This window comes from Copidosoma floridanum, unplaced genomic scaffold, assembly GCF_036245765.1.
Source record: "Copidosoma floridanum isolate Cflo_tuat_1 unplaced genomic scaffold, Cflo_Japanese_pri ptg000013l, whole genome shotgun sequence".
In the NCBI taxonomy this organism is placed as follows: domain Eukaryota; kingdom Metazoa; phylum Arthropoda; class Insecta; order Hymenoptera; family Encyrtidae; genus Copidosoma; species Copidosoma floridanum.
Window position 1 is genome coordinate 30621974 of NW_028321890.1, and position 121436 is coordinate 30743409.

At 41.3% G+C, this 121436-nt stretch overlaps 4 protein-coding genes across 14 annotated transcripts; 1 reads left to right on the forward strand and 3 right to left on the reverse strand.

Moving 5' to 3' along the window:
• Positions 1–7735: 7735 nt before the first annotated feature.
• Positions 7736–9930, reverse strand: Pdxk (pyridoxal kinase). 2 transcript variants are annotated; one of them, XM_023389491.2, is made up of 7 exons: positions 9501–9930; positions 9240–9339; positions 9012–9176; positions 8801–8921; positions 8594–8736; positions 8337–8516; positions 7736–8265 (listed from the first exon to the last, which is right to left on the reverse strand). In XM_023389491.2, exons 1-7 carry the CDS (start codon positions 9582–9584, stop codon positions 8153–8155), a joined length of 906 nt encoding a protein of 301 aa, XP_023245259.2. In that variant the 5' UTR covers positions 9585–9930; the 3' UTR covers positions 7736–8152. The 2 variants fall into 2 exon arrangements, with proteins under 2 accessions (XP_023245259.2, XP_023245260.2); XM_023389492.2 differs by having other exon boundaries at positions 9012–9155; positions 9501–9929.
• A 2827-nt stretch (positions 9931–12757) lies between these two features.
• On the forward strand, positions 12758–15135 carry Fip1 (Factor interacting with poly(A) polymerase 1). 3 transcript variants are annotated; one of them, XM_089591783.1, is made up of 4 exons: positions 12758–13060; positions 13251–14207; positions 14280–14614; positions 14703–15135. In XM_089591783.1, exons 1-4 carry the CDS (start codon positions 12872–12874, stop codon positions 14824–14826), a joined length of 1605 nt encoding a protein of 534 aa, XP_089447909.1. In that variant the 5' UTR covers positions 12758–12871; the 3' UTR covers positions 14827–15135. The 3 variants fall into 3 exon arrangements, with proteins under 3 accessions (XP_089447909.1, XP_023245247.2, XP_014210406.2); XM_023389479.2 differs by having other exon boundaries at positions 12759–13060; positions 13242–14207; positions 14706–15135; XM_014354920.2 differs by having other exon boundaries at positions 12760–13060; positions 13242–14207.
• Positions 15136–16398: 1263 nt separating this feature from the next.
• pum (pumilio) lies at positions 16399–99923 on the reverse strand. Of its 8 annotated transcripts, none has more exons than XM_014354957.2 (19): positions 99492–99923; positions 98623–98955; positions 97516–97734; positions 97306–97434; positions 97107–97226; positions 78891–79020; positions 74851–74959; positions 74514–74613; positions 74308–74435; positions 72197–72533; positions 30504–30872; positions 29526–29766; positions 28207–28371; positions 26863–26982; positions 25200–25497; positions 24868–25108; positions 24163–24553; positions 23903–24071; positions 16399–23822 (listed from the first exon to the last, which is right to left on the reverse strand). In XM_014354957.2, exons 2-19 carry the CDS (start codon positions 98713–98715, stop codon positions 23513–23515), a joined length of 3669 nt encoding a protein of 1222 aa, XP_014210443.2. In that variant the 5' UTR covers positions 98716–98955; positions 99492–99923; the 3' UTR covers positions 16399–23512. The 8 variants fall into 8 exon arrangements, with proteins under 8 accessions (XP_014210443.2, XP_014210442.2, XP_014210444.2 ...); XM_014354956.2 differs by having other exon boundaries at positions 25200–25512; XM_014354958.2 differs by lacking the exons at positions 98623–98955; positions 99492–99923 and adding exons at positions 97832–97922; positions 98048–98229 and having other exon boundaries at positions 25200–25512.
• A 958-nt stretch (positions 99924–100881) lies between these two features.
• LOC106640780 (E2F transcription factor 1) lies at positions 100882–119159 on the reverse strand. Its single transcript, XM_014354917.3, has 8 exons — positions 119037–119159; positions 105910–106079; positions 105405–105568; positions 105108–105234; positions 104777–104990; positions 104366–104639; positions 103792–104284; positions 100882–103357 (listed from the first exon to the last, which is right to left on the reverse strand). The coding sequence occupies exons 2-8, from the start codon at positions 105986–105988 to the stop codon at positions 103242–103244; spliced, it is 1467 nt and encodes a 488-aa protein (XP_014210403.2). The 5' UTR covers positions 105989–106079; positions 119037–119159; the 3' UTR covers positions 100882–103241.
• Between the last annotated feature and the right edge of the window lie 2277 nt (positions 119160–121436).

The following is a 121436-nucleotide window of genomic DNA, read 5'->3' on the forward strand; positions in this document are numbered from 1 at the left end:
TTGCCTGTGGTAAGAGTATAAGCGCGGGTATATACATATAATTATACAGCCTCCATGGGTATATATATATATAACCAGTACCTATACCTATGTATACGTACAGGTAGACCTATAGACCCAAAAAACTGCGCTTAGAGTTTCACGGACGCGCCGACTGTCTTCCGTCGTTTTACTGGGTTAACGCGCCACCACCGTCCTCCTCCTTTTTTTTTGTTGTTTCATGCCCATTTCTTCTTTTTCTTTCTCCGTGACGCATCTGCAGCGACGTCCCACAGCACGCGCGTGCGAATCCATTAGACAGGGGTCAGGTGTACAATATATATATATATATATATATATATATATACCTGTACTTACACGTCAAGTTTATATATTACGCGCGCGCGGGGCTTACGTCTTCTTGTCCCGAGTTCAAGTACCTCAAAGTGGACCAAATACCTTATAAGCATGCAATACGTATACATGTCGGTGTATTGTATACACACGATCTCGGTACGGGGTCGGTCGAAAGTTCAATGCAACAGGTACTTTTCTCCCCTCCCTCTCCTGTCTGCGTTCACACCCCCGCTCTCTAGATATTTTTTCTTTTTTCTTTTTAACTACGAGTATTGGATTTCATATTTTTTTTTTTTAGTGAAAGATAAATTTAATGCAAAATAATGGCTTTTCTTTCATGATGGCAAAAATCAAAAGTAACGCAAGAGAAAGTTATTTTTTCGTAACTTGCTAATTTTATACCTAGTTGAGACTCTGATACGGTGCTTCTCACTGTTATACGAGCAAATACCACAAGTGACTTATTCAATTTTGGGTCACATATAGAGTTGATATATTTGCTTTTAAATTTTTTTAAATTTCAAGCTCAATAGTCTTCGTATCGCTTGACTTTTCATCCAAAAATATGATGCGCACTCGTGTGTAGCAATCATCCCCAAACGAAATGAAAATAAATTGAAGTTACATAAGTAAGTGTATACAAAGAGAGAGGTACACTTATGTGGACTTGAAATCATTCGTCATCGCGTTACAAAAGAAATTTGATAATCATATATGATTCGAAGAGATGAAAGGTCGGTGTATATGTTTACGTATACGCGTGGCAAGTGTACGTAACTCTCGATTGGACTCGAATGGCTTTCTACATTTCATCAGTGGTGTGTGTGTGTTTTTTTTTCTCTCCTTCCGATGATTTGCCATTAAAAGTTTATGTAACCCTCATCGACAAGAGTGAGTTTAGTCTCGCTTTTTTTGTACTCTACATATTTATCGTTCAACGCGCGTCTTTTCATTTTTGCTGTTTTCCATTTCTCTCATTTCACCGGGATTCTCCCATGACCTTCGGTGATTTTACAGATTCGGATAAGACCGCGAAATTACACAACGTATACACCTGTAACTCTAGCACAGTGTTGTCTAACATAGGTATATAAAATAAGATTGTTGTGTAATTTTTCGAGATATTTATCCTTGGCTGCAGTCGTGTATGTCTCTGAGTTTTCAGGGTCAGTATTACAAACTATATTCATTACGTATACGTCTCAGTCCGAGGACACAACTTTCGGAGAATTTCCATCAAACTGTAAGTGAAGTTTTCTAATTTTAGTTTTTCAGTCCGTAACGTATGCAGATTCGATCATCAAAACATCCATAAAAAATAAAATCATCACTTGGGCCGGTTGAATTCCAAAAAAATACCGTACATTTAAAGTTAAATTCAAGTAATAAATTGACGGTCATTGCAAGTTATAGGTGTAATAAAAATAAATAAGTTTTTGTGCAAAAAAACGTTGATCAAATCAACAAATGTACGGGAACAGTGATCTAATAATAAAAGTAGGTAAACTCTTACGCGAAAATTTCAAGCCACGTTAGTTATTTATTGTACCTAATTGGATGTGTCAATCGGGACTTGGTTTCCGTTATTGCTATACGCAAAAAAAAAAAAAAAAAAAAAAGAAAGAGAAAAACTTGTATCAAAGCTCAATCGAATTATCCATAAGGAAAATAGAAAACTCTTTGTAAATTAGGCAATACATGGCTGTAAATTAATTTTGAGGGGCTCCAGGAAAAACGATGGTATGTAGTACCACTGGATGGTGTAAAAAAAAGAACCAACAGTTCATACACCCGCACTGCACATCGCATTACGATGATATACATAGGTAGGATTGTGCACGGTGCTCTAAAATGCGGAAAAAGGATCGCCCCCTTCTCTCTCATCCCTCCCGGAGGTTCATCCACCTTTAGCCATCATCATCGCCACCAGCTCGTCGTCGTCTACTGCAAGGCACGCACGCTCTCTCTCTCCTTACCTTGGCTTCCGACCTTGAAGTCCACCGCGAGAGTGAGATTCCCTCCCTATGCGCTCTCTGCGTGTACACTTAAGTATATATGTATACGTTTGTGCGCGCGCGCGCGAGCCTCGGTACAACCTCTATACCTATGGCGGCTGGGCATCGACCTCCCCAGCCACCAGCACCGCACTGGCAGAGTATTCCGAGGCCTCTACCTCGGCAACTTAAAGATAACGTACGTCATCGTATTCGGAAACAAAGCCACCCCTTCCTCCTAATAGATTACTCCTATACAGTCCTCCCGCGTCTCCTTCCGTTTTTTATTTTGCTACCGATTTTTCGTGCATTGTATTTTCAACGCTCGAAAGAGACGCGGACACTGCTCTCTCCAGCATACCCATCAGTATACCTACATGTAGGTACTCCTTCCCTTTCCTTTTTCACCGGCTACGCGTGGGCTATACAAACACTTTGATATTCCATGTACCAAGGACGATCAAACCAATGGCAAATGGCACGCCTCCCACGGTTACGTACAATTATTTCACAACTACAGGTCCTTCGGATAATGTAACTCGGTTTCTTTCTCGTATCGTAGGTACACTATATTATACATATTTATATACTCGTATGGTTGCCTTGTCTATTTTCGGAATAACTTGACGCCCACAACCAACCGGTCAAAAAGCACGCACACCTCTGCTACCGATCTTTCCTCTCGTTTGAGATACATCATTGTGCGAAACGTCACGTGCGTATGTGCAATAACTTTTACTACGGGGGGCCTCTGAAAATTTACACCTTTTCACGTCCGGAAAGTAAAACGACACGGCAATAGCCGTAGGTACATAGGTATATACTTGAATTGTAATAAGAAAAATAGAAAAAGGAAATATAATGCATTACGGAACATGAATAAATGGCATCACTGACGTAAGAGAGCTCCCTGGTAAAACAAAGAGAGGGCGTATATATATATATATATATATATATTTACGCGAGTGCCAGCGTAACGATGAGTAATATGTGTATATATACACACACTTTGTACTGCAATGCAATGCGGGGCCTCGTCCGCGATGCAATGGTTCATCGTTGGCCATCGTTCCACATCCTCTCCTCTCTTTCGCTCCTTCGCGGTCATCGCAACGGAAAGTCAACGAGCAAGATCTCTGCTTTGGCGTTATCTCTCTCTCTCTCTCTCTCTCTCTCTCTCTCTCTTGAGAGTAAGTATAAATATTATATACTTGCCGTATGCATGCATATATATTATGCGCTCGCTTTAGCTGCGGGCGCTCTATATCTCTCGGTATAAATTTTACACGTTTACGTTAACAAGTGGACATTATTTTCAACACCTATCTACACTTGTGAGAAATTTTTCTGCTCCCCGAGCCGTACGGTGAGTCAACTATTTTTAAGATAAAAATTGTAAACGCGAGGTATTTTATTTTATGACGTATTGGTCATACGAGCTTACATGGTTTTTTTTTTTTTTTTTTTTTTATTTCTTTTTGGTTTTTTCATGTACAAAAAATCTGAAGCTGATCGGTAACCCATTGGGTGCATCTGGTCAGTCTCCCAACAGTGACTTCCTCTTCTAGTTAAGATCTTCATGGGCCTATCGTAATAAGATGTAGCTAGATCGTCATCGATAAAGTCAACGTTTCTACTTACATGTCTTTGCTGATTCAAGTGGAGATGTGTCAACTGGTGCGGAGAGTTGTATTTCATCACAATTCAAGATAATACGTACCTATATTGTATGTAATGTAAAAAAAAAAAAAAAAAATACAATACAATACAATAAAAGTAACGCCATTTCTTTAACATCGCTATGCATCTCTTTAGTTGATATACGTGGACTTTCGGTTAATTGAGACAACAGTTTACAGTACAGCAGAATAAATTATCAATCGGTGAGTCTTGGTAAAACACCTTGCATATACACAGTCCATACATACCATACCGGTTTATCTCGATTACAGTTTTTCACCTTACACAACTTGAATCAATTCATCGGAATAATTTTTTCCTTCGGGGGAACTTTGTATTAACGCAAAATCATCAACACTAAGATGTGGAAAAATTAACAAGTGTACTTTTTCAGATGTAAAAGTATGTGGAAAAACGGTGGGTATAATTATCAGTACTATACGAGGCGTAGGTATTTTATGTATTCATCGCATTTTCTTATACTTATTTTTACCCATGCAGAAGTACCTACTCAAAATTAGTAATACATTTGTCCATGTGAGTTTTCACGACTCTTTTTTTTTTTTTTTTTTTCAAGATAAATGACTATCTATGTAATCGAGATAAAACTGTACGGTAGACAAAAAAAGGTGAAATCCAAAGTTTAGTGCACTCTTAAAATTTACATGATTAAATTAACCGAATCAGTAGATAAGTACATTCGATCGATTAATTTGTAATTTTTACGACATTATTTTTCGACTCGATACGTATCATTTGAAATTTCCTTTTACGTGTACCTATACGAATTTAGTATTTTTCTAAATTACAAATCCGTTTTACTTCCAATACATTATATGGATAGCGATCACCTTATTATTGATATTTATCACTTTTTGTTTTTCTTTTTTTTCTTTTTTTTTTTTACTTTGGAGCATAAAAATAATTTTTTTTTTTTTTTTTTTTTCCGAGTGTTTTATCTATATTTTTTAAAGATTCACAAATTTCAGCAACTACAGGTGTAGTCTAAGTTAAAAGTTTTCACGTGAACATAACAGGATATTAGCTTCTTTTGGCTAACCTTAAGCTTTACAAGGTGCTTTTTCTTAAACCTACAATTTTTCGTACATTAAGATTTTAACATTTTGAGAGGTAAGTATTGGCACATAATCGGACGACCCTCGTATTAGTTTCAAAATTGATTTTACACAAAAAACAATGTTTTACGTTTTGGTAGTTGATATACAATTGCGCTGAAAAAAACTACTATTCAATTAAAAATAAAAAAAGACCAAGGCATCGTCCAGAGTGGTTCCCTAAACTTTGACCATCAGAGATCTGCCAAACCAAAAAAATAAAATAAAATAAAGCAAAAAGAAAAAAAATCCGGGATCATCGACACCAGAGAACTCGTGGGGTCAAGGAGTCTCCCGTGGGTCATTGTAAATATAGGTATATAACACGTATAGATATATAATACATCTCACATCTGCACTGAGTTCTGACTCTTAATTTTTTTCGTTCTCTCACATATATACATATATATGTGCACGAAATAGATATCACGATAGTTGGTTACATGATACATGCGCACCATTCAGGGCCACCAGACGTCGTTGGGAATTTCGACACGAGGCCCCCCCTTTTTTTTCTTTTCTTTTTTTTTCTTTTTTTTTTTTTTTCTATAGGTAAGCACATCGAAGCGCTATTGGGGCCTCTCTGCGTTGCGATATACCATACATAGCTACGTAGCCGCTCCAGAGCAAATCAGACAAGGGGGACCCTACAGGTAGCCGTGCATTGTTGTCGAAGGTCGTCCCCCGGGTTGAACGAACGTTTCAACGTTACACACACCCAAGAGAGAGCTATGCGCGATGAGAGTGTATCCTATACAAACTTTAGCTAGGATAGACGGAGGAGCCGTGCACGTAACGCCTGACTCCCCCCCCCTTCTCTCTCTCTCTCTTGCTCTCGACCTTCCTACACCGCACGCTCCTTGGCTTGTTGGGTTTAATAACCCGGCTGATTTTTATCGCTCCTCCCGTGCTCGATCTATTCCGTATATAATATTATATATACTCTCTGGGCAGCATACGGCTTTGGACTCCCCCTGTTCCCCCGTTTTTAAGGCCCCGATGTGTGTTTCGTCCCCCCCCCCCGCCCTGTTTTAGAGGAACGACCAGCGGGCGAAGGTATCCTGGGGGAGCGCGCTGATAAAAGAAAAAGGTGCGCGCAGGTGCTGAGGATCGTATATATACCTACTTTATAACTAACAATGTGGGAAATTGCGATCAAGGGGTGTATCATTTGTGTATATAATATATACGGGCAGGGAAACCGAGGGAGGAATAATAATGCGCAGAGCGCGCCGTGTCCAATTAAACGTGGTACGGCGGACAATTAATTTTGATTGCCAGCAGTGGTTTTTTTTTTATTATTTTGGGAAAGCTAATAGTTTTTTTCATGGCACGCGTCAATCCCTGGGGTGGTAAAATTTACCGGTGGCTGATCCTCGCCTTTTGTGAGTGTAAATACTTTGGCTGAATCGCATATATATATGTTACATAATTAGCTAGCTGAAACAACAAAAGACTGTTGATGTGTACTTGAACAAAGGAAAAACTTTTTTTTTTTTTATTACAATTGTGTTTTAATAAAAGTAAAAGTGTTTTTTTTTTCTTTTTTAATAACAATTACGTCGAGAGTCTTGATACCAAAAGTGTTTTAAATGTACAATATTACAAAATAAATAGTTTGTCTAACGCCGCGAGAGGAAAAAAGTACGGAAACAGGCACTTCGTAAATGTTAAACTAGAATTGCCATAATGGTGCCATATAATTGATGAAGTTACAATACACAGAGCAGTGTAATCTCATTTACAAATGGTTATTTGATAAATAAGTTTTTTACTAGTGACAAATAAGTTAAAAATTTTGTCACAACAATGCTTGGGTAATGTAAATGTTCAGTTTTCGAAGATCTCCTTATTACCATTTTCAATTTTTTTGTCAAAGATTTGTTTTAAAAAACACATTTTATTTTCTTGTTTCCTCCGTAATTTCTTGTAAAGAAAATTGAGTTGTGATAATTAAATTGAAATATCAAAAGAGAGTCATTAATGGTCGACACTTCGATTACAATTTACATCAGGCTTAATTATTTTGTGAAATAAAAAATGTCCAACATTTTAAATAATTAATGACACAAAATTTTTATACGTATACAAATTATTTTTCAAAGACAGAAGGTACACACGCGTTGTTTTTTGTTGCCCTATAAATATTCTGTTAATATGATATTTAAGGAGTAAAAGTGAAATGAGGTAATAAAAACGTGTATTATACATATAAAGTAGATAAAAAAAGGTAAAAAACAAAATCTAAAATCGCGTATTATCAGTGGAGTGCTCGCGATAATAGCGTATAGGCGTATATTACCGCATCATTTGTGCGTGTACAGAGCCCTTCCTAATATACATTTAGCTCATACATACATGTGCCAGCCTCTCCACAGTAAAATTCTCTTTTTTTTCAACGCTGTCGCAAGATAGTTAAAAAAATATTTCTCAATCTCCATTATATCTGTTCTTCAGAGCAAGGCTATACTCCTTTATTTTTTGTTTCTTGGTCAACGAAACCGCGTTATATATTTCTGATTAGATGTATAGGTTTGATTTTGACAGGTTGATTGATAGGTGTGACATAAGTTGACCAACGCCGCAAATCTTTTTTTTTTTACACTTTTTATTCAACATCGACATAATATAATATGTATTTTTTTATTTTTATTTTATAACATTGCCAGCAATATAACAGAAAAATTACATGTAAACGTGTATATAATATACAGGTATATTTGTATATGGTTTGGAACTAAGTAGCCCTTGGAAGACGTTGCTTTGGTCGGCATAGCGGTTTTTGTCAATATAAAGGATATATCAAGAAAATACAACAACTAACATTGCATTCTTACTTATATTCATTTCAACTTGTTAAAACTTTTTAAATCATCTTTTCTTCTAATAACTTCATTGAGCTTCATCAACTAAAACCGGTTGTATGTACACCATAAAATGTAGGGCACGAAATTCATTTTTAAAACAACAATAAAAAACATCGATAAAAAATTATACATTCATTTATCTTCAATTCGTCCAGTATGTCTAATTCAATTCGGTAGCTTGATATCTTTGGGAAGGGTTTTCTATACATTTTTTACTTTGTATCAAACAAAGTTCAACTTTTTTGGCCCTCTGGGCGTTATCATCCTTTATTGCTAAAATGTAAAAAAATAAAGATAGCATTCATAATTATTATTGTTAAAGTAATATTTTGCTGATTTTTTACTTTGAAAACGCTCATAAGTTTTTGAAAGAACATCCTGCAGGGAGTTTATGGTATTTTCAAGTGCTATTTTGATATTATCTTGCAAGTAAGTATGAGCAAGAAATAAGGCAGCAAAGAGGTCTCCAGAGCCAGTAAAAGAAATAGGCAATTTCGAAATTTCAAGTTTTATCATTTTGTGATCTGTTTGAAAAAATCATTAATGTTCAAGTTTCCTCCTTCAGATAAGTTTAATTGCAGGCTTCAAAGAGTTGTCTTACCTGTAGTCGTGCTTACGAATGATGTCAGTTTTCCATTTATTTCTGCTGATGATATTGCCACGATTTGAGGACCTATTTCATGCAAATCGTTGATGGCTTTTCTTAATTCGGAAATCGTATTAACTTTGTTCCCAACTAAAATTCTGTATAAAATTTTTTTTTATTATTGTAATATTTGATTGATAAATTACGTACCGAAGAACTTACTCTAATTCAAAACTATTTGGAGTTATAATATTTGCAAGAGGAACTATTTCTTTTTGATAAATTTCTTTCAGTTCCTCAGGGACATACATTCTTCCATCATCACCCATAACTGGATCACAAACTAAAAATAAAAAAATTATAGGCTACTAAAATTATTTTTCTTTAATTACAGCTTATATTCATTAAATGTACGAAAAAAGATGCGGCTTACCATAAATTAACTGTGGATTTTTTTCTTTCAATTTTTTAACAACCTCAACTACTTGTTTGAGAAACGAAGCAGAGCCAATATATCCAGTTAACAAATGGGTGTAATAATCTAAATCATTTTGCACTAGCCCATCTACCAACTGTTCTATAACAACATAATTAAAATCTTTTTAAACTCTAAGAAAGAAGTACTGATGTTTGTTCAAAAGTTTCTATATTTGTGACTCACTTAAATCATTATCATTTAAAACCTGGCCTTTAAAAACTTTGTATCCAGTGTGGTTTGAGAGCTGCACTGAATTAATAACGTCAACTTCAAACCCTAACAACTGTAAAGGAATTATGATGTCATTATCAGACCTTGGAAACATGTTTTGATGACTCTCTTACTTAAAAGTAAATTGTACAGAAATGAAACATTTAAACAGTAAAAGAAAATGGCGTTCCATTAAAAAATTCCAACACTTACAATATGTAAGATGTCAATTACCTGTAGTGGGAAGGTTGCACTTTTATTACCAACATATCCAGAGACAACGTGACTTTGGATGGAAAGTACCCGAGGTGAACTCATGTTTTTAATTCCAAAATCAAATAATAATAATCACCAACGAGTAGGAACTTATTCCGAAAAATAAATTGAATATTGACACTAAACCGATTAGAGGAGGCAATAGTTGTTAACGTCAGCAACTAGAGCAACAATTAGGTGCTATCTATTGACGGCGTGAAACATTGAAAGTAACTGATCGTCGCACAACGTTCCCATCGACTGTGACATCTTATCTTTGGTTTGAGAAAACACTTATAAATACAAAAAACGTGAGCAACCAAGTATATAGATACAGCACAAGGTGGCTCGTAAGTTAATTTGTATTGATTGGTTCAAAATGGCGATATGTACTCTTACAAAGCCAATAAACCTATACTTAATACTAAAAAATACTAATTGGTTCAAAATACCAACATAGATATACAATGTCTGTATATTGTTGGTCAAAGCCTGCTGGTCAACTATAGCAGCTGATCAGATCAGCCAGCCAATGTAACATCACTGGCGTCATCTAGCGTTGCGATTTTTGAACGAGGAGGAATCCTTATAAGGATTAAGGAATCTTTCTGACTTTATTTCTCGACTTTTGCGTCGTCTGCTATATTTTTACTGGCCAGATTGTACGGAATAGAAGATGTGTTTCTATTGAAAGAAATTCATTAGAAAAACTTACTAAGCTAAGTGCCCGTAGTGGAGGGTCTATTGGAGCCGATTTATTAGACCCTACGCTTACTTCCCATAAATTCACTAAAAAAAATTGCGATGCTGTAGTGTCCGCAGCGGAGGGTCTATTGGAGCCGATCTGCTAGACCCTCCACTCACTTTCCAAAAATTCACTAAAAAAACTTGCGATGCTGTAGTGTCCGCAGCGGAGGGTCTATTGGAGCCGATTTATTAGACCCTACGCTTACTTCCCATAAATTCACTAAAAAAAATTGCGAGGCTATAGTGTCAGATAGTGTCCACAGCGGAGGGTCTATTGGAGCCGATTTATTAGACCCTCTACTCACTTTCCAAAAATTCACTAAAAAAACTTGCGAGGCTATAGTGTCAGATAGTGTCCACAGCGGAGGGTCTATTGGAGCCGATCTATTAGACCCTACGCTCACTTCCCAAAAATTCACTAAAAAAACTTGCGATGCGAGGCTATACTAGTGCCAAATAGTGTCCGCAGCGGAGGGTCTATTGGAGCCGATCTGCTAGACCCTTCACTCACTTTCCAAAAATTCACTAAATTTCACCCTTCAATGCAGATCGACGGCCGATAACTTTTTTATTACCGGTCCCTGCCGTACCGACGATTGTATGAGATACCGACACAGAGGGTTGATAAAACGTTTGCGGTAGACAACTGTCGTGCCGACGGTCGGTATTATCGACTGTCGGTACACTTGGTACATTCCACGACCTGCTTTATCGACTGTCCATTGTCGATAACGCAGGGATTTTGCTTTTCCGCCAATACGGCAGTGCCCTGCCGTAAATTTCTTATCGGCCGTCGATCTTTCAGTCATTTATATACATAACGCATGCATTGAGGGGCGAAATTTAGTGAATTTTTGGAAAGCTAGCGTAGGGTCTAATAGATCGGCTCCAATAGACCCTTCGCTGCGGACACTAAGTATAGCTTAGTAAATTTTTGGGAAGTTAGTGTAGGGTCTAATAGATCGGCTCCAATAGACCCTCCGCTGTGGACACTATAGCCTCGCAAGTTTTTTTAGTGAATTTTTGGAAAGTGAGTGGAGGGTCTAGCAGATCGGCTCCAATAGACCCTCCGCTGTGGACACTATCTGACACTATAGCCTCGCAATTTTTTTTAGTGAATTTATGGGAAGTGAGCGTAGGGTCTAATAGATCGGCTCCAATAGACCATACGCTGTGGACACTATAGCCTCGCAAGTTTTTTTAGTGAATTTTTGGAAAGTGAGTGGAGGGTCTAGCAGATCGGGTCCAATAGACCCTCCGCTGTGGACACTATCTGACACTATAGCCTCGCAAGTTTTTTTAGTGAATTTTTGAAAAGTGAGTGGAGGGTCTAGCAGATCGACTCCAATAGATCCTCTTCTGTGGACACTATCTGACACTATAGCCTCGCAATTTTTTTTAGTGAATTTATGGGAAGTAAGCGTAGGGTCTAATAAATCGGCTCCAATAGACCCTCCGCTGCGGACACTACAGCATCGCAATTTTTTTTAGTGAATTTTTCGGAAGTGAGCGTAGGGTCTTTGTAAATAAATACACATCTAGTATAAAACTTTATAATAAACTTCTATAACAAAAGTCGAATAAATTCGCGAATGCGCAGAACTTGAATGTCAAAGTTTGTAGCCTCACTTTTCATTCATTCATTCAACTTCTTTCATTGACATACTTAAGCTTTGATTGCACAGCCAAGCCTCACTTTTCGCAAAAAGACGATGAAATGAATACCGCTAGATGGCGCTAGCTGGAAACTAAATGTGCATCAATGCAATCGTGCAATGCATTGTGCAAATAATATGTGTATATATACATATGTATTTGCGCGCTTACTATACGAAACCGACGTGCATATACCTAAGTACCTACCCAGATACGATTCTGACAAATGTAAAAAATACAAGGCCAATAAACTAACTAGAGCCCTGCAGATACGATTGATTGGCTGTACGTATTTTTTACGAATGCCAATATATGGATTTTGCCAATAAAAAACGTGTACTAAAAAAAAAAAAAAGTAAATATAAATAGAAAAAGGACAGTAAGGAGTAAGTTTATCAGATTCGGAAAAACGTTGTTCATATACCTACTTGCTCTATTAAAATTGACAATGTTAACAATCATCGTTCTTTCTACTGCTAGTTTGAATGGTGAAACATATGAATGAAAAATATATGAATATTCTAAAGTCATAATTTTTTTGTTAGCAATACTTACTTTACAACATCAAATTAAGCATTAAAAAAAAGTAAGTATCAGGCATGCCAATGGTGTGTATAATTAAAAGTATATATAATCTATACTAGAAGTAAAAAAGAAAATAAAACTTGGTTAATTAAATTAATGCAATTATAAACGGATACTTTTATTACTACTTTTTGCCTATACATGTAATCTCTATGTCTATGTGACCTACTTTAGCGTCGTCAAAAAGTTTACTTTCTAAGTGATTTCCCATTTGGGCCTTATAACAGAATGGGGATGCCGGCGCGGAGCAGAACTATAGCAGAAGCGGAGAGTGTACATTGCACGCTGCATTCACAGGCTGCAGCAGCATCAGCAGCACACAGTTCGTTGTGATCCGCAGAGAGCCGCGTTATCGCGGAAAAATGGCGGATGAGAGCGAGGATCAGTGGTTGTACGGGGACTCCCAGGACGCCAAGGACGGCTTCCCCGAGAACTCGGACAGCCAGCCACTGGCCGAGAATGACGTCTCATACAGCAGTCAGGACAAATCGTACCAACGCAATGAAAGCACCCGCGAGGACATGGACAACCAGACACCTGGAGTACGGGAGGTAACCTAACCTCTCCAACTCTTTCTCTTACTCTCTCCCAAGTGTACACAACAATGTTTTAACTGCAACAATTTTTTGTGCATATAGTAAAGAATACTTTAACGTTTGAAAACTCTGATTAGAATTAGGTATTATTTATTTGAATTAGGGTGAATTAATTTTTCCCTTCATGTTTTTCTAGTCTCTCGAGGACGGCGGCGACACAAATACCGAAGATAACTTCGATAGGAACAATGAAAGCGAACGAGTGCAGCAGAACAATCAGGACGAAGACTCGATGACCAATGACGCTAAACAAAACGGTACTAATGAACAGACACAAGACGAGGGAGACAGAGAAACCGATTCAGAGTCTGACGATGATGTTGAAGTGCACATTGGTGACATAAAGTCTACTCCGGCTCAACAGCAGTATAGTAGTTTAAACATTAAAAGAGGTGGCCTACTGAATACCGCGGCACCAGGATCCGACAAGCACAAGCAACAGCCTGGAAAATTCAGTCTAGATGAGTTTGAAACCATTGGCAGTATCAATGGAATTCCTGCCCACGAATTCAATTTGGATCAGCTTGAAGACAAGCCTTGGCGACAGCCGGGTGCCGATATTACCGACTTCTTTAATTACGGCTTCAACGAGGATACGTGGAGAGCATATTGTGAAAGGCAAAAGCGCATGAGAAGTGAGTCTGGTGTAGGATTAATACTAAATACGGGCACGGGTCCACCAGGAGTTGTGCCTGGAAATCCGGGGGCAAGAGTGCCTCAAGTCACTATAACAAATTACAATAGTAAATATTCGGGTATCAGTGGACCTAAGCGGGCTGGACCTCCACCTGGTCGTAAGATGGCAGGTACAATTGATGTTATAGGCAGCAGTGGCTTGGGTTCCAGAAGGAATTTAGATAAGTCACCACCTAAGGAGAACGTTATCCAAGTGATGACTGCCGACAGGCGGGAATATTCTCGTAAACCACCTGGCGGCTTTCCAGATATGAGTGTACCACCGCCTCCAGCTCCTAGAATACCAGCCACATTTGACATGCCTCCGCCAGGCTATCAAGAACCACCACCGTATTTCCTACCAGAACTCGATCCCTACTACCAAAGTTACGAACCAACACAAGATAGGCAATGGAACACTGATACAGTAAGTCTTTTTTTTAGTGTCTTCAATGAATGACACTTTGTTGACCTTTGATTAATGTTTATTGTTTTTTAGGGCTGGCAACCCACCAACGTAAATATACCCCTGACAGGGGATGATCGTAAGAATCCTGGATCCAAAACACATATGTCAATGGTGCCGCCATCAGTGCCTCCAATGATGCCTAGAGACATGAGGGATCGTCACAGTGATAGGGATAGGGAAAGAAGAGACCGCGACAGGGACTATGAGGAAGCAATGATGCGCGAACGTGAGAGAGACAGGGATCGGGAGCGTCATTCCGACAGAGAGAAGGAATCTAGGAGAGAAGACAGAGACGTTGATTCTTCTGTGAGAGAAGAAGATCGCGATCGAGATAGGTCGCGGTCGCAGTACAGACACAAAGAAAGGTGAGATAACTGGTGCTTAATTAGAAATGATCAAGACTTTATACACATTTTGAACAACGATTCAAATAAAGTTTTTTAAATATTTTAGCAGACACCGGCATCGGTCGAGATCGCGTTCTCGGCGCCACAAATCGCGATCTCGAAGTCCCAGTAAACGCAAAAAGAAATCACGACGCTCGGAACGAGAAAAATCTAAAGAGGATAGCGAATAAGAAATTAATATATTTTTTCATCTACGATCGTCTTGTCTGATAGTTGAGCAGAAATGTTTCTTACCATTTCGTAATGCTAATCGTCAGTTGTACCAATGACTACTTTGGGCCTGATGGGATAATTGTATTTTATTAAATAAATGTTAAACTTGATGATACCTTAATGATTATTGGTAAAATCACGATTGCATCCGTAGTTTCATTTGTTCATATGAATTTTTAAATTTTAATTTCAGTAATCAATTTTGATTTACGTATTAATTGTATAAATAATTTTAATACTTTGTACATACATCAATAAAATCATGTGGACCATTAGTTTTCTTTTATTTTCACTGGTACTATAATGAGAGAAAAATTATACACCTAAGCTAAAAATTGGCAAGTAATTTCAAGGTCAAATAAAACAATATTCGTGCCATTCATTGTATGGTTTTATATCATAATATTATTACAGAAATTTTTATTTCATAATAATTAAAAGTAGTTTATTGATAAATCGCTCATAGATACGCTCAGTTGATGGCGCACCCTGCCAATAGTGCTATAGAATCAAGATGTGATCGTCTATAACACATTTTCATATAGTTTTGCATCTCAATTTTTTTTTTTTTTTTCTTTTTTTTCATTAATTTTATTAATAATCGTCATCCATACACAATGGAAAAAAATGTTACATTTGTACAACCATCATATACATGTTACATTTAGATTATCATTAATTTATTACCAATAATGTGTAAATGTTTTGTGTTTCTGTGGGAACGTGTATGTCAAATTAATGTTTAAATGGAAATATGCTGCTAAACTCGGAAAAAAATTACATACTAAACGGCTATCTGCGTGAATTATTTCTTTTCCAGAGGCGTTTTTTCATATAAGTATGTTACAAGTGAAGACGTCAAATTTAAATGTAGTGCAGGGTATTTTTGTCAATCTGCTCTTAATTATTACAGTAGCGAAGCAATTACTGGAATCAACAATTCGGAGAAAAAAACTGAATGTGATTTGCTATTCACAAGTTTTGGACAATTATTCGCCTAGAAATATTTTCGACGTAGATCGCCCTATGGAAAAATGATAATGGATGAAAATAAATAAATTTTCTAAAGTTACTAAGCCACGTTGCATTGAAGAGAATCTTTGAAAAAATAATGAAAAAATATATAACATAAGCAAAAAGCTAACTATACATACATATACATATATATTTAATTATATCGCAAGCGATTAATCTCTAATAAAATGATTTACATTATGTTAAGATGCTTTTTTGTATCGAAAACGAATTTTACCTATTTTTTATTACTAATCAAATAAGCGTTAATCCGATTATTTTGATTATTTATAACGTTTGCTTCTCTGTTAGTTAATCGAAAAAACGGCTTTCCAGACGGTTCGGGTTAACCTGAGCCTATTTTACATACTGTCAACGATACTAAGAGATTAAAAATGCTCATTATTTTCATTTCTAATTATTTGTTTATCCGAATAGTTAACGGTAAAAACTGCTTTCTTAGTTTATTATCCGTTCTCGTCAAGGTGCACCTACTTATGTCTGTATATGCCTGATTATTTGTTTTTTTTTCATAAAACAATACACGGAGAAAAATTAAAGAAATAAATAAAAAAAATCTATGATTTGCAAGAATTTATGACTGAAGTCTTATCGAAGAGTTGATTTAAGAAAAATAACAAGTAATTTAATTTTTTTTTCCAAGAGATTTATAAATTCAAATTCGTAAGAATTTTAATGGCAAGTGCTGTAAAATCGATGAGAAATTGCGCGATAGTGGGTTTCTTAAAGATCTACTTACAGGAATCTAAATGTATAGAAAGATCGAGTAAAGGTTTAATGGATCACAAGTAGTTACTTCCTTTTTAATATTAAAAAGTTATTTTTCTTCGCAACAAGCTATTTGACACAATTTTTAACAATTTAATGTTCACATGAAAAAATGAAATCATTACAAAAGCAAGCTTTACATAATATACAATTTTTTTTTTTTTTTTTTTTTTTTTACGGCATCAAAACGATTATTATTCCTTATATGAATTATAAAAGAAATCAAAATAAATTTAAGTGACTTATTTATTATCTTTTAAATATCTTTATACAGAAAGTCAGTCGCTTTTAAGCTTAAAGAAATGTATAATATAATATAGCGCGTGCCTGAGCTGGAAAAAATAGGTACTGTTCAATAATGTTTTTAATACGTATTGTATGAAAACTGGATTCAGAAACGCAAACGCCTCGCTGTATTTCTTTTATTTAAATTTTTTTTTTTTTTTTTTATGTATATATACCAGTAGTATTACAGTTACGGTGTTGCGACAATATTACTAATGGCTCAGTACCGCCTGTTGTAAAAAACATTGTCGAAAACGATCCTTTTCATGACTATTTCACCATTTCTACATTCTATACACTAATATACAAATTACGTAATTTATATTTTCATCGCTTGTCCATCCCACTTATATAGATTTTTACCTGTACTTATTGTTATTTTTTTCCGTAAAGAAGTCCAATTTTTCTGCTAACTTCTTTCGAGTTAATATCACCGACTCGCAGAACGCTGGCAACTATTTTTGTTAAAAAAAAAAATATGCTCCCCATAATTTATTTATTTATATTAGATAACAGATCGATCATTGGTGCATTTTTACAGTTAGTTCAATGTGAATTAAAAGAAAGAAAAAAGTTGGTCTGAGGACGTATTACATAATTTAAACGCTCCACGTGATGACGTAAACGTTTAGTAGCTTTATTTTTCCTTACACGAAAGTTTTTGAGAGATACAGTGAAAAACTCAGCTTGCACTCGCTTAAAATAGCGCAGCATTTTCTTCCTGTAACTTTATGTATACATATACACTGTGAAAAACGATCTTACGAGGAGCATTCATTTCTATTTATATTAGAAAAAAAATTTCGAAAATTTTTTTTCCCTCCAATTTTTTGTTAATTTAATCAGCGTGCGATCGGCAACTTTTATTTTGAATAATGGGCATACAGCGAAATTCCACCGTGAGCTCAATTGCTGCGTTAAATAATAACCCGCTTTTGAGCGATTGAAAATAACTTAACGCTGCAATCGTCGATTTACATTTTCGTTACAAGCTCGTTTCTAGACGAAATCTGCAGTTTCTCGTAAGTATCCATCACCACGTTCACAAAGTGAGTTTACCGGTTAAAAATTGTAATGGGGAAACTGCACAGATTCTGTCGGAGTCGACATTTCACTGTTGCGCTTGATGATGTTAAATGTAATCATTCGCAATTTTTTACGCACATTCGCGCATCAGCTCTGGAAAATCGTTATTAAACTCGTGAGTGATTTCCTCGTTGCGTGTGTAAGCGTGTACGTGTGTGTTTTTTCGGTTAATTTTCACATTGATGTGTATTGTATCAGAGAAGAATTCGAACATACATAGAATAGCGCGCAACTGTACATCAGTCTTTAATATCAGGGCGCACCATTTCCCAGTGAATGCTACGTCATTTTAACGATATTATTTATACATACATGTTTATATATTCGATCGTGTGTGAAATTTCGTATTTCCATAAACATTTATAATCCTTCCACGTCTGTTTCCTTCATATCGTATAGCCAGTTATGGAAAGCAACAACGATCGCTTTTTTATTAACATTTTTGTCCAGCTCTAACCATTGCACCAGCGCCATGGCAGTTAAAATCCAATAAGTTTAAATGATCACACCATACCTTTTTTTATTTTATTTATTTCACAAATGAATATGGAAATGTATTTCATGACAAAATGTTATTTTGCAAGTATGCAAGTGTAATTGTCTGTGTAAGTGTATTTTCAATAGTTACTTAGTAAATTCTAAAAGTGGGAGGTCGCAGATCTTTCAAATATATAATACAATCAGCGTGTAGTAATAAAATTACAATTGTTACAATATTTAAATATTACTTATTACATACATATCGTCATACCGATAAGGTGTAAGATTTAGGTATACATATACAGTTATATATATTTATATATTTATATGCATTTATATATAATCAATATTTATAGGGTTACTTATTCATTTTTTTTCCTCATGTTGTAAGAGCCTTTTTTTACTTCAATCTTTACTTAAGACTCGCAAGATCGATGGGCCTTGATTTAAAAATAAACATGAATTATATTTATTGTTATATTTTGCTAGGGTATGAAAACATAATTTCACAAATAAATTGCATTCTTTTCATATTTTTAAAACTATTTCCAAAAAAACGCAATTTTTGTGCAAGCGCAAAGTTTTTTTTTTGCCACAAATTGGGCAAACTAAACAAAATCGTATGAACGCATTAACTTCATAAAAACTTTAGTTGATTAACTGAATTTTTTAAAATGCACACAGTGCATCGTCACAATGTACTTTTTTTGAACGAATGATGAATTAGAATCAACAGCAACGAAAGAAAAATTAGATAATAAAATAGAACAAAAGAGAAAATTACAAATGAACATATTGGGAAACGCTAAACGAGAGTAAGAAATGTTTGTAAACGTTAATGAAACTGTAAAAAGTACTGGAGTGACGAATCCTGTGATAGAGCGGCACATTGAAACTTGGAGCTCTACGAGAATTGTTTATTTTTTAAACGCGTAACCAGGCCAGTAAAACAATGGAAAATGAAATGAAAATTGTATGTTTTCAAAATTTATCGAAAGATTGGATGTCAAAGTATATGAAATCTTGAAAATTTTCTTTATTATTTTTATAAACACATCTAACTTCTATATCATTCGCACATCGCATGACTCTTTTAATATTATAATTTCACGTGCTATATAAAAAATGTACACTATTTATAATTAAAAATGGACAAGAATTTGATTTCTTTATAAACTTTTGTTCAATTAGATGTAATGCATGGTAGCATAGTTGTACTAAAAATTGAATACTTCAATTCTTTGAGAAAAAAATCTGTGATTGTTACACTTGCTAGTCTGTTATCATCGTAATCATTATCACTGTCATCTTATTTATAAATTTTTTCCTCTTTTATGTACTGGCTTGCTTACGTGTGTATGTATTTATATATGTATATATCTTTACATATATATGTATAATTATTATATGTATATATATATGCTTATTAGCAATTAGTATTAGCAATTAAAAAATAATAAAGAGGGAGGCATGAAACAAACAATATATATGCGTAATTATAATATATAGCAATAAGATTAATGATTATTATAATTACAATAGTAATGCAATAGACAATATTATTAAATTTACCAATTCTAGTAAATAAGACATGAGAGATAGAGAGAAAGAGAGATTTTACATTTAATCCAATTTCTTACAGTTTTTGTCTTCTCTGAATTATTATCATTTTGAACGCTTGTTTCGCCTTTCTTCTTGATTTAACTCGTACTATGGTTTCGCAAATCTGACAAGTACGAGAGATGATGTCTGTTACAAATAATGCGTGGTTGTTTTTGCCTTTAATTTACAAATGACGCGCGATTTACACAGATGAAGGAACTATTATCGTCATTCCTTAAATATTATTATTACTTTGTATAATGTAATTCACAAAGCTGTTAATTATTTGTTTATTTAATTATTTCAACACAAAAAGTTGCCTTCCTCTATTAAACTATTACTTTTTTTTATAATAATAATAATAACAATTATTATTATTATTATTATTATTATTATTTTTATTATTATTATTATTATTATTATTATTATTATACCCTGACTTGAAATTGAAAATGATCATTCAACTCATATGCTTGCAGCTTTTTTATATGCAATTCTTCTTTGAAAGTTGGAATGTCTGTCTGTTAGGCAGTTGGCGTAATAACGTTACGTTAATCGATCCGTCCCCTTAGTTTTTCTTTTATTTAATATTTTTTCATTATTGATAGCTGTTTGTAAGCCTATCAGTGTCGTCGGTTGCATCAAAAGGAACAGAAAGGTCACTGTCTCCATTGAAATTTTTCCATTGCAAAAAATTAACTTATCGTTTTTAAAAGACAAGAAGAAAAAAGAAAACATACATAATGACAATATAGCTACCGTCGGAAAATTAATACGCGTAAGTACGTACTCGTCGTCGCATCATAACTTACGGCCTTTCTGCGTCCGTTCACTCGATACGCGTTATTTATTTTGTCACCTTACAAATAAGTAATTCTCGTGCGTAGAAAGAGTAAGAGAGAGAGAAAAGGTACCTAGAAATTTGTCAATTTGTTTAATAAATCGTTATTTACAATATTTTACAAAGAAAGCTGCTGTTTTCCTCTTCATCGTTCTTTTCTTTCCTCTTTTCACTTCGTTTATATTTTTATTTTGTACAAAATCACAAACGGACATTTTGCTCGAGTTACTATCGACAGCGTATCAATTTTCGTTTATATAACACCTACATTAACAAAATATTATACATTGTACAAGGGTGTGCAGCTCAATATCGTTACTTTCAGTCTCTTCCGACGGCTTTTTTCTTCCCCTTTTCCTTAGAAATTGCACATAAATTAGAAATAATATATATTTAAATAACTCGTATTGTAATTTATTAGGAGACTAAAAAAAGCTTACAACAGTAAATTATAGAGTAGAAATTAAAACAAGTATAAACAGGTGAGAAAATTACGAACAAAAAGAAAAATTTCAAGGAGAACAACCATTTTCCGATTAACGGGTCAATCGTCATCATATCTGTCAGCAGTCGTCGAAATTATATATAATACAACAAAATTGCAATTCGCGAGTGAATGTGTGATGGAACGAGAGGGGCATTTTATATACGGTGAGGGAGGGGGGGGGGCTAATTTACACGCGCATTGTGCGGGTTTGATTTGCTGATTTAAAATTAAAAAAAAAATCTTTTTATCATTTATACAATGTACAATTGAGTTTATTTAACATTGAGGTTTGGGCAGCTTTATCGAAACGCAACTCATACTTTATAAATTTAAGTAATTAGTAATTATTATAATACACAATATTCACAGAGTCCGTTAAAAAAAAGAAGCTAGGGGTTTTCTTATAATTTTTTTCGCGGAAAATAAAATTACCGTTGAATTTGTGGCTCTTCGTGTTTGTTGCCGAAGGGGTCACATCGTTTCTATACACATTTTATTATTTATATCACAATTTACAAAATTTTTATGGTTTTTAATAGGATAAAATTAATCGAAATATATTTATACGGCAGGGACATTGCGCATGTAAAAAATACTTTCCTGCGGTTTTCACTCAAGCGCGTATAAAATCAAAGAGGATTTATTTTCTAAATTTTTAAAAATCTTATCATTTGTCCCGCCTACCAGTTACAGTTTTTTTTTTTTTTTTTTTTTTATACTACTTCTGCCAAGTTTTATAATTGTTTTCAATCGACCTGTCTGTTAAGCACGATCTTAAAGCGTGTGCCACGGCTATGTAGTACGCTGTGACACTTTGTATGCAGCTTTTGGGAAACACATGCAAATGTTGTCAAAAATCAAAAATTCTTGCACTTCAGAACTTTATCTCTGAGTGTATGCGTGCATATTATTCGTGTAGCGCAATCGTATCATTGAAAATTAATAAAAATCATTTCGCTAGTTACCACCTATTTCAACAAACGCATTTCCTTGAGATAAATTTTTAGTCAGATTGGGGCTGCACTCAATTTTGCTCCCATGTCAAAGTGAATTATTATACAAAGTTACCAAATACGATTAACTTTTTTTTTTTTTCATTTCTTTTTTTTCATCAACCCTGATGGAAAAGAACTAAAGAATTTTTTGTACCAATTTAAAAAATGTTAAACATAAATTAAAATTCAATAAGACAATAAAAAGTAATATTTCTAAGCATTGATGTCAACCAAGAGATTAAAGGTAAAAATAAATGGTATGACGATTGTTAATGGTATTTGGTACCTTTGGCCAGACCAAATTTCATCTACTCGCGGAAACTGTGCGCGAAATGTCTGCTACCGCTAACTTTGGCAGATTATTTCACGCACAAAACGTACATCATTAGTCGATCATCATAACGATAAATGCATGCAGCACTATGATATAATCTAGTTGTTAAATATCTTTTGCATTTTGTCAATCCTTACTTTCAATTGATACTTTGGGACTTGGCTTCTCCCTATACTGATTTGAAAAAAAAATTTTTTCAATCATATTTGATGTTGTCTTGATTACTCAATATTCACGAAAAATTTAATATGCAAGTCGCTTTGCGACCTCAATTCACACATATTTTAACCATCAGATAATCTGCAAACTTTTTTTCAAACATCTTAATCAAGATCTAGCCCAATCAACAATCTTACGTATCTGAAAGCATTGCAAACTATTTCTCTAATAACATACTTTGGCGCTCATTAGAGAACTGGGCTCTTTCCACGACATTCTCAAACCATGACTACATACTGTTTAACTATAGCCTCAAATTTTGCGCCGATACCCTCAACATACGACACTAATGTCTTTTACAAAATCAAATTCAAAGAAAGAAAGCAAAAGAGAGAGAAAAAAAACATCTTCATGGAATATCATCTGCATTTCTAATACGCTTGAGTTCTTGCAAAAATTTTCCTAATTCGAGGCATCAGCGGCAAAGTAATCGTATTGGATAATCGCGTTAATGATAGATCTTGTTTCGCAGTTGAAACGATCGACTTGGTGGTCGCTGTGTGTTTTTCTTTTATAAAACCTGAGCCGATTGTTGAGACGAAGTCGTGGAGCCAGCCGTGGACGCTGGTGGTCCGATGGGACCGAGGTCACCGGCGTTGTTAGATCCACTCGAGGACGAGGATCCGATGGCGTTAGCAGTCTTCATAAAGAATTTTTCCAACTTGACGATTATGTGCTTGCCGTAAGTGTACTTGCGAAGCCCGGCCAGATGCGGTCGAATCTTGTGCATCAGTATCTTACGTTGAGCCGGCTCCGCGACGTCTATCATCTTTTGCACGACGTAATTCGCGTATTGGTCTTTCATCATGACATTCAATGCACTACGGAAAAACCGAATAGTATGACGTTAGCCAACAATGAGTACTAGTTTCACACGAGATATACACTCGAAAATATTTACCTGTCGTTAAAAGTACAAACTTCCTCGATGAGGACGGTTCGTTCTTGTCTGGTGGCGTGAGTTACGCATTTTTCGACGACGTTACTGGCAAACTTGTGCTGCGAGAGGGCCAAGACCTTACCGCGAACGCTGTTGATTAGCTGGGCCTTGTCCTCTGGTTTGCCGTGCTCTAAAAACACCGAACCCATGACACAAATCATGACGATTCATCGAAAATGACGACGACGATGATGATAAAAGTAATAAATAGTATAACGTACCAAGTACGTGTTGGATAACGTAGTTGCCGTATTGGTCTTGTATGAGTTGATCGGTGGCCGCGTGTAGTTCCTGGAGAATGCCCTGCGTCTGTTCCGGGGTGCAGTGCTCAAGAATGCGCTGAATGACCCGACAGCCATACGGGTGCGTACTGAGCGAGTGTACCTGGCCGGCGAAGGCACCAATGACGAATTGCAAAGCTCGCGGCTCGACGCACTCTATGCACTTTTGCACCACGTGATTGCCATTCTGGTCCTTCACGCACTTGAGCACGTGACCGTCGAGCTCGCGCACGATCTCCTGCTGTTGTTCCGGCCCGATGGACTCCAGGGCCTTTTGAATGACTCGGCAGCCGTACATTTGCAAGGCGAGCGGTAAAACGTGTCCACGCACCTTGAATTATTTACCAATTTATACGATTTATTTATCATCACAACAATCCGAATGGGCTTTTTTTTGTTTGTTTAGCACTGCTATTGTTTACTGTATACACGGGTCTATTGTTACTATGGCTCTTCAGAATGCAGTCAAATAAATCATCTCTTTTGTCAGCTGACACGCATTTTTCATCATAAAACGTCAAAGGGGAGAGTAACGAAAATTTAATTGGTATTTTACGAAGGAAAAAAAAACCGTACATAGGGTCACCGAGCAATTCTGCAAACTAACGTTGGATGAAAGGAAAAGAAAGAAATAAAATACAATACCTTCTGGGCCAGAGTGGATTTCTGCTCGGGCGTGCCGAACTCGAAGAACTTTTGTATGACGTAGTTGCCGAAAACGTCGGTCATGAGTGAATACGCGGAGGCGAGAATCTCCTGGAACACTAGTTGTTTTTCACTGGCCGTCGCCCTCTCGAGTTTCTGCTGAATGAACCGCGAGCCGTGCTGGTCTTGGCTGAACTCCACTATGTGATTGGCCAAGTCGCGAAGCTGAAGGCTTGGGAATCTGCAACAAAATCCAAAGAGTCGACATTTGTCCAGGAAGGTAAAGAAAAAAAAAAAAAGAAAAGAAAAAAAGCGAATGGTTTCAGCCGCACCTGTTGTTTCTAAAATCCTCGAGCAATCGGGACCTGCCCCCAGTGTTCTTGTCGCTGCCAACACCAGCAGCGCCGGCTCGTCCCGGCTTACCAACGAGATTTGGAAACAGCGAGCTACTCGAGCCAAAGACGCCGTTGGTCGTGAGGGCTGGCACTCCGCTGGCGCGGAACTTGGCTTCGGCACCCGGGGCTGCGGAGACGCGGTTGGCCCCACCCACCAAACCACCGAGGGAGCCACCGATCGAGGGTGGCGGTGTCAGTGACAAGCCGAGGGGACTAGGCGAGGCCGTCACCGTGCCTGCGTTCGAATATTCTAATTCATAACGTTTCGTTAAAAATTGTCTTTCTTTTTTTTCCTTGGAGTGCTTATCGACTACGCGTGGGTGAGTATGATATATATATATATATTTACAGGGGAGGGGATACGATTATTTATTGGTTGACCGTGAAAATCTGTTTTTCCTTGAGTGAGAGACGAGATATTTTTTTTGTTTTTTTTCAAGTAATTCCATCGGAGGAAAAAAAGATTTCTCGACGATGGAGGTAATGGCAGAACGAACGCGCATTGATTTTTTTACATGCATTTTTTATTTTATTGGTTGAATCGATGTGCCTCGGTGGCGAGAGACCTTTGTGAGCAATTTAAACAAAAAAAAATTTATACTTATCGATCATTGAAGAACGAGAAGTAAGAATCAATTTTGTTGTTGAGCTATTACCTCTGATTATGGATACAGTGTTGAATTATTTACACTTCAGAGAATATGTCAAATAAATGGATTTGTGGTTTTCAAAATTATTATCAATATTGAAAAAAAAAAAAAAAAAAAAAAAAAAACGGTTTCTACCCTCTACGTGACATATTAATATACACTTGTACGAGTACGAGTATAAATGTATTTCATATGTGCTATAATTTAAATTATGTATACATTATATAATTATTATATTGTGTGCTTAAGTAAAATAAGTTGTGTTAGTTACAACACTAGGGTACTCGAATGTAATTTTATGAGAAATAAAATAAAAATAAAAAAAAGTTCGAGATACAAGTAGGTTGTTAAAGAAAAGCAAATATCGAAAAATGTTTAAAAATGAAAAAAGTTTGAAAATGACGTTGTACCCCAGTATGCCGTGTGTGAGAGATGAGTGTTTTTATGATACAATAGAAAAATACAAGTAAGTATGCATGAACAGAAAAATATAAAACGTATAATTACACAGAAAAGAATCGCTCAATGTCGGACAATGGTCTAATATGTATACATATATGAAGGTTACCAAGGCAAGGCGCAAGATTGAAATTTTTTTCGCACTGGATCGATAATTTTCAAGCCCCATGTATCGTCCCAATTTTTTTTCCAGTAACATTTTCATGGAATGGATAAATATTAAGTCCGAAATCAGGCAGATTGCAATTCTCAATATTAAAAACAAGATGTACACGCAGATGGTGGTTAAAAAAAAAAGTAAGAATGAAAAAGCCTTATTAGACAAATTTACATGTAAGTACAATGTACAGTTAAATAGGTATTGAAAAAAAAAGAAAAAAAAAAAATAGAAATCAATGTAATGAACAATCCATTTGTTTAACACTTCTGTTGTGGTGCTGTCACACATGTCTCTGCGTAAAGAATATAGATAAAAGGTTTCATGCCCTCACCAAGAGCGCCGTAGTTCTGCGGCCACTTCCCTCGGTTGTATTCTAAGCTGGGACTAAATGCCGAGGTATTTCTATCGAAGGAATCCCTTCTACCAGTAGACGATGCTCCGAGACCCAAACCTATTGCACGATAGTTTTTTTTTTTATGAAACTTTGTTTTTTTTTTGTTTTCCATTTTATTTATTTTCTTGGCATTTGAGAGCTTTTTGTAATTCGAGATTGCAACGATACGTAACGAAATAAAATAAAAACAAGAATACGGAGTGGTGTGCAAAACATTAGTGACTGAATAAATAAACAAATACACACTACAAGTACACAATATTGGTAAAAAATAAAAAAAAAAGCTACGAGGTATTGAAAACATAAAAATAAATTTTCGGCACGATGTGTATTTTTCTTTTTTTTTTTCAGAGTACACGGACGTGTTAATATTATATGTCGGGTTATCTTTACAATACTGGTACAATATACATATTTATATATGTGACACATCGTGGGTAAGACCGTCAAAAGACTATGTTCCATACTAGATTGTTACAGTTTAACATATTTACAAAAAGCCTGGATGACTGATGTCTCATATAATTATTTGCTGCTTTGAAAGAAAAAAAAAAAAAAAAAAAAAAAAAAAAAAAAAATCATCAATTGTTGGTATTAGGCACAAATAAACACACACAAAAAAAAAAACAGGCGCTCGAAAGATTTTAACATCAAGGACAGCGCTTGTTCGGTATATTCCGAGTCACCCTCTCGACTCCCCGATTCCCGATGTATACAACCCAAGATTAAAAGATTAATAGCCTCACCCTCTTGTTACACACACACATGCTACATGTTAAAATGAACTTTTCTCCGGTCCCCCATTTGTACATATTTATACACGTGCATGCAAACTATGGATTTTCAAGAGGCATGAGTATATGTGTTAACACGTAAGTAGTCGCGTTGGCGGAAAATCGGTCAAGTAAAATCCGCGTAAACGCGAAGACCTCAAGCAGCCTCGTATACACATCACGAGGAACGGGACGATGAGTAAAAAAAAAAAAAAAATTCCGGAGCACACAGAGCAGAGCATAAGTACAAGTTTGCAGAGAGTTGTACAGAGAGCTTTTTTGTTGGCAGAGACGGATCGGTGGTAAGAGTTTGTGAGCGAGCGCGTATGTAATATATATGCTTAGTGTATGTATGTCAAATGAGAATCGAGGATGAGAATAAAAGGACAGCCAAACAGTAGTAAGTAGTGTGTATAGTTGTAAAAGAGCAATATATATATATGTATATATGGAGAGAGAGAGTTGAGTTGCGTTGATCGGCTGGTGGATGTAGTAGTGGATAATGTACCTGTGCTCTGTAGTTGGGCCGGCGAACCGAGGGCTCCTAGGGGCGAGCCACCGTAGCCCAGGGCCGCTAGACCAGCGGCGAGTCCCGAGCCCTGCTGTTGGGCCTGCTGAACGGCGACCGCCTGCGCCTGGGCGACCACGGCAGCCGCACTGCACGCCGCAAGACCTGCACCACAAGAAACCGAGCGCGCGCGGCCGCACCAAGCGAACACCCAATCACCCCCTTTTTTATTATCTCTATTTTTTTTTGTTTTTTTTTTTTTTGTTTCAGATGATGGTTAGATGAGTGTTTATGTGTGTCCGCGATGGGTCGTTTGCGCGTCTGACCATTATATATTATACGACTGCCGCGCCACGAGCATCAATTCTCTCTGCTCCAGCTGACACACATTTCGTACACGTAAGACGTACGTAAGTGCACATAGCCGCATTCTTCGACGTCGCACGGAGGACAGTTTAAATTCTGATTGATGGACACAAGTATTGGTTAGGTACTATATAGTATACGCTTGTTGAGCTCTGTCGATTGTATGTGCGAGGCCCACGGGCACGCGGTAGGGTGCAGGGTGCACCAAACTCGGGTTTAAGATGTTATTTATTTATGGTAGGTATGTACAAAATTTTATACAGTGGACATACATGCAAGTACACTTGTAACAATTCGATTGTGGGATCTAAGCTATGTATAGTTTATCTGTGGTTAAATAGTGTCAACTGATGTGTGAAATAATGATCGTAGTTCATTGGCTGATTGAATGTATATTTTCTTTGGTGATGGAGGATGATCAGTTTGAGCGATTATCCAGGCCGCGTAAATTAATGACACGTGTTTTTTTTGGTTTTTTTTGTTCCGCGCTTCTGCGTCGATTTCGGTTGTTCCAATCGTAAGTGCAGGTGAAAGCCGACAATTAAAACAATGGGTGCATGCACGCACCTATTGTTATTGCACTATAAACGAATACAGATTCTAGATACGTGAGCATCCAATATTCCCGTAGTTGTGTGGTTACAAACAAATTGTCTGCCCTTCGCACCGGTGACTGGAACATCCGTTCTCGCTGCGTGCCAGTGATGCAGGGTTAACATATTATTTAAATATATATGAGAAGCAGCGATGATGATTAATTTGTGTTATGCGATATTATCATAAAAAATATCGTTGCCGGGACACAGAGAGAAGATGATGGAGAACGACGATGAGGATGAGAATATATTGTATGGCCGATGACGATGACGTATATACAACTCATAACGTGTGCGTATGGGAATGCGTGTAATTATACATGGGTGTTGACTAGACAATGGGTGAAAGGTACTCACCCAAACACTCGCCGGGCGTGGCGTTGCTGTGGGACGTCGGGGTGGCCTGGCTGTAGAGACTTGGCGGTGGCGGTGCCTGCGGTCCCGGGGGTGGCTGCGAGGGCGCGCGGTTCACGATCACCTGGGCCGGACTGACCAGTCGCATCGGCGTCGCCGCCGAGCCCAAGCCTCGCATGCCGCCCATCACGATCGAGCCGTTCTGATCGTAGTACGCTGGTATGACTTGATACTGGCCTTGAACCTGCACCCACGGCACGTCATCATATATGGGTAATGCATTTACAATAGGCTCGAGAGCATAATAACGTGGGGTCTCGGGTGACGGATCGATTTTTATTAGATGACGTAAAACTACGACGGACGAGCTACCAATGCGTGCGCGTTTACTCGAGGAATGATAATTAAAAATAATCACGATAGGACGGCTCTTACGTGCCTTGACCTCGCGCTCCAACTCTATCGGCACCACCAGACGACGCTTCATCCCGTTAGTTAGGAACACTGATAGGTACTAATTAGTACGTTATTTTTTTTACACATATATGTGTATATATACGTCGAATGGAAACGTTTTAAAGGGATTAAGCGCTCGTCGTCCATTAGGGGTATAATGGAATAATGCAGTATACGTATACGTAATTGTACTTGTGACAATCGTGCAATAAGTGGACAACAACAGACTTTTGCGGCAAGACGTTAAAATTGTTATCAACCGTAGCTCGGTAATTTTCCCGATAATCGCGGGGATACGCAACTCGGGGAATTTTTTTAAAAAAATTACCATGTAGAAAGAGAGAAAAAGAAAAAAAAAAGGGATGCGGTTCGATAGTCATATCCGAGTACACAATGTTTTGCTCGCTAGCAATTTAAAAGAAAAACTCGGCGAGCAAGGGGGCAAGTGTACCCCGTGCATGCGTATGTAATGCAGGTAAAAAAAAAAAAAAGAAAAAAAAAAGAAAAAATGAAAAGCCCTCTTACCGTCTGGGCAAGGTTGTTGGCGGTGTCCTGGGCGACGGCCACCGAGGTGGGGGTGAGCGGGCGCCTGGGCGGTGGCGCGGCGGCCTGTGCCTGGGGCAGGAGCCCGGCCGGGTAGACCCAGGGCCCGGCATAGTAGGGGGGCACGACAGGCGGTACCTGGCCGGTCACGAGGCCGATGTACGGCTCCTGGCCGCCTATCACCGTGTACGGCGCCGCCGAGAAATTCTGCTGCTGTTGGGCCGCCTGTTGTTGCTGCTGTTGGGCTTGGCTCGCCAAGTACTGTTGTTGCTGCTGTTGCTGCTGCTGCTGCTGCTGGAGCAATTGGAGCTGCTGGGGCGTCGCTCCTTGGGCTTGGCTGCGAAACAATTGCTGCAATCCAAAGGAAAAAAAAAAAATTATTGTTTTATTTTACTTTTTTTTTCTTTTCTTCTTTTTTTTTTTCTTTCGCATCGCGTTCGCGGTATCGCGTATCCATTCTTGTTTTTCGGTCTCGTGATTTCAGCGACTCGGGCGGCTCGGGGAAGCCCTAGAGGAGGAAACGCAAGGGCGGAAAATAGGGGGAGGATCGGAGGGAATCACGCTAAATGCGACGACGTCTAATTGCCGGAGCAGAACCGCTGCTTTCCCCCCCTTCCCTATCTCCCGGAGGCTTCCTCGTCTTTGCGGAACAACAGCTATCTGGAGCGCGCTGTCCCTCCCTTTTTTACCGTCGATTAGCGATTAGGTGGCAGGGGTGGGGGGGAGGGGGGACGTTGAAACCAAACCACAGTCGCACTAAAAAATGGAAACTTGTTTGCGCAGCGGGTAGGGAGAGCTTCTCGAATTTGCAAGTAAAAATTTTCCCCGAGGGAGCCGGAAAAAAAGAAAGAAAAAGAAAACTCGGTCGCGAGCCAGTGACTCGATTTAATCAAAAGTACAGGGATACGTACATAGAGGGCATCTATATAGATACGTAACAAGCGAACTGCAGGAGCAACAAAAAAAAAAAAACACCATTTCCTAATATTGTATTGGGCAATTTATACATCGGGTAGCCACTGAGAGAGAAATAAATTCCAGAGCGCCGGTCGACGGGTGGTCAGACGGCGGTGGAGGTGAGGATTCAAATCACGTTTGGGTTACGTAAAATCGTTCCACACGCACACACGTACAGCGAGAAGCAGTCGGGGAATCCTTATCGGGGAGTAGAGATCGAGGACTTGAGAATTTTTTTTTTTTTGAATTTAACAGGATTTATTCATGCCAAGGGTGGTAGACACCCGTATGGCAAAAGCAAGTTTACATGGCATACATCGTATAATTATGAGAGAGAGAGAGAGAGAGAGAAAGCTAGAGTATATACCTATGAGAAAGGAGAAGAATCGCGAAGGAAGAGAGACGAGCGTGTGTGTGTAAGCGAGCAATGGCCGAGGAGCAGAGTCGAGGTTAAGCGCGCGCTCGAGGCAGCGAGGGAAGGTCAACGAACTCCTCGCGGACGTTCACCGAGGCAACAACTACTTCCCTGCGCGACCGGGAGGAACGACGACGAGGAAGCGGCACCCGCGAGTCTGTCTCTCCTCTCCTTTGCTCTGGTATTGAATACGTTTGGTGTATGTATACGTACACGCGCAACGAGACACGTGCTCGCGCTTACCCTACCCTTACCTCGAGCAAGGACCACTGCTAACGCCAAGGTGTCATCTGTTTGAGGCCCACTTCAAGTATTGGGACTCATTAGAAAGAAATAAAATAAAAAAATAGCTCGTCCTTTAAAGTACTAGTTTTCTCTGATGTTATGTATAAGCATACCAATATCCTATACCTATCGAAACACACGAAAAGGAGAGAGTAAAAGATCGGTGGGTAAGCGTATACCGATTTCCGGGACTCATTGCTGATGGTTTTCAATGCCAGGCTATTTATTTTCGTAACCATCGGAGTTTTCTCATACACATTCACCTATAGGTATATAATATTGTACGATCATCTGGTGATGACGCAGAACGTATGGAAGAAAGAGAGAAAAGCAGTGAGAGTCAATTATATTGTACGTTAATTAGTCAAACGTGAATTTGTGGGGGTGGGTGTGTATCTGTGCTGTATAAGGGTATACACACCCGATGGCAGGCGTATATACCAGGGCGTCGGACTAATTTAAATCTAGAGTCGTACTATGGTCGCCATTAGTCCCGAGCTACACAGAGCGAGATTGAGATTGAGATTTGAATTTCCTCTATTATGCGCGAGACAGATAGAGCAGCTATATATATATGTATACGTACGTAATGTATACACATATAGAGGTACGGAAGGAGCGCTGACCTTGAATCTATACGCTATTAGCGAGCGCGTGCGCCTGCCTCGCGTCTGATATATGGTTGTGCGATGTATTATCATACAAGTATAAATAAGTATATCGTACGTAAAATTGTAAGAGTATGGCTACCTGGTGTGCCTATATTAATAGAGAGAGAGGAATTGTGTAACCTCGCAAAGTTACCACTAGTCTCTCGTCGAACGCGAAGAAATAAGGAGGAGGAGGAGGAGGAAAGAGATGTGTATATAATATCATCGCTGCCTTCCTCCGTCTTCTTGTACATTATACATGTATACACACCGGGAGGAGGAGGAGGTAGCAGTTCCCTCTTATATACACACGATACAGGGAGAAGAAGGAAAAAAAGTGCGAAGAAAAGAGTTGGGGGGGAAGGAGTCGGAGCGAGACACGCTCTCTCGGGCGCAGCGATGCGTTTCGGTTATCAACCTCTCTCTCCGCGAACCCATATACATATACGTATTGTACACGTAAATGTATGTGCCTACATCATATGATTACGTTAGTTATGTATATATGGGCGCTAAAAAAAATCCGGTTCCACCGACAAGACCGGAATGGTGGAGAGGTTCTCTTTGGGTCTCGACGCGGTGACGAGACGTGGAGTCGATGGACCCTGTATTACGTATCATACGCCTATACTCGCTTTGGTTTTTAACCCAGAGGAAACAGTGTGTATATAATATAAATATGTACACCTATGGTAATCTTACGATCAGATGACGCAACATCGTGGAGCTTCTGTTGAATCTGTTGATTCGACAATCTTTCTTGGACGCTTTCGCGCTCGTATACGCGTGTGCAAGTGTAAAATACTGTACCATAATCATAATATTCCTTACAGCTATTGAGTCACCGAGGAGAGTGTATATGTATATAATACGCGAGTGTGTCGGACGTTGCACTCGTCCTCGTTTTGCACGTGTAAGTATACATACGTATATAATATATTTATGGACAAGTGAAGGGGTCAGGGTGACGTTGAAATTGGTTTTACCCTAAATTCCGTCCGAATATTTGCATTTCTGAGGAGCCACGTACATGTACGTACAAAAAATAATTTGTGTATCGATTATGCGTGGATTACCCATTCTATTTTTTACAACCTGTATACCCGTATACCTTGCCCCTATGGAACACACACTGTACAGTGATATCGTACAGAGATATATATTTCAAGGACTGATTTCGTAAGAAAAAAAAAAAAACAGTGCTGGAAGGGCATTTTTGACGAAACGCTCGCGCACTCGTTCAACTTTTTTGAAGTTAATATAAGAAATGTTACGAATATGTTACTCAGTAATACAGCGGATGCGTAGGTATAGGGTATCATATCGCGATCGGTGTTAATTTTTATTTCAAAAGCTCGCCCCCCCTTTGACATTGACCTCTAGAGTCGGCAGGAACGAAGGTTTCACTCGCCCTCGAAATTCACCAAGCGACGATGGCTCGTTCACCACCAACGGGCCTATGTACCATGAATTCGCATAGAATCCCTGTCGGCAAGGTGGAATCAGTGCGGAAACAACGAGCGTACATAGCCCGAAGGAAGAAGGCATATGGTAAGTGTGGTACAGGACAAGTGCGTATCTTTCTTTTTTTCTTTTCTTTTATTTTTTTTACGCTCGAAAGAGGGAGTATATAAATATACATATACGGATAGGGGTCGCGGGTGCTCTTTTATTTATTTTTCTTTGCCTCTTGGAGAAAAAAAATGAATAATTCATGACATCGTCGCCGTTGGCAAACACATCGACGCCGTCGCAACGCGTGTAGGTACGTCATCGTCGTCGTACTGGATTTTCGTGGAAAAATGAGAAAGAGCAGGAGAGGAAAAAAAAAAGTAAGTACAAGAGCATTTCGATACATAGGGTACCGTTAAAAAGACTAGCATCCTCTCCCTCTTCGGTAAATCTAACTGGACTCGAATTAGCGCGTATACCCAGATGTACATATATACGCGGGGCAGGATGCGCCACAGATTTTACACTCCTCGTGTCTCGCTTTCGTGCTCACGTATATATATACAAAATACTGTCGCACAAAGTGACACCATCCTCGCGTCCCCCCCCTCCCATGCTCCAGCAGTTTTTCAGATGAAGATAAAAAAAATCCCGACTGTTGCTGCACCAACTCCGAGCGACGCGCCGAGTGTAATTGGGCACGACGACGACGTTGGCGAGCCGAGTAATTATTGTTATTTTTTTTTCTCCTCACCTGCACCTACATACCTATATACATTGTATACCACCCGTACTCTCTCTTTTTTCTTCTTCTTCTTATAATACTTGTGTTACTCCTATAGCGAGAGCTGGGGCACTTGTATACGTCCTAGCGCGCGCGTAAATTGCGGCCTCGCTTGCTGGTAATTCCCTCTGATGGTTTCAAATTTGTCGGGAGCAACGCGAGATGCCATGTATATAACATATATATACACATCGCTTTTCGAGACAATAACGAGACGATGAATATAGGCAGCCTCGTTGGCCCCCGTGAGAATTACGCGTGGAGAAATTTTTTTCATCGTCGAGCTCTCTCTCTCTCTCTCTCTGTTCTGCCAAGATTTTCCGAGGGAAAAAATAATGTGTGCGCTCTTTGCCGTCGGGAAAGTCGCTTCCTTTGCCGTGACAGTTTCCGCGGAAACCCTTCCCCTCCCTCCCCTATTTATTACACGGGTGAAAAAGCGATGTCCGATCGATTGGACGAAAACCATGTCTTCCTTCCTTACTCTCCCCCACTTGTACTTGCACTTCCGAGTGCAAAAATTTTCCAAAGCCGCTCGCTTGGTTGGCAAGTCTGTCACAAGTTCGAAAAACCTCAGGCAGCGCGACAGTTATACGATTGGGTATTATGAAATTCACGTAATTCCCGGGCGACGACTGGCATTATAACAGATTGTACTTGTACAGTGACAGCGGTTAACTCTTATTCGTCACGGCTCATGGCAGCAGAATTTAAGTATTACGCGATGTGCAGGCGAGCGAAAGGAGCGAGAGAGGAGGCGAAGCACGACGCGACCAGACGATCGGGCGCATCCTGATACCTGCTGTACATGTACAGGGTTGGTATATATACAACACCATCCAATCCGTTACTTAACCGCGGCCGGGCACCGTTATCTCACCTGGGCCTCCATGTATATAGATACACACCGTACAAGTGGGGTATACCGCGCTGCACGTACATATTTTATCATACGTGTGCGTGAGACCGACTCGGCCCGCTTGCTTTATCTGTATAAGTATACTACTGTATACGAAAAGTATGGCTTGTGTGGTACGGTATACCCACGCGTATTTCGTGTCAGTCATATTTTGCTCGATTTTGAGCCTAATAAGTATTTTAAAAAAAAATCACGATACACCAATGAAGCTGTTGACAAAAAACTGTAATAGCCATGTACCAAAACGTTGTGGGGGAGAAAAACAAAGCAGTACAAGGAAATAATATGTATAGCAAAGGGAGAGGGCGCACACGTGTGCGAGGAATAAATTTCGTATCCCGTGTAACGAAAATACCCACGTCGAAACAACAACCTGTATACAAATGTATTACATGTATAACAATAAAACGCGATGGCTCCCAGGTCCACATGTATAGGTATGTTATATACGGGACAGAGGCAGGACAGAAAGGGATGGAGAGAGCGCGACGCATCTGCCGATCTACGTGTATAGGTGAGACGGAGATTTTTATATCATACGGCAGACTATTGATATTTTTTGTGTTTTTTGTTCTCACGCTAGAAAGTTCTTTTATTTTTTATTTTCCCGTCGCTCGAACAAAGATGGAGTTTTTCCGCGCGGAACCATACATAATAAAAAAAAAAGAGGAAAATGTATAAACGAATGAAATGTGGCACGTTAGTCGGAAATCGCAAGCACGCGTGGATATAATACCATTATACGCCTCTATACCCTATACATACGATGAATACATATACAGGAAAGAGGCGTATACACGTCACATTTATTACAAAGGAGTCACAAGTGCGGCTCTATCACTCGCTCGTTTGTTGTTGTTCGAACTAAACCGACCGCAACGATTATTAGCTCCAATGGCATCTCTCTCTGTACGATATATGCATGAAACAACCTTACAGCGATAGTCAAACGTCGCCCCTTCCCTCCCTCTCTCGTGGGGTACTTTGACACGTCGCAAATTGCACATTCAACAATAGGCATTGTACAGGTGCAGGCGCACGTATGCGTTCGTTATAACAGTACATTAACGATACTCGCACGCGTTGTACCTATACACATGCATACGTGCTTCTGCATGAGCTTTCCCGTTACATTAGACGTTAACCTACTTGAGGGAATCAGACATATATATATATAGCTACAGATGCATGTATATATGTACACACAATCACGTGGTATAAGCGTTTCAATTGAACGCATCAAGGCCTATGTATGTGCACCCCCTCGCGTGATACGGAGTCCCCGGCGGCCGCGCCTCGATTCCACCACCGAGATAACGAGCCGTGCGGGAATCAAGGGAAAGGACTCTCTTTCGCGTGCCCTTACACGTATACACACCCACACACACAAGGATGGGTGCGCTGTTGGCCACCGACACGGGGGCTTTTAGCCAAATGACGTGGATTTTTATTATTGGATGGGTTTTCGGGAGCTATAAGGGGTGGGTTATCGCCTCCCACGCGGTTTTATGACGCTCAAGTCCTCGATTTCGTGCAAAAGGGGTGCGCCGGCTGCTCGGCTGATTAACAGAGCCATGTATATCACGTACGTGTACATTTGTTCTATCGTCGCCTGACGTCGACCCTCCTCGTTCCGTTTTTTATACAACTATATACGCATCAATAACCAATATTACACGTGCAGTTATTAGATTTCGAGCCAACTCTCGGGGAGGGTTGTTTGTATTTTATTTGATTTTGCGTTTCATTCATTTTTCGATATCGCAACGCACGACTCCGCGAGACGGAAATAATTTGGTCGATGCGCGAGCAAACGCAAATATTTGGCTGCTCGATGAAAAAAAAAGAAAAAAAAGAAAAACATGATTGGTGATTTTTTTTTTTTTTTTTTTCATTTCAGTAGTCACAGATGGATACGCGCACACACGTGGGGCGAATGTGTACATCAAATCAAATTTCGCTGGATATAACAGATGATATTTCGTTGTTGTTTCAAGAGTTGGCGGGGGGGAGGGTCGATCGAAGGGTTTTGTTTTCTTACTGAAAAAAAAGAGAGAAAAAACACCTTCATCATCCTAGCTCTGTTTGATTACAATCTCGCGCTGATGAATCGCCAAAACAAGGAGCTAAGCGATATAACGCCCGGCGAAATTCGTTTAATCGAGTTTCGGAGGGAAATAATTACAGCGGCGCTCGCTCGAGAAAAGCTCATTACTACACATCGCGGAAACTGATATTGCATTAAAATCCGGTGAAAAGCGAGAAAACGAAAAAAAAAAAAAAAAAAAAGAAGAAAAATTGATTGTGTTGTGTATACCGTTTCGCGAGATAATACGGATGCCCGAGGGAACATCTTTGCTTCGCGTTATTAGCTACCAAAGATTTTCTTTGGCGGTGTGGAAAGAAAAAAAAAAAAAAAAAAAAAAAAAAAAAAGAAAAAAAGAAAAGAATAACCGACGAAACAAAGGCAGAGTTAAATTTCAAAGCCGAGGCTCGCGCGTCAATGGGAACAAAAACGAAGAGAAAGGCAGCCCGAGTTCTTCTTTTTGCGCCCAAAAAAAGATATGAACAGCGCAAAGGAGAGAGAGAAGGAGACAATAAGACGGAGAAGACACCACGAAGCTCCGCGATGTCTAAGAACTTTGGAACGAAGAAAGAGAGAGACATTGTGCGGCGTACCTATGGCCCCCTTTTGCCTCCCCGGATAGGTATACACAACAGCGACGATGGCTCTTTCTTTCGTGTGTATATTGTACACACACACGTGCACAACAACACGTGCCAGCCCAGATGTAGGTCGAGAATCCTTATCATTTGGAGTTGATTCCTTTGTTACGGCCGTGCATGCATGGCCCGCGTGGCGACGACAAGAGCCACGAGATAGACGGCCACTACGACCATACTCGTACCGCTGTTGGGAAAATTCGGGCTCACACTCCTCAACTTTTCTAGTTTTTTTTTTTTCCAGACGGCACGTAGGCGCACTCCAGCCAAAGTACCCAAGCGACACCTCGGATATAATTATTGCAGCCGATTCTATTGCACCACGAAGGGGAAAGGAGTGTGTGGGGGTGTGGGGCGACTTAACGGAGACGAAACGCATAAAGTCAAACGAAAGAAAGAAATAATGAAAAAGACGAATGGTCGGTCGGGAAAAGCCGGAGTGTCCAAGAAGTAGAAGAAGAATAGAAAACTCTCGAGGTCAAGGGTTTCGTTGCGCCGGCCGTCGCGGGAACTCCTAACGAGGAGGAGTAGTCGTGCCTATGGCAATGTACAGCTATACACACTCGTGCGGGTTTCCTCGTCGCCTATGTGGTTCTCGGCACGCTGCTCGGCCAATTTGTTTTATTGAGCTCGGCTGTACGACGAGCACGTATACGGTACACGAGGAGGCGCCCCTTCCTTACTCCCCCGCACGTATATGTGTAGGTACTTTCTATAACACAATGTGCTTTCAGCGCGCCTTGGGTGAGCTAAAACAGCGTATAGGATACACGTCGAGAGAAAAAAATAAGGAGGAGACGACGGGGGGTACAGGGGCGGGTTTTCATTGGGCTGTTATCACCGGCGGACGTGCTACACCGCACATATACCTAGTCTCCGTCGCGCCTTCCTTCCTCGCTTGTATATATCCATTAGCCCGTGAAGCTCATGATTTTTCCCTTTTGATACACCGTATCACATATATATACACACGGTGACACTGACTCTTGCAACCCCCATCGGCGTCGAGGAACCTTTATGTATATATATATATACACACGCACCGCGTTATTCTCGCGCTCATTAGTGCCGATATAGCCGCCCGCAGTTGTATGCAGTCCCCATTGCATCCCCCAACTGTGTCCCTATAGCGCGAGCTCGCGCTTCGCATTCTATGGGTAGTTTTTTTTTTCCCAAGCCGACGCTCTATTTACTTGGTCCCAATGTGCACGTGGGATCGCTCGAGGCGAGACGACCAAAGAGTAGGTATATATATACAATACAGGGGAGACGTGGGCGGAAAGAGACCCCCCGGCAACGCCACGACCGTCGTACCCCTTAATCCAATTAAATCGAGACAGACGGAGGCGTCTATTGCGTCGCGCGCACGCGTGGTGCACGATGGAAGATATGGGTTTTCATGTAGGAGGAAAATTCCGGGGCCAATTGTAGCGCGTTTAGGACCACTCCACTGGGGAATATATAATTATTATCATTATTATATACCTAGCAATAAAACGAGAGAACGAAGCTTCAAAGTTTTGATTGCGTTTATTAGGAAAAGGGGAAGGGGGTGGGTCAGGTTGCGTCATAGCTCACCTATATATATAAACGCGTACTCTCAAGAGGGTGAAAAAATATATATATATATATGTAGGTAAAAGAGGCCACGTGAGAGGTGAACCACCCCATGGAAATAATCGTAAATTTGGGGGACAGTGGATGACTGTATCCTGCACGCATATTGTAAATTGGTACTCGATTAACAGCCAAGATGGGGCACATTGTACCCACGCGCGATACCATCGACAATATTATGTCCTTGTTTTCTGTATAGTATATATAGGTATACCCCTATACCCATAGTGTAATTCGTTAACGGGTGAAAACGTGCACGTTGCAGCGGCGTCATGGCACGCGGAGCGTGACAACAATACGTACACCATTATAAGGTGTATACCAAAGAGACACACGAGCGAGCTAATGGTTGGTGGTGCTGTACCGGGGGGGGGGATATGTTATATATACACACGCCTCCTGCACCACTTTCTGGGCTCCCTCGACTCGCAGCTTCTTCCGTAAAACAACTCGCGTACGTGTAATTCCACGACTGGCTTGCTCTGTAGTACCTCATTTCACACGAGGAGGAGAATAGGGCTACCTCTGCGCACTAGCTCCATGCATGTTACACTCCACATTATATATTATATCGACGGTCTGGAAGAAGCAACAGCTTGATTTACTCTATTATATACTACACTGTGCGTATAGGTACAATCCATATACCGAGATGGAGGGAAGTAATACAGGAGATTTGCGTGTCGTTTATCCGACAACTCTTTTTCCAAGCTGTGATTTAGGTATATGTATATGTATCAGGAGGGCGTCTGGTTCTCATCGCTTCGTCACCTTTTGTCGTGCCCGAAGCTTTAGGGGCTGCAGGGGCGCGCGATGACATCGATCCAAGGCGGCGTCTATATATACGTGTATGTATAATACTTGTAGCAATCACACATACACGTGTCGCTCGATCGAACTCTTACGTCTACCCTTTACCGGGAGAGGAGGGAAAAAAAAGTAGGCCTTGATTTTTTATGTTGCTTTTCTTATTTTTGCTTCAGCTAGTCGTCGGCCGTACACGAGCTGTATACAGGCGCGCGACGAGTTTGCTTTATCCGAGCGCGAAAATCGAATTTGACAGCTTGATTTCGCGTCATTCAAGGCTACCCGCTCTTGGATTTGAGCTTCGACGTTTAGTGCCCCCTTTCCCCCCAACTTTTTTTTTCTTTTTTTTTTTTTATCGGCCCACGCAAATGTATACGCGCTAGGACGGCGTAGAGCTTTATTGGCCCAACTTCCATCGAGAGTGATTAAAAAAAAAAAAAAAAAAAAAAAAAACTTTTGCGTACACCTAATATAAGTGTGTAATACAAGCGTGTGTATTAGCGGATTTCTAAATTCAGCGCTAGAAATTAGCAGAGCGTCCGCTGGGAGATTTGCTCGCGTTGATAATTTTAATTGGCTGGTTAAAAATGTACATAATAAATATACACGCCACGAGCATCATGAGTATTTTGTTTTGTTTTTTAATTAATTAAAAAGATAATAAAAGAAAAGAAAGACCGGAAATCCGAGCTGCCTACGGATGTAGGCACACACCGTATGTATTAAGCAAAGGAGAAATAGATTTATTCCTACCCTCGAGCGCTCATATATGCAACAGTTGACAAACAGCGGACATATAAACCACAAGCATCACCCGATTCTATGTACACTAACGTCTGTACGCGTAATCGAATAAGGCTATACCTGCTCTCGTTCGATCGAATGCATGTAAATGTGCGTGAGGCAGGATGTGAAAGCGTCCAAAGGGCAGCAAAAGTAATTAAATGGAGGAGCAATAAAATTTGTACGCGCAAGAAGAAGAAAAAGAAGAAGTATATGGCACGTCCACCAACAGAGGAGTATATAGTGGAATTCTGCCCTTCGGCTCTTTCATTAGCGCTCGCTCGCCCGGTTGCGCGCTTTAAGATTGTTTTATAGTATATATACATCGTCAGGGGCGCAAGTGTATATATATGTAAACGTGCGCGTAACGCGCCGGTGCACTTAGCGAGGCTCTCAACTCATACATATATATATACTGTATACATACATAATATATCATACGGCTAGACGCGTTCCAGCGCAGCCTGTGGGCATTTTTGCATTTATAATGTGGAACACGCGTCTTTATTGTAAAAAGGCACACGCACACATAACGCGCCAACCCTTGCCTCCCTGGGTACACGTGTATGTACATATATATATAAGGACGAGCCAGCGACGACACCTCAGGGACGATGGACGCTATTTTTACGCCGTGAGACTCCCTTCCTTTCGAAGGCTCGATCAGCCTGGGCAAGTATATGCAAAAGGCAACGCGTGTGCGTAAGCTCCATTAGAGCGGAGATACCGCCCCAGTACATGCCTCTGTGTATAATATACATATATACATGTGGAAGGGTATATATATATATATATACGTATGGAAGCAAAAAAGGGGTTGAAAAAGAAGAAGAAGAATAAGAAGAAGGGGAGGGAAGCGTGTATAGCCGACAGCTTCGCGAAGGAGTTACTTGTGAATTCGTCATTACGACTACGCTCCTCCGCCCGCCCACCCACTTGTACGGATATGACGCGACTTTGCATCGCGAGACGAGAGCCTCGTCATATACGTATGGCAACACGGATGTATAAATCTTGTAATGAAAATCGCTCGAAAGTTTCTCGAATGCGCCGCGCTAATTATGAACGAGCTGCTGCTCTCGGGATGTTGCTTATTATTTACGCGCGTGCCTCTGCTTCCCCCCGGTGTCTCTCTTCCTCTCGATGCTGTGTTCTTATCATATCTCTCGTCGTTATATCCTACTTTTTTTCTTTTTGCACGAATGCATACGTATACATGTATACACATGTCCTTTCATGTATATCTTTCGATTACGCCCAGATAAGGTAATTGGCTTCTTTTGCACTCGGTAAAATTTTCAAAGGGATTCGCGAACAAAGTTTATCATTAAGATCACAGATATACTTACTTATTCCAATTTCATCTCGGATTTTATACTTTTGGCACAGAATATTATTGAATACGAGCACAACTCGTGCGGCACTTTTATACTTCCGGAGTCGTAAACTTTATTTGAAAGTTAAGAAAAAAAAAAAAACAAAAAAAAAAAAAAAAACAAAGCATCAGCTGTCGTGGGAACAAATCAATGTATTTATTCATTCGTTTAATTACTTCTTGTGAAGTGTATACTTGTTATACGTTGGAATAGTTTTTGCCTCACTTTCTAGAAATTTACTTTACTGCTGCTTATTGTCGTGTTCTTGATGTCCATTGTATTGTTTGCTTCACGGTAACTTTGGTATCTGAGTAACATAACTCCATACAAAATCAAAACAAAAGACGACCCTTGGGCCTGTAATAATACAGTGTTTATCTTTTCTCTTACGTTCAGTTTGTCCCAAGTATTACTTTAATGCTTTATACTTATGTTTCTCTGCACAGCACAGTAAATCCGCATCCTCGTTAAAAATACTAAAATTCTTTGTACCATTTCACCGTGATTAATGAAAAAAAAAAGTACCTACTTGTTTCCATACGACATCAAACACTTTTTTTCCGAGCATAAATTTACAGTTCAAGACTCCAGTACAAGTCTCACCACGCGAGACGCACCTCGAGTTAAAATACGTGTACTTGTAGTCGTCACGTACCAGATAATAAGTAGTAAACGCGAGTCATACATCGTGGCACCTATATATACACGAGGATGTGCCGCAATGGCAACATAGAGCTGCCGTACATATGGGCGGCACGCGTACAAGATCATCATCTAATTATATCATTATTATTACTTACAACGCATCACCCCGTTGGGGAGGAAGCCCAAGCGCACCAACCGCGCCAGCTAATTTAATTTAATTCATCGGCTCTGCACCTCTCGCGAGCTTACAAACAACACGAACGTGTAACAATAACCACCAACCTTACCCCGGTGGGCAGAAGTTTAAGAAGAAAAAAAAAAAAAATCTGCCGCAACAAGTGAAGCTTTTTGCGCTATCGCAATAAAAGCAGGAGGAGGTGCACATCAGCGGCGGCGGAAGGGACGGTTTCCTGCGCGCGTAGCTTATATACACACGCCCAACCTTATGTACCATATATATGTAATATTGTACACGCACTGCTCGGGGTACGAGAGCGGAAACTCTGCGCCGTGCCGATAAGATAAGACCGATTATATAGGCTTTCCAGAAACACTATAGGCCCCCTCCCTCTTTTTTTTTTTTCTTTCTTTCTCCGTTTCCACTCGGCGCAAGCTCTTGAAAATTGTTGTTCCTCCATAATTGCGAGCGAAATTCTTTCACCCCTTTTGTTTTTCCGTCCGGTTGTGATTTCGCGAAACGCGAGAAGCCGGAGCAGGTCGGCAAATTTTCCGTACTACGGCGCAGTGCAACAACGAGGAGGACGACGGAGCGCGACACCGGAGCTTCTGTCATCCGCCTCGTCTTACGCGGCAATACGAGACGGTGTGCAATGTACTCCTCGCGCGTATATATACGTATATATGTTGAGCATACGTGAAACTATAATACACACCTTGTAGCGTGATTTCGCGTACTCCACCACGATACGTATATGTACATATAGGTATGCTTGTTGTGAGGGTGACCCAGGTACCGATGATCTCTCTCTGATAAATACAGCTCGGTAACGCATATACATCATTCCTCGTCTTTTCCCTGTATTGCAGTATATAGGTATGTTTTATCAATGATACCACCTCACCGATGAGAGAAAAACCCGTTCGGCGAAGCGATAACCGATGCGGCGAAGCGGGCAAGCATCGCTGACTATACCCGCGTAAGGATTTACACACTAGGGTCACTGTTTGAGCTAGACTCGCTTAGCGCCACGTCAGCGACAAACCGATATGATGAGAAAATAAAAAGGACACCAGAGAGAGAGATAGCTTCGCTGAAAAAGATATTCAATTTTGTGGCATTCCGTTTCGAAAGGTTTTCTCTTACGATACGTTTAAATTTTCACGCGAGCCTCCGCATAATACAATATAATAGTATATGTGTATACGGTCAGGTGTAATGCGAGACGAGCTGGTAACGAGATACGTACCATACGGCAATTAAACGAGCGAACCTACGTATCCATATATGCTTGCAAGTACATATACGCGAGGCGAATCATTTTCCCATTCTCGTGCACACGCCTATAGCGCCCTTCGAGCTCTCTCGGCTGCACTTCACGAGAATTGAAATTTTAATTACAACGCAGGTACTTAATGGCCAACAGCTCCGCATGCGCGCGATTACGTTTAATATGGAGTCTCGCAGCCGACATTATCATGATTTTTTATATTAAATTTTACAATTCTCTCTCTCTCTCTTTTTTTTTTATTGCAATTTTCCACGCGTGTGTAATTAATAATAGTGTTGAAAACGCGAGAGCTGCTTTTTTTTTTTTTTTTTTTTTTTTACAACCATGAGGCTCGTATCTGCAAAGTGGATTACCTTTAATGCGTGGAGGAAAAAGAAAGAAAAAGGAAAGGCACAGGTCTATGGGGAAGTGCGTGTACGCGCTTAGTAAGAGTCCCGGGAAAAGTCATCGGCGCGTCAATTATCAAAATGAAATCCCTCCACCCCGGAGGTGCCGTACTCCCAGGGGCCATTCTCCACCTTTGTGCGAAAAAGTTGTACTCCCAGAGCGCACGCACTCCCTACAACTCAGCTCACGCAGTAACTTACATTGCACGAGTATATTATGGGAAAAAGGGGAGGGGGGTATGAAAACGTGTAAAACAACCCACCGCGGTCTTGCTCGGCGAGTATTTACCAATTGATGCACGCGCGATGGCGTTAAATTTCTCGATGATTAAAACTCGCGAGTTTCAACGATTGGGAAAAAAAACAAAAACAAAACAAAAAAAATTATTTGCAACAACGCGTGTAAATTCGAATGGTAAAACGCATAAATTTAGCGGATTATGGCGCGGTACGTTTTATTATCGTACAGCATGCACGAGGCACAATTCGATGTAATAATGTACTCGTACATTCATGCGCGAACGTAACATAATTCATCCCTGGACAGCGAGAGCGGCCTCTTGGGTCTCGTACCCATACACACAATACACACACGGCAATGGGGCATCGGGTGCATGTTGATGTAGCTCCGCTGGCGCAGCAACAACACCGACGACTCCGCGGCATCGAGAGAGAGCGGAGCCAAGTAAAAAGAGAGCAGCGGGAGAGAGAATTCCCCGATTGTTTCGTGCGTCCCGGATAATTACGAAGCGAGCCAGCTCTTCTCGATCTGGCCTCTGCGCTCCGTTGCGCTTGTTGCACGTCGCGATGTGGCTCTTTCTTCCATGGGGGACCCGCCGTTGGCTTCTAATAAGGGCGAGGGAGTGCGCGCCGAGGCATTCTTCAAAGTTACGTAAACCCATCGGCCGGAGACTCGCTCGTTCTATCTTCCTCGCGAGAGAGAGAGAGAGAGAGACCGCTCGGTGGTCGATGCTCCATTTTTATGTGTTTGGTGCATCGACCTCGTCGCAACTTTTCGACCATTTTAATTTTCACGTTCGATAACAACGAGTGTGTTTTTTCTTTTATTTTGACCGGGAAAATGGGAAATAACGCCCGAGGGGGGAGGAAACAAATTTTCTAACGATGTAATCCGATACACGACCATGCGTGGAAAATCGTGTGCGATCACCATTACCGGGTGTGCTTTGAAGGTTTGTGAAAAAAAAACAAAACAAAAAAAAAAAAACAAAGTAGTTGCAGTGCTTCGTTGGGAAAACTGTTGTATAGGTATGTAATTTCCTCGGCTCTAAAAACCCCCACGGACGCTCAAAAATAGCAGTTTTAACTCTAGTTACATAAACCGCGAAGAAAAAAAAAAAAAAAAAAAAAAAAAAAAAACGAAATTCCACGCCCATCCACCGAAGAGACTGACGCGTTGCTCGAAAACGCGATAATTAGCAAACGGGTTTTGGGGAGCTTGTGAAGAAAAAAAAAGAGAGAAAAAGAAACGCGGTAAAAATAGATGTGAGAGAGAGAGAGAAAAAACAACTCGGTTTCGAGGTTCACGGCAGAAGGGCATCGAGCATTACGCGAGTGGTGTAGTAATGCCGTAGAAATCGGAAACCGAAGAGCAGCTCCGACTTTGCCCGCACGTCTCTATCGCTCGCGACGCACACATAAATATGTGCACCGAAGATAGCCCCGGCGAGAGAACGAGAGATTTTCAGATTGATCAATGGCGCAGACAATGGCCGTGGGCGGCTCCGTTCTACATGCGGAAGGGGGGGGGAGGGGAAGGCAAAAGCGAGCCTACACTGCCACTTGTCGACGTCTTTGCAGCAGCGATGCTGTACAGCTGCCGGGAAAAAGGGCTACACGACGAGGAGGGAGGGAGAAAAGGGGAAATGGAGTGGTGCAGCCGAATAGACTCGTCACGGGACTCTTTGCCCTCCTCCTCCTCCAACTTCGAGGAGAGAGCACAGACGAGCTCTCTTCTCGCCTTATTCTCAGCACTCGCCACTCGAACCGACTCTTTTTATCCCTTTCTCCTCCTCCTCCTCTATCTCCTACTCCCGTTTTTCCTATATTTAGAGGTATTTCTCTTTTTCTGCTGCGTGTATACACATCTTTCCTCTCCTCTCCCTGTGATGTAAGAGAGCGTATCTTCAATTAGGACACAGAGGAGGAGGAGGAGGAGCCTCAATTGGAGTACAAGTGTACCGGGGCTTTATTATTATACGTATGTATTGGACACGCGTGTAGGAAAGAGATCGTCGTGGTTTACCATCTACGAGGTCCTACATTTCGATGGCAATTAATGGTAAATAAACGTTGTAATTTCAATAAAAATTAATACTTTCGAAATGTATAGGTATGTATGTTTATATAATGGTCACGATAATCATAAAATACAACGATGCACGACTTGATCAATGAATGATTACGCATAGTAACGTCAGCTGTAGCTGAATTGGACTCAGTGACGTGAACATGTTTATACGGTTTATAATTTGTCAATTTGGTTGGATCGTTTTACTTTCGTTATAAACTAAGCACGTAAGCTTGATAGATTAAATTAATTAAAAAATAATAGTTACATGAAATAAGCGCTTTGTCATTGGAAAACAAAAATTTTATACGTATTTTTTTCTTACTCTCCTTTTCATCGCGTTACCAAAAAACTGACGAAAATAGAGCGCGTTTAAATTACGCGTGACGTCATGGGGCACATGAATTTTTTATGGAAAGCAACGCCCACGCGTCTAAACATCCACGATCTCTGTCTCTGTCAGTATTTGTTTGAGCAGTGGAAAAAAGAAAAAAAAAAAAAAAATACACGTCAGACCTGATAATTACAAGTACTCTGAATTAGGACCTTTTTCCTTTCAGCCGGCGATTTTTTCATGCACACAATCGATATTTAGGACTCCCTCTTTTCTCCATTCGTTACATTTTTGTACACAATGCCATCCAGATGACACACAAAAAAAAGGTATTTTGATGAAAAAAAAAAAAAAAAAAAAAAAAAATTAAAGTCACAGCTTCTTCCGCCAATTAAATTCCACTGCGAACGTAAAAATAAGGAGAAAGAAAGAATGATTGCTAACGCAGCGCAAAGAGAGGAGTCGTTGACCCTACATGTCTCCGCGGTTGCACCGAGAGAAATCAAGATTGTAGCTTTTGTGCACCAAAGGCACTAGTTGGTACCTATAGGATACACAGAATTACCAGGCGTATAGAACACATACAGCAACACGACGGAGGACAACAAATTTAAGGATTGAGTTCGGGGGAAAGCCGCGCAAGGGAGAATCGAGGAAAAGAAAAACAATAATCATCGACGACACGAGCTGTGCACAGCAAGAGGGCCCTCGTTGCTTTATGGCTTTACAATATTGTCGTCGAATTTATTGCTCGGCTCGATTTATCAAAGGGGACACGAGGAAGGGGGAGTGTACCCCACTCTTTTAACCCTTTGTTGCGACGCGGCACATCGATGCTATCGCCATCGTAAGTTACAAGAGGAGGAGGAGGAGGGGGGCTCTTTGCGTTTTCGCGGTACTCCCTTAACATGCGAGCACAGACGGAAAAAGAAGATACGCGTATACACGTGAAAACAGAAAGAAAAAAAAAGGGGGTAGGTGGGTAAAGGGAGCAATTTCAGATGGATCGGAAATTTAATGAAATCAAATTGCACGCGTCTCCTCGGGCAGCCTCCGTGTGCACGTATGCTCCGGCCACGCGTGCTTTACTCTCGAGAAAAATTTTAATGCGCCTCGCGGCCAGCCATTAAAGCACCCGAGGAAAACGTTGCCATCGTCTCTCTCTCTCTCTCTATCTCTCTCAGAGAAAAAAAAGCACGAACCGCGGGTAGTAGGCTCCTCTCTCAACCTATCGGGCCGCCACGATCTACGGCATTATCGATCCAACGGAATAATCGATCGACCTTCGGAAACTCGCCGTGCGTGCTCTTATAGTGGTATACACCGAGGTATATAATATGTACTCGGCAAAGTCGTACGAGGGGAAAAAAAAAAAAAATAAAAAAAATAAAAAAGAGGTAAGAGTAATCCCCTCGACTGGAACGAAAGAGCGTAACTGCCGCTTATGGCAGAGTAAGTACAGTGGTACAGAGATCCGGGTCCATCAGCCGAAGACTGGCAACGGTACCTACATATCACCGCGTGCGACGCACAATATAATATATACGTATCCACACGCGCATTCCAGTCCCGAGATCTGCTGACCCGCACTGCATTATACAGTGGAGTATATTTATATACGTAAGCGGGAGCTCATCTGCCGCTCAAAGTTACGCGAGCGAGTTACGCGCTAGATTTAAAAGCTATGTACAAGAGGAGCAAAAGAGAAGGAGGGAGAGACGCGTGGGCGAGCGGTTGCCACTGCCGCCGCACGGCCAAGTGCACCTCGCCTCGCGCACTTATTCTCCCTGATGCCAATTATCTCGAGCACTTTGTACACGTGTGTGCGTATATTTTTACAGCCCCTGCATCATGTAAGGTATACATACACATAATAGGTGTTTTACCGCGCATTTCACTCGCATCACATATATATTAGAGCGAAGAGACGCTCATCTCCCGCTGTACTCGTGCATTCGAAAATAATCCACTTTGGGAGCACTCGTAAACCCCGTATTATCGTCCCTTGACTCTGCATTGTCCCCACCTTTTGTCGTTTATATAATTATATAGTAGGCAAAGAGGCACCCATCAACTCCGCATCATACGTATCCTCGTGTACGTGTATAGGTGAATAAACTACACACAGAAACACCCATGCAAAATTGTGCAACAGATCAGCCGTAAAAGTGTATAGTCGCGAGGTTGTGCAACGCCAAACATAATGTATAACGCACGAGAAGAGGCTGCGACATCGCGGCATGTACACATGTATCAGCCCCCGCACGCGCTCCGGATTCTCTCTCATCGTGTTGCATTTATTAGTATACATACAACAGCGTGTCCTGCATATGCATATATATCGAGTGTATGCATATTAGTGGGGGTACACCCATGCAAGGTAGAAACGATTGGAAGCTCCGCTAATTAGATTCAGAGGCGAGCGCCCACGCTTTTATGCGCGCCTATGTATGCATATACCTATTGGTGGGTGTATGTATACGAGTACACGTACACGCTGGAATTGGAATAAGAAGAGGGAGGACGGCCGACGCCCGCATCTTGCGTGTATACACACATGGGCGTGTAAGCTCTCATACCAACATATTATATGTATATTGCAAGTGCGTCCCGCGGACTATTGCGGTGCGAAAAACTTTTGCTGGGCTGTTATCTGTGCAGGAGCACACGCGCGCATAAATAATGGAGTGGCGCGCTCGCGAGTAATTTATAACTTTGGCAGGGTCGAAAGATTACCCCGCTCCTGCCGGCCGCGAAGAGATGCGCTCTCTTCTTCTTCTTCGGGGGCCTAAAGTGATTCATGCGCCTCGAGCAAGCTGTTGGAAATTGTACGGGCGAGAGGGACAAGGGGCGTGTTTGAATCTCGGATCGTATTGTTGCGGCTGTGCGATTGTACGGGCGGCTCTCGTGGAAATTAATTGATCAGTGCTGGGTTATATGGCCAAGGGGGAGGGGGAACGGTGGGTGATTTAATTTTGCGGCGCGGTCGCGATATTTTGAAAAACGAGCTCTCAAATTTTACGAAATTTAGTATCGGCCCCACCCCCCACCCTTTGCTTTGGCACTAGCCGGCTTATTTTTAGCGGCGGGCGGTTAAATTGGAAATATACGCTTTGAGAGCGCAAAGTGTTGCTGCTGCTACGCGTGATGATTGACGGGAAATTTTTCAACTCTTCTTCGACGTTACGACATGGCCATTTTCGAGGAGTTGGGGGCGTTTTTACGCGGGTGATTGAGTTACTCGTTTCGGTTTTGCCATCATTTTTTTTTAACACGTTTTGTGCGCCCTGTTATATATGGCGATTGGGTTTTTAGTGAGATCTTGAAGAAAAACAAAATGTAACCCACTTCTAGGTTGGTTTCAGAATGGTTTCTTTTCTACCGTCTCTCTGAAATGATTGTTATGAATAACGACAGAGTGTAGCATCAAACTATTGCAAAATTATCCAAAACTTTCACTTCAGTTTCTCCCGTCTGTTGATATAGTTCGTCTTAACAAACCCGTCTGTTTCTACTTGGGATTTCGCAATCTTTTGATGTGGACTAATGATAGTAATAATAAAATTAAATATAAAAAGTAAAAAATTACAGCAAATAAAAAATATACAATGAAGAGTGATTGATTAAATGGAGAACATAATATATATGTTTTACCAATTAATTACATTATTTGCCGACTCTCTACACTTTTACTAATAAAATAACGCGTACGTACGCACCACTTCCATTTATTTTAATCAAAGGGTATATATACATTCATTTTTAACAAATGTTGAAACTCGCACCAAAATACGCCTATATGGAGAAAAGCAGCATCACACAAGCACGTGGTATCATATATATACATAAAGGGACGCCGTAGACGCGACAAAAGAGAGCAAAAAGCTGGGTACCCCTGCACTCGCCCAGAGAAGCTAAGCGCTAAGGACCTGCGTAAGGTATGTATAGGTATGGCCTTTTTTTTAACGAGTAGGTACAATATGTATATGTGTGTGCGCGGTGTACACGCAACAGCGACCGCCAAGCCGGGCGCGGGCAAGTGCAGTGCGCTCTGCTGGAATAAAAGCTGGCTCCCATCGCCTCGTCAAATACATATATACAGCTGCTGCTGCTGCTGCTCGAGTGGAGGGGCACAGGAGGACGAAGACTAGGTTTTTGCACTCCCTCTCTCTCTTTCTCTGTGAATGTGTACTGAATATACGACATATATACGTATACGTATCATACAGCGTGTACCGGAAGAGCGAGCTTTTCAAGTGCGTCTGGTGCACCGCGACACTCCTGGCGCTCGGCACGACGGAAGCGGCTGCTCCTCGCGTGCGTGAAACCGTGCGATAATTAAATTTCCAGTGCCCGAATGATATACACGCCGAGAAAAAACTCCTCGCAACTTTTGACGTGACCCTCGAGCAGATTGCGCTGGTTGTATAAAAAATGGTAAATTCCTACGAAATCCTTAACGAGATCCTTTACGGGTGATGACGATTCGATCGAGCTTGCAGCACGTCGGCACGATTGTATACACGCATCAGCGAGAGGTTGAAACTCGAGGCGATAGCGAGACAACGAGGAGAGCTTATTTTATCGGGGTGAGTATATATATATACTTCAAAGCAGAGCACCATCGCGCCCCGATTCTGGTTTACCGTGCCATATTCAATGTAATACATAATACCGGCAAAACTGCTGATGGTGGCGGTGGTGCTTATCTTATCTCCACACTGTGGACAGTCGGGTGGCGAGAGAGAGAAAGAGGAGTAGGGGTGGTGGGAGGTGGAGAAAGCACGTACGCGGTAAAATCGAAGCTGTATTTGTTTGTCACACATTAATCGAGTTCCCTGAAGCCATTAACGCTCGAAAAGGAGCATATTGACAAAGGGTGGCGGGCGAGCGTTTAGGTGCGTGTACATGCGTGTACGTATAGGTGTGTGTGGCCGGGGCAAACTCGACACTTGCAACCGAGTCATGTGTGTGACCGATGGCTGGTCGATCGGAGCGATATCTCTCTCTCTCTCTCCCTTTCTTTTATGTAAACGTATAGGTATAATACACGTTTATAGGGTATAATGGCGATTGAAAAAAAAAGAGAGTAAGGCGGCGGCGCATTAAATGCGTATGTTATTTAGCTACAAGCCCAAGTTGGTTCGGTTACAGGTGCATGGAGGATATCGCAATAAACATTATTTTGCCAATCACGCCCGCCACGTAAGTACGTAGGTATAGTAAAAACGGGCGCAGTGACGGCCAGAGCTTTTCGTACCAACTTAGTTTATATTGTACAGATGAGAGAGAAGGTCAGTAACGAGCTAAACGCTCGGCCGCTCGCGGCCTATTAATGCACGGGCTCGGGAGCAAGTTTCGGAGATACAGGTGTATACATAGGCAGTACATAAATGTGGGCGTGAAAAGTTTTCCCGATTCTCAAAGCGGTGATACGAGGTATGTAGGGTGCCGTACGTATACCTATACGTACACATACAATGTATACACACGCTCGTTTCTCGGTCGCAAGCTCGATGCCCGTGCTTACACAACAATAGCGCGCTATGGATCGTAGGTTGTGTATATATATTATACACATACGTAGCGCGTTATACACGCAGAACGGGGTATATGGAGCACACGAGGCGCGCTTATGATATTACAATGTAGTGTATACCTGTAGGCGCACAAACACAGGTCGGTCCGCCATCCGCCACACATGATGGTTGGCCGAGGGACTGGTGGCGCTGAGTGATCGATTTTAAGTGGGTTGCCCGTCATATTATACACAGTGGGTGTTTGCGTGTATACCAACCCCGCGGCGGCTGTAAGCTCGCCCGACGCTACTTAGCCCCTGCGTCTATATGTATAAAAATCGTGTAAAAAGCTCTTGCCATGTTGTATATGATGTATATACGTACAGTTAGCCGCAAACGACTTTGCCGACGACTGCTGTTATGGTCGAGCTGGGCGGGTGTGCTTTTACGACAACGGACTACTGTTTCTCTCTTACAGACTTTGCTCGGCGTTGGACAACAGAGTATTTATTTATTCTTCGAGTTGTACCGACGACTCTTAGATCACCTTCTCGCGCGCATATATTACATGTATTATTGTTTGTGTTTATTTTAAACCATATAGCATTCGGTAAAATCAGTTCTTTCTTATAGCATTATATTATACGCAAGGGAACCATTGTGCGATTAGATTCTCCGTAATTGTTATAGCACATGGATGTACACACTCACGATAAATTCCCTTTTTATTTTGGCTTTAAATAATAAAACCCAAAGCAGGTATATACGTACGTGGGGTCGCGTGCGTCGGACTGTAAAATGAATTTTCTCAACACACGCAAAAGTTCGTAGCCAAAGGAGGAGAAAAGTGGTGGTGGGTGTACATGGCTTAAACATCGTATCCAACCCAACTCTCGGGCTGAGTTTAGCTAACTTTAACTGGCACATATATATATATATATATATATACCTTACATTAACAACTTGGAGCAGCCGGTTTGGTTTATTACACCCATACCCGAGAGAATCGAAATTAAATTACCCCTGTGAGCACACTCGTGTAGGTATACGTATCGAGCGACGACGATGACAACACAACACACGTGCCGCACCGGTTAAATATTAAACGTATAACCTGCAAACCAAGTTCGCACAGGGCAATTACGTAAGACTCTGTACGTATAAAGTGTGTTTTATACAGGTGTACAACACCTGATACAATGACCGTGATTTTCTTACGGAAAGGTAATCTAAATGAACGTCCCCGTTTCGCATATACGTCATTAGTTATTTACACTTTGACAAGTAGACCAAAACTCATAGCTATGGTTAATGTGTGCACGTGACACAAACGTCAGCTAAGACGCCACTAATCGTATATGATATAAGCTACGCAGCCGGCAACAACAACACAAGGAGAAGCTACATACATGTATTCCCTCCGTATGGCACGTACGCGTGCATGTATATAATACCGGGAGCTGCTGGCATGCGCCGCTTTATAAATATCATCATCATCCACGAGTAATTTCTTTGCTCATAACGCAAAAAGCCAGCGCGAGTTCGGAAAACGACGCGGGGAAGGGAGGAAGAAGGCGCTTCAATTTCCACTCGAATCAAAGGGGAGCGGTGTGCTTTCAGAGAGCAAGGGGGAAAAAGGGAAAATAAAAAAAAAAGGGGGGGAGAAAAAAAAATTAGAGTAGAAGAGAGGGCAGCAATCTCGCATGCGCGCCACGGGTATAGGTATATATGAAAGCGTCGAACGATACAGAGAGGGAGGGGGGGAGAGACATTTCTTGACTTCAGTGCACCCGGCGAGCTTTTCTTTCCTATAGTGGAGGTATGCATGTGCTAATGGGTATAGGTATGTACCTACATATGAGTAAAAGTATATCGCTGCTATACCGTATAATTATTATTATGCACGCATATCGATTAAAAAAAACGCATTTTTGCACGATAACCCGTTGTGGTTAGAGAGGCAATTGGTATACGCAAAATTACTCCAAGTAGGTATCGCGAGTCGAAAGAAGCGATGTTTTACTCACACTTTTTATGTTGTTTTGCGTTTTAATCAGCCATCATAAGTAACGGGGTCCGAGTAAATCAGACAACCCCCTAAGATATATACGTAATAATATTCATGCGCGCGTATACCTGTAGTTTATAAGGAGAAGCAGTAGCTGCATACCTCCACGTACCCATACATTCACATGTATGCACCGCACGTGCAGCATAACAACAACAACAACTACCATCATTCACTCCGTTAGTTACCGTTCTTCTTGTTGCCGCTTCACCGGCTTCAACTTTTTGCATCGGAGGCTCTCTCTCTCTTTTTCTACCCACACCTACACAACACGTATAACATGAAATATAAACTATACCCACTCGCGTGCAGTCTCGCCTGACTAATATATACGTATGCATGTATAAACTATAACGGGCCATCGTTACATCGTCGGAGCGTATAATAATAATAATGACGATAGTAATTATTACATGGGTATTCCAACGCCTGCACCATCGGTAAGTAACACACGCCCGACAGCTGCTGCTGGATCAAAGATATATTTATACGGGAAATCAGAGCATGGTCTGTTGGTACAACACGTATATCGAGAGAATGGGAGAGGAGAGAGAGAGATCGTCGGGATGGAATGAGGCTAGTTTTCGAAAGTTTCGAGAGATCACATCGCGCGGTTTAACCATATTGCATACGTGTGTGCTGGTTGCACGAAGTAACGAGTACCAATGGATACGAGCTTCCACCACCGCGTATACATAACATGTACAACCTCCTCGCACAGCTGGTCCGTCCACTTTATACACACACTCGTATATATACAACAAACTGATGATGAGATAATAGACATTGTGTAACTCGTGTTTATTTTATTCATCGTTATTTGGTGCGTCATACAGGTGTATCGGTGTTGTTCCATAATGACGGTGATGGAATCTAATCGCCTTTCCCTCTACATCTCTCTCTCTCTCCAAACATACCGTCCTAAATTATGCTAATCGCCCAAGAGTCGTCGTCCCTAGTGAGAAATCAATTACCATTCATCGCGTGTATATTAGCAGGTGAATCGAAGGAGATAAATCTCGGCGGCTGAGTAATGCGCGTCTGATGAAAAATAAATTGCGATTCGGCACGAAAGCCCACCCCCGCATCATTGTACACATAATAAAAATAATAATAATAATATATAATATATACGTGTAGGTACAATTGATAGCTTCCAAACAACCCGCACTGGGAGATAATTCCAGGTGGTTACACACACACACACACGCACGAGCGCGGCATCGCGAATACTTCGAAAGAAAATCCTATCGGGATTAATGTCACAAAAATGTGGGGCAATGTCGGACCTAACACGCGGGAGGAGGAAGGGGGGGAAGCATGGCGTATCATACTTAAAATCGAGTACTGGGAGGCGAGAGAGGGAGTACAAAGTTGATCGATCACCGGAGAGGATCGAGGGAGGCCAGACGCCGTTATTTCCACGCGACAATAAAAAAATAAAAGGGGCCATAACGGAGCGTCGTTATGTTGCTCGTAAAAGAAAAAAAAAAAAAAAATTGTCACCACCGTTGACACGGTTAAGGCACAACCTATTATACGTATACATACACGTACATGTATCTATATATAATAGTAGTGAGCACGTTGTACGGGGGTATATACCTTGTCGGCAGCTAGCCTGGCGACGAAGGCCTCCTTGAGGGGCCCGAGCCAATTGTGGGCCCCGAGGAAGCGCTTGTTCAGGAGCTTCGTGTGCGGCGCGACCTGCGCGTACACCGTCTCGAGCTCCAGCACGACCATGTTTCCTTCTGCTATGCTGATCGACCCTCGTCCCTTCTTCCACCCTCTATCGGCCGCTCGTCGCTCGCTCCGGCTATCACCACAAAGCTCGCGACGAAGTCACCACCAAACACGTTTGACGCGCGTTGCGCACGGTCGCTCTCCCAACGCTACGTACACCTGCGGCCGGACCGCGGCTTGTAACACTCCATCGGTCGAGCTGCTCGTGGTACAGTCGTCGTAAGGCACTGCAGTTTGCTTCTCATAATATTTTTCACTCCGAGCTGTACGTGCATATATATCGTGACGTGATATATTCAGGTACTTGGTACTATCGCGCACGTCGAGTGTATACCGGAGAGCTTGGGATCATCACCGCCCGGCGCGATAAGGTTTCGACGAGCCTTCGGCCAGCGACATAACCATCATCACATCACCGGGTCTCCTTACGTCGTCCCACAATTCATCATCTCCCGGCGACTATACGCGTCGCACGGAGCCGCCTTCCTCGCAAATGACGTGTGCAAGCTCGCGCGCTTGTGTCCGTGTTAACTGCGGGCACGCGTGTCATCCGAGATACCAAGGTTTATCTCTTCTGGGCTTTTTTTTCTTCTTCTTCTCTCCTTACTCGGTACTTACACGTTATCGCGCAAGCCTATGTGGATACCATCCTTCGTAACGGCGCGATACACTCGCACACAGGTTCAGGGCGTGCGCTCGTACACTTTTCCGTGGCTCTTGCTGATGTCACTTCCTTGGAGTGGTTTACCTTATTCCTCAATATCTGCCCTCTGCCATTTGCGGTGCGCGCGTCAATGTGCTTCGCGGATGGACGATAAAAAACACTGTTTTGCCTCAGAAAATATACGTACATGTGTATTAATTACATTGGGTGTAATTATACAATAATTTTTTTTTTTTCTTTTTATCGTAGAAACACGCGTGTGCGCGTACGACCCGAGCTTTCTATTTCTTTTCACCTCGCTATGCGAATTCCACTTTGCGTGCACAGCTCCGGGTCTAAAACTTTCTTGCTCGTGGCGCGTTACTTCTTATGATTATTGTTGTTAATTAACAAAAGAAAGGAAGGAAAAAAAGGGAAACTCGGCGTGCCGGCCTATTTCCTTTTTTCTTCCCCCCGGCGTAGCGCAACACCGATCGGCCCGGGAAACATTTGCCAGCAGCTAATAGAATTTCCCCTGTCCGCAAAGTGTAGTTGAAATGAGTTTTAAATATCAGAACGACACCAACAACAATTGAAATTATACCAAAAACTGCCACGGACGATGGATATAGCAAAGGGAGCCGGTTGCTGGGCAAAGACTGCCTGTACCACCGCGCGTAAAGGCAGCCGAGGACTGACTGCTCGCGGCGCTCAGCTCCGTTCAGCGCTCGGCTAGCGGCAGCGGCGTCGGCGGCACCGGAGAGAGAGAACGGCCTCCTTCTTTCTCTCTCTCTTTCGCTCATGACTCTCGCGGTCGGGTGTACGTGTATATATAGGTACGCTGTGAAATACACCCTCGGAGAACAGTGTTGGTTTTTTATTATTATTATTTTTTTTATAGAATACCGTATATGTCAGATCTGACGCTCGTGTGGCAGGAGTAGAGTTGCAAATATAGTTTTGACGAGTAACGTCTACGGGGTACTCGTCAGTTTTAATGATTCGGAGATAACCATAGAAGAAAACAAAAAAATATTTTGTCGTTAGAAAGATAAGAGCAGACGAGAAAAGTATATAATATATATGATATGAAAGAAGCGAGCTTTTCCTCTTGAACTGGGCCTACGCTTCCGCTTTTTTTTTTTTTTTTTTTTTTCATATTTTCCGATGTCGGAGTTATTTTTAATAACCAGCGTGAAACGATAAGACAAGAAAGCCAGCAAACAACTCCCCGTACAGACGGACGCAACAGCTCTTTCTCCCTGCATCGCTGAGCTTGCAGAGCTTGCACAACACGTGTCTCTGTGTGTATATACATATTAGGTACACTGCCGTGAAAAGATGAAAGAATTAATCGGTGCGCGCGAGTTGTTCCCAACAGTTGGAGCTTTGGTCTCTCTCTCTTCTTTTTCTTCTCATTTGCACCTTTGTCTTTGCGGTAGTACCTATACCGTTTGAGCGACTTTCAACCCTCAAACTCCGCCACGTATAAATGTTGTTTGCAATTACCTGCTCCACGATTTTTACGACTCTCGTCCTTGGTCCGAAAGAAAAAATTATTCTGAAACATCGACATCGAGAAGAAGCCATGTATATACTATGCTCCGCAGAGATAAACGTCTCCTTTGACGATGATAAAAAAAAAAAAAAAAAAAATATAAACTCTCCCTCACCGTGTGTCGTATACGAAGCTCTCCTTCGACGTGCACACGTACGTGTACGTTGGACATGCAGGGAGAAAACTTTTACCGAGCCTCCGGCTAAGCGACGGCTACAGGTTATACTGCACCACCCACAATCGCGTACGGCGTACAGTATATGTATATAGAGCATCTCTTCTTTCCAGCACTATATATATATTGTGATCCTCGCGTAAGTTTGAACTTGTACGCGTATAGTAGCGGCCCTTTAGTGCTGGCTGGCCGCTCGATTATTTGCCGCGTTAACTTCCGAGGAGCCTTATCGAGTGTGACGACAGTGCTTTTATGCTGTGCACGAGTATAGCCATGCGTTGTATTATAGTACACCCCTTTTTGCGCCCTGATCGAACAGATTGAGAATAATATCTGGAGCGACTGTGTATTATTACGTGTTGATTTCACGAGAAAAGTGAATCACGGATAAAACACGGTACACCGAGATGAGGTGTACCTACACGTGGAGAGTTTCAGGGAAAGGGAGGTGTACAATTTCCGGAGGGTCCCGTTTCTTTGTCCGACAGCTATAGAGAGGAGTAAGCGCTCACGGTGAATGACAAAAATCTCCGACCGGCTAAAGGGGGATGAGTTTTCATATCAATTCCACGCGGGCTCCTTTGAGGGTGAAAAACGTGTTTCACCTCTTGGCATTTTAATCTTCCTCGGGAAAGAGAAAAGACTCGAGACAGCTCGCCTAATAGGTTTTTAAAAATTCCCCTCGATGTGTACAACTATATGTACGCGGGAGGTGGTGGCTCCCAATTTCACGTGACTCGTGCGACCACGTATCCACTCGCTGGACTCTACAAAGCACACACCTACAATCGATCATTTACTTGGGAAATCAAGTGCGGGCGTGGGAAGCCCATCCCGGTTCTCGCTCCTCCAAATCCGCTCGACCGCGAAAGAGAAGCCGAAGGAACACTCCCGTCAGCGGTCCCGGTGTGTGGGCGAGAGCGCCGATTAATCGGGCGAAAGAGGGCGAGAGAAAAATACTGCCGCACCCTTTTCTCTCGGAGAATTTTTTTTCCTCCACCTCCTCCTGCGTTGCAGGACACGCTGTCGCCCCCAGCCGGCAAGGGCGACACGGACGCGAGGATTTCTCGAGATCCAGAGACCCTACACGTTGTCGCGGCCCGAACCACTCGCTGGCTCCCGCTCCTCTTACACTTACGTGGCGTGTACAGCGCTCTCGGAAACTCTTTTCTCCTTATTCGACCTGTCGTGTTCCCGAACTTACAAAAATCACTTTTCACCCCTTCCTCCTCGGTCCACCCAACTTTCGGGGGTTGGGGGGGGGGAGTTTTTCCTTACAGGAGTCGTATAGTCACACCCCTGCTTTACTGTCAAATCGTTGGCAATTAAAACGGAAGCGCCGCGCGCACCCCCGTCCCGAAAAAATTGACACGAGCGCGCCCCCGAGGGTTCACTGCTCCCTCTGTCCTTTCCTTTTTAATCTGTATCAAACGAATGGTCCCCGTGTGTATATACATGTATGTATCCTTGCGAACGCGCTACATGAGCTCGAAACCGCACAAAGCGGAAGAGACGCTCCGACGTATAGCTTGGCCCCCTCGCCTAACGAGAGAGGATAAGGATCGGGAGAACTGGCGAGTAGTCGCTTGAAAATTCAGAGCTATGTATATATATTGCGGCGTGTGTGTATACACAATAGCTTTCGACCACAATGTCGCACCGCCCGTTTGCTCGCTCTTTACCCTGTGCACCGTGCGCCATCCCCAAGCGCACCAACACCACTTGAAAGCTCCTTCCTCCACCTCCTCCTCCTCTTCTTCTTCTTCTCTCGGTATCACTCTCCACTTCGTCTCATTTCGCGTGATGTATTATTCCGAGGCGGGCGTCGCGCGGCTTTAATTGACCCTGCCTTGATTTTCACTCGAGCACTCTCGAGCTGCCAGGGAAAGAGAGAAAGAAAGACAGGCAGAGGGGCTATGTAGCTGCAGACGGGAGAACGAGAAGAGAGGTAGAGAGAAAGGAGACACACTCGCACCGTGGATGATGACGTACACGCGCTGGTGGTGAAACTAAAGAAAAAAAAAAAAAAAAAAAAAAAGGGTTGAGCCCTTCAGCCAGGCCCTTCTATCCCCCTGTGGGTGCATGTGCAGGGGGTACGAAACCCATACAGCGGCGAGTGTAGTGCTCGCGTGTTTTTGTCTCTTTTTCAATGGGGGGATGGGACTAAGAAAACGCACATTACATAATGACTCTTCCTTTGAAGGCGGAGTTGTCGTCTTCGTCGCGTTTTTTTCTGTGCATTTTGCCACACAACAGCAACGAAGACGACGTCGACGACGTGCGCGAAAATTCGCGTAAACGAGAGGTCCGACGCATATATACATATACAGGCGCAATAAAGGAACATAATCATTTCGTGTTGGAGGATGCCAATATTAAATGTACTTATATATGAGCCGAGGGCAAAGAGGAAGAGGAGGAGGACATGGCGTACAGACATGACGGGGCTAAACGAGTCGTCCATTGTAATGGCAAGGCTGTTGTTGGCGTGACCATTATAATAAATATCATATGTATAAACGTGGGTTTGGATTTCGCTGTCCGCAGCTGGGATGTCTGTATATAGTGTACCTTATACATGTAGGGTGTGCTGCTCGTCGTGAGAAAAGCACGAGAGGCGAGAAAAGAAACGCGGTGCTAAAATTCCCGGCGACACTCGGGCATATGAAAAAGGAGACGGCTCGTTTTAATGTCCCGGGACACGCGAGAGCTCATTTTTATTGCGCTGAGCTAGCGAGCGAGACTCTCTTTTTCTATACATACATATACATGCCTACGTGTGGATGTATCTCGTGTACGTAAATTGCAACGTAGGCAGGCAACGATTGCAAGCTCGGATAATACGTGTGTGTGTGTGTGCATTTCGAAGCTGAAGGAGGAGACGGTGCGCGCGTGCGGATCGTCCTTCTTTTGTATTTTATTTATACTTTTTTTTTTTTTTTTTTTTTTTTTTTTCTCCCTTTGGACTATTTTTATGAGCCCCGAGGCGCTGCGGCGTCGCGACGCAATTATCCATCTCGTTCCTCGGATATTGTATAACATATGATATTACGTCGTGTTATTGCTATTGTTGTTGCCATTACATTTTAAAAGGGGGATCACAATGGAAATAAAAAACACGCGGCATGACTGACTCGCCTTATTTCATATGTATTTTTTTTTTTTTTTTCTTTTCTTGCCCTGTCACCTACTTGTCCTTCCGTTCATGTTAAATTGTGTAAAAGAAAAAAAAAAAAAAAAAAAAAAAAAAAGAAAAATTCCACACAGAATGGGCGACTGGCTTATACATGTATACGTATACATTCGTGACGATTTACATTTGCTCGGATCAACGTTCCATTTGTGGAAAAATTTTACCGGCGCCGACCGTGCCTGCGCGTTACATCGAGGGACGGAAAAAAAAAAAAAAAAAAAAAACCAGAATGGGACGACGAAATTTTTGTGAGGCAATTGTGTAAAAAAATTGAAATCGAGTTCGACAAATTGCTTGCATCCCCACGCATAAATCTATACCAAATCAACTGACTGTCGGAATGATTTTATCGACCATCACCCGCATTATATATAATCGACTACCGATACACGACAACAAAATTGGTTGCACAGAAAAATGAAACAAAACAAAAAAAAGCGTATTTCAGGTGATAAATTAGCAGCGGCCGAGGTGCACGCCAGCCAGAGGAGCAGCGAGCCAAGGACGAGATAAGAAGACGCCGAGGATTCCAGCGTGAACACAGTGGGTTGGATGTACACGCGTTATCGGGTGCGGGGGTAGCCGATCGCTCGGCTGAGAACTCACACCAACGAACGCGGCAACGCAGGAGCATCAACACCATTAGGGGAGTAAAACACACACACCCACACATTTAGGTGCGGGTACACAACACGCGAGTTGGCGTGTTTCGGTATCGCTACTATTACACCCCCCCCCCCGCGACTCTATTTTTTTTTTCTTCTCCCGTAAAAGGTATACCTATATTCTGCGTGTGCAGACCAGCTCGGGCGACCCCCGCTGCCGTCGCTGTTCTTCTTTTCTCGGCTTGGAGACACGCGGAGTCGAAGGGAGGGTGAAAAAAGGAGGTGCGGCCAGAAGCTCCCCCTCGGTCGCGAGGAGTAACGCGGCTCGCTTTTGTCCGAGTAAAAATTGCTGCAAGAATGCACAAGAGGGGCATAGTTGCGGTAGACGCTCTTTTGCAACTCTCTCCAGCAGCAGCTTTAGTTTTTGTCCACGTAGGACGGGCGATGATAATACCAGGGGTGTTCGACAACTCGGGATATTTTTCTTCTTCTCTTTTTTACACTCAATTTGTCCATTGAGACATGTTTTTTTCCTTTTTTTCCCTTTCATCGCTACAGCGGAGAGGGAATTTAATTAAAATGCGATCTCGTCATTTTGGGGAATCCATGCTCTATGCAGCTATTGGACATTATATGGCCGCCTCGGTTGATTAACGAAATACGAGTGATTATATGTTTTCCCGTGAAATCGAGGTCGATCGATCCCATCGAGTTCCCAGGGTGCCGTCACACACACACACACACATATGGATACACGTGTAACATGACACGTGCAGCGTAAGAATGAATTCTCATCGGTCGCCCGGTAAAAGGCTATATACCCACCCTCCGCGTAGCGCCCCAATTTAGCTCGAGAAGAAAGAGCCGATTGAAAGAGGTAAGGGTGCAGTGTTGTCGTTCGGTATACATAAATATACATAGTACCCTATGTGTACGGAGAAAACGAAAGAGGAGTCACACCGGATTCGAAGAAACTTACCCTACCAGTTGTTTCTGTCTATCTAGATGTGCATATATGTGTACAGTGGAAAACGAGAGGTGGCAGGTGCGACGGAGTAATTTAATGCGAGTGTATGTATATATATAAAAATGTGGTACCGCAGCGTAGTTCCCTCTTCTCTGTACCCTATACTCTCGCGGCGTTTGCATCTTTCAATTCCACGAATCGGCTTTTCGCCACCACCCCCCGCCTCCTGCACTTGGTCACGATTCCGTGGTGTGTCTTTCCAGCACGAGCTGGTTGTCCTCCTCCCTGATGCTTTTATGCTGCAGGGCTTTGTGCCGCTGGCATCGAATGCATAATACCCGCCGATGGACTCTGATGCCAGATAGAGAGTGGCTGCTGCGGCTTGTATTGTGCGCTTGAGGCCACGACAGCGGCAGTTTCGCTCTATTTTACCATTCGATATACCCCCCCCCCCCGACCTCCCTTTGATTCACCTCTCTTGCTCGTCGAGCGCGTCATGTGTGCAAAACAATGTAACACAAAAGTGTACAGAGTATACACAGGCTCTGTTGTCGATAGACGCCGGGGCTGTGTTGCTATACTTATAATAATGGTTGAGAGTTTGTGCATCGGTGGCCGGATAGTTGGGGCTGCAAATACCGCACTTTCGTTTCGATCCGAATACGAGGCCCGAGGAAACCAAATTTTCCAAATTATCGCCGACTTTCATTCTCCTCCTCCTCCGTGGCGGAACAAGAGAGCAGATTACCCGGAAATCGAGCCAAGTTGGGGGGAGGAGGGCATGTCGGGTATTTTAATGAAAAACCTCCCCGCGTAGCCGATGCATAATATATATATTTTACATGGGTACATATTTCCAGCGCCTCTCGAGCAGCTTCTCTTTGCCGATAATCACATCGGATGAGTATAGGCACAATGGGTTAAGAGCAACGTTGACTTGGTGCAAACACTGCACGGACAGATATGCGTGTACGTTACAATGTACCTCACACCCATGCACGTAGACGCGCGTATGTATAAAACATTAATTGAAAAGTTCTTTGACGCCTCCACTCGTCTCCTCCCTTGTCACTGCTGTATATATATGTGTATGGGTACGTGAAATACTAGAGGCGCTCGAGACGAGGACGGAGGAATGAGAAATCGAGCCCGAGCGTCAAAGTACCCACGTACATCTCTCTCGCTTCGCTTATCGATTCTTTCGCTTCCTCGTCCGACTGCGCCGCTCGACAATCCGATCGGCCGATCGTGACAAAACGCTCTGTATTGTTTGTTATTTCTTTCTCGTAATTTAATCCAACGAGTCGAGGGGGCGGCTTCACTTTTGCTTCTTCCGCGGCTCTCCTTTGGTCAAAGCAATTGCGTCATTTACTCGGGCTCGAGTGGTACCTTCATCAAGCTGGTTTGAAATTACAATTAATCCACAACCCACGAGACATATTGTAGACGGATATGATTTATCAACCCCCAAAATTATTTTCCGATGACTTGCCGTGTCGTTGTTTTACAACAAACGAAAATCGTCCAAGGATGAATTCATAGTCGTCGGGTGTTGACCGCAAAAAAGAGCCACAGTCGTCGTGTGGGGCAGAAGGGGGGGGGGTTGTTCTCCAGGGAAATTCAGCGCGCGCCATCGGCAATGGTATCCGGACAAATCGCGCGACGACTGTGCCATATATACATATATGTATACGTATAGCGCGCGAGGGAAATGAGTCGGAGAAGTCTTTGGGGCGCGAAGTGACGCCTATATACACACAAAGGTCGATTAAACACCCGAGACGATTATGCAGAGCGCTAGTCGGGGCAAATTGGTTAGCGGTATACATAGCTGTGGCAATAAATCACAAGTGCGCCCGTACGTGTATTCGTAGGTGGGTATACACGCGTGCATCGGCGGCAATTGACCGTCTTCGGAGGTGCAACCTAAATTATTGCGGACGACTCGCGGCAATTGTGTTGTATAACCCACTAGAGTAAGTAATTTCACGACCCATGCAATTAGTTGTTTACACGGTGGCTCCGTTCAGTTTGGGAATAAATTGCTTTTCCTTTTTTTTTTTCATCTCTTCGCTATCAGTGCATGGTACATACCAATTAAAATTCAAAGCCGCACCAATGGGATGGAAAGAAAATAAAAAAAAACTTTTCAAGGTGTATACAATAGGTACAGAACCGAGTGGGGGAACCATTGGGCATCGGGATCGATGAGACTCGGGTGTATACGCGAGCAAAATGTGAGAGCCGGGCCGCAATAATCAATTTGCCGGGCAGCCGAGCGTACAGCGGAACGTTTAATTGGCCGGGCTCCCGGGCAAAAGAGACGATAGCCGCACGTATGGGGTAATTGATGTCTCGCGCCATCATCACGAGTCGTAAGCTCGAGTATCTCGCGAAACTTCTTCGACGCGATCTACTCTTCCACGGGCAAAGGCGCTAAAAACACTATACACATCAATTGCGCAAGCTCGCGAGCCAAAAATACACGCCCCGAGTGACGGGCGTTCGCGCGGGCAGCCAAGAGGGGGAGGAGCCCTCGTCCCGAGCCGTAAACCTTTTCCGAGACGGAGACAATGGCTCGGACACGCGATATTTATCACTACGGGGTATTATATATATATCGGTCACCTCGCCGATACCGACTCGTTTCGGACCCCCACCGCGAAAAATTTTATCGTTACTTTACAACGCAGCGCACCCGTGGCACTTTTTGCCGCGGCCCGTGGAGAAACGAACGTGATTGATTAGCCCGTGGGGCAGAGGCGGCGTTATTGTGTGTACACGTAACGCGACTCTAATGGATTTGTCCACGCGCGCGCCTCCACCTTTAATAAATGAACGAGCTGACACGGCCGGAGTGTATCCGAGGCCGTCACGCACCCACGCGACCCACTCACGGGTTCATGTGCTTTTTATCCCTCGAAACACACCCTGAAAGCCACCGCAAGCTCTCTCCCTCCATACCGAGGCATCGTTATAACTTTGTACTTTGGAAAATTAAAGCGCGCCGGTTTACGTTGAATAACGTTAATTGCACCTGCCCCCCAAGAGCCTCGTTTAACGTTATTTCCCAAAATATCGTTTACAGTAAACGCTCGCTCGCTAATTGATCCAAGGGAAAGTGACTGGGGCTTATAAGAATACTGGGGGTGTGTGTGGGAGGGGGGGGATTTAAATATTTCACTGGTTGGCGCTCGATTTTCGTGGAGATCGATACCAGTAGACGAGGAGGAACAACCCCCTTTGCCTATACATCGTCGCGGTGGGTCTAAGCGAACTAACGAGCAGAGTCAACTGCATAACTCACGCGCACGGGGGCGTGTTTTATAATCGACGAGACTGAGCTAGCGCGAAGGTACACCGGGAGAGGGAGAGAGATAAAATGGCCGCAAAGAACGATGAGAAGAAAGTATAAAGGGATGGCGGGGGAGAGAGAAAAAAAAAAATTGCAGAGCGGGTGTATATAGTACAAGAACACGGGTACTGCGAAGCGAGAGAGGATAAAAGAGAAGAGAGAGCAAAAGCAGAGCTTCACGCGCTGTCGAGCGCGAGGGCATATATGTGTATGTATGTATACACCGCTCGCATAATAATACAATCATGGTTTCACCCATAGCGCATAGGTGGGACATATATATATACACACCTGTACATTGTAAAGCACGCACATGAGCGCGCACCGTGGCAAAGAAGAGAGAGGGTGTCGCGTATTAAAAGCCATACCGACGCGCTCTCGAGTCCGTCCGTCACGCCGTCGCTGCCTATATATACGTATACGTGTGTGTACATGTGTACCCACTCTATTTTTTTTTCTCTCCGTCATTCTTTCTTTCTTTCTTCGTTTCTCTGGTTGCTGATCTCGTTTTTTTCCCCCCCCCCCCTACTTTTTCATTCCGTCGAACGTGAAAATGAGACGAAAAACATAATGACGAGGAGCGAGAGAGAAAGAGCGCGTCAAAGCTTTCGCCGGTTACGTGTGCAGCGCGCCTGGGCTGGCTGATGTAGAACACGTTGGGCACACGCTACGCTGATTTTTTTTTCTTTCCTTCGTTGTTTTCCCCCGTTGTACTTAAATGAGAGACAAAAAGAAGAAGAACAACAAAAAGTACACATGGTTTAATAATAGAGCGCTGCATGTGTAGTACATATTATATACACCCTATATATAGGCGGATCGACGGCAACAACAACGCCTCTATGATATACCTGTAACCTCGAGAGAGGAGAAAGAGAAAATAATGAAAAAAAAGTGTTGGAATACCTACCTGTGCGCGTTTACGTGCCCACCAGGGCGTGCTTGCAGCCTGTTAATACATGGATATATATCTCTGGTACACGTGCCTCGCGCTAAATGGAGTATCGGTCAATAAGCTGGGATGAAAGCGGTACACGCGAGAGAGATGACGTGGCTTTCTTTCCTCCCCCCTCCCCCGCGTACATGATTATAATTAGTATATATAGGGCATAAGGTGTACGAGGGGAAGAAAAAAAAATGAAAATGTGAAAAAATCGATTAATGCAAAGCGTACTTATACGGTAGTAGAAAATAATCCCATGTAGGTTGGTTGCGCTTCGCGGCTCGATTCACCCGGGTAATTGCGTACGAAGAAGAGTTTTTCAAACGTGCTAATACATATATATATGTTTTTTTTTTTTTTTTTTTTTCAGTTCCAACACGACGCCCAATAATTAATTCAGAACTCGAGGTCGCGCTACTGCGTGTACCTATATGCTGTACGTATATAAGTACACGACGAAACGTAGCGCGTAGAGGTGAAAAAAAAAAAAAAAAAAAAAACAGCCTCATGTCTGGCGAAACACTTCACACGACAACAGTGGCATCGGGAGCAACGTGTATATAATATACGTATAGCGCATAGAGAAAGAGAACTTAATAGGTGCAGTGACGGAAGAAGACACGACACGAAGCCACCGTAAATTTATGTATAACGTATACCGAGAACAACAAGGCAATCGCGTGGGAGTAGGTATATAAATATATATATACCCATGTAATGATGGTACGTGGGTTTTTCACGCGACTCGCGGGAAAAGTGCGTGCATTATTAACCAGGCACGGGCATAATATAACATTCATGTGTATATATGCACGGAACACGAGATGCGGTATAGATGTTGGCTCCACGGAAATGAGTAAGGGAGTCTTGCAAAGCTTTGGAAATGAAAATAATGGGCGCACGCGACCTTGGATACGATGATGATAACGATTATTTCCGAGTACTGCAACAGCGGCACTGTGTATATCAATCTCCCGGCGTATATATGTATACCCAGTTCTATTGTTGTTCCACGGTGCGGCTGATAAGCGCAAAACTTTTCGACGAAAGGGTTTATCTCGAAAGAGGATATCACCGTGTAAGTGTGGCGTCGGGTGGAGGCGAGGCAAAAGGAAGACATGAGCTGTATAACGTCGAGAATCGGATGGAAAAAAAAATGGGACGACGAGATGAAGTTTTCGCGCGCAAGACGGACAAATTATTCATAGGGAAACTTGAGCGGGGGCTCGATCTGTATAAACCTGTTACAAGACTCGAGAGACCGGAAAGGGAAAACTCAACTTTTATTGTTCAGGTAAGTTGCGGTAAATATACACAATTTGCCTCATCTTCGGGTAAAACTTAGCGGGAAATAATATTCATGTTCCTTCGACAGACAGCCATCATCTCGAGAGTAAATATAAATACCCTTTTGGGCGCTCTTCACCGATCGGAGCTACTCGTTATGCGCCTGTACTTGCGTTGTGGACAACAAAACAGTTGATGAAGAAAGAGAAAAAAAAAAAACAAACAAACGCTAGAAAGGAATTTTCTTTCTCCTCGTATACGCGCGTATACACACACAGCCACGTATTGATTTGTCCCGGTATGTATTACCAATGCGTAACTTGTTCGCGGTATACAGCCCAAGTGTATAATGTATATGTACAACACGCGCTCGTACCGTGTTATGCGTATACTATTTATGAAAAGCTCGAGTACCGATAAGCTGCAGTGCATAATGTACAGTCGCGCTTTTGAAAGTACCGTCATTGACATCGACGTCCCAGTCCTGCTGTATATATCCACCGCCAGCCTCACCCCTTGCACCTCCGACTTCCGAGTCTTTCTCCGTCGTTCTATTTTTCGGAGCGACGGTATTACAGTATATATATAGGTGTGGAGGGATGGGTAACACGCCAGCCTGCGACTGTCCGTCACTCTCTTTCTCGCTTATAATGGTAAATGTGTGTCTGTCTATCTATCTAGGCTGCACCCGGTGTATGATTTATATTGTAAGCCGTCGAGAGGGAGGATCGAGGACGATGAGCTGCTTTTGTACGTGTATATACGGGGATACGCGAAGGAGGGCCATTGTTTACTGCCCCCATTTTTAGTTTCTTTTATGCTCATGTGCATAAATATATGGATGTATTTCTCTCTCGCCCCCTATTTTTCTTCGCCGATTCGTCCCGAGCCCAATCGCAATCGAGTCTTTATTGTTCATTTTTTTTTCATTATAGGACAAGGGGCCATTGATTTGCACATTTCGCAGGTGGAAAGTCTCTTTAAAGCTTCAAAACGCTTGTTCCATGGAGGAAAAAAGGGCACTCTTAAATCTTCAGGTTAACCCAAAATTAAACTTTTACGCATAGGTATTTAAATAATATTCTACACGTAAAGAGAAAGAAAAAAAATACGTAGTTGTACTATCGTAAAAATGTTCAGACTCTACGGTTTGTAGGGTGCCATTGGTATTTATCATGCGTCGCGATGGAAATAACATGACGAAAAAGTACGTGAAATCTAGATTAGACATGTCAAACGTACAGGAGGGCCGGGCTGAATGTTGGTATAACGAGCTCTACGTGCGCAGGTGGCGTACGGGAAGCACGTAGAAAAGTGGTTGAAAGTTGACGAAGAGGACGAGTCTCGTTAGCGCGACTGGCGGGCATACTTGAGAGTGGGAAAAAATAGCTCAACGTCAAATTAACATCCGCGAGCTCGTGTACTGCTGTTGTTGTTTTTTTTTTTTTTCTTCTTCTCAGTCTTGTTTATTGTTTGTTCTTGTACACGTCGTGCGAGTTTTTCAACGGAATGTCATTATTTTTCATGCCACGAGTCAACTTGCAGGTAGACGCGTGATGAAATGGTAAATTACAAGTGTCAGATAGCTCAAAAGTTTTTTTTTGTTTTTTTTTTTTTGTTAAAAAACTCATTTAATTAATTTAATTTCCAACTCCACCAAGGATCTAGCTGCAAGTCGACATTCCGATGGTAAAGGAGGAATTCCTACCTGTACGTCAAAGTGCCCTGTCGTGTCCTGTGGCTGAGGTGGCCCCTGCTGTTGCTGCTGCTGCTGCGAGGGTAGTCCTTGAGGCGGGCCTTGGGCTCCGAATAGCTGGGCAGCGTGTGACTGTGGATGTTGCATCGGATGGGTCGGCGGGGCCTGGTGATGCTGAAGATGGTGCGGTGCCGGGGCGAAAGCTGTCATGTAGTGCTCCTCGCCGCCCATCACGTCGACGCCGGGCTTCAGAAGGACCACGCCACCGGCACCTGTGCTCACCGCCAGAGTCGCATTTTTTTGAAATTCTTCCTCACCCGGCGATGGCTGTCTACTGCCAGGTGTGCGGCTGTCAACAAAGTTCGGGCGTTTAGTGAGATTTTATTGTGAATCCACAAGGAGGGGCGATGAAAAATTGGGCTATCATGTAAGAAAACGGAGCTAATGTACAACTACAAATTATGAAAAACGTTTATAAGTACGCAAGAAATAAAACAATTGAGAAAATAAATAATTTATGCAAGTTTTTTTTACCACCTGTCAATACACGTTAATTATAAATATGTAGCACTAGAAAAGTTGACTAATCGATATTTGAGGGTTAAATGTTTCTACTGAGTAAGCTTGGAAAAATATCTTTGTTTCCTAATAAAAAAAAAAAAGCATTTAAAAAACTGTCTGAGCCAACTAGCATATTCACCTGTACTTATTATTAATGGATATTTAAAACGATATATAAAAAAAATAAAGAAGCGTACGAGGAGCAAATACATTATTGAAAAATCGCACTCGGTTTTGTTTATCGCAGTAACGGATACTTTGTGATACCGCAAGCGAGCGTCTCTCGTTCTCGCGCAGTAACGAAGCAAAGGAGAGCACAGTTACGAGAAAGGCGAGCGCAACCTTTGACGTATAATATTTCTCCTTAGCTATAACTAGCGTTTGCGGCGAACGGATGTCTACAATAACGACGTCTTGGCAAAGGTTTCAGGTTTTCTGTCGACGTCTTTGCTTTGAAATGAAAAATTCTTATTCGGTATAAGGTTGCAGTCTATAACGAAGTCAACTACTTGATTGCTTGATTTTTTTTTTTTTTTTTTTTTTTTTTTTTTTTTTTTTTTTTGGGGAACGAATCATTTTCTATGAAAATTAAAAATGTAACGAAACTGAGATCTCATTTGAATAGTTTATAAAGCGTAAGAAACTTCACCAATATGAAAAAATTATCATTACTTGCTGCTGGTGACAATAACATTACGAGAGTGAGATATTCATACAAAGAACAGGTGAACCATTCAAAGAAGCACTTTAGTATATTTTACTCCAATCTCATCATTGATATCTTTTCGATGATTGTCTATATTTTGTATCGATTGTAGTATACGCTTAAAAATATTGGCAAAAAAACCGTGATTAAAACCATATAGTATCGGTAAACGTTAAAAAATGCTGCAAAGCCTCTGTACGAGCAGTCGGCAAGGTAGAACCCACGCCCATCGGCTCCCGCTAGATGTCACGATGATGTCGTGAAACCGACAAGTCGATGAACCGCCGCGAAACTAAAAAAAACCCGCTCATCGATAGATACTTTATAAAGGCGTCCAAAAGCCCGAAAGAATATGTACTCTGATGTATATAAATGCAGGCCAGTCTCCTGTCATTGGTCGCGCGCGTATCGCGATGGAGAGGCCTAATAGCACATTATACGTATACGTGAGCGCGTGTTGTGTGCGTACACGCGCCCTTGACAGCTATCGTCCTGTTCTTATGCACCGCGCGTCTCCACTGTTGCTCTCATTTTTATCCGAGCACGCATCTCTTTTTCTTACTCGTGCTGATGCACTTTTTTTCGACTTCTTTAGCTTGGCCGTAAGAGTTAAACAACAAAGGAGTCGTAACACAGAACTGCACGATCTTTTTTTTTTCTTTCCAGCTTAAAGCGAAAAATCCCATTCTTTCTGTCAGAGTCTTGGTTTTCCTTTATTATCATACGGAAAGTAATGAAAATGAAAAAAAAAAAAAAAATTCGAATGCGACTGCGATAACCGTTAAAAAAAAACTTATATTAAATCATCCTTGATCATTGTTAAGAATAATAAGTGATAAGGTATCCTTTCACTCACTTGAATCCTTTATCGTCGTCGAGACCATTTTGTGAGGAAAGTCCGTTTCCTTGAGGACCAGTATCGTCCTTTGAATTATCAAAGGGACTGGCTGTACCCTTGTCTTTGTCCTTTTTGTCTGTGTCGTTCTGAAAATACAATTGTCAGAATTTACTTTAATTTTTCATCCTTTGCGGTGGTGGTGAAAAATACATTGGGTTACGTACCAATCTGAGGGACGCCATTCGCGGCTCCAACTCTTTCGGGGTCGTGGGACTCGATCCAAGCACGTACTCGACCATTTTAACTCCGAGCCCTCCAGTTTCACTGTGAAAAGACGAAAAATCGTCGATTTCTCATTGGCGAAAAATTAGGTATCACGTTCATAGAGCTCCAAGAACCACTTTTTCGATTTTTTTTTTTTTTTTTTTTTTTTTTACGGTGATCACAAATAAATTTTGCTCAGCATCGGACATATCATTTTAAACCAACAATATATTGCACCGTTTGCATATTAAAAAACGTGGGAGAAAAATTAAAGTAAAAACATAGAAGCTGACGTACCTGCTTCGTGGACTGAGAACAGCTCCGACTTCCGATGTCTGAAACCCACCGCCAACTCCAATCCGAGACCTACCGGTGCCCATTGAAATCGGCTGCGAAACTGCATGATCTGCAACAAAATGAGAATCGCAGATCATAAAAAACTGTACAATGTGAATACACGAATACGTGTACGTGATATGTAGGTGTAAACGTTGCGTCAAAGTTGCGGACAAGAATAAATACGGTTTCATTTTGTTTTCATTAATATTTTTGTTTCAAAAACTCCTTTATATTTGACTAACTTATTAGTAATTTTTTTCTCTGAATATTTACGATTAAAACAGTAAAACTTGGCCATTGATTACGGCAATCAAGACAATTGGTACTTGTTTAATAAATGATTAGTAGATTTATGTTATAAGAAGAGGTGTTTATTTGTATAATATAATTCAAGTGATAGGTATTTCGTAAAAAGTTAATGTACCCTGTAAAAAGATGAGTCATCAGCAGACGATTTAACGTATAGGAGCCATTATTGTTTGAGTTCATGCCGATATTTTCTTAGCTGCCTCGTAACATTTTTTTTTCTTTGTTCATAATTGAGCTAAACTTTCTTTTCTCATTACGTGCATTTTTCATAACTTTCTTATTCTTTCGGTCGATGCTACGTAACGTTTACACAAAAATTTTCCATTTTTTCCACCGCGAGAGTAACATATACATGTTAAAAGACAACTTGTAAGCAAATTCCTCTTCAAATTTGTTTACTCGGAAATAAAACATGAGTGCCGACACTTATGAAGTAAAAATAAATTCCTAGGCATTTGAAAAATTTATTGCACATGACCTATCAAAATGTGAAATCAAAGGGTTGTTATCATACAGCGAGAGAAAGAATAAAACGATGACGCCTCTTTGCAAACGCCAAACGTAGTTTCCCGCCTATATAGGGGGGGACAAAAAAGGAAAAATTTTTCATACGCTGGTGCACGTTGCAGTGCATCCCATTTCTCGGAGTATAAGCGAGCAATACAACGACAGGTGCTAACTGCGACTGTTAATCGCAGATGCAGGCACAGACTCGACGCGGTGAAGCAGCTCTGCGAAATTCAATGGATGAAACGGCAAAGGAAAGAGACGGGGGAAGGAGAGATGAGCGTGCGACTTGGGTAAAAAAGCCAAAGAGGAGAGAAAAGAGGGTGAACATTGGAGGAAAAGAGAGACGCAGCAAAGCGTGCTATAGGTGATGTAGCGAAAGGGGAGGGGGGCGAGAAAATCGTTGCTAGATTGAAAAAGAAAATGAGAGATGTTCGCCCGGAAGATTGCAGGGGAAAAATGTTACGGAGGAAAATGAACTGTATAGCGGTAATTGTATACGTGTGTTTTGCCTTGCGCAAGAGCGTATACATAATACATACGTATTCCAACGTGTGTATCCAACTGTACGGCGTATGTGCAAATTCAGTGTCGTGTTTTTTGCTTAGAAAGTTTTTCCTTTTTGCACAATCTTTGAGTGTTTACAATCGTGCGCTACGCCAACTACACTGTTGCTGCCCACCAGTGAAAAAAAAAAAAAAAATTAATTGTTAACTGATTTATCTTAAACATGTTTTGTACCGAGCACTTATAATTGGAACGTTGAGCAGTGTACGAGGATAATTACATAATATTCATTTAAAAATTTCTGTAATATCAATTATAGAAACAAAAAAAATGTTCATAGTTTTATTCTGAATTTATTTCGGAAGTTACGAGGGCTGAATTTGCTGTACTTGGTGGGTTGAAGAAAAATTGAAAGGGAATCATAAAAATCCCCTGTGATTTATTTAAAAATTCAACTCTATAAATGATAAACGCACTTCTCAAATTTGATAAAAAATAAAACAAGTGAAGTTTATTTGTAAGTATGTAATATATAAGTAACAAATACATTTATAACAAAGCTGAAATAAAAATCCCAGGCATATAGTATTCTATAAAAATTAAATAAACAATATGATGCGCAAGACACCGAAATACTCAAGTAAACGAATCAAATACTTTGAATTGACGTTAGCGATCGACTTCAACTTCAAACGACTGAGGATGTATTACTTATATACAACTGATATCAAGAGGGAATATTCAATGACACTCCGGTATGTGCTATCAAAGGTACATGACTTGAAATCAATAGTCCTGTGGGTCCAGACAAAGCAGTGGAGTATGACCAAGAATCGTTTTAAGCATTCGCAACTTTAAAAGCCAAAGGGTTAAGTGCAAGAGAAAAGCAAAACACGGGGGTATCCTGGACATCATATAGAGGAACGGAGAGAGAAGCAGCTCATGACGGAAGGGAATATGATAATTCGAGCTACGAAACTACGAAATGAGCGCCAGCTAATATATGTAACGAAAAAAAAAAAAAAAAAAAAAAACGAGAGGATGTGGGTGAACAAGGGACTACACGAGAAAAGCGCAACAACGGGGTGGCGGTGACGGAGTCGTCGGCCGGTGGTAGGTAAACTCGCTATCTGTCGGTGGTCTGTCTCTCTTCACCGCCCAGCGCGGAGGGTTGACACACGAGAACGTGCTTCTGTACTTGTGGATATACAATGTACACGTATAACAGTAGTAGTGGTGGTGGTGCACACGCGCGCGCAAGGGGTACAAGTTGTTGTAGTGGGCCGTTGCCCCCACCGTTGCCGCAGCTGCCGATGCCGGGCGTCTGTCGCCATGGCAACAGCCGCGTTGCACCCAATATACATACACATCATACCCATTCGCCACACCACACTGCTGGCCCACACCAACCACCGCCATACGTATATATACACATTGTTACAGTGCATCCCTTTCCACATCCCACTATTTTCCTGCACGGCATCATCGAGAGAAGCTCGAGAGGGTGGCGTTGTGTGCCTCGTCGTCTCCGTCGGCAGTCGGGGTAGAGCTATCTGCAGGAAGCAGCCCGACGGCAAGGAGAGGTGGCCGACCTCCGCGTGTTTTTCTCCTCCTCGCGTGCATCGCGCCGGGAGTATATCGACGAGAGACCACCCACCCCCTTCCATCCAGCTGCTGCCGAGGAAGGGGGGGGGCTTTTCCGATTCCAGATTAGCCTCGGGCCTTTTTCGGGAGATACATGTATTTTCCGCTAGCCGAGGGTTTTCGCGAAGCATCGATTACCGATCTTGGACTCTAGGAGGAGAAGCAGATGGGTACATAAAATTCGATGCAGGAGAAGACCATCGATACATCTCGATTTTATCACTCCGGGCGTCTTGTTCGATTGAATAATGAACCGTGGGAAATAAAAAGGGTTGATTAATGGAGTTACAGCGATTTACAATTTTTGTTTAAACCGAGTGTTGCTGGTGTAAATCAATCCAAGTGACGCAGTGGTTTGTCCCTGTACTCGGAAATGACAAATTTAGTATTGTTTCGCATAACACGGCGCGTTTTAATTTCTAAGTGAAAAAAAAATATATATATTGTAAATTCATGCGTGTACATATAGCTAACGTCTGCTGGAGTATTCATGTACAACTGAATGGTTTGTACGGTTATACATAATTATAACGTGGTTAAACTATCAATTAACCGGCAGATGGGGACTTTTACATTCATTTGGTAACAAGTGGCTTTTGCCAAGTACGTACCTGCGTTTGAAAAGTCGTGGTATCGGTTTTACAAGTACCAACGCAAAAAGGCCGTAAGATTTATGTTCACGCGAACGATTATCCAACGATATAAACCCAATTACAGGCGTCGTGTGCTGTAGTACTCACTCTAAAAGAAGCCTCGTAAACTCCGTTAATGCACCACACTGTAGCACATTCCGAGGCGCATTCAATTAGCAGTGGTCGTTGGAAAAGGCTCGAAAACGACAATTCAAGCACCAAGATTTTTTTGTTAAAGACAAAGTTTAGATCGTAATTGTATACCGCAATGAGTGTCGGATGTATACATGCGCTTTGCAATAAAGCGCAAATTAATGAATTGGAAAATGTATTGTAAATATATATATAAATTTGTGGTAAAAACGGGGAAGGGGGAGAAGAAAAACTTAATTGACTTACCAGAGGTGCTCCACGTCGAGTCCCGCCACATTTGATCACCCAGGTGAAGTATCCCACCGCCCTTGACGCCTCCTTCGTCCTTGGAGCCGCCTTCGTCGACGCCCCATAGTTTTTTTGCCGAAGGAGCGATCTGCAATCATGACATGGAAAAAAAAAGATCGTTTAATTTGCGGTACAGTGTCGGGACAAAAGTTGCAGAAATTGTTGGCATGAATTTTAATTACCTGTACTCCAACGTTAAAAAAAAAAATTAAAATAAAGGAGAGGAAAAGGTAACAAACGCTAGGTGCACATGTATATACACATGTAGTTGCAGCGAATGTTTTCGCTTTTCATTGCAAGTGTTGCACTTTTTCCGGGTGCTTTATTTTTCATCTACCGTAATTTTTTTTTTTCCTCGCTTGCTGTATTGTTTAGGTGGCTAATAGACGTTCTTTTACATTTTTCGTTCAGTGTACCATCATTTGAATACACTCGCACACGAACAAGACAACAGCTGGGCGCCGGTAAACCTACACACCCTCTTATATTTATATATGCATGGGTGGGGGATCGTACACATACTGCACATGGCTTTGTGCATCTGTATAACCAATGTTGCGGTGATGATTAAAAGTCAACATTGGAGAACGAATCGCGCTGTCGTGTAGATACGACCGACGCGTGCCCGCGGTAATTAAAAAACTAATCTGGGGGGAGGGGGGCAAAATTAGCGGATACCCATCAACCGCAACTTGCTGTTGGAGCGAGTGAAAAGTGATGTTTAGAGCTAATAAATCCACACAGTGCCAATTGTTTTTTTTTAGACATGTATGAAATTTCAGGATTTTGTTGGATTTTTGCTTGGTAAATAAAAGTCAATCATTCCGCACTTTATCGCGAATTTTTTTTGCCCCTTCTCTTTTTATTACCGGTTCAATAACTGAGTGCGTGATTTGACTTTTCGTCGTCATATGCAAAATATGTTTAACACGTGTGTAATTATTTGCCATGAGCTTATAATCACATATAGGTCAATCATCGAGAGTAACTAATTTTTTTCGGAATATTTACACATTTGTCTAAAAAAATCCTCGAGTGAAATTCAATAACGCTGCCAAAAAGAAGTTTGGCAGCGTTGATGGAGAAAAACGTGCAAATGGGCAAAAGTAAGAAAAAAAAAAAAAAAAGTCCACAGAACGTACATACACGTGATTTTAGAACACCAGCAGTGAATCGCGTGTTATTCCCGCGTACAGCAGCAGCAGCAACACACAACTAAAGCAAAGCTCTCCTACGCAACGGAGCGTACAAAAATATTCACGTGCTCCGTTCGCTGCACCGCCGAAATCCACGACGTTGCGTCTCAAGGGAGCAACGTCATGGTACTACACGTGTCTACATATATATATATATGTACATGACTATTGTTGGGCTCCATATACGTATCTTTTTCTCAAAGGGTTCGCCGTGGAGTATTCGCACGAGTATACATGCATCGACGGTGCGCCCCGACCTTGGCTGTATAAAACCACCGCCACAGCCGCCCGTATGATTCGAGGTCACGCAACGAGAGGCGAGCCGTGCTCATTGTACGCACAATACTTATGCGTGTGGGGCGCTAGCACCGAAGGCTCGGCCGAGCAACTCCATCGAGGTATCGATTTCCAGCGTCTCCTTGGCGACAATACGCGCAGTATTTGCTCGATTATTCACCGAGTGGGCGAGCCGTGGTACACATACACGTGCCAACAGCGGCGCGGGGAGAGCCTCCGTATAGGTCTAGATCATTGACCGCCTGAGATTATTTCAGAATCGTTTGCTAATGCCACTAGATTCGTTCAAACTCCCCTTTGGTTCGGTTCGGTCGGTTCTGGGACCAAAAAACATAAAAATAATAATACGCGTTCACGAGAGTTTGGTTCTAGAACCGACCGACTCGGACTTTTGGTTCTGGAACCAACTCTCGTAAACGCGTGTTTTTTGGTTCCAGAACCGACCGAACCGAACCAAAGGGGGGTTTGAATGAACCTACTGTACCTCAAGGTGCATATATTATATATGTATATACCACTAGTGAGCGAACCTTTTTGGGGCCTTTCGTTAAAGATTGTCATCTGAGCTGGTGAAGGGAACGTAAGTACCACGACGACGGTAAAGATCGATGCCGTAGAGTCACATTTTTGAAACTTGATTCCCAAGGGTTTGTCGGTGTTGAACTAAAATTAAACGCTACGGGTTTTTGTCAATTTTTTTTACAACTAAATTGAATTAACGCTGAGAGCTGATTATTTACAGCAACATTGATTCGTCGTAGGCTCGGCAGAGGTTTGGACTCCATCACGTAACGTACGCTTATGTGAGAGTACCACAATGAATTCAGCAACGCGGCGACTACCGAGCTATTACGTAACCAACGGCAGTCCTTAAAAGGACAAGTCCTTAGACGGGATCAAGGACGGTGACGTAACGAGAGAACTGTGGCATCGAGCAAACAAGCCGTACTGGCGATGACTACGCGCTTCATTACGTGACAACTTTGTCGAAGACGTCGTCCTGAACTGCGAGTTTGATTGACAAAAAGCTGGACAGGAGTGCATACACTTTACAACCTGTACAATTTGCTGTCACTGTAGGAAATAAATCACCTGCTCCCAATAACTTCTCTGGGAAGTGAGCAGTCCAGGCGACGTTGAGGTTGCATATTTTAGAATAGAATTTTTAAAAATTTAGCTTAGGACAATGAATTATTATGCGACTGCAGACCAAGGAGGTTTGGGAGTATCATTCAGGGAGGTGAGGAACGGGGAGTCTCTCCTGCCCGCGCAGATGTGCCCTCTTTACCACGCACCCTCTCTTTACAAACTTTAATCTGTACGACTGGTTATATTTTTGAAAAATGCCTAGCGAGTCGTGATTTTTGTTGTTCAGCATCTTCCTTTAGTACTAAGGTATCTAAAAAAACGTTTTTTTAAAATCTAACACATTTTAAATGTAACATAATTTTTAATTAACAGGCAACCTAATCTTGTTCTTACGTAAGAGACCGTGTTAAACTGACAATATTTAATAATTTTTTTCTCGAAAATTTTCCTGGTGAAAAGTCTGAAATAATTTATGTGCACGCACTCCTGATATGCTCAAATGTAATATACAGTTTTTTAAACAAGATTCTACATTTTGAACTTTTCTCCCAAACTTCCTTTATTCAACCGATTCAATTTCATAGTCGAGCATTTATACGAAACGTAATGATAAATAACGAGAAAACGAAAAAGTAAAAGTTAAACCTGTTACTTGCTCGTGAAGAGAAACTTGCAAATCGTAAAAAAAAGGTGTGAAAATTAAATGTAAAAAAGGCCATTTGATAAAAATGTGTGGTCAACCATTGACACGTTTGGTACAATATTTCGCAAAATTTAGTCACTATCATCGTCATCATCTGTACACACGTGGTGGTGATTAAATATACATACGCACGAACAATGCACGCGCTCGACATGAAAAATGTGCCACCTGTATGAAAACGTTTATTCATATATACATCAAGAGCTCAATATAATGATGTTGAACATTTAATGTTTTTTTTTAACAAAAGCACGACCTACAATCGAGGAAACAATAAAACCCTTGCCGGAAAAAGGATGCGTTGGTCGAGTCCTTGGAAGTATACTGGTCACCGCAATTTCCTCCGGCTGCAAGTTAAACCCCCTATGGACTCTGCCTCTCGCGTCTCGGTTACACTTTGGCACTGCACCCTCCCCCCCTTTCTCATTCAACTCGAGCGCGAGAAACAGCGCACTCGAGGGGTCGATCCGCCTCGGGGCGCTTGGAATAGAGTTTATACGATACAGGTACACATACGATAGCGGAGGGAAGACGAGAAACCGCAGGATATTCGGCAAGGTGAGAGACAAGGTGCTCGGTCACTCTCTACTAGTACCTACCACTAGAGAAATATACATACATATATAGTCGGGGGTGATAAGCGCACTGGGTGGCTGGTCGTATATCGACCGCGTCTGTGTCGGTTGTTGTTCTGGTGCACGACTGCGATCGACGGTGCAGGAAGGAAGAGGGAGAGGAGAAAAAGTGCGCACCAGGCGAAAAGGGACGGAAGAGGGAGACAGAGGGAAGCCACCGTTGGAAAATAGAGGAGACAGACGGGGGTGTAGGGGCCCGGCGTGGATGTATACATTATACGAAATGACAGGGGAGATGTTACAAAAGAAATTATTGGGGAGGGAAGGTCATGTAAATAGATGGAAAAGAAAAAATAAACAATTGGCTGGACGAGAGTGATGATTGTTATATACCGTGGCGGGGACAATGATCAACGAAATGACCATTTGAATGGAATTTTAGATGAGTATATTATTATGTTATATATGCAGTTATATTGATTGCCGTACAACAAAGTACCCACTACTTTCAATGTAATGTAATCGAGTATCGATGGCATTGACATTCGTTACACGTCTTGGCTGGACAAAGAAAATAAATTTTTCAACGGTTCGCAAAATTATGATCAGTTTGTTTTTTCCAAATACCAGCTGTAACAAACAAATGCGAGAATAAAACTAACTAAAAAATTTATTCATTAATCAATCACCTGTTTATTTTAGACTAAAAAATCAAGTGATGAAATATTCCGTAAATACTTCCCATTGTTCGAAACAAATCGACTTTGGGAGCGTTCCGCTATAAGAAAAAAAGGCCCAAACGCGTTGATCTACAGTCGCGTCAAAACTTGTTGGGAAGCCAGTATCGAAAAATTTCCTCTTTCGTTTTTATTTAATTTATTTTTTTTCCAATTACGTAAATGCATAAGCGATGCAAAACAAGAACAGAAAAATAAGCCATGACCAATATTTTCATAAAATTGGCGCGATGATGTTCACGTCGAAGTTCACGTCACAGACGTGGGTAAAAGTTGTTGCGAGATCAGGAATCGCTTGTATTATATACGCATGATGTATACCTATGTGTACAGTAGATAGCCGTGAGTCAAGCCGGCCGACGACTGTATATTATATACAGAGTCTGTTGTATAGCGCGTGCTCCGCGTACGGGGCCACCGACCCCTCCTCTGCACGCGAGTAGGTTGGTGTACCGGCTCCGACTGCGTGATAGCTGACTTGCTAGCTTACACCACCGCGCCGACGAGGAGCGGAGCCCCAGAACAGCACTACGATCAGGAGAAGGAGGAGGCTCGGGTCACGGCCACTGTCCTCGCGCGCTTTCGCGCACCTCCTCCTCCTCCTCCTCTTCCTCTGTAAGTAGGTATATACACGCTCACTAATACGAGAGAGCAAAAAACCTGCTGTGATTTCATCAGGTGGTGATCGATCCTTTTTTTTTCTCTCACATCAAGTGACGACTCCAGGTTCTTCGGAACTATTCAACTAAATGACTGACCGACTCTCTGTTTGGGAACAAGTACACGGTTAATGGTAATCGGTTGCTACGATTTTTATCTGGCTTCGATTTCGATACGAGATTTATCGAAGAACTACTTACTGTGTTACACAATTGAGCTCCGAGGTATTTATTATACGGCGCTCAATGTCACGACTACGTGCGAGTACCGCCTTTTCTGCTGATACATATGGATTATGTATACGGCTCGAAGCGACATGTGTTCTTTTCGACACTCAATTTTTCAAATTAACGAGAATGTTGCTACGTCATGGGCTCGGATAATATCAGACTAAAGAAAAATTATCGCGATCAATTGTTCAATGTTCATGAGCTCATCTCACGCAAAATTTAGTCGCGTCTACAGGTCATGTATTATTACCATCATCATTATTTTTATTTGGAACTATTTAATACCCAATAATTTTGGATAATAAGAATTCAAAATTATAATGTAATAAGCCAAGTGTGAAAAATGTAATGTTATTTTATATATATGATGGACCAAAAATATTTGGTTAATAAGAATTAAGTCAACTAAAATCAGTGTATTGTTGTAAAAAAAAAACACCTACGTAAGTAATGTATATGCCGATGAATAACACATTGCATACTACCAACTCGTGAAAAGTTTGGATTTGGAAGTGGAAAGAAAGAGAAACACGCGGAGCCACACACGAGAGCACGTGTACACGCAATTACGTTTCCCATTACGGAAGCAGCCCAACTTGATTCCAACGACGCGTTGGGCACCCAACAGGCGAGCATCGACGGAACGTCTGCGATTTCGCAACTTTTTTTTCCCGCTGCCACCAATGCCGACACCCGTCTCATTCCTTCGCGCTGGCCTTTTTTTTCATGCACGCCGCAATAACGCAACAGTACGTTAAAGGGGCTACCGTGTGCATATACGTATATGCAATCGAGCAGCTGCACACTGCTCCTTGAGGTAAAAGAGCTAGTACCTGGCAGATCGCTAATCGTATTCAACGCTTTGTTGTCTGGCAAATGTGGTATCTTCATTTCTTCGCAAAAGCGTGAGCTTACTTTTTTCTAAATCAATTCGGATTATTCGTCCCTATGACAACAATGTAAATGTCCACGTGAAAAGTATTATTACAAGATTATATATTCCATCCTTAATTTTTTTGCAGATATAAAGCTTAAATTTTTCTACTTATTAACATTTTTTCAGTTTATTGTATAAGAAACGGCGATCAAGTAATCATTTCACATACTTGATAACAAAATGACGAACTTTTCTTATGATTTTTTATTTTTTAAACTGTCAATTAAAAGGGTTGATTTCTGGAACGTCTGTTCTCAAAAGTCTGATGAAGGAGGTCAAAGCTCGAATAAAAGATTCAGCTTTTTTGGGGTAGAGTGGAAGCTTGAAGGGGCAGCCACCTCGGTTGTCCCATTTTTCGGTAAATTTTTTTTACGTACAGATTATAGCGGTTCAATGGCTTTCAAAATTATGACATAGGAAATCTAAAAAATAAGTAGTAAAGTTTATCGATCCCGAGTGTAATATTGCTTCAGAAGGCACCAAGACAAAGTTTTTAAAACGGCTACTAACGTGCAATTTCTAATACCCATGTAGAAAGAATTAGTCGCGACTTGATCATTACTCACCAACTTTTTAATAATAGTGTGGAACTCGTATGCATACACATTACATAGTTAAATAATTCACGGAAAAAATACATTGGTCTTGTGTGAACTCTTGAAAAAGGTATAAAAAGTATTCTAATATTTATATATACTATTTTGTCAACAAGTGCTGTAGGTTGTTATATGCTCCACGATGATAATAATAGCGCCATTTTAAAGAACCGACACGGAGCCAATAGCATAACAACAAAGTATATCAATGAAAAAGATAAAAGAGATACTTTAATTATGCAAAATAAATGATTTTCTAAAATGAACCTTTTATACAGTAAATTTGTGATTTTTTACATATTAACGAATTGATAAAAGGGCTTGAGTAACAAAAATAGCCAGGTAGGTATAAGGTAATGAAATGAAATGTAATGTAATGAAATGTAATGAAATGAAAAATATTGAAAAATCAGTCGCGACGAGAGTGGAAACAGATGAAGATAAAAATACATAAGTAACAGCAAAAAAGAGAGGAACACAGACACGATAGCATAACGAGTCAGTGATTCGGTGTGGCAGGCAAGTTGGCAAAACAAATCAATACAAGATAGCACGCCGACAAGGTAGAAGAAGAAGAAAAAGCAGCAGCCGGGCGGTATACTCGGAGCTTTTTATTGCTACACTTCGCGACGGCTGTGTATCATCTGGGTATATATAGGCGACTTCCCGCTTGTCTTTTTTTTTCCTGAAGTGGGTAAGTTAGCCCGGCATTCCTTAACTTTTCCAAACAAATTAGGTTTGTTCCAGAAGACATAGCACCGAGCTCTGAGTAGGCATTTTCTTTTTCTAAAATAAAAGTTTTAAAAAAAAATGTGACATGAAAAACCTACAAACAACTCGTTTGTTGTGGTTGACACAGTGGGTATTTAGTTAAATAAACACTGATCGACAAAGACTAACAGTTTGGAGTTGTTGGTAACGTGCGATATACGATGTAAAAGCTGTAATTAACGATCGATTTTATTTGTCTTTTCTCTCACTGGTGTAAAAAGTAACGACCCGAATCATTGATCAAATGTTTCAACGGAAGATTCATACAATAATTGGTTATTACCCAACAAATTTAGGGACTATTTAAAAAACCGTGATATTTTTAAAATTTTTTGCGAAGCTTTGTATGAAATAATATATTATTTAAAACACACAAGGTAATCAATTACATAAGCTGGACCCACACCAAAGCAAAAGTAGCACACAAATCAAGTGAAAGATTTAAGCCATGGTGTGACGCACACGCACACGCAATGAGAAGGCGTGAATTTGTGAATTCAATCGCCTTGAGATACACAGCGGGAAAAAAAAAACGAGGTTTTCTTTTTAAGCATGTAAAGGCTTATATGTCTATTTTTATACCCTGTCAATACAACTACAACAAACACTCAAGTTCGAAGAAAATCGAAGGCCACATCCAGTGATCCAATCACTCACACGATGAATCTATGTGTATGTATATATGTATCCCTGTGTCCCCTAAAAACCATGCAAACTAACGTACACGGATGGCTTTGAGATCCATACGAATTTATCTCTGAACATCAAGGTTGTGTCCCCAAAATATCCTTCTTTGGATCACGTAAAGCTCGCGTTATTTAATTACATAAGTTTTCGCTGGTTTTTCATCTACTCCCGCGATATTTTATTCTCTCTTTGCATATGTTAGATTAATTAAAACATATTTCTGATTATAACATGTAGTATAGTCAGTTTGACAACTGATTCAGAAGATCCAAGTTTTCTGGACCATTCATAATTACTTGGGTACATTTTATTGTATCCAAATTATTTTTTATATATTATGTAAGTTGCGAAAAAATACACTGTTCAATTGTAGATTTAGAAAAAATTAATTTCTACGTTTTGAGGCAGTTTTATAGTTACCCGTCACTTCAATACGTAATCGAACCAAACATAAACAAAATTTTTAGAGAGAGAGAAAAAAAAAACCGTACCAAGTAAAATTTATTTATTAAATACATAATCGAAAACTCTTTGGCTTCAGATTTATAAACTTATGTGTTACGGATTGTACGACCCAATACTTTTTTTAAAAGTAATAACATGAACTTTACCAGTTATGAACTAGAGATGTAGGTATAAGTGATAAAAATTAATTAATCGCATCACCACAATAATTAGAGATTTTTTAAAGCTGTATACCTAGACCGGACACTCAAGGGGCCGTTTCTTTCTCTTTCATTCAATAGAGATGTTCACTCACGAACAAACGAATGGAGAACACACAGCGACGACAACGCCAACGACAAGAACAAATAGTGACTCACTCAGTAGTCAGTGTGTGGTGCATGAGCAAACGAACATCATGCAAGTGAAAGAACGAATGAGTGAGTGAGAGACATGATGGTGAATCGATATCTCTCGCTTTTTCGCTTTCTCTTTCTTTTTTCTTTGGCGCGATGGTACTGAGCTTTTTTTCTCCAGGTATCATTACCGTCCGGATATTTCGCACAAGAGCCCGTTTCGACACGCCTCGTGCACCAGTAGCCGAGTGTGTGGGAACACGTACACAATTACGGATACATTGAGAGAAGCAACGCAAATAACCGAGAGGAGGGAAAAGGAGGGAGAGAGTGGCTTTGTGGCCCCTTATTATTATTATTATTTTTTTTTTTTCGAGTAAGCACTTATACTCTCCTCGGCTTCTTTTTCGCGCCGGGCCCTCCGCCTTTGACGACCGATCGATTGATTAATGGAATAAAAGACACGACACGAACGCCCACCATCGCCGGCAGCGCTTTATTAAATCGCGGAGAGGCTGTTACTGGCTATACATCACTGCCGCTGCCCCAGGAAGATATTACAGGCTGTCTATTAATTTGCAGTTATCGGTCAGCAATTCTTTGCTTCTGTCTCTATCTTGTACTGCTTGGTTTTTTTTTTTTTTTTTTTTTTTTTTTTTTTTTTTTTTTTTTTTTTTTTTTTTTTTTTTTTTTTTTTTTTTTTCAGGAGACCACGACGACGGCGGTAGTAAAGAGGTCGACTATTAAACCCTTTGATCAAATCGCGTGCAAATATAGATCATAACTGCCAATATCACAAAAATTTGCCAATCAGATTGTTAGGACCTTTGATTACAAGATAAAAAATTTGCTTTAGCAAAACACAATCTACTTGGAAGTTTTTCAAGTAACGCAAGTTTTGTTTTTGTATTTAGAGTAATTTGTCCAAAAAACTAAATTAAAAATTGAACGATTTTTGTCAGTAAGTATTATTGATTGTCGTTAACTTAAAATGTCGTTATATTTGTTTTATGTTTGATACTCTGTTGAAAAACTACAAATTTTTTTTCAAGCTTAACGAATTTTTCCGATATATTTTTTTCTTCATTCGATTTGGGTTGGTTTCTAAATAGTCCTTCAGAATAATTCCAATAAAAATCCAAAATTGCCCAAACTCGTTTGAACTGACCTTTAAAAATTACAAATTCGTAAAACGTGGATCAATCTCGTGTTTTTGTCAAGATTACAAAAAGTGAGCAAAACAACAAGGCTTTTAATTTTAGCTCGCAAATGTTTTCGACAACATTTTTTTATGTAACATCCAACGAGAGATGATACGAATAAACAAGAAATGTGTTTTGAAAAGTGACGACATGTGCCTGGTCTGCTGTAACCTGCAGCTGAGCTTGAAAAATTTCTTGCGCTTTCAAAAATACGCGCAATGCAATATGAATAACAATAAAACGTATAAAACAACGTAACCAAATATTGTAGATAAATTGAGAAAAATCAAGGATCAATGCATTTATTGTATTTTGCGAGGTATTTTGTAATTGCGAGCTCTATAAGAACCCATAAATACGACATAAATGAAAAATTTACTGAAACATCAACGCAAACAGTGTACACCTTTGTACCCTAAAAAAAAAAAAAAAAAAAAGGGCCCGAGAGAAAAAAGCCTTTGGGAAGGTTTTCCAGCTCCCACCTCTCTCTCTCTCTCTCGGACTCCATGGCAATGAGCTGCTGCTACGCCATGCTCTTGATTACAGCGGCCTCGAAAGCAGCAAAGACGACGCGTATATACACCTATATACCAGCTGATGTTTTGCCTTTTCCTCCCCCACCGCTTTTTCAGAAGGTAAACATCTGTTCGGTCCAGCACGGCGTGTTATATGGTTGGTATACATGTGTATAGGTATTGTATGTAGGTGCACGGATGAAAAGGCGACACGCCCGCAACGTTTTTCTTTTTTTAAACGCACAGCCTGCAGTCCCCGATGCCGTTGTGCTGTCGCAGCCCTCCGTTACCTTCCTCGCCCGCCAGCTTTTCCAAATTATTGATTTTGACTGGGGTCACATTTCGCGTCAATCCAAAAGATGCGCTGGACATCCATGATGCTTTAGATTTGAAAATCGAATCTCAATCTTCGATGGTGTATATTTAGCTCGTCGGCGTTTGTACATACACGCCGTGATGGGAAGAAGAGACTTTATAAGTACGCATACAGAACAGTGGAGTCGCGAGGGAAGTAAGTAGGATACAGAGAGCGCGTGCGCAAGATATTACCTGTACCGCATCACACCCAACTACTACAACTATATTTATACGGTGTAATATGCTCTGATTTGCAATGTCACACTGAGATTCTTGGGTACCTAAAAAAAAAGTTGTGGGAGTTGTGTACTCGATACTCGTTATAAAAAATTAATGTCACAGTAACTAAAATCTATTTTGGCGCGGCGACGAGCGTGTTTCGGTAACAATGTATTGATAGTCAACACGTTACATTTTCAACGCTAAGATAAATTACATCCTGTTGAACTTTCACAAAAAGATTTTTATACTCGGTGCAATATCGAGCACCGCAACTCACGTAATTATTATATACTTTATTAACAATAAACATAATTTTATCATAGAATGATACTTTCACTGTTGACGGGGCTAAAAATGAGAATGGATTAAACGTCAAATTTCACGTAGTCCATTGTAATAATAGGGGTAACGTCTCGTGAAAAATTCAACTGAATGGATTGTTAAAAGCCAGAAACGCGAAGCCATAAATGAATCAACGAATGGGTAAACTTATTATTTTGTGTGCGCAATAAATATCATGAGATTGTAACAGGGTGTGCAGATCATAAAGAAATACGCGAGGGTGTCGTTAACGAATTATCCGCCCTTTATATCGAGCAATGAAAAGAAGAAAAGCCAGGCAAGCTTTTCGCAAGCCTAGTTACATATCTCATTCCCGGAGGACAATAAACCGAATAGGCGTGCGATGATGGAGCAATTTTGTTGACAGCTGCCTCGACAACACAGCGAACATATATTTATATGTATATATTGTGCCTGGTGCTTATGCACACACAGGCGCGTTAAGAAAGTTGACACCAGAGTCATAATGAGTGTACAACAAAAGATCAGCGAAAATCCAGGAGGAGAGGGCGCGTGCGCCGGCCGGTAGCGTGTCCTACATTTTGCGTATATTATAATATGCGACACTGCAGCGCACCGACCCGTCGCACATGTGGATCTTTGACACTGTTCGCACGCATTTAAGTACATTATATGGGTACGACATAATGAATACGCGTGTTGGCACAACGTGTGCACAAACACGTATATACAATAAGTTAAAAGCATCAGTATACATGGTAGATTCGAGGATAATTCGCACGGATAAAATCACAGCTAACCCTGGTGGCGTGGAAGCGCCATACCGAGGCTACATACGTAATCGTCGCATACACGGTAGTAAGTATTATGTACGAAAAGCACAAAAGTAAGTAAATAATAAATCCACATAATGTTCCACGGTGACTCTCGTATTATTATCTATCTAACCTGGAGCCTAAAACAGTGTCCCTACATCAGTTTTCGTGCAGGTGGTGTCAACCAGTGCAAGGATACCGAAAACAATCGGTTGTCCAGATGTAAATCAAGAATTGGCTCAAAAGTCCTAGCTTTGCCGATGCAAATCATCATCCTACCTCAGAATTGTTAACAAGTAAATTTATCGGTATTGAATTTTGTTTAAAAGTACTGGTAAATAATCCACCATTGGTTTAATAATAAGAGTTTAAAGGATAGTTGCTTTGATGTTATGAGATTGAAAGATTTTTCGTTTGCATCATCATTTAAGTACTTGATTCTCGTTGACATGCATTGCCTTATTATTGTTTCACTGCGACACAGAAATTCCGTGACTTGGGCACTTGATGGTTGACGAATAAAAATTACATTCGAATCTCAGCTCTTAAAAGAGCCGTATAGATATATACAGAGAGAGAGAGGCACGTATAAATTGAAAACCGCAGTGCAGAGACGTCAAGTGCCTTCCATGCAGAGGGACTCGAAAAAGAAAAAAAAAAAAAAGGGTGGCGCGCACGCACACGTGCTCTACGGGATTTAAATGGCTATTTCGGTACTAAGATATATATGCACGTACAGTATAGTTTGGAAAAATCGAGACGCACTTTTTGCTCCGTAAACATTCTTATCGACCAACGAACAAGTAACGCTGTAATCGCTCGTTTGTTTATTTTCCGTCCAACCGTACTTATTCGGGCATAAGTGCGTCGAGCCGTGCGTTCAAAACGATTTAGAGGGAAGAAACCTCCTTACAAGATAAGGAATGTTTTTTTTTTTGTTTCCCCAGTTCGCGGGTGACCTTGTCCCGAACGCACTAGCGGGAAATGGTAATGCTGGAAAAAAAACAACAAAAAAAAAACAAAAAACGAAGAGTTACTGCTCACTGTTTATAATTGTGGATTTGTTGTTTAAAAAATAAAATGGACGCGAAAACGGAATAACCGGTACATTGGTATATGTCGTCAAGGACAGTACACGGCAATGTAACAGTAGTAGAGGCTCCACATCGTGGTTGAATTGAAATGAAAAGAAAAAAATAAAAGAAAAAAGAAATCTCGGCGGGGAGAAATTAGCATTTACGATTGAATTGGCGAGCGAACGGATGAAAAGAAAAACGCGTAACCGGTCTCCGTGTATGGTAACCCTCTTGTATGTACATGTATAAACGCAATGCCACCTGACGCAGCAACAGCAGAGAAAGCGATGTAAATAACAAATATTACACTCTTTTATACGTAACATCTGATGCGCAAACGTCAAAAAGCTCTTTTTTTTTTTTTAAATATGATTTTCAGCCAACACGCTTGAATCACCACTATACCACTGTATTGGAACATTTTAATACTTCGTTATGTATAGCTCACGCACTTTTCCTTGTAATAAGTGTACAACCTACGCAAGCATCGTGCAACGACTTGTGTATGACAACACGTCCGGCGTCCCAATCTCCGGGTGTCAAAGGACACCAATATACAGTGAACACGTTGTCACTGAGCTAAAAGTATTTTTTCTACCTTGGGCGTTTTTGAGAGGCTGGTGCGCCCTCGGTAGGAAAAATAGCATTCGCCACATAAGCTCCATCCCTCCGGGGCAACCTTATGAACCCTGTGACCGCAAAATAGCCCCAGAGGCGATGGCGCTTATCCGACGAAAACTACCATTGTACGGACATTTAAATTAAGACCAGAGGTATAACTGTACTGCTTGAAAATGCAAGTTTCTGTGTAATGTTCAAACAAACAACAAATACCGAGTAAGTATGACAACGAGTGTGGAGCTATAGAGGAAAGAGAGGTTGAGTGTCCAGCAGAAGGCAGACTCGGCTGATATATGTATGTGCCAGGCTGGTCTCTTTGAAAACCTATTTCTAAATTTTGCAGTTTCTAGCGCTCTCGCTCGCGCGACGATTAAGCATTACGCCGGAATATTCTAATTTTGGAGGAGCCGCGGCACCGTAACCAACCGCGCGGGGAGGCTTATTATTAAGTATTACACCTATAATGAATAGACGCTTCGCACGGGTATGTGCGTATACAAAAGCGACTGTGAGGCGTACCAAAGGGTGAGACGGGGGTGGATGTGTATAGAAGGAAAAAAAGAAAAAAGGAGAGAAGGTCTATGTACCATGTCAGCTCCCAGGTCTTTCATGTCGCAGTAGAGGAAAAGGTCCCCCGGCGGCTTCATCCAGCCGCCTGTGTAACTGTCCACCGTCTCCAATGCTCCGTCCAGCCGCGTCACCTCCTCGAGATTCACCCTTGGAGCGCCCGGGGTCGTCCCGACTGTCGACAGCCGCGACGACAGCACAGTTGGTCACTTTAATCGAACGACGACTACTCCAAAGGGCACCACTTAACGAAGACAACAACGACGACGACGACGACGACGACAACACTTTAAGCCGGAAACAACAGCAACAATAACATCAACAACAGACCCAGAATAACAGGGACGTGTACACACTACTGCCACTGACCATGCACTTTTACTTCTTGCACTTTGTGTAATAAAACAACCACCTTCACCTCCACTTGTTCCTACTGGTCCACGGGACACGAGTTCGCTGGACCTCCTCCTTGACCTCTTCTAAACTCAATGGCCAAACACGCGACCCGGCAATGAGGCCCGCCGTCGAAAAATCGTTATCGCCGATATAGAGGCGCGAGGCAGAGGGTGGACGCGGGGGCGCAGTAGTCGAAGTAGCCGGTCTCTCCGCACGATGTATATATATATATATAAATCTATATGCGTTTATGTACTAGGTTGCACACACAGTGATTGCTGAGTATACATGTATCTTTCTCTTGCTCTCGGTCACTGCTGCACGACGCGCCGCCTCTCAGTCCCTTCCACCGATATTATACCTTATCCGTCCCTCTACACCCCCTTGCTCCTCCGCCGCCAGCTCTTCTTCCGACTACGGCACTGATGCTGGCTAGGCTGTCAACTGCGCCAACATCAACGAGACGTTCCGCTGAATCCTGCGACTATTCGACTGAGCCTTAACCTCCGCAGGGCTGGGCGTTGTTGTTGTTATGCTGTCCGGCAGAGAGAGAGAGAGAGAGAGAGAGAGAGATCCCGGAGACCGGAGAGTATAAATATATGCTGGCCCAGCAGAGAGCAGCTACACGGACGCACGCGCGCACACTTCCGTCTTCCTCGGCTCTTGTTCCTCTTCCGCTCTTCCTCCCTGTCTTTCGTTCTCTTCCCGTTTGTGTGTAGGAGGTATCATGTATACACCTACGTATCTGTTACGGTGTGACACCTACACATTACCGTGCTTCTGTGCCCCGGCGACGACGAGACAGACAAAACACCGAAAAATTAAACCACACTTGGCTGCTGCTCCACAATTGTTGGCATCACTAGAGCACAGATCTTTAAAATGTATAGTATTCTGATAATTGGCTGCAATTGTACACAATATTATATCTAAACACAATGATACACAAACATACACGCCGATTAAGCACCGCAGTTTGATGTTGTTGCACTGCGGCGATGCCGTGACTGTGATACACGAGCAACGCTGATTAACGTGTCAGGTTATATACATATATTTGCAGATAGAATATACAGGCTCCCCGTGTCCGTCCGCCGGGATTAGCGCTTCTTCCCGGTAACACTGCAGGCAATCGGCAATTGCGGGGATAGAGAGTACGGCAGCATCAGCGGCGTCGTCGTTGTCAATAGCAGCCGCGGCTCCGAACTCGGCCTTCGTGTTTCTTGCAGTTGACGTTTCTTTGGCTACACGATAGCTGGGCGGATGCCGTCGTCGTCGTCGGGATGATATGGTGTGGGTTTGCAAGAAAGAGAGAGCGAGGCAAAGAGAGCTGTCCGCTAGTACTGCCTGGTGGTGTGGTGGGAGAGCTGCTGTGTGCTGCGCACAGGAGCACGGGGACGCGCAGCTTTTTAGCGGCGTTGGGATGACAAGTCAAGATGATATTATATCAAGTAATAGATATATGAGTGAGTAAACGCGAGCTCGAGAAGAGCGGCTCTGCTCCTGCAGCTCTAGCGGCCTAGCTGTCGCCGAGGCGGCTGATGCTGTTGTGCTGCAGGTGTTGTGTTGTGTGTGCTCTCCCGAGATATGGTTACTACTGCAGACTGGACGAAACAAAGAAGCGCGATTTGAGCGCCTCCTTTCGGCCGGTGCTTACTTTTTTCTCTCGTATATATTTGTATGTGTTGCACGTGTGTATAATATATATATGCATCTAGCTGCGACGATTGCAATGTATATGTATACGCATATACGTATGACATGCGGCTGTCCCGTCGACCCGTCCGTTTGTCTGCATATCCCTCGTATATGTAAGGTAACTCATGCAAGCTGTAATGGCTCGATGCCCCCTGAATCTACAATACAATCAGTGGACCCCAACTCATTGCACGAGTACATACATTTTTCCCCCCAACCGCCCTCGGCTCGGGTACTGCAGTAGCATTTACGCGTGTTTGTGTGTGAGCGTGCGGCTTTTACGGGAAAAGAGGGAGACCTAGTGCACCCTCGCAAATGAACGTCAGCCACTCTATCGACAGATGCACGCTAATAGCATGGGTTGGTTGACTATCTTCTAAATTTTCAGAGCAAATGTATACATATTTTATTTTTCAATTACTAATTTTTTTTTAATATCTACAAAAATTGCACTAAACAGGCTTTGGTTACAGTCAATAGTAACTTCACAATTACAAAACGAAGGATGATCAGTTCAGTTAGTTTTGCTCAAGTATCAATAAATCTATTTCTATGAATCCAGTAATTTTTTATTCATAACCGGGTTATCATTTTCAAACTATTTTCAGTGTCTTCAAAATTAAGAATTTTTTTCAAGTATAACACCAAAAGTGTGTCATACCTGTTAACAATACAAGAAAAATTTATGAGTAACCAATAACCCTATGGGTTTAGATAAAGGTGTTGAAAAATGTTCTTAGCTTCTATAAATCATAAATTTTGTGTATAAACACTATTAAAAAATATTTCTCTAGAAACTATTCCTATTGAGCCTAATGTTTACTAGGAATCCATTATTACATTAAATGTATTCATAAAGTGTGATAAAAATAGATTTTTCATCACATACAATGTTAAAATGAAAAGAATATTGATTCTTATAACGTAAGTTAACTTTAAGACAAATTAGAAATATACAACATCTCGAAACGTAAAACGATTGTACTTAAACCTAAGTGTAGAGATTTTTTGAATATTAAAAAAATCAGTATGTTGTTCATTTAAAAATTTTATACAGTAACCAAAAACTTATGATAATTCACTACTAATATTAAAAAAAAACATTTTACAAGTAAAATACTAACCTGGCCATTTCTGAATTGCTGCTGCTGCTGTTGCTGTTGTTGATGGTGAAACAAGGCAACTTGATGCTGAGGTGCCATCTGATTATTAAGATAAACTAAATTTTCTGTTGGCATTCCACTCTAAAATTTGTGATTCAACATATTAGCATTTATCTTTAAAATTACGATTTTTCATCAAACGTATTCCCATGAAAATTACCTTTAATTGCATTGGATGTATTTCATAAGGCATATGTACATTATTCATAGCTTGAAGTCCAAGCTGCTGTGGCTGAGTCTGTTGTGGCACTCCAATTTTGTTCATTGGGTATTTCCACTTTTCTTGATTCTAAATTAAAAATTAAAGTTTAAGTTACAATATTATTTACATTTTTTTCATTCAAACTGAAGGAAACTTCAAGACACTAACATCGATTATCCCATCATCAGCTAAGGCCCAAGCTCGTGGGGATTGTTTTGTTTGAAAAGCTGATGTCTGAACACCAAAATCTTGATCTGTCGGACGTTGAAATACATAACCCACCATGGCTTCATCCTGAACTCTATTTACACCAATTTGATGTGCCTGACCTGGTGGTAGGCGACTGGCATCACCACCTGCCATAACCTGACCGCAATTATCTGTGTCCTATGGAACAAAATATTTTTTTAGTTAAGCACTACTAATCTACTATTGGGCACAACAAACATTTACATTAGTTGTGTAAATATCTAAAGTTAATAACCTCATAAATATACATGTTTTAATAGATGAACGGTAACGCTGTTTATAAATAATTTGCATGTAATGGCTGAAGAACTACTAGACAGTATAACCTAAATATTGAAAAAAAAAAAAAAAAAAAAAAAAAAAAAAAACATAGCATCAAGATTCGTGAAAAACAAAACGTTACTGGGTGAAACAAACAAATGAATCAAACTGTAATGCTTTTGACACCAACAATTAGATGGATAGGTGATCAACTGTTTTTGGTGAAATTATTTGCACACTTAAATTTTCACTAGAAACTGATAAAAGAACTGAATAATACTCATCACTAGTTTCGCCCTTGTCATTTTAGGGCCATCATTATAAAATGAGTGAAAAAACTTTAAAGCTATCCGCACTTGAAAAGTCCAAATTCACCAAGCAAGTAACACAATTTAAGCAAAGGGAGAGAAGTTAACAGCGACTCTGGAGGAAGAGTAAGAAGAGGAGAAAGAGTATAGGAGGAGGAAGAGAAAGAATATAGTGGAGGACTTGTACGTGTGTACATCTGTACATGTATGGATACGTGTGTATATATAAATATATATGCATGTACGTTGGGTTTGGGTGACGACGATGAGGGAGAAAGAGAGAGCTTTACAGTCTTTAGACTCAATGTGCAGGGTATATGTGTGTGTGTAGGCAGGTATACATATACACTACACTGCATTACTACGGGTACCTAGTGTGTACCTACCTACAAAAGTAATAATAATAATAAGTAAGTACTATACTCGGTGAATGACGCCAACTCGATCAAGTACTTACTGTGGGTATGTGTCCATTATGAGTAGGATGGAGCTGCATCGGTGGAGCCGGCTCGCCCCCGGCCCCGGCGCTGCCCGCGCCCAGCCACTTCATCCTGCGGCCGACGTCTTTGGCTCAGCAGAGCGACTCCTTTTCACTATTTTCTGTTAGTTCACGTCCGGCCTCACGAGCCCCCTTCGAGTGCGCCACCGGTTATCGGGCGTACTTTTTTAAGGACGACTCCCGTCCTCTTTCTCATACAGCTTCGCCGAGAGCTTGTACTCTACGGGTCGTCGTCTGATGGCTCTTTGCACTCCGGTCCGAGGGTTTACGCTCGTCGACGCGAACGCGGCGCTGGTCACACACGGGGGACACGGGTTATAGTTACCAATACATACCTATATACCTACTCTCATATATACTTGGCACCTTGGCAGCAAAGCGAGAGAGCGAGAGCAACATGAAAACGGAGCACGAAAGAAAGAGAAAGATAATTTTGTGTGTACACATATTACGAATAAGTATTGCGGAGTAAAACCGGCTGTGTATACGCACACTACAGCACGTAGAACCAGAAACCGCGGTCGGCGGTCGGCACTGTCGGCAGTGTCCGCACGCACGGCACCACGGCAGACGAACGCGCACATGTGCACATAGGCTGGCCGAGCTGCTGGTGTAGCGATTCAGCGATACTCGTCTGATGGCCAAGTACTTACTTAATGCATTACCCAAGCGTACACAAGCTATGCCCATCACCACCCAACCACTATTTGCCGGCGCACCCTTAATGTTATTACTCACGTCCTTCTTCTCCTTTTTCGCGGCCTAGCTCTCTTACTTTGTTACAAAGGGAAAGATCCTCTAAAATCTGTGACAATAAGTATACTTACTTTGGCGTTAGTTAGAAGCCTGATGCAGAATTCGGGATGCTCCGATTGTCCAAGTGAGTAAATTTTTTTTGTGGGAATATAGGGTACAAGGTTGGCCCTTTGAACTAGATTATTAGAAAATGTTTGTAGGACGACTTGGACAGCTCGTTAACAAAGGCAGGCCGGCCCACCGGTCCAGCGTTTTTCTCTCTGTATGGATAACGCTACGAAAGTGAGGTTATGGTTTACGAATTTCTCTCAAGTAGTTGTTGTTTGGATTGTTTTTGTTATCTCTCCTCGGCAACCAAGGTATATCGTCAATCCTCACACCAAACACCAGCAAACGCAACAAATAACACTATTCTATTTACAATTTTTATTATGCGCAAGTATACTATATACAGAGCTTGCGAGAGAGCTGCCCAACACTGCTCTCGGCAGACTGTATTGCGCCGCGTATAGCTATCATTGTACGGCCTGGCAGTCCTGGCACTGCTGCATGGCCTTGATCATGTGTGTGCATGTCGGTGGAGTGAGAGAGGAGGAGAAAAAGAAAAATAATAAGGCCCCCTTTAACTTTAAAATTCCGATAGACATTTGACACAAATTATTTCTCCAGTTGATGCGCTTTTGAACTTGTTCGATAAGTATTGTTTTAATTATACAAACATCATATTATAAGTTCAAAACATTATGAGGTAGAACAGTTTCATGCACACAGAATGCTTTGGTGACTACTGTTGATTGCAAAAATTACCGCCACAATCCATTGTTTCTCTCCCTACGGTAAGCATTTTCAGTTAGTCGTTTAAGGTAAACAAATAATTTTTTGGTAGTTATTAAATTGCAATAACGCGTGTTGGTTTCAAACTGTCGTTAAGTTTATTGAGATGTCATTTTCGTTATTGTCAGACAAATTTTATTTTCAAGATAACTTACACACGAAAATTTAATTGACGTCAGCAAATTCATCAAGATGAATTCTAAAAATACTTGAATACTCAACATATCAAAAACCCCCACTTGTCGATATAGTACATATACTCGCATACATGCGACTCTTGGTAAAAATTACGGACACTTTGTATTCGTAGCTGTTTTAATGTGTTTTTCCGAAACTTTCCAATTATTATTAATAATCACTGAACTTTATAAATGAGAATTCGCCAAGCTCTTAACGACCGAAAAACAATTTAGTTTCGCCAGTAGTTCTGATGTACATTATTTTTATAATAGACGTGTTTTATATTTGAGAAAACAATTCGACTAGATGTAATAAAAAAAAATCATTTTTTGTTTTTCATTTGCAAGAATACTTATGTTTCATCTTTTTGAAATAACTGTTGGACAAACGGTACTTGTGCAATAAATCTTGATATTTACAACTTTTACGGTAAACGATTTTTCAGCAATTACAAAATATGATGGGTGGTGCAAGGTATAAAAAAAAAGTTCAACTTGAAAGTACTGTCTTTTAATTATTTCTATGCACAGAGAAAAGTCAATTTTAATAAAAAAGAATCTATAAAAAACAAAGACGGACGGAAACATCGCACATATCGTCCCGATATTTTATAGTTGACCGAAAATCAGCATACTATTAAAAACGATCGTAAGCATGTCATTTGCTCATTTTGTTTATACTTATATTCATAAATAAAATAACGATCGCTATGCCCTCGCAGCATAATTACACCACAGTCAACATTTTACAAGTCCTCAATGTAATAATGCACTGTAAGGAGCAAATTAATTAATATTTTCGTACAAGACGCTGTTACGAGTTTTAAAATGAGGTAATATGCTATTATAATTGATCCCCGTAAGTGCAACCATTGTTCAAATTAAGTAAACAAAACGAAATAAAAATTCATTATAACTATATTATTTGAGTTATATTTTATTTCAAATAAAATAATTTTTATCACAACGACACTTAATAATTATAACAAAAACCTGGATACGAAAAATAATAAACGAATTTTGTTGATTTGCACAGAATTATATAGGTATTTATATTAGTAGATGTGCATCCAACTTAGTTTTTTGATTTTTAATAATATAAGAAAAAAAAAATTTACCAATGTAACGATTTGTTGGGAACACACGTAGTTATATTTTAAGATGTCTTCAAAAAAACCATTGGATGATAAAAAGTAAGATCCTGTTAAGTTGATAGATATAATAACATGAACTGATGTTTCATAATTTAATGGTTTAATAATAATATAGGTAATCGTAATAGTAATGATAATCATAATAAAGGTAGTATATTTATAGCGAGATAAAAATTGATACAATTTGTGCTAAATGTACCTAGTTAACAATAGTGTGTATTTTTTGTCACGTCCTCACAATTACAAAGTATTTACAATTGCAGAAAATGGGATAATTAGTATGTAGGCACTATGGCTTTGGATATACACTAATTTGTCCATTATATCCTTAAGGGATTTCAAAGGAAATTTAAATCAATGAATTTCAGAATAAAAGCAGAAAACACTATATGTATTTTAAAAAATTCTAACAGGATACAAAGAAATGTGAATAAAATATTTACTCCGATTAAAGTCGTTAATCTTTGCATTCATACTAAAACTTGATGAAAATATAATTGTTTTAGTTCATGATATTTGGATAAAAATTAGCAAGTTTTTAAATCCAACTAAAATGGATTTTCTTCTGGAAATCCCTTAATCAGGTTCAAAATGATTTTCAAACAATCATTATGATGGTAGTACACGTGGTTATAATTTAAGATATATTTCAAAACAAAGTAATTTTCCAAACCTGCTTAAGTTTTGACACTGAATAATAATCATTCGGCACGACGAAGGTACTTTTTAGGTATTTTTGTATATAATGAGCTATGAGTGCTAAGCAAATGTACATGGGTAAAACGAACAACAAATTAATATAAAACCAAGGTAAAGAAGAGTTCGATTTGATTGACTTACTTTTTTTATTACCATCTATCAATCATATATATATTTTATTCCATGCATTCATACGCACTTTCATGCATTAATGTTTCCCCTCATGATTTTTCTCTCTCATACATTGACATAAGTATTAAGAAAGGAAAATAAAGAGCAAACAAAGTTGAGCATAGTTTTTTCTTTTTCTTTCTTTTTTCCGTTAAGCCTATTTGTAAATTCAATTTTTTTCATTACAAAGTCTTAGATCCATCGCGTTCGAACAATGAACTCTGATGCGAGCATTAAACAAAATATTATATTACAAATTCAGATCTAAGACGCTTTGCAAACTTTTTTTTAGATCACGCAAAAAATGCTATCTAGAATCATACTGGTTCTAGTCGATCTTGCTCTGTATTCTTATGACGCGTGAACAATTGTTGATCACACTATTATACACAAATCTAAATTGCACGAAACAGCCATAGGCATCGTTCATTACATTACAAAGGCTTGCAATTGATTTTATAATGAATAATTTGCTGTTTTTCCGACATTTCGGTCTACTGGAAAGGATTCGAAAAATTGTTGCATTACATTGTCAACGTACGTGATATGTGTGTTTGCACATTCGTTTACTTTATGCAATTCAACATGTGTACAGTCTTGAGTACCTATCGCAGTTTGCATAGTTGTTGCACATAATTGATGAGATACTTGGTGAACGACGACTCGATTGAGTTTAAAACAGGTACCACTAAGTACAAAGTTGAGCTTTTCGAAAGGCTTCTCAGTAAATTATTCACAAAGACAAACTCAACTTGATGAAATTGGTATCTCAATTCTTGGCAACTTAAAATTGTAAGTCAAAGAGATCCGATAGGCCTTCCCCGGTACCAAGCGAAAACGAATAGTCGTTTTCAGAGAGAGGTGGCTCCAGAGACAGTAGAGTGTCGTTGAAATCGAAATCTAAAATAAACAAGTCAACATCATTTCGTTAGTGCAAAGTAACATAATTACTGGTTAATAGTAACAAAATACATAGTCATGTGATGTTATCTGTAATTAAAATTTATCTTCGGTACACTTTTTGTGTATCAGAAATGGGACTTGTTGTTATTTGCCAATACTCAACAAGAACTCTGCCTGTGATGTGATTTATTATTACTACACATGTCACAGTCAGAGCTCCTTCAAGGATTGCCAATTATTCTGTAAAAGTATAATTGATTGTACGATAGATGTGATCAATGTTACGGACTCAATAATCTTCAGTTCAAAGACAAAAGATTTTCATTGCAAATGTGGTGTTGTGCATAATAACTGTTTTAATATCGCAACTAGTATATTAAGCGGAAAGCGATCATTAAAATTAACTGAATAGCATTCAGAAATACCATTACCTGATGAAATGTGATGATCGTCAGTTTGCAACTGAAGTCTACCACCACCCATAACACCAAAGTCGTCAGATTCACAGAGCAACGCGTCCCTCATGCCGGACGAAGTGAGTGTAGCAAGCATTATCTGTTCGTTGGTTATTATACCGTGCTGCTGCTGCTGCTGCTGCTGCTGCTGCTGCTGTTGGTGGTGATGGAGGTGATGCGGTTGCACCTCAACTAATGCTGAGTGTACGGGCACTTCCACGGGTTCGACTTTAACGACACCGGCACAATTGTTTGCCAAGAAATCCGAAGACGCAGAGACCATCGACATTGAAGAACGTTCCTTAATAACAGGGGACGGCTTTGGTGGTGGTACTGTCGTCATTGCTGTACTCTTTGATGCCACCGCGTAATTCGGAGTCAGAGGCGGCTGCTGTTGCCGGACACTGCTGTCGTCTGGACAGAGGAACACTTCGATTTCTCCGTGTGTCGACCTCATGTGTATTTGAAGCTAAAATAATGATTCGAGTACACATATTTTAGTCGTCCAAATTACTTGTAGACCTATGAGTAAAAAGTGATTTGAATGAACCTTAGGCTGGCCGAAATTATTAATCGGTTGTGGTACGTGCAGAGTTGCCTCGGGTGGCGCTTTCACGGCCATAATAGACTGATCTTTGTACGAGACGACGGAGCGCAAGTCATGATACGTCACATAGGCGTACGTTCTGTCGGCTGTGAACTCGTTGAACTCCTTTTGCGCGCTGCTTAGCAGCCTGTCCAGGGCATTTTCTTTCGCTTCCAAATCCGCAACTTCCTTTCGCAGATCCAGAAAGTTATTTTGATCGCTCGGCAGACAGCTGCTCCTAGGTTACAAAGTAATATTTCATTGTCAATGTATTTCGAGAACATTATTATTATTATCATTATCATTGATCGTTACGTAAATCAGGTCAACGCAGAGGCAGAGAAAGAGAGAGAGAAAGAAAGGGAGAGGACTTACTTCCATTGAATATTATTTTTACTCTTCTTCTCCAAAATGCCGATGCCCTCTAAAACGTTTGTAATATCGTAGATACGGCGTTTTTGAACTTCGAGCTTTTCGGATGCTACATTTAAGTCAACTACGCCGTCGTTACTCTCTTCTACGAGACTAATGAATTTTTTTGTGAGCAAACTCAAGGACGTATCGTACCGCGTCCTCTCTACTGTTTTGCCTGCAAGAAAACCACACATTGGCGATTAACCAGAGGGACAAATTATCAAAAATAGCGATAATAACAACTATAATAGTAACTCAAATCTAGGGAGAATTTTTTTTTCCGGAAACTCACTTTTTGTTGGAGTTTGACTAGTAACCGAACCCGATCTTCTGCGTTTGCCTCGCGGAGTTTTGAAAGTGTTGGATTGACTTGGTCCAATCTCCAAATTCAGTCTTCTTTTTACCGCCTGAACCGACATCTGAAATTTCAATGACGGCAAAAATTATTACACTTACGTGTCCCATTGATTTTTCATTTCTTTCAAAGCAGTGACAATTAGCACATGTAAATGTAAAAAGAAGCAATGAAAGAAATATTTCAAACGAGAAATTGGTTAATTTCGGTAATGACGGATATCAAAATATTTACTTCGGTTCTGGGATTCGCCTGTATGGTTCGCCTCGTTACTTGGTAGCAGGGAGTCTGTCCGTACTGGTGATCCTGCAGATGTGGACTCGGCGTCTCTTCAGCGATTTTCTGTGCTTGGCTCTCATCGTACGTTCCATTGTCGCAATCGACGAATTCTGTTTTAACTTTGACGAAAACAAGAAAAGAAAAAAAAAATCTATTAATCAGGAACTCAATGCCGTGCTTTTAGGAAAAAAACTAAAATTTAAGAGCAAGCACTTGGTTTTGTGTAATTTTTTTTTTCTTTTTCTCTCCCAACACACACATTGGCTCAACAACAAATTCCCAATGTTTTCACTGATAACACGCGCACAAATTGGAAGGGTACAAAGAATGAAAGCAGCAAGTAATCAACAGCTGCTTCGAATATATCGTACATCGTATCAAAATACACACGTACATACATAAACAAGATAGAGGAAAGAGTTACATGTATACACATACGTGATAATTAGTCGGCGTTTACCTAATTTTGTCTCGACCATATCAGGCGTCACGGGCCTGGCTAGATCCTCCAACATCACTTGTCTCTTCACACGTGGCATCGTTATGCGGTACAATAACTCCTGCGAATGCTGCTATTTTGTTGTTGCTGCTTATACGGTGACAATGAGCCGCTACAATACTTCGTGACGTCTGCAAAAACAAATGGGCCAAAATAGGCTTTCGTTAATTTTGTATCCACATCATTGGCTGTCATTACAACTAAAAAGAGTGTGATGTCTCTGTAAGTAGTAGCAGTAGGTAGGTATAATAGTAATAATAATAATATACGAGTTGCAGTACTATATAGTAAAAATCACGAAAGGCATTGACATGCTAGGAAAGCCTAAAATATCCACCCAACAAACAAACAGAGGAGGAGGAAAAAAAAGACGCATATACAACATCATCGAATAGTTGCTGCAACAGCACCAGAAATATTAAAGTTGATTTCTTGTTTTTTTTTTTTTTTTGTTTCCCTCTTCTTTTCATTGCCGAAATTACGTTCTCTAATCATAAATCTCGCGTAGGGGCAAGGAATGAAGTCAGGAGGGTGGGCCTGCAAGCATCAAGTTTGTGTGAAAGTGTGCGAGAGGGTCAGCAGATATAGACAGAGAGAGAGAGAGGGAAGAAGCCGGTCGAGAGTGGAGGGTCCTGTCGAAGGGCGTGAGCTTCTCTCTCATTCTAGGTATATAATACAAGTCTCCAAAAGAGAGAGAGAGAGAGAAAGGATCTTCTCCCTCGACTTAAAGGTACGGCAGGCAGGGGGATCCAGGATATTTTACTCTCTCTTGCTCTGCAGAGTCTTTCGGGCGCGCATTCCGTAGGCACGCGAGGGAAGAGAAAGAAGACCCAGGGAGCGCTCTCTCTTTCTCTCTGCCATGCATTTGTTGTTGCCGGCCGGTGTGGTGCAACAGGGCAAGGATGTATCTTTCTTTTTCGCATAATCGCGTTGCAGCTCTCCTCCTCCGCTCGGTAGACCTCCTCGTCCTCCTATCACCACCACCACCACCATCATCATCATCCGGGCCTGCTTGCCCGCGCGCGCACGCACCCGCTTTCTCTCTCTCTCTCTACCTCTAAAGTTACCGGTTTTCAAAAGAGCCTCCTCCTTCTGTTTGAGCGCGCAAGGGGGTACACCCGAGCTAACTCAACAAACGCACCAGTACCTTCACCCACAGCCACTACCAGGATCCCAACTCTTCGTGTGGGTCCATGGTGCAGCAAAGGGGGAATCAGAGAGCCCGATGCATCGTCTCCGTGCAGGAGGCCAATAGTTCTGTATGCGCATGGCGAGCAGAGAGGAGGAGGAGGAGATAAGAGGGACTTCTCTCCCCGCGCGTCCTGGTGGAGCCTCCAGACGCGTGTAATAATAATAATAATAATAATAATAATAATAATAATAATAATAATACGCGTACCAGGAGAAGAGCCACCGACGGACGCCTGAGAGCGGAAGCCGATATCTGCAGAGCACACACACGCGGCCACACTTTCCCGTGGTGTCCCCTCCTCGCGCCTCGTATCTATCTGTACATATGTGGTTTGGCAACCCCCCTGCTGCTGCAGCGAGCCGAGAGAAGAAACATCGGAGTCTTTGAACTTTTGCCTTTTTTTCTTTTTTCTTTTGCTGTAACCCGGCATTTCGAGAATTGTTACGTCCACTCGTGAGTAAGATGACGATGATCATTCATAAGGATAAGGATGAAAAGCCTAAAAGTCTCCGGATCGCAGGGTCGAAAGTTCTTCATATTTTGTGTTAACTATATATATATAATTTATATAAATGTACGCGGATGATGTAAGAATGCGCGCGTCCAGGCCTCGCGGCGCGTAAACGCTGTGCAAGAGAGAAAAAAAAAAAAAAAGAGCGATAAGATACCTCAGAGCGAACAACATTCATACTTAGGTATTATACATCCATACAGGGATATACGGCTCTATGGGATATGTTTTTTTTTATTTTCCATTTTCGATGTTTCGTGCATTTTTGTGGTCTAAGTTGCCTCTTGGCTGTGGCTGGGGCCATTTTTTGTATTATCATTCCTAACAATGATTTTGAAGAAGTTAATTTGAATAAAAAAAATAAACTTTTGAGAGAAGTTAATAATTGCTCTTCCTTTGTTCGGGCTATTATCAATTTGAAACAACAATTTCAGAGCAGCTTTGTCTATCTGCTTACTCGTGCTCTTTCGATTTTATCTTTACAGCGCGTAAAAAAAGGTAAGATATTTGCATTTGGTCGGTATTACTGAAACATTTTTCCACCGTTACGGGTTTCGTCGCGAAGATGTATACAGTTTCGTTAGCTTGGATAATGTCGCGGGGTGGATGACCCTATCATCGAGAGACTGTATTGTAATTGCTTGTGTAATAAAAACGGAGCAACACATTAGCACGTATCATTATTGTTTTTTTTTCTTTATAAAATACAACTTGTATAGGTAAAATAGTATTATTTGCGTCGATGAATGATTATATGTCAACGGTTGGGACCCTTGGCAAGTGTATTATACTGTTTACTTTCATTTATTGGAGTGAAAAGAAAAAGAAAAAGAAAAAAAAAAAAAAAAAAAATCGCAAAACATCACGAATTGGGGAAAAAATGCACGCGTTACCCAATCGGACGATCGACGATTGATAATAAACTTTTCATCGAAACGATAGTACACATATAAGCATTGCGATTTGTATCAGTTATGCGTTGTTCAACCATACAGTGTTTTATACGTGCAGTACAAGCAAAACAACGCGTAAATATACTTCGACGACATAAACCAGTCCCGAAAGCACCCGGCCACGAGTTCTTCCTCCTTGTCAAGGGCAAAATGATAAATACTTCTAATCGCTCGAGCTAATCCGAAACGCGCATCGCAAAAGAGAGAGATAAAAAAAGAGAAGAAAAAAACAACAACCCAGCATAAGGTACCGTTCTTGCGCGTTGACGCCTGCTCTTTGCAAAAAAATAAAATAAAATAAAAAAAAGTGTCTCCTCTTCAACTGCTCGCGTATCTGATGTGCGTATAAATACCATAGCTGTATGTATATATGGGCACGGTGGTTCCGTTTTACTCGATAAGTTAAAAAAAAAAAAAAAAAAAAAAAAAAAAAAAAAAAAAAAAAAAAAAAAAAAAAATGTATCAAATTATCCGAGTGACGTCGTCGATATCCGTCGATGCATAGGTATACGATACTTATGACTGATGAACGAGACAAATCGAGGTACTTAAAGTTCACCGACACGATAGCGCAGAGATAAGATTGCTGTTTCGTCGATCATCGAAGTTAAGCAACATTAGGCGCGGTTAGTACTTGGAAGGGTGACCGTGTTTGTTTTGCCTTTGCTTGAATGGATTGCGAGGGTCGATTAATTGTTCCCTCTGACGTTTCGTCAACGTCATCGGGAGGTGTGCAGTAGTTGGTGCCTACAAGTAGGCAATACACCGATTAGTCGTAAGTGTCAGTCTTACCCCATTTCATCCATGTTCACTGTCAGCTACAGGCGTCCAAGCACCGTCTGTACCGTTTTTCTTGTCGTTACGGCTTCCCTACGTCTTGTTATAAAATATCGAGGCTTTGCAAACAACTTACTTGCATGAACCCTGCGTCCATTGGAATTGGGACTGAATGAATACGTACACGCTTTTTGGATCGTCACGGAGATTCGTATGGTTGCGTTTGCGTGAATTTTATATTTGGAAACGAATAAAGTTCAAACCACTCGTGTGTAGGTAGAGCTGCTAATCTTTCTTTCGTTTGAATGACTATGACTCGGGCGGGTATAATAATATGTTCACGAGATTAGAAAGCCGAACGAACAGAACGGAAAAAAATGAGCGGTTCCATGTGTTGTCGGATACAGCTGTACGGTTGTATGCCATGAAATATTTCGAGTAACGGCTTTAACGTTTTGTTTTATGTTCATTAAACAAGTTTTTATACGCTCTGAATTTAAAATACAACGGAAACTCAATGTTTTAAAGTTATGAGGATATCTACATCATCAATTTATATTTAGAAAGTACATCTAAGTAAGATAATCATCATTTCATTACTTTTATAATTAAAATTGAATATAAGTAGTTATTACAAATACTGGCTGATGACATAAAAGTTCTCGGAGCACTTCAAAATTTATGGTTATTATTTCGATGTCATTCGAAGGAGTCAAATAATTTGCAAGGTAATATTATTTTGTTTACTATTTGAATAATTTTTTTACATTTCGTTTAAATGCTCGATACCAATGATGATTATTTTGTCATTTAAACAAGATGATGATTACTTATCTAATTTGTGAAAAAAAAACTGTGAAATTTTCAGCGGTAAAAAATCTGTTTGTTGATGATTTTCATAAGTGGATTTTGTACTTTTATTTTTTTTTCAAGCTTGTCGGTAGTTTTACCACCTCCACGTTTAAGTTCACAGCACCCTCGGGGACTCTTCGTACTCCCCTTGGTATAACGTTCTAGTTGTCAAAGCTAAGCCTATTATATCTTGTAGAATTCTCGTAGCCGTTAAAAATGTGCTTTTCACGTAAAATCCAGGAATCACAGCTCATGGAAAACCGCGAAAAATCACGTAAACGTGCCGTAAAAGTTGTTCTTTTCCCTTAAACGTCAATGTAATCGAAGTTTTTTTACACCAAAATACTGTTTCGAATAAAAAAAAAAAACGAACAACATTTATGTACCGTAGTAACATATTTCAAAAGCCAGTTCTTTTCATTGCATACAATGGAATTTTCGACCCGACACAAAATCCGCGGGTGTCAGATAAACATAAATAAAAAATACTGCAATTGGTAAATAAAATCCAACATCGCTGAAGCGATTCTCAAACAAACTGGGCGAGATTACGACAACCAAATCCCTTGTGAGCCGCTTGCATTATGTTGGGGGTAGGTATATGTATATAATCTACGCACTGTGCAGGTATGAAAAAGTCCCCAAACCGAGCCGAAGGGCTGCAGCAAGGGCCCTTTGAAAATATCGATCCCCGAGCTGGGAGTCTGTGCACATTGTATGTATAGATGTGTATTGTGCGCGGGGTAAAAAAGAGAGAGGGAGAAGCTAAGCGCGGCGATGCCAAGGGCAGCAGACCCGTGAGAGTTGCCGCGGAGGGAGAAAACGGGCCGAAAGCTCCAACGTGCGACTGCAGTATATACATAACGGCGATCGGCAAATCCTTTTTAAAGAGTAAACGAGAGGGTGGACGCATAAGCGATATTGTTCCGCCGAGGCTGGCCCATCTACTGTGAGGGAAGGAAAAAAAATTAGTATTGTAATTATGCAACTTTACAATTGTGTCGGTATTTAGACGATAAGTATGGTAGAAAAACACTGACTTGTCGCTGCTGTTGATGCTGACCTGATGTGATTGTTTTGTTGGGACGCTGGTCAATAAAAGAGCATTTAATAGTATATATATATGCTGCATTTGCGTGTGTTGTACCTACGTGGTAACCATGTAAGGTAAAAGTACCTATTCGTGAAACATGTCCCTATTGTGAAAACTCAAGATTAAATAATCATGAAAATTCTAATAATAAAAATAAAATATACTGAAGAATCTCTATAATACTACCGTATCAAATTAACAAAAATAGTAAACAATTTCAAACATTATTATATTGAAAAATATATTATTACGAATCCGGTTTTCATAATACGGACAGTTTGAAACATAACCTGCTATATGTGACGTTCCTATTTATGAAACGCACGAGCCCATTTAATTAACATGTAAATTTCATAATTGGGACTTGTGTCTCATAAATATGGACACAACTTTTTAGCTATTCCATAGTTATGGACATTTTGATCGTGTCAAAATTTGCTTATAAAATTATTTTTTTACATCTAAATTTAATTTCAAAAATGTCAATTTGTTCAGAAGAGTATAGCGCTTCTATTAAAACCAAAAATTATGAGCATATGACTATTTTTTTATTTAATATTGGTCGATGAAACGTAACAATCGAAATTTGTATCCATAATACGTACTTTTACCTTACAATCAATTGTTTTTCCGAGACAACGTACTTATTTCAATTTTGTCGATACTTATAACGACAGGTGGCTTATCAAATTTTTTTCCCACTGTTTCTACAGAGAAACGAGATTGACAATGGCACCTCTTTGTCTAATGATGAATTTCCCATGGATATTTTCACATTTTTATTACACTATTTTCTTAAATGTTTTATTTCCTCGGATTGCATCTTAACTATAGTATATTTAGCTCACCGATATACGTAATCACCACAATTAATGTCTTTTACCTTTCGTACATAATAAATTTTAAATGTCACAATATCACGATGGGTCATAATCTAGTATTTTATTTTTTGTTTCTAAGTTCAAGGTTAATTCAATAAGTAATTTGATTTTGATCGAACGCTAAATTCAATATATGATTTTATTTTTAAAAATAGATTTAAAAAAACTCATTTTTTGCTATAACTTTGCAAATTTACGGTTTACAAAGGGTCGGTGTCACGGAAAGGTAGTGAAAATCTGTAGAACAAAACTTTTTTATATAAAAAGGTTTCTTTGCTAAGAAGTAAAAGTATGAAGTATACCCGATTTGAGCTCATTCGGGTAATTCACAAAGTGATCACGCACATGTGGCGTACATATAACCTACGCCAACAGCCCTCGAAGTTGAAATTTTTTTACACGCATTAAAGTGTTTTTTTTGTTTTTACTAATTCAACTATGTATTTGTTGACGTGGGGAGCGCTGGAGCAAAATATTTCACTACTAGATCAGCAAGGCGCAAACAAAAATTTAGTTTATTTCTTACTTTTCTACTCTTATACGCAAACATCGTGCTAAAAGGAGATTTCTATTCGGGTAATTCACAAAGTGATCACGCACAAGTGGCGTACATATAACCTACGCCAACAGCCCTCGAAGTTGAAATTTTTTTACACGCATTAAAGTGTTTTTTTTTGTTTTTACTAATTCAACTATGTATTTGTTGACGTGGGGAGCGCTGGAGCAAAACATTTCACTACTAGATCAACAAGGCGCAAACAAAAATTTAGTTTATTTCTTACTTTTCTACTCTTATACGCAAACATCGTGCTAAAAGGAGATTTCTATTCGGGTAATTCACAAAGTGATCACGCACAAGTGGCGTACATATAACCTACGCCAACAGCCCTCGAAGTTGAAATTTTTTTACACGCATTAAAGTGTTTTTTTTTGTTTTTACTAATTCAACTATGTATTTGTTGACGTGGGGAGCGCTGGAGCAAAATATTTCACTACTAGATCAGCAAGGCGCAAACAAAAATTTAGTTTATTTCTTACTTTTCTACTCTTATACGCAAACATCGTGCTAAAAGGAGATTTCTATTCGGGTAATTCACAAAGTGATCACGCACAAGTGGCGTACATATAACCTACGCCAACAGCCCTCGAAGTTGAAATTTTTTTACACGCATTAAAGTGTTTTTTTTTGTTTTTACTAATTCAACTATGTATTTGTTGACGTGGGGAGCGCTGGAGCAAAACATTTCACTACTAGATCAACAAGGCGCAAACAAAAATTTAGTTTATTTCTTACTTTTCTACTCTTATACGCAAACATCGTGCTAAAAGGAGATTTCTATTCGGGTAATTCACAAAGTGATCACGCACAAGTGGCGTACATATAACCTACGCCAACAGCCCTCGAAGTTGAAATTTTTTTACACGCATTAAAGTGTTTTTTTTTGTTTTTACTAATTCAACTATGTATTTGTTGACGTGGGGAGCGCTGGAGCAAAATATTTCACTACTAGATCAGCAAGGCGCAAACAAAAATTTAGTTTATTTCTTACTTTTCTACTCTTATACGCAAACATCGTGCTAAAAGGAGATTTCTATTCGGGTAATTCACAAAGTGATCACGCACAAGTGGCGTACATATAACCTACGCCAACAGCCCTCGAAGTTGAAATTTTTTTACACGCATTAAAGTGTTTTTTTTTGTTTTTACTAATTCAACTATGTATTTGTTGACGTGGGGAGCGCTGGAGCAAAACATTTCACTACTAGATCAACAAGGCGCAAACAAAAATTTAGTTTATTTCTTACTTTTCTACTCTTATACGCAAACATCGTGCTAAAAGGAGATTTCTATTCGGGTAATTCACAAAGTGATCACGCACAAGTGGCGTACATATAACCTACGCCAACAGCCCTCGAAGTTGAAATTTTTTTACACGCATTAAAGTGTTTTTTTTTGTTTTTACTAATTCAACTATGTATTTGTTGACGTGGGGAGCGCTGGAGCAAAATATTTCACTACTAGATCAGCAAGGCGCAAACAAAAATTTAGTTTATTTCTTACTTTTCTACTCTTATACGCAAACATCGTGCTAAAAGGAGATTTCTCGAAGTGTATAAGTACACTGAAGACCTCGAGAGTCGCCATTTCTAGATTCCGGGGCTGTATTCGGAAGATCGGTACCTCACCTATAATCAACTAACCGAGCGTGCACTACATTACTACGAGTCGTTGCGCATCTAAATGGCGCGTATGCAAAAAATATTTACCTTTTCTTCGGATTTGGGATGCAAATTTCTCCAACATCCAGAATCAAGTACATCAAGACTCTCGACTTGTGCAGTGTATAACGTTGAATGCTGTACTTTCTTTCCGTGAAGACCAACCGATCGTAGAATTCGTGCCAACCTCGACCCGCTGCAGCGTGTACACCACGGGATAATAGTTTTTCGTTTTGTCTTTCTTGCTTTGCTCCTATACGTCGTCAGCGATACAATAAAGCCGACCAACGGTAATTGGGTAGCTGTCCAATGAGCTGGAGCCACGATGAGAGATAAGACAGGTGGGAAGAAGTACCACCTCTTACGCCGCCACCAGACGGATCGGTATCAAAAAGGTTAGTCCGGGAGCCAGGGTACTTTTCGTAGCCGATGGAGGTCCATGGTTGCACCAAAGTTTTTTTTATGTATTTTGATGCGCTGAATCCGATTTTCGAAGGTGCTTGGCTGTAAAGTTGGCCGATTAATAGTTATAAACATTTTTTATAAACAAATAAGAAATTTTCATTTTTTTGACATAAAAAAATTTTTTTTAGATTCTTTGGCTAATTTTAAGACAAAAAGTATTCTTGTCATTTTTTCGTAAAACCCTTCGTTTACGAGTAAAAAATTCACGAAGTTTCGAAAAATAGGGTTTTTCACGAAATTCGACCATACGTTGCACATTCATTAATGCATATTTTTTAATCCAACACGGCTTAAAACTTTCGTATAATATAGTACTGCAATAATATGGAATGAGCAATGTATGATTTGAATTGGATTTTTATCTAGCAATGCCTCATCGTTAGGTCTATTGCGAGCTTACGCGGTAAGTATGTACTGGAGACCACGCATGAGAGTTCAAAATGACAAGAATACTTTTTGTCTTAAAATTGGCCAAAGAATCTAAAAAAAATTTTTTTATGTCAAAAAAATGAAAATTTCTTATTTGTTTATAAAAAATGTTTATAACAATTAATCGGCCAACTTTACAGCCAAGCACCTTCGAAAATCGGATTCAGCGCATCAAAATACATAAAAAAAACTTTGGTGCAACCATGGACCTCCATCGGCTACGAAAAGTACCCTGGCTCCCGGACTAGGTGGTATGTCTGCACATAATATATGTATAGTAAAGAATTTGGTACTGCTACAAAAATGTAACTCGGCGGAGGTGGTACTTCGTGTATACCACCGGTCTCATCGTACAACGTGACTGGAGCACGCGGTATGTAGTTTTAACCGAGGTTTTAACTGGCGCCGATCAGCTAGGCAAATCATACAGCTGCAAGCGACTTAACCGTATGTATATCATAGACTCTTTGTAGTTTTATTTCCAAGTTTATACTTTAAACGTATGCACAACATGTTAAATGATAGATGTAAACTGAAAATAAAAGTTACGCATATCAGGCATTATCAAGCGTAGCTCAGAGGACGCTAAAGGAGCCGAGCCTCCAGCCAATGGGATCAGATGATTTTTGAACAGATAGTAGTTTTGTTAATGCAGCGTCATGTTTGAAAGAGAAACATGGATATATTATATTAAATTGCAAGCAGGAGGCTCTTTTTTCTAGCGTCCTCTGAACTGGGCTCGCCAACTTGATGGCCCCTCTATATACGTTGTATCGTTCACACAGTGTGTGTAGCTCGGATTGACGCATATTAAAAAAAACTACTACCGATCGCCTTGCAAAATCAACATAAAAAAATTATACAACGGCAGAGCAAGTTACATGTGTGTGTGTGTGTGTGTGTGTGTGTGTGTGTGTGTATCCCACGCATTGTATGCCCGTTCGATCGACCATCTTGGCAGCGTTAATTCTGGTCCCCTCGTCGGCGCTGTTGCATATCTCTCTTATACACCTACATTATCATTATCATGCTCCCGTGCACGTCTCTCTTTTCTGTATAGCTTCCTATCTGCCCGTCCGTTGAATTACACGCAAGGTATGCCTATATTTGCGAGCGTGGGGATGTATAATATAACACGTAAGCGTGGAATGCCACCGATTATTGCGACCAGCGTAATCATATACAAGTAGGTTTGTACATGCATACAAATGTAGACATGTACGACGACGACGACGATTGCGGCGAGCTGCTGATGGCGAGAAGAACCTATACCTGTATTGGTAGCACCCACGACCCTGCACGATTGGCTCGAGTCTATGTTGTGCACACGTTCACCTTATACAATAGTTGTAATATATAATACATACATACATACATACATAGGCGTTTTACCAAGATGTAACGAGCACAGGGGACACACTCGGCTGCTCGACCTCACTCTTTGGTTCCGACGTACTTTTATATACCTGTTAGGTATAGACTCATTACTTGCACAACCGTGTGTATTATATATATATACAATATTGTGCCCGTTCCGTTGGTACTGCCTGTCAGTGAAATACACAACATCTGTGGTGTGGCGATTGTCACGATAACGTTGCCGCCACTTGCACCGATATGTAAGGAAATCGAGGATTAGGTACCCATACATGGTGTTAAGCTGCACTGCAGAGGTGAAAAATATAAAGAATAAAAGGTTGTGTCCTCGACGACGTTTAACCAAGGATGACGATACGCGCTCGTGAATATCAGGTGATGGGCACAGTTGACCAACCGATTTGCGTCCGTAGAGATTAGGGGGGATGAGGAGCGGTTTTTCACTCGCAGCTGGTAGCTTGATCGAATTAAGTAGTAAAAAGAAGCTATAGATTAAATGAAAAAGGAGCGCAAAAGGTGGATGATAAAATTGTAGGCGGAGGCGCGCGGAACAGAACCAAGTTCAGTTAAGCGAGGCTGTGCGAGGTAAGAGAACCGATGTTGCGACCTGGTGCGGATTTAAATGCGCTCTCCTTCCAGCTGTAGGTGCAGGTATACTTATAACCAAGTAGATAACAACAGAGCAAGCGGACGCGCGCGCACTGCAGAAAGAGAGAGCGCGTGCATATATACCTACACATGCTCGTCTTATGGGATGTAGGTACTCTGCGTCTACTACACGCAGATTATATATAGAAGGAGACACGCGGAAAACGAGAAAGCCGAGGCCCCGGATCGTTAATGTAAAGCGCTATACCCGGCTGGGAGAGCTATAGGCCTGTAGGGCGCGAGGAGATATTCTCTCCTCTCCCGCGTGACACAATGTGGCAATTTTGCCGGCGCGATACGGGGGATACTCGTCGGCTCCCTTGCTTCCTCCCCCGCGTATAATATATATACCAGCTTCAGTTTTGCGATGTGCCCCGAGAGACCGGCTTACAGCTACTTCCTCGACACGTATCTGTAATACCCCTTCCAAAAAAAAACTACGATGGCCCCTGACGCTGCTTTTATATTTATAAGTTCGTAGTGGTAGGGTGATGTCATTCATCAGCAAAGTAATTTGAAAAAAAAAAACCATAAGATTTCCCTTTGCCCTGAGGATGATGGTTCTGTGCTACCTTACACACTGACGCTGCTTACAAAATTTGAAGACAATAAGGTATTCTTCTAGATCGTAAATATGTATCTGTTCCTTGTACTCAGGCATCGACATGGGGTGGAGTTTTTATTGCACTCTACTCCGCGCATTGTTCCAAATCATCAGTCCCCATCAAGGATACTGCTGCATCACGGTCGTGTAACGAAACTATTAATTTTAATCTTTAAAACGTATTTTTTTGGCGAACAACAGATTTTTTCGAAATTTCAAAACTCTATCTGGATTTCGTATGGTGGTTTCTGCTGGTGGTGCATTATGCTAATGCTGGGCCAGAGAGTCGCTGCTTTCGGATCGGAATGCAAGATTGGGGGAATCTCTGTAAGGTACTCAAACACATTCATCCATAGGTACCCACAGGTACATGGAACTTATACACGGGGAAAAAGGAGGGCTGCTGCTGATGATGCTGCATGTGTACCTACCTACCAACGTATAGGTGCACATGCACGGGTGCCGGCAAAAAGCCGAGGGATACCAGATCATCGCATCAGGTATATAGAGGGTAGAAGAGAGGGACTATAACCAGTTTTTTTTTTTTTCTGCCACAGCTCTTTTCTTTTTCAAATGCTTGCTGTTAGCTGGTGGTGGTGGTGTGGTGCTGCAGTAATGGTCAATGGTAGAAAATAGAAAAGTTTCACAGACAGACAAACAGACGTAGATAGATCTTACCTACGAGAGGAGGAGGAGGAGGAGGTGGAGGCCTGCTGATTCGGGTCAGCCGGGCGACAAGTGTGTGCCTCTCCCCATATACTTGATACTCACCCTTTTAAGTGTTAGTGTCCGATGTTTTATATATCAAGTGGAAAACAAAACAGAAAAAAAGGGAGAGACCCGGTATATATAGGTAGTAAGGCAATACATAACTATAATATGTGTGTAAGAGGAAAGAACGCAGAGAGTGGTTAAGTGCAAAGGGAAAAGGAAAACAAAGAGAGCGAGTTCGAGTCTAGCTGCATGCCGAGAGAAGCGATAATTAAAGTTATGCTCATATATGTGTACAAGTAAGCGTTAACTATAGACTCGGAACAAAAAAAAAAAAAAAAAAAAAAAAAAATGGAAACATAGGGGTCTACTTACTTGTGCTTCGCTGCTGTTCGATAATTGCAATGAAAAAGCGCTGGGCCACCGCTGGTTGGGATCCCCCTTCTTCCCCTCCTCCTGTTTTTGACTCGCAGCCACGACTTCCGGGCTAGTCGAGAATTTGCAGCTTTTACATTTTCTTCCGCATCACCGGCTGGCTTCTCCTCGATGCTGCAAGTATTCAATCCCAGCCACGGCTCGTGCAGCTTCGACGTACCTCTTCGTCCGGCCCAACAGCAGCGTGTTTTCGCAACGCGACGACGACGAAGAAAACGTATGTGTACACACGCGAGCACACGGATTTAAAGGGGCTCCCAACGTTAAAGGAAGCAAAACGAGACGCAAAGAGTTGGCGTGATAGAGAAGACCGAGAAAGCGAGAGAGAAAGAAGGAGAGAACAAACGGGTTCTCTCAGTCAGCGGCGCCTTGGTACGGACTCCATTTTCTGATGTTGTGCAGTTGTATATATACTCGTATCACAGTTTTCTATCAAAAATACGAGCTCGAAGCACCTCCTGGGGCCAGCTGATGCTGGAACGCTTAGCGCACGTTCCGTTCCCAGCTTTCTGTGACAGCCTCTTCGATTACAGGCCTGGAGCACTCGGTCGGGGCCTGCACAGCTGCCCAAGGGCTCAGCGATGTGGCCCGGGAGTCAACTTTGTAATACCTAGAGCTTCCTATAGTACCTGGGGAAACTCTCCTGCTGATCGCCAACACCAGAGAGCAGCCAGCAGAGAGAAAGCGAGTTGTGGCAGAGTAGCGCCACGAGGCCGGCTCGTGAGCTTCTCCGCTGCTATATACGTGTATTTACGCCCGCATATATATATGCGCACTCGATTCGCTCAGTCTTTTCCACTGCACTCGCTGGGGCTTTTAATCCCGAGATGGTACAGAGGCTAACTTGAATGTGTGCTAGCTTTGGCACTATGGCTGGCAGCTTGCGAATAGTTTATCCTTAAACGGCCTAAAATCGAAGGTGGAGGTGGAGGTGTCGGTGGTGATGACCGCGGCAGCGGTGGCGGGGGCTGCTGCTCGCTACTATCGTCGTCGTAGGTGGCGCACCGGCACTGGCCATCTGCTGGCCACTCGGACAACCGAAGCTGCGCGCCAAAAGTTGCGCTCGTATTTCCCGCTCCCAAGGCTTGCCAACCCCTGCTGTCGTCTATCTCTTTCTTTCCTTGCCCCCTCTCTCTCACTCTTCTGTTGCAACACAATCTAATCCCCTCCGTCTATTGCTGGCTTCTTCTGTTCCCACGGGAAGACTCTCCCACAGAGACAATGACAATAGTCAGCTGCTGTCGTGGCTGTCCAGGTGGCCAATCAGCAGGTTCCAAGGTTACTTATAGCACGACGCGTAACGGCTACAGTAGCGTCGTAGTGCAAAAGCTACGCATAACTGCCATACAGAGCTCGGGGCTGGTGGTGCACTAGGAGGCAGGTATAGAGAACTCGCTCATGCTCACGCGACATTGGAATAGAAATGTTGATACGTTGAGTGCTCCTATTGCGACAGCAAGTTCGTGCTCATTGTGGTCGAGATATGGGTAGTAGGTATGGCCGGTATGGGTACCTAATACCTACTGTATAATTCAATGCACTGCTGTTCGAACACTGACACATCCACAAACACTTTCCCCAAGTTTCAGAAAAAAAGAGATCGGGGGGGGGGGAATCGATAGTAATTTTTTAATATCGTAAGCTGGTGTGCAACCACGTATAAGTAGGTTTTCAAGGCAAACTTTCCCGAAGGGAGACGATGGCGATGCCCGATGGCTGCATGTCTGTAGAGCGCGCGAACTCGCGGGAGAGGGAGGAAAGGGGGACACAGTGTGTGTATACGTACACATAAACGAGCCCCCACTTTTTTACTTGATGTGTGTGTGCGTGCGATGATGTACAATGTTTGTTACTTTTAACTGGGCTTGCCGTACGTTACACTGCTCTCAGCACACTAAACAACCGCCCGGTTTGTCGACGCACTGCCTGCGATCACTGGCTGGCCGCCCTTCCCTGACTTCCCTCTCGCTCTATACTGTTCTCGACGTTGGCGCGCGCCTTGCATGTGCACTTCGCATGCAGCAGCGCACAAGTTTTTGGTTCGCCCAACAAAACTATATACATATATAGCTGTTGTTGCTGCTGCTACCCTCTGCTTTTCTATCCTTCTCTATCGCCCATTCGAGGCGACGTGGCTCGGGTATTTGTACTTCTTTTCTCTCTCCCTCTGGTCATATACTTATATGAGCTACGTTTGAAGCACTGAAATTGAAGTTATGGCAAACACTAAAGGCAACGAAGCTGCGCTAACTCCACCGATGCCAGCGCTGCGACAGCACGACATACATCTAGGTATAATATGGAATATGAAGGGTAGCAGCAGCAGAGAGGGAGAGTCCA

Bases quoted from the DNA above. Each gene is read 5' to 3' on its own strand.
- Pdxk (XM_023389491.2), bottom strand. From the start codon at position 9,584: ATGAGTTCACCTCGGGTACTTTCCATCCAAAGTCACGTTGTCTCTGGA. The intron at 8,737-8,800 runs GTAAGTTCTTCG...AATTTTATACAG, and splicing joins CCAAATAGTTTTGAATTAGA to AATTTTAGTTGGGAACAAAG. The intron at 8,517-8,593 runs GTAAGACAACTC...TTTTTCAAACAG, and splicing joins ATTCGTAAGCACGACTACAG to ATCACAAAATGATAAAACTT.
- Fip1 (XM_014354920.2), top strand. From the start codon at position 12,872: ATGGCGGATGAGAGCGAGGATCAGTGGTTGTACGGGGACTCCCAGGAC. The intron at 13,061-13,241 runs GTAACCTAACCT...ATGTTTTTCTAG, and splicing joins AGACACCTGGAGTACGGGAG to TCTCTCGAGGACGGCGGCGA. The intron at 14,208-14,279 runs GTAAGTCTTTTT...ATTGTTTTTTAG, and splicing joins GGCAATGGAACACTGATACA to GGCTGGCAACCCACCAACGT.
- pum (XM_014354956.2), bottom strand. From the start codon at position 98,715: ATGAAGTGGCTGGGCGCGGGCAGCGCCGGGGCCGGGGGCGAGCCGGCT. The intron at 72,534-74,307 runs GTGAGTGAAAGG...CTTTGTTGACAG, and splicing joins GACGACGATAAAGGATTCAA to CCGCACACCTGGCAGTAGAC. The intron at 24,554-24,867 runs GTATTGTATTTT...AAATAATTCAAG, and splicing joins AATCCACTCTGGCCCAGAAG to GTGCGTGGACACGTTTTACC.
- LOC106640780 (XM_014354917.3), bottom strand. From the start codon at position 105,988: ATGCCACGTGTGAAGAGACAAGTGATGTTGGAGGATCTAGCCAGGCCC. The intron at 104,640-104,776 runs GTAAGTCCTCTC...TTTGTAACCTAG, and splicing joins AAAAATAATATTCAATGGAA to GAGCAGCTGTCTGCCGAGCG. The intron at 104,285-104,365 runs GTTCATTCAAAT...TCATTATTTTAG, and splicing joins ATAATTTCGGCCAGCCTAAG to CTTCAAATACACATGAGGTC.